This window comes from Amblyraja radiata, chromosome 5, assembly GCF_010909765.2.
Source record: "Amblyraja radiata isolate CabotCenter1 chromosome 5, sAmbRad1.1.pri, whole genome shotgun sequence".
Lineage (NCBI taxonomy): Eukaryota > Metazoa > Chordata > Chondrichthyes > Rajiformes > Rajidae > Amblyraja > Amblyraja radiata.
Genome location: NC_045960.1, coordinates 74,561,260 through 74,705,438, shown reverse-complemented (window position 1 = coordinate 74,705,438; position 144,179 = coordinate 74,561,260). Strand labels below are relative to the sequence as shown.

The 144,179-nt window shown below is 43.0% G+C and overlaps 2 protein-coding genes across 8 annotated transcripts in view; one reads left to right on the top strand and one right to left on the bottom strand.

Moving 5' to 3' along the window:
- Positions 1 to 13,852, top strand: part of LOC116973454 (WD repeat and coiled coil containing) — a 17,014-nt gene extending 3,162 nt beyond the window's left edge. For 5 of the 7 annotated variants that reach the window (XM_033021548.1, XM_033021545.1, XM_033021551.1 and 2 more), the window contains 3 exons: positions 3,685 to 5,593; positions 9,515 to 9,635; positions 13,572 to 13,852. In XM_033021548.1, the coding sequence (XP_032877439.1) occupies positions 3,695 to 5,593; positions 9,515 to 9,635; positions 13,572 to 13,747 (2,196 nt within the window). In that variant the 5' untranslated portion in view covers positions 3,685 to 3,694 and the 3' untranslated portion in view covers positions 13,748 to 13,852. Of the gene's footprint in view, positions 1 to 2,108; positions 2,143 to 3,456; positions 3,532 to 3,684; positions 5,594 to 9,514; positions 9,636 to 13,571 lie in introns of those variants that run through there. The other 2 variants (XM_033021550.1, XM_033021549.1) reach the window with 2 other exon arrangements.
- Positions 13,853 to 49,493: 35,641 nt separating this feature from the next.
- Positions 49,494 to 132,749, bottom strand: mfsd2b (major facilitator superfamily domain containing 2B). Its single transcript, XM_033022069.1, has 14 exons — positions 132,660 to 132,749; positions 128,291 to 128,416; positions 122,032 to 122,156; positions 106,807 to 106,930; positions 101,076 to 101,154; positions 99,949 to 100,139; positions 94,018 to 94,108; positions 89,216 to 89,337; positions 84,978 to 85,061; positions 79,336 to 79,419; positions 73,543 to 73,655; positions 64,479 to 64,622; positions 63,022 to 63,198; positions 49,494 to 49,847 (listed from the first exon to the last, which is right to left on the bottom strand). Exons 1-14 carry the CDS (start codon positions 132,747 to 132,749, stop codon positions 49,793 to 49,795), a joined length of 1,605 nt encoding a protein of 534 aa, XP_032877960.1. The 3' UTR covers positions 49,494 to 49,792.
- Positions 132,750 to 144,179: the final 11,430 nt, after the last annotated feature.

Below are 144,179 nucleotides of genomic sequence, written 5' to 3'. Positions count from 1 at the left end.
TTGAATCCAGGTCTCTGGCGTTCGGAATTAGCAGCACTTCCAGCTGCACCACTGTTTAGGGAATTAGATTAGGAATTTGTTTTAAATCGTTGATATAATGGTTAAGTAAGATACAACTTTTACAGCAACTGTTTTCTCTCCTTATGTCTCATTTCCCATTTTGGGAAAGATGCTGAATTGTTTCGCTTATCCTGTCAGTGGATTTGGAGGATTTTGTGGATTCAGCTACAATGTGCTATATCTATATCCCTGCTATAGATAGTTCATCAACTTCCCCACTAACTTCCATCCGGCACTCAAATACACCTGGACCATTTCTGACACTTTCCTACCATTTCTTGACCTCACTATCCCCATCGCAGGTGATAAACTTTTGACCGACATCCACTATAAACCCACTGACTCCCATGGCTATCTAGACTACACTTCTTCCCGCCCTGCTTCCTGTAAAGACTCCATCCCCTAATCCCAATTCCTCCGTCTGCGCCGCATCTGCTCCCAGGATGAGGTGTTCCACTACAGGGCATCGGAAATGTCCTAATTCTTCAGGGAACGGGGGTTCCCCTCCCCTACCATAGATGAGGCTCTCACCAGGGTCTCTATACCCCGCAACACTGCTCTCTCTTCCCATCCCCCCACTCGGAACAAGGGCAGAGTCCCCCTAGTCCTTACCTTCCACCCCACTAGCCGTCACACAACAGATAGTCCTCTGTCGTTTTCGCCTCTAACGTGACCCCACCACTCGCCACATCTTCCCATCTCCCCCCCCCCCTGTCTGCTTTCCGCAAAGACCGATCCCTCCGTAACTCCCTTGTCAATTCTTCCCGTACCACCCCCTCCCCGGACACTTTCCCTTGCAACGGCAACAGATGCTACACGTGTCGCTTTACCTCCCCCCTCGACTCCATTCAAGGATCCAAGCAGTCGTTCCAGGTGCGACAGAGGTTTACCGGCACCTCCTCCAACCTCATCTATTGCATCCACTGCTCTAGATGTCAGCTGATCTACATCGGTGAGACCAAGCGTAGACTTGGCGATCGTTTTGCCGAACACCTCTGCTCGGTCCGCATTAACCAACCTGATCTCCCTGTGGCTCAGCACTTCAACTCCCCCTCCCATTTCGAATCCGACCTTTCTGTCCTGTGCCTCCTCCATCGCCAGAGTGAGCACCACCGGAAACTGGAGGAGCAGCACCTCATATTCCGCTTGGGCAGTCTGCATCCCAGTGGCCTGAACATTGACTTCTCCAATTTCCGGTAGCCCTTGCCGTCTCCTCCCCTTCTCAGCTCTCCCTCAGCCCTCTGGCTCCTCCTCTTCCTTTCTTCTTCCCGCCCCCTGCATTAGTCTGAAGAAGCGTCTCGGCCTGAAACGTTGCCTATTTCCTTCGCTCCATAGATGCTGCCACACCCGCTGAGTTTCTCCAGCAATTTTGTCTACCTTCGATTCTCCAGCATCTGCAGTTCCTTCTTGAACATAGATAGTCCATGTTACAGAAAAGTGAAGGAGAGCAGTGATTACTCTGCCAGGTCGATCATGAGCTTTTATCAAAAACTCTTTTTTGGAGACAGCCAATGTTTGTGCTTGTTTCAAGGTTTCATGGTCAGTTTATTGTCAAATGTACCAATTAAGGTACAGTGAAATTTGAGTTACTATACAGCCATACTAAGTGAAAAGTAACAAGACACACAACCACATAAAAGTTAACATAAACGTCCATCACAGTGGATTCCACATTCCTCACTGTGATGGATGGCAATAAAATTCAAGCTTCTTCCTCTTTGTCAGGGCAGTCAAACCATCTGCAGTCGGGGCCATCGAAGCCCCTGTAGCCGACGATCGAAACCGCCGTCAGGGTGATCGAAACTCCCGTCGGTGTGGTTGAAACTCTCTCCACAGCATGGAACTCCCGAGTCGGCCTCTTCTTACCAGAGACCACGGGCTTCACGATGTTAAAGTCCACAGGCCCCACGGTTGCAGCTTCGATCCCCGGCAAAGGGATCGTAAGCTCCGCGATGTTAAAGTCCCGCAGACTACTGCAGCGTGGAGCACCCGTCGGTCTCCAGGAAAGGCCGTCATCTCCACGATGTTAGGCCGCAGTGCAGACGGAGATACAATATGGAAAAAAATCTAATCTACGTTGAGGTAAGAAACTGAAAAAAAGTTTCCCCCAATCCCACCCCTCACCCCCCACATAAAACAAACCAAGGAACACTAAAGCACACTTTTTAACACATACTAAAAATAACAAAAAGAAGAAAGAACAGACAGACTGTTGGCGAAGCAGCCACTGCTGGTGGCATCACACAGCTTGTGCACTGAAGACACTGGTAAAATTCTTCTTTGATATCTGCCTTTGTTAAGAAGTGGTTTCAGAGACATGGGAGGTAGTTCAGGGTCCTGGTTTGACATTCAGTGTAGAAGGGTAATGTTTTATAGTCGGGGCAGATTTGTAGAGGACCAATCTTTTGTGAATGTTAAGTATAAGGACTCTTTTTCCAATGTTTCAGTGAATGAATAGACCATGTTTCAAGCTCAGTCTCGGAACTATTGCACACACCTGCATCGTCTGTGCCCTGTATCTCAATAACGGTCATTGAGGTGGCCTTGGTTCTGGAATGGAGGTTGCAGAAGTTGAACAGTTATGCATAGAAAGCTTATTGGAAGCTACTCTTTTAAAATATTTTTGACATGCAGAAGGAATGGAGGGATTTATTCAGCGATCAACATGTATCAGACATTAACAGTTGTAGCTGTTGATGGTAAAGGCATAAAAAGAATACTTGAGGTTAATGGACGCAATATAATCGTATAGAACGTACACATGACTTAACTGTAAACCATGTCATCTCTGGATGTTGGTAGTAATTCATAGGTTTCCAGCTTGTCATCATTGTGTACTCTTGGCACTGCTCAGTTGTTAACTATATTGTTTACCAAATTGCTTGCTTTTAGATTTACAACTATCATGTGTGAGTCATTAGTTTTAATATAATCTGATTAATGTGGGATTCCATTGTTTTAGCAAATTGGTGACCTGCTCTACATCTGCACTTGACTTCCATTACTATGGCTGTAAGCAGTGTATCACCACTGTCAGTCATTGATAAATGTGGGAATGAAAATACAGTATGGCAATTTTATAACCAAGACTTTCATTGCTAAATGTTGTGTCCAAAGGACAGGTCAACATTTGCCAAAGGTGGCTTTTTTGTTTGATATTATTTTCTTGCTATTTCAAAAAAAACAGCAGAAAAATGTAGACCTGCTAAAATTTAGTGCAACAGAAAATCAAAGCTATTCTCTATTATTTTGCATTTAATTGATTTCCATGCTAAATCCTCGGTGAGAGTGTGAAACATTCATTATTTTTAAGTTTGAAACAGCAGTAATGTCTGGACTTCGATTGAAAGTAATCAGCTCAAGCCTCATTATAGATTAAACGTTGTGGCTTTCCTTTTTAGGTCAGCTTTATTGAAGAAGCCTTGGGTAAGCAACAGACTGCTGTAGGAGAAGGTTATACTTTTCACCTCAGTAAGACAAACATTCATCCACCAGTGTTGCAGACGTTAACAGATCCGTTTGCTTTGATTTAATCAGATATTTTGCCTTGCTAAAACCTTGTGGGTAGGATCTGTTGAAGAATAGACTGTTCCAGATTTTAATTTTCTTTTTTGTCACTTCCAGGATTCTAAAGATGGCCAGCATGGAACTTGGAAAAGCAAAATTGCCGCGAACTGCAATTAATGTATTGCATCAAGCTCTTCATCCTATTCATGGGATTGCCTGGACTGATGGAAAGCAAGTTGCTCTCACTGCTGTTTATCTAGTCAATGGTGAGGTAAAGTTTGGAGATAGCAGTGTCATTGGATGTTTTGAACATGTGAATGGACTTCACTGGGGTCCTATTTATTATACAGGGACTCTGGCATTGCTTGCAGTTCAGCATAAAAAGCATATAACTGTGTGGCAGTTACAAAACAGCACAATAGAAGAAAACAAACTTTTGGTTTCCCAAACTTGTGAACTGGGAGAGATTTTTCCAATTCTGCCACAAGGCTGTGTGTGGCATCCAAAACATGATGCCTTGGTGGTGCTAACAAAAAAAGATGCCTCAGTATTGTTTGCCGTACAGATTGATAATCGTAGAGTTAAAGCAGACATTACAGGTACTGGCTTGATTCATTGTGCTTGCTGGACTGCAGATGGAAATCGTTTGGTGATTGCCATAGGCAGTGCCCTTCATTCTTATATTTGGAATAATGCTCAAAAGACTCTTCGTGCATGCAGTTTTAGCCCTATATTTGATGTTGGGGGATATATCTGTGCAGTCGAGGCATGCATGGAATTACAAGTGGTTGTGACAACTGAACTGCCCCTTGATAAAATTTGTGGTCTCAATGCTGGCCTTGCCTTTCACGTTACACCCACATCAGAAACTGGTTCTGCAATCTCACGACCCACGATGTTAGCTGTGGATGAAACACATTCCATGGATTCAAGAAGAAAATCAATAGATTCCTCAAAGTCGTTAATAGAGGAACCAACATTTTCATCATCTGGTCCTGTGGACTTGACCCACATTCTGGCAAATCATCGAAAATCTGATCCCAGCCCCCTACTCCACCTGCGACGAAGAGATTGCATTACTGGAAGTGGTCACGATTCTTCACATCTGATTTTAGTCACTTTTGAGAGAAAAGTGACAACAACCAGAAAAGTAAGCATACCTGGGATTCTGGTCCCTGATATAGTATGTTTTGACCCCCATCGATGTACAATTGCTGTATCATCCAATACGTGTAACATAATATTACTCTATACAGTCACTACCTCAAGTATGCCTAATATTCAGCAAATTCATTTGCAAAACAATGAACGGCCAAAAGGTATGTGTTTTCTGACTGAAACATTGTTACTGCTTTTAGTTGGGAGACAGAAATCAAATGACCTTGCTTTTCTTCCATCTTCTAACTCAGATCGCTATTTAATCAGGTTTATGAGTAGAAAGCTCCTGTTAGATGATTCTTGTGTGTTACCAGACTCTCTGCAGATTGGGCAGCCGGGTATTAGTATCTCTGGAATGAAGAAGTATTTTGAAAATCTGTCCAAGGAAGAGGCTGCTATAAGTAAAGAACTATTATTGCCAGGGAATACCACAATTCAATTTCCAAGTAATAAAAAAGGATTAATAGAAGAAATAATGAACAGCAGTAGTGAACATAGCTCAGCAACAAGCACCCCTAAACCAACAGATGAATCAGCACACAGTGAATCTACAATGGTTTTGAAAAACTATGATGCAGAACCTATGAATATCATAATGCCTGGACTTGGACCACTAAATAGAGATTTGCGGAGCCCTGTCTTAGTTAAGGAAGATCACAATGCACAAGCAAGTGCTAGAACTGTACTGAATGGCAGTGATAAAGTGGATGATGAAATTAAACAACTGTCTAAAAAAATGGAAAAAATGCTTGATAGCTTCAAAGAAATGAAACAGTGCCTTTCTCAAATATCAGATAGTACAAGAAATGGAAAGAAGTCATCAATGGCCTATCCATCAGATCCTTCATTTCTTTATATCATCTGTCAGGTACTTTATTTTCCTCTTATTTTAATTATGCTGCCAAAATGTTTAGGTTTTGCTCTTAATTATAGAAGTCAAAGTGAGTTTTCTTTCACCTGAGTTTAATTGTTTATCTTCATATGATATTCTAAAACAGCAAACACAAAATAATGCGATCTGCAAAATTAAATTTTGCTCAACCAAAAACTGATGGTTTCATGTACGAGGTACAGTCAAAAGCTTTTTTGCTGTGTGCTATGTCAGCAAAAAGTCTATACATGATTACAATCAAACCGTCTACTGTATAGAGATGCAGGTTAAAGGGTATAATGTTTAATGTAGGATAAAATCCAGTAAAGTCCGATTAATGAAAGTTCGAAGGTCTCCAATGAGGTAGTTGGAGGTCAGGACTGCACTCTAGTTGATGAGAAGATGATTCAGTTGCTTAATAACAACTGAAAATCTGTCCCTGAATTTGGAGGTATGTGTTTTTAAACTTCTGTACCTCTTGCCTGATAGGAAAGGGGAGTAGAGGGAGTGACCAGGGTAAGACTGGTCCTTGATTATGCTGGTGGCCCTGTTGATGTAGCATAAAGTGTAGACGGAGTTAATGGAAGGGAGGTTGGTTTGCTTTCTTGGCCATTATGATGGAGACAGAGAGATGAAGCAAAGGGAGAAAGGTATCAGATAGTCCAAGTGAATTTAAGGAGATGGTGGAAGCTAGTGGTAAAGTTAATGAAATCAATGAGTACTGCATAGATGCAGGAGGCAGCCTCAATTCAGTCGTCGATGTAGGAGAGAACGAGATAGGGGATTGTGTCAGTGTGCGTTTAGAACAAGGACTGTTCGACGTAAGCAACAAAAAGAGCAGGTGCCCATGGCTACATCTTTAACTTGAACGACATAACCAACAAAAAGACAGGTATAGCTGGGGCCCAGATATAATCGTCAAAAAGGTAGGCATAGCTGGTGCCTGCTAGATCTCCCAGTTGCTAACCATTATAACTCCCATTCCCATACTGACCTTTCTGCCCTGGGCGTCCTCCGCTGCCAGTGAGGCCATACCAAACTGGAGGATCGACACCTCATATTCTGCTTGGATAGCTTACAATCTAATGGTATGAACATTAATTTATTTAAGTTTAGATAAATAACCATCAACAATCCTTTCCTTGGCCTTACATCGATGTCCCTTCATCGATCCTAACATTTCTCTCTTTCTCTTTCTCCCCTTCTCCTCCCCTCCCCCCCCCCCCCCCCCCCCCCCCCCCCCCTCCCCTCGACGCCCTTCCCCCAACCTTTTTCCCTGCAGGCCTTCTTGAATAGGGGTACAATATTCTATCTGGGTAAAGGATTTGAAAATTATTATTATACATTTATTTCCAAGAAGCTTTTGTTGAGTCCTAGAAGTTCATGTAAACATCTCATCTGCAGGAAGTCAAACACACTGTATACTTCCAAACTTTGTAATCAAAAATATCATAAACAAACTTAGAGAAGATATCAAATCTACATCAAAACATTAATACATTATTGTATTTTCTCCCCTCTGTGCCCTGCAGTTCTGCTCTTGTTCTCCGTCTCCGGCAGAGGGAACAAAGATAGAGTTCCCTTGGTCTCTGCCCTTCACCCTATCAGCCTCTACATCCAACACGTCATTTTCCAACCTTTCCGCCACTAACATGATCCCATCTCCAATCACATCTTCCCGGCTCCACCCCTTTCGGCCTTAGGCAGAGACCACTCCCTCCACAATTCCTTCACTTATCCCTTCCCATCCGAACCACCCCTTTCCCTTGCAAATGCAGGAGAAATTACACCTGTCCCCACACCTCCTCCCTCACCTTCACCCAGGGATCCAGCAGCCCTTCCAGATGAGACAGATGTTCTAAAGCACCTCTTATAATCTGCACTTGATGCTCCCAATATGGCCTCCTTTACATCAGCAAGACCAAACATAGACTAGGTGACCTTTTTTCCCATGTGTGCTCAGTCCGCCAAGGCCTGCTGGATCTCCTGGTTGCTAAGCATTTTAATTCCCCTTCGCATTCCGTTGCTGATCTTTCAGTCCTGGGTTTCATCCATTGCCAGAGTGACGCCACACACAAACTGGAGGAGCAGTACTTCAGATTGCACTTGGGTAGTTTACAATCCAACAGCATGAACATTGAATTTTCTCATTTTAATTGACACCCCACTAACCCCTCTCTGTGTACAAACTCACTAAATCACTGCACACCCATTTCTCCCACTATCCCAGTCCACTCTCCCCTACTTCTGTCCCTTCCATCTATAATCCTCCCTCTGGCTTTACATTTCACTCCTCTCCTTCTCTGACATCCTTTTATCTACTTTCAATCTCCAGCCTTTGTCACTTACTCCACCTATCTGCCAATCCAAACCTAGGAAGTCAATTTATAAAATGTTGACACAAAAACATCTATTATTGAGTCAATAGGAAAATCAAACATCTATATATTGTGAACAAAATTGTCCCGTGAATGCATTGTTGTAGCACAATACGATGTTGAAGACAACTCTGCATGACACATCAACATTATCAACGTGGAGTCATAAACATGGCACATTTTGAAAGATTGTCCTGGTCTTCAAATTGATCGTTGGTTTTCAACGCTCATTGTTTGAGTATGAGAGAAAGTGTTCACCAGACAATTTGTCCAATGATGAAAAATGATAAAAAGAACATTCACTATTGCTAGTATTTTAGCTCCATCAAGAAGTCATGGAAACCCAGGGCAAAGCTTTGGCAGTCTACTTTTATTTCATGTGTTTCTGATGCAGTTTCTTTATTCAGCTGTAATGGCGTCAAATTAATGTATAAATAGAATGCCTTCACAGTACCTAACTTTCAAATCATATACCTTTACTTTTAGACAGTCTTCGTCTGTCTGAACATATCTAATTTATTTCACTTGCCGTATTTATATACGTGTAAATTGTATGTTTGTGCTATAATTGGAAGTACACTTCCATTTTGGGACCTAGCATTATGAACACTGGCTAACTACAACACATACTGGGTGGAGAGTAACGATCCCTCCACAGCTTAACTGCAGACTGGCATGAATATTTCAACTTAGCTAAGATGGTGAAGATTTGAATCATTGATCTACATCCAAATCATCGTATTGAAAATAATTTTGCCTCGATTCTCTGTAGCCAGTGGAGAAAGAAAATGTTTTAAGTGAAATTTAATCTCAGGTCCCTGAGCTCAGAACAATATTCTCTACCCTCTACTATTATGTTCCTTGTGTAAACCACACAGATTTTACTGATTATTCTAAAATATACGTAAATTGGTTGGTAATATAATGTAAATTACTGTTTATGAATTTCATTTAAATTGTATGATTGTAATAGAGGGAGTACAGAGAAGGGAGTACAGAGAAGGTTCACCAGACAGACTGTTTCCTGGGATGGCAGGATTTTCATATGAAGAAAGACTGGATAGACTCTGCTTGTACTCGCTAGAATTTCGAAGATTGAGGGGGGATCTTATAGAAACGTACAAAATTCTTAAGGGGTTGGACAGGCTAGATGCAGGAAGATTGTTCCCGATGTTGGGGAAGTCCAGAACAAGGGGTCACAGTTTAAGGATAAGGGGGAAGTCTTTTAGGACCGAGATGAGAAAAACATTTTTCACACAGAGATTGGTGAATTTGTGGAATTCTCTGCCACAGAAGGTAGTTGAGGCCAGTTCATTGGCTATATTTAAGAGGGAGTTAGATGTGGCCCTTGTGGCTAAAGGGATCAGGGGGTATGGAGAGAAGGCAGGTACAGGATACTGAGTTGGATGATCAGCCATGATCATATTGAATGGCGGTGCAGGCTCAAAGGGCCGAATGGCTTACTCCTGCACCTATTTTCTATGTTTCTAAAGAATTATGTCTTCAATAAATAATATTGCTTTGAAATTCTATTTTGAAGAAAAAGCTGCAGGAGAATACAGTTGTGGATGAAAAACGAGCTTTTCTCCTTTGTGAAGGCAAGCTTCGCCTAAGTACAGTCCAAGAAGTTTTTAACCTTTTTGTTGTTGAAATGTATTACGGTGAGTGGTTTCAGAAACTGAAATGTATTATGCTATTATCAATAGTAACTAAAATATTCCTGATGTTAGAAACATTGCTGGGAAGCAGAGTGTTGATCTTGACTTGGGCTTTTACCAGAGAGATAATCTCAAGCTGAAAATTTCGATTAAATCTATCAACTGCATCCATTATCTAGGTTTATGTGGGTAGTGATTTTTCTTTGTGGAAATCCAAGATTCCTTTTCTATATTAATGACATGACTAGTCACTTAGTTCCTGGTTTTGAGAAACTATCAACCAAACCCCCCACCCCCCACCCCCTCCTCCCCCTCACCTATATTCACCTATCACTTGCCAGGCTTTGCCCTGACCTCATCTCTCTCCCAGCTTTCTTCTCTCCCCCACCACAATCAATCTGAAGAAGGGTCCCGACCCGAAATGACAACCATCTGTTCTCCAGAGATGCTGCTAGGACCACTGTTAATTCAGCACTTTTTGTCTTGTTTTGTGTAAACCAGCATCTGCAGTTCCGTATTTCTACCCTACTTTTAAATGGAGACTAGAAGAAAATTGTCAGCATTGTGGCAATAAGTGGGATTCTTTCCAGTTAGTGTGGGTCAACGATTCTCAGCAGTGCCAGTAAAGTCAGAAGTGCAGTTACACCATAAAACATTTCTATCATATACATGTACATAAGAATCTGATAAATCTTTGGATGTTCACAAGCAACTATTTTCTCAGGCACTACTCTGCATGCCTACAAATATGTTGAAGAATTTATGGACGTTTTCTCAGCAAATAAAGATCTTTCTCCAGTTGTAATAGATTGGAGAAATGACTGACTTCCATTCTGACTTGGAATTATGGTATCAGTGTATGTTGTCAATTGTGACAATTGTGCTGTTTTCTCTCTCTGTACATTTGTGATTTGGACATTTCTTAGGCATGGCATCATCACTTTGGGATAGAGAGGAAGAGAATGAAACCATGACAGAAACGGTCAATTTCTGAGCAACTTTGCTCATAAACTTAACGTTATGCCACAGAAAATTAAGCCATTTTCAAAGATGCTAGAAATGTCTGCATCCAGTATCTATATTTTGCCAATTTTAAATTTGTGGCATTTAAGTTGGGAAAAAAACCCCACTAATCAATAACTTATTATCAAAACTCAACCTGGCTGCTTTGTTCAATTTGTGCCTCTGTATTGTATCATTATATGTTTGTAAAGTTCATTTGGAGAACTACTCCGTTCAAAGCTTTTCTCAATTTTATATTTCAAATATATATCCCAATTATATTGAATTTATTTAAAATCTGGTTTGCCGGTGAATCATGTTATGGACTGGGTTACCATTGTAATTTGTGCTGTTATGTAGTAAACATTAGTTCTGTTCGTAATGGTACAGAGTACCATAGTTTATAATGTGAAAGTTTTAATATTGGCAACAGGGATGGATTTTGTCATGTGAATTAGTTTCAATAAACCTTGACAATAAATTTACAAAAAATGGTTAATACAGAAATCTCTCCTTTGAATGTTTAATGTAACACCACAATGTTCATACAATACATGGCTGCCCAAACAGAGGCAAAGAATTCTTGTCTTATCACCGGAGATTACTGTACTAAGGCTTATCACTGAAACCCGATTATGTCTTATAGCATGACGCTGGCATTCGGTGTTATAAACTAAGCAAGCAGGACAGATGGTTGATCTTATTTAGTTGCTAATAATACTTTTTTACCATATGGATAATCAGTACACTGATATAATTATCAGATGTTCAAAAACCTCAATATAAAAATAATACACTGGTAATTTTTATGCCTGTCAATAATGATTTGAAAAAATCCATTGAATATCATGCAGATTGTCCATCCGAGTGATATAATCTTGATTTTAATGATTGCTAGTTTTCACAATAATGTTTTACAGTCACTACCTCAGCTTGAGCTACTCATAAGTTAATTTAGGATCTGACCCAACCTCTCTCTTTCTCTGTTTTGATAAAGGGTAATTGACCTTAAATGTTAACTGATTCTTCTTCCAACTGGGTAGAGTCTGCTCTGGGACAGGTGATCCACTCAGATCAAACCAATGCTGTACCCGGCAGGAAAATCTTTGATGGCTGCATAGTGCAATGGGAAACAGATAGCTTCTCCATCAAGTCTGGAATCAGGCAGAATTGCCCACAGAGAAGAGTGTGTGCTCTGCAAAACACCCTTTATTGTAGCTATCAGGAAGGGACGAGAGCATAAGAGGGGTGACATTGCCAGGCTATGGGGGGCACTCAGACCAAAGCTTCACTGTATATTGATGACATCACTGTCTTCTGCTCGGATCCATTATGGGTAAGCGTCTTCAACCAACTTAGGTTGGCATCGGGAGCCAGAGTAAACCACAGTGGAGTGAGGTATTGCTCGTCGGAATTGGCTTGACCGATTCTCTGTCCCCTACACTATCAGATCTGACTATCGGAAGGTCTAGGGAATCTGGTTTGATGTTCATTCTAACCTTGAAGCCAAAATAGAAATGTTTTTGCTGAGGATATTTTGAAATTCCTAACAATTTACAGCTTTGATAAATACTACTTATACTTGGTGGAACCACTTCAGTAATAAGATTGAATCGCTGATAATTATATATTTATTATGGCAAGGATTAGTTATCAGAAAGTTGACGTAGAAAACTATTGAAATTAAGTTCCCCTTCTCTTTCCCCACATTCACTCCAAACCAGACATTCTGTGACCCAGGAGATTTTATTTTATATCCATAAGTAAAACAAATGTTTTAAATTGTCAGAACTGGCCTTATATGCGAATATTTGTAATAATTGGTCAAAATGTAATTATGTATGTTTCATCAGGATATAAATATCAGTGTTGAGTAAGCTTTAAATTTGACCCAGTGACTAGAGAAGTGACTGTCTAAATGAGCTGTTGTAAATACAGTCTAGGAAGGTCCAAGATTCATCCCCACTTTTTGCTGATACAGCTGCTCTCAGCTGGGCCATCAGAAGCGATGCTATAATTAGCCACAGTTCACGTTCCACACACTGCTCTCCCTTGCCTGTACACAGACATCAATGACAGGGACCGCCCTCCTCTCGCACCTCCTCTTTTGAAACATTTTTTGATTTGTCCCAACATATCAAATATTTGGTGTTCTTATCACCCCTCTGTACCTTGAGATGCCTATGCTAATGGTGACATGAAAGTTAACGTTCATAATGCATGGCTTAATACATGGCTTAAATAACACAGTAAACATTAGGATAGTGAGAGATTTCAAAATGCCCAAATATGAACCATGTCTCCCTTCAGCTCTGCTGATTTATGCACAGATGCTTTTTAAACCAATGTTCATACCATAAATGTTACCCTCTGCATAGTTGGAAAGGGAATAGACAAATTAATGGTTTTGTATTTGAGGAGCGATAATTAGTTATCATAATTATTCATTTTAATAACCTTAGCTGAATTATTCTCATATAGATATTACAGATTATCTGTTTAATTTTCATCCAAGTACTCACACGATGCTTCAGTTGAATGTTGTGATGGGCTAAGTGTCCAAGTTTCAAGGTGTGATGAAGTATTTCCATTTTTTTTAAATTTATCTAATGATTGCAATATTTCCATTGCTCTCAGCAGTGGGTCCCATGTAAGTGTGCTAGTGTAGGTCATGTAAATCATGCTAGTGTGCAAGAATGTATCAGGCTTGGTACAATGTTACCGCACAGAGATGATTCTGAGGAGAGCAATTGCTGGAATTAATTGTAAAAATTGAATAGAACAATTTTCATTAATTAGGATCATAAAGGATATAGGTATCGGACATTTATTTTTATATTGTAAAATTACTAATTGTTTGTAATGTTTATTCTGTAACTTTGTTTCAGCTGTGATTTGAATATCAGTAAGTAGTAACCTATATATATTTACTTGTAGGTTCTAATTGGATAGTTTTGACTGCTGATAGTGATGGATTTGCTCCATTAACATTCAAACACAAACAGGAAATTATGATTCGTGATGGTAAACAAACAATAGGACTTCTAGATTTTCCACCACCTCCATCTCCAACCGACACGATTACTCTGGACAACTGCAGAAGTGCAACGTAATTGTGTTTGCATAAATGTTGTGAAATGCAAACAAACTTCTTCTTAATGATGTTATTTGTAAATTAGCAGATAAATAATAAAGTATTTGAGTTTGTTTTAATCATATGTGCATACAGAGTATCAGTGAATTTTCTTTCCGTTGGAGACTTCAATAGGAGCACTGTTCAAGAGTAAATCATTCAGCATCTCGAGCTTGTTCCACAATATGATAAAATCTTAGTTATTTGCTTTCTTAATCTCATCTGTCTACCATTTTCCATGTATACGCTTGGCCAACATAGATTTATGTTTCTGAAGAAGGGTTTTGGCCCGAAACGTTGCCTATTTCCTTCGCTCCATAGATGCTGCTGCACCCGCTGAGTTTCTCCAGCTTTTTTGTGTACCTTAGATTTATTAATTCTGATTTAAATGTAATTAATTGAGTAAGCATATTCCTATACGGAGAGAGCGCTATACTTTTGTCAACCTTTATATAAACAAATGTTTCCTAGCTCTTCTTCTGACTGAATTAGCACTGATTTTTTCATCAACTACAGGTTAGTTTCTCTATATCCTGCCAAATACTTTCAAAATATGACAAACTTAACTCCAAACATCCCATTACTTATTATTTCAGGCTGACTAGTGTTTTTTTTTGTTTAGTTAGAGATACAGCGCGTACACAGACCCTTCAGCCCACCGGGTCCACGCCGACCAGCAATCCCCGCACACTAACACCATCCTACACACAATAGGGACAATTTACAAATTTACCAAGCCAATTAGCCTACAAACCTGTACGCCTTTGGAGTGTGGGAGAAAACCCATGCAGGTCAAGGGGAGAATGTACAAACTCTATACAGATGACATCCATAGTCAGGATTGAATCTGGATCTCTTTCTCAGCCGGTAAATCTGCCATTGCGCCACGGTGCTGACTAGTATATTTTAATAAACAATTTAGTAGTGGTACTAAAACATATTCTGCTGTACTTTTTTTTCACTGTCCAATCACTTGATCCAAAAAGTAGATGACCCCAAGTTTACTTGAAATCCATCTATTGTAGTTTTGCCTTCTCATTTAATCCAATGTTGTCGACATACACGAGCTGGTGTTCAGCAGTCTTTATGGCATTGGCAAACATGGACCTGTATATATTTTTAAAAATCACAATGTAGTGAATAAGTGAAGATGCACTCACTACCTTCCAATGTGAACCTAGCACATTATCTTCACTCTATCTGCTACTCCCTCTTGTCACCAAGTAATAATTTGGTCTCCTTCACATATTTAATGTTAGCCTTGTGCATAGAGCCTTATTGAATGCCTTCTGGATGTCAATGTAAATTACTTCCTTTGACATTGTTGGGTCCAGATCCTGGATATCAACCAAGGCATACTAGATTACAAGGTTATTGAGTTAGTTGAATTGAAGTACAACCTTTTAAAGGAAGCCACTGATTGTTGCCCGTTAAATTAAGTTAATTGCCCAGTCATTCAATGAACCAAAATATTTCTTCCTTGAATCTCATTGGGAAATTGATAAATGCCTAACCGTTTCTCTCTGTTGGGGAGTTTGAGTTTGGAAGGCTGAAACTTGAAGGCCTTTCTATAATTATGGAATTCAGACTTAAATAAATTAATGCAAAACCAGAGCTTAAGGTTCTTGTCTAAGATTAAACAAGGGGGTAGAATTCATCCTTTTGTATGCTCCTGGCATGAATCCTTCAAGAGTGCACCAGAAGGGACAACATTAATCAGGTCCAAAAAATGCTGGGTCCCATATAATCATATAACAATTACAGCACGGTTCAGTTACTGTAACAATTACAATTACAGGCCATCTCGGCCCTTCTGGACTTGAGAATTTTTACAGGCATTCTAAAGGGGAAAGCTGTCTTCCCGTTAATGGTTCAGTGGTGCAAGAGAAGACAGGATAAGATATTGAGATTACCTGTGTCTGGATTAGTCATAGATTGAGGCATGAAGAACAGCGAGAATGTCCATTGAAAGGAGCTTGCTTGCTTGATAGGGGTAAATTCCATTTGGGATCTGGGACACGGATTGTTTATATCTTTCTATTGACTTCTTATTAAAAAAGGAACTGATTGGGTACTGCTGCCCTGTCTGAGCTTTTAAAGAATATCTACCTTGTTACATTAATTAAATTCCTTACATGAGTTCTTCAGATTTTGAAACTGAAATATCTTTGTGGAAGGTAGACAAAAATGCTGGAGAAACTCAGCGGGTGAGGCAGCATCTATGGAGAGAAGGAATAGGCAAAGCTTCGGGTCGAGACCCTTCTTCAGATTGATGTCGGGGGGGCGGGGGGGGGGGGGGGGGGGGGGGGGGGAAAAGTAAATGAAGAGGCAGACACATTAGGTTTGTGGGAGAGCTGGGAAGGAGGAGGGGAAGGAGGTAGACAGCAAGGACTATCTGAAATTGGAGAAGTCAGTGGTCATACCGCTGGGGTGTAAACTACCCAAATGAAATATGAGGTGCAGTTCATCCAATTTGTGCTGGGCCTCACTCTGGCAATGGAGGAGGCCTAGGACAGAAAAGTCAGATTCGGAATGGGAGGGGGAGTTGAGGTGCTGAGCCACCGGGAGATCAGGTTGGTTAGTGCGAACTGAGCGGAGGTGTTGGGCAAAGCGATCGCCAATCATGCGCTTGGTCTTGTCGATGTAGAGCAGTTGACACCTGGAACAGCGGATGCAGCTGATGACGTTGGAGGAGGTGCAGGTGAACCTCAACCTCACCTGGAAAGACTGCTTGGGTCATTGGATGGAGCCGAGGGGGGAGGTAAAGCGGCAAGTATAGCATTTCATGCGGTTGCAAGGGAAAGTACCCGGGGAGGGGGTGGTTTGGGTGGGGAGGGACGAATTGACCAGGGAGTTACGGAGAGAACGATCTCTGCGGAAAGCAAAAAGAGGAGGAAATGGGAAGATGTGGCCAGTGTTGTTCAATCTTAGACAAGAACCTTAAGCTCTGGTTTTGCAATGGATCCCATTGGAGGTGGCGAAAATGTCGGAGGATTATATTGTGTATGCGACGGCTGATAGGGTGGAAGGTGAGGACAAGGGGGACTCTGTTCTTGTTACGAGTAGGGGGATGGGGAGTGAGAGAGGAGCTGTGGGATATAAAGGAGACCCTGGTGAGCGCCTCATCTATCATAGAAGAGTGGAACCTTCGTTCCCTAAACAATGAGGACATCTCCGATGCCCTGGTCTGGAACACCTCATCCTGGGTGCAGATGCGGCATAGACGGAGGAATTGGAAGTAGGTGATAGAGTCCTTAAAGGAAGCAGGGTGGGAAGTTCAGTTGTTGATAAAGTGGTTTTCTCAATTACTGCAGTGTTTTTAAAATTAGTTGGACATTTCATCACCCTGTATAACACTAGATAACCATGCTTTGAAATTGAAAATCTAAAGTCACAGCAAGTTTGTTCACTTTCACAGTGGCCTGCCTACAATTTCCTGTTCATTTATTAAATATATATAAAGGATTATATAACTGGCAAATGCTGAAGTTGAAAATTGCAGCTCACCTTTAGGACATCTAATGAGTGTGGCTGATATTTCTGTAGAAACTTGATAATTGTCTCTGAATCTCCAGATAGTGCCTCAATTACGTTGCATTGAGCCACATTAATGCAAAATACACATTTGGGCTATAAAGATTGAATTCCTAACTTGTAGAACCTGGTAATAATGCATGTAAATTTGTGAGCAGTTGTGTGTCACAGGGATAAAGGAGCATAATCTAAACGTCAGGTTACGTTGCAGCAGATTGGCTTTATCATTAAGTCTCGATGCAAGATTCATATGGTTTATACCTACTTTAATTTTAATTAAAGAGCTGCATTTTTTGGCGTTGTAATGAGCAAAAATACTAAATTATGAGCAAACTACAGAACATTTATTTTTCCTTCAATCAAACATTTATACAATCAGCCCATTCCGTAGCACAGCACAGCCAATAGCTTCTGGTGATGTTTTCCCCATTTTTTCAATCATCTTAATCCTGTGGCTTTTTGGATGTACATATTCTATACATCCTCTAACTTTTGGTCGAAATTAACACCCAAATAATATCCAAACAAATGTTAAAATTATGCTGGCTGCCAGGTGTAATTTTAGGTGGAAATGCTACACCAGTGTCAGTCATATAATGAAAACCTGAACTTGTACCAATGTTTTCTGTCGAGTTTTGTTCTAAAATTCTCTTGCGATCTCTAGAGCTATTTAAAATCAGCGAATTTAGCAAGTATCCTTGAAGACAATTGTGGTTTTAAGTGGAACAGAGAAAACTAGAATATTATTTTCAAAACTAGATTCTGTGGGAGATTGTATTGTATTGTATTCAAATTTATTGTCATTGTCTCAGTTAGAGACAACAAAATGAATTTCCCTTACAGGCAGTATCATAAAAATAAAAATAAATAAATAATAAAACACATTAAAAATAAAATAGAATTTAAAAAAAAGCACAAACACTGAAAGTCCACGACACAACATAACACAGTGGCACCAAGGTGAGGAAAGCACCATAGTCCAGCCAGCCTCCCCTCCGTTCTTCCCAGATGTTCACTCGTGGTCGAGGCCTTCCTAGCACCCGCAGTCGCCGCCCCGGGTGGCCCGATGTTCAGGCCCTCTCGCCGGGCTGGTGGAACGCCGACGCCGAACCCCGACGGTGAACATCCTCCTCAGCGGCCCGGACCTCCTGATCAGCCGCCTCCCGCAGCTCCCGAGTCCGCAGTTCCCGAGTCCGCAGCTCCCGAGTCCGCAGCTCCCGAGTCCGCAGCTCCCGAGTCCGCAGCTCCCGAGTCCGCAGCTCCCGAGTCCGCAGCTCCCGAGTCCGCAGCTCCCGAGTCCGCAGGCCGAGCCGGGCAGAGTCGCAGGACCCCGCACTGTCCATCAGCGCCGCCCGCGTTGGGAGCCCGCAAACCGCAGCTCCATGATGTCGGTGCCGCAGGCCCAGCACTCCGGGCTCCAGACGGCGATCCCCGGTAAGGAATCGCCAGCCCCGCGATGTTACAGCGCTGTCCCGCCGCTGCTGGAGCTCTGGTCGATCCCGGCAGGAAAGGCCGCGCCAATCCAGTAGGTAGGCCGCTGGGGGGGGGGGGGGGGGGGGGCGAGGACGCGACTCGAATAATAGTCGCGTCTTCACCAGAAAGCGGCTGAAGGACGGTATCCCCCGCACCGTACCCTCTTCCCCCACATAAAAACACAAAAAAACACATTGGAGATTGGAGGGACATGCAAATTGGAGGAACAACACCTCATATTTCGCTTGGATAGCTTACAACCCAGCAGTATGAATGTTGACTTCTCTAATTTTAAGTAACTTCTATCAACACTCACATCCCCCTTGCCCCCTTCCTCCACCATAGTCGTTTAATCAGTTCCACAGTTCGCACCATTGTATCCCTCTTGAGATACTCCTTCTCAAGCCAATAATTGGACAACCAGTGAACCATCTTTCCTGTGGTCATCTGTTGCCGGCCATGTTTTGGCCTGTTCTTTTCTCGTCTCCAGTTTCCCGCTCCCCCCCCCGCCTTCCACTTACTTTCAGTCTGAAGAAGCGTCCCAACCCGGAACGTCACCCATCCTTTTTTTCCAGCGATGCTGCCTGACCCGCTGAGTTACTCCAGCACCTAGTGTCTATCCATGGTATTATTTTAGTGCTCCAAAGAAAACTAAGCTTGAATAGTTTAGGGTGATCTGTAAAACTCCCTTAATGTTGCACTTGTTTTTTTTTTTTTGCTTTCCTGTTTACCTTTGTGATGCAAATACAATGTTAATTTATTCTCATGTATTTATTCACTGTAATCATCAAGAATGATTTAATGGATACTTGCCAGCAGTAGGAATGCTTACATCCTGCATTTTAAACCAAGAAATTACACGTGTTTATGATCATTTGTATAGATTGTCGTTTTAGAAGGCAAGATAAATTATTACTGAAGTATTTGGAGCTACATTGGAAGATTGTACTTAAGTTTTTGAAATAGCAATCATCGGTTATTTAAGTCCAGGTCAGAATCTGCATTAGTGAAATTATTTCTGATCTTTTCTTCATATTTTTTTTAAATGAAGTAACTACATTTTGCACTTCATAGATCATATTTCTATCATTAACATGTAACTAAACTTCCATTGTGAAATTGTCTGGAAGAAAATTTGTTTTGGAGTGTAAATTAAAAAAACCCCATCTAAAATGATTGGCATGAATCATTTTATATACCAACTAAACTTGTAGTTTGAGTCAAGTTATGACTAGTTTTTACATAATGAATTAAAGTAAATTTAGAATCCCTTGTCAGTCAAAATTGCTTTAACTGAAGAAATAGCCCTCCTATCAAAATGGTATATGGTTACCATGTTTCAGATCTTTCTATAATCTTGAAATTGATCAACATTTTTCTTATTTCATTGACTTTAATAAAATATATGTTAATTCCATGCGGTCTTCAACTTCAGGAGCAATGTCTATTGAAGGCTTCATTATTGACAACATTCAAGTTTAATAGCGGTGAAAAAGCACTAAATATTACCAACTCGGTGCATATCTGTATTTTGGAAACAATAATAGTCTGAATAAGTTGCTGATTTAGCAATTTTAATACCAAGGTTATGAACATGATTCAATTAAGTTAAATAAAAGAAAATGCTACCATCACAAATAGTAATGAAACTCAAATCTGATTCATCAGCACCCATGAACATATGCCATAAAGAAATACAGGTGACCCCAACTTTATGACACTTTGGTTACAGAGCTTCTCCCTTACGGAATTCACAAATCACTTCCCAAAAATTTCTTGATGTATGTGCAGATAATAACCATATAACCATATAACAATTACAGCACGGAAACAGGCCATCTCGGCCCTACAAGTCCGTGCCGAACAATTATTTCCCCTTAGTCCCACCTGCCTGCACGCATACCATAACGCTCCATTCCCTTCTCATCCATATGCCTATCCAATTTATTTTTAAATAATACCAACGAACCTGCCTCCACCACTTCCACTGGAAGCTCATTCCACACCGCTACCACTCTCTGAGTAAAGAAGTTCCCCCTCATGTTACCCCTAAACTTCTGTCCCTTAATTCTGAAGTCATGTCCTCTTGTTTGAATCTTCCCTATTCTCAAAGGGAAAAACTTGTCCACATCAACTCTGTCTATCCCTCTCATCATTTTAAAGACCTCTATCAAGTCCCCCCCTTAACCTTCTGCGCTCCAGAGAATAAAGACCTAACTTATTCAACCTTTCTCTGTAACTTAGTTGTTGAAACCCAGGCAACATTCTAGTAAATCTCCTCTGTACTCTCTCTATTTTGTTGACATCCTTCCTATAATTGGGCGACCAAAATTGTACACCATATTCCAGATTTGGTCTCACCAATGCCTTGTACAATTTTAACATTACATCCCAGCTTCTATACTCAATGCTCTGATTTATAAAGGCTGGCATACCAAAAGCTTTCTTTACCACCCTATCTATATGAGATTCCACCTTCAAGGAACTATGCACGGTTATTCCCAGATCCCTCTGTTCAACTGCATTCTTCAATTCCCTACCATTTACCATGTACGTCCTATTTTGATTTGTCCTGCCAAGGTGTAGCACCTCACATTTATCAGCATTAAACTGATAGATAATGCCATCTGCCATCTTTCAGCCCATTCTTCCAAATGGCCTAAATCACTCTGTAGACTTTGGAAATCCTCTTCATTATCCACAACACCCCCTATTCTTGGTATCATCTGCATACTTACTAATCCAATTTACCACACCTTCATCCAGATCATTGATGTACATGACAAACAACAAAGGACCCAACACAGATCCCTGAGGCACCCCACTAGTCACCTGCCTCCAACCCGACAAACAGCCATCCACCATTACCCTCTGGCTTCTCCCATTCAGCCACTGTTGAATCCATCTTGCTACTCCTGCATTTATACCCAACAGTTGAACCTTCTTAACCAACCTTCCATGAGGAACCTTGTCAAAGGCCTTACTAAAGTCCATATAGACAACATCCACTGCTTTACCCTCGTCAATTTCCCTAGTAACCTCTTCAAAAAATTCAAGAAGATTAGTCAAACATGACCTTCCAGGCACAAATCCATGTTGACTGTTCCTAATCAGACCCTGTTTATCCAGATGCTTATATATATTATTTCTAAGTATCTTTTCCATTAATTTGCCCATCACTGAAGTCAAACCAACAGGTCTATAATTGCTAGGTTTACTCTTAGAACCCTTTTTAAACAATGGAACAACATGCGCAGTACGCCAATCCTCGGGGACTATTCCCGTTTCTAATGACATTTGAAATATTTCTGTCATAGCCCCGGCTATTTCTACACTAACTTCCCTCAATGTCCTAGGGAATATCCTGTCAGGACCTGGAGACTTATCCACTTTTATATTTTTCAAAAGTGTCAGTACTTCTTTTACTTTGAAACTCATAGTATCCATAGCTACTCTACTAGTTTCCCTTACCTCACATAATTTAATATCCTTCTCCTTGGTGAATACCGAAGAAAAGAAATTGTTCAATATCTCCCCCATCTCTTTTGGCTCTGCAGATAGCTGTCCACTCTGTCTCTCCAATGGACCAATTTTATCCCTCGTTATCCTTTTGCTATTAATATAGCTGTAGAAACCCTTTGGATTTACTTTCACCTTACTTGCCAAAGCAACCTCATGTCTTCTTTTAGCTTTTCTAATTTCTTTCTTAAGATTCTTTTTACATTCCTTATACTCCTCAAGCACCTCATTTACTTCATGCTGCCTATAATTATTGTAGATCTCCCTCTTTTTCCGAACAAGATGTCCAATTTCCCTTGAAAACCAGGGCTCTTTCAATTTTTACTGTTTCCTTTCAACCGAACAGAAACATAAAGATTCTGTACTCTTAAAATTTCCCCTTTAAATGTCCTCCATTTCTCTTCTACATCCTTCCCATAAAACAAAATGTCCCAGTTCACTCCTTTTAAATCATTTCGCATCTCATCAAAGTCAGCCTTTCTCCAATCAAAAATCTCAACCCTAGGTCCAGTTCTGACCCTCTCCATAATTATATTGAAACTAATGGTATTGTGATCACTGGACCCAAAGTGCTCCCCAACGCATACCTCCGCCACCTGTCCCGTCTCATTTCCTAACAGGAGGTCCAGCACTGCCCCTCCTCTAGTAGGTACCTCTATGTATTGCTGCAAAAAACTATCCTGCACCTATTTTACAAACTCCAAACCATCCAGCCCATTTACAGAATGTGTTTCCCAGTCTATGTGTGGAAAGTTGAAATCTCCCACAATCACTACCTTGTGCTTACTACTAATATCTGCTATATCCTTACATATTTGCTCTTCCAATTCTCGCTCCCCATTTGGCGGTCTATAATACACCCCTATAAGTGTTGCTACACATTTCCCACTTCTCAGTTCCACCCAAATAGCCTCCCTAGATGAGCCCTCCAATCTATCCTGCCAAAGCACTGCTGTAATATCTTCCCTGACTAGCAATGCAACACCTCCACCTCTTACCCCTCCAATTCTATCACACCTGAAGCTACGAAATCCTGGAATATTTAGTTTCCAATCACAGCCCTCCTGCAACCATGTTTCACTGATCGCCACAACATCATACTTCCAGGTGTCTATCCAGACTCTAAGCTCATCCACCTTTCTTACAATGCTCCTAGCATTAAAATATGCACATTTAAGAAACCCCCCGCCTCTTATTCTCTGTTTATTTCCTTTTTCTTCTTTCTCCTCTTGTGTCCGAGTGCTTCCCTTTTCTGCTTCCTGCCTCCCATTCTGTCTACTAGCTTTCTCTATTTATAATGCGGCTTTGCATAAAGGAAGATCGTGATATGGACCTCTTTCAAGGAATACAGCTTTCTCTCATAACGTGGGGATCACTGATAATCAACTCATAATTGGCATCCAATCTTATATCCTTTATATTCACTTCCTCCACTACATTGCATCAACGTGTACCATATACATGCACTGCAGGAATTTTTCAATAGCTCTGCGAACTGATAACATTTATCATCAAAAAAAGACAAGAGTGAGATAGGAGACCTAATGTTGCCCTAACATCGTATGCTATCCTCATGTAGAAATGTACCATCAAACCTTCATTGTCTAAATAGTGGGATTCTCCATCCCCATTCATATCGTTGAAGTATCTTCACTATAAGAACTGCCAGTAAAATATGTTCTAGCTAGCACACCATCTTTAATCTTATTAAAGCCTTATTCCATAACAATGATAAAAGTAACCACTGAAAATTTGTGGAGGATTTTATGTACATGTGAGAATGTACATAAGGGGACATGACTTGAGAATTAAGGGACTGAAGTTTAGGGGTAACATGAGGGGGAACTTCTTTACTCAGAGAGTGGTAGCTGTGTGGAATGAGCTTCCAGTGAAGGTGGTGGAGGCAGGTTCGTTTTTATCATTTAAAAATAAATTGGATAGTTATATGGATGGGAAAGGAATGGAGGGTTATGGTCTGAGCGCAGGTATATGGGACTAGGGGAGATTATGTGTTCGGCACAGACTAGAAGGGTCGAGATGGCCTGTTTCCGTGCTGTAATTGTTATATGGTTATATGGTTATAATGAAAGGGCTACTTTTCATGGGTACAACAAAACCTAATGCTCATTTATAGTTGCCTAAAGGTTTTGTGCCATATTACTTTCAGAAGGTAACCTATAGATTAATTATTTTATGTTAATGCCCTCACATAAGAACTAACATACTGTAAACCTCCAATAAATTGCATCTGATTGCTCAGTTTTGATTCACTTGTTAGTCTGGAGGTCCAGATCGCAACTGAGGTGTCAGCTGGTTCTGGAGCCAAGATGGCTTGTATATTTCCTACCTTTAAACTCACCAGGTTTACTGGAAAATATATTATACGACAAATGAGAAAAAATAATGAAATAAACATGTCAATGGGTAAAAATAAGAGTAGGATCTGAGAGTCCAAACAATCTGCTAGTCCTAAAGGTGCCAGATGATTCGGATTTTATTGCAGAACGTCATGACTGCTGTGAAATTTGCCCTAGATGCGTTGTTCCTAAATACAGCTTGGCGAGGTTAAAGAGTGCTCTGTTTCACTTCTGTGTGGGATCCACATATTGACATTTTAGCAATGTAGTTTAATATTGAATAAACAATTCCTGGAAATTTAAATAATATTTTGAAGTGTATCTATTGGTAAATAAAAATTTCATCAGGTTTTAATAGTTACAACGGAAATGATTTTTACTTTCATTGTAAACATTTATGTTGTAAATTGAATCTTTAAAAAAAACGATTTCCCTCAGAAATCACAGAAATAAACACACTCTGCATGGGATGACAACATTAGATATGCTTCTGATGCCCAACAAAAAGTAGGCATACTAATGTGAATCACATCCGTACATCCTCTGGTGAATTTTTCAATATAACAAGGCTTTTAATCTGGAGTTTAAATTGGTGCTTCTGGATGAGTATTATGATCATCCCCAATCAGACCCCGTTCCTGTCTTCTCCCCATATCCCCTGACTCCGCTATCTTTAAGAGCCCTATCTAGCTCTCTCTTGAAAGTATCCAGAGAACCGGCCTCTGAGGCAGAGAATTCCACAAACACACAACTCTCAGTGTGAAAAAGAGTTTTCACACAGAGAGTTCTCCCACATCCCAAAGATGTCCAGGTTTGCAATGGCCACTGTAAATGACCCCTGTTGTACAGGGAGTGGTGAGAAAGTGGGATCGATGGTTGGCAGGACTCTGTAGGCTAAGTGGCCTATTTCCATGCTGTAGCTGTCAATGATTCAATGGCAGCTACAGCATGGAAATAGGCCACTAGGGAATCTGAAACTAATTTTCAACATAACCAACTTGTCAGATTTGAATGCAATGCAAAATACATTAATGGCTACAACTGAACTCTGGGGTTGACTACATTAATCTACATTACAAACCCACTGACTCACATGGCTATCTGGACTACACGTCTTCCCACCCTGCCCCCTGTAAAGACTCCATCCCCTACTCCCAATTCCTCCGCCTACGCCGCATCTGTTCCCAGGATGAGACATTTCATACCAGGGCATCGGAAATGTCCTCGTTCTTCAGGGAACGGGGATTCCCCTCCGCCACCATAGATGAGGCTCACACCAGGGTCTCATCCATACCCCGTAACACTGCTCTCTCTCCCCATCCCCGCACACGCAACAAGGGCAGAGTCCCTCTGGTCCTCACCTTTCACCCCACCAGCCGGCAAATACAACACATAATCCTCCGCCATTTCCGCCACCTCCAACGTGACCCCACCACTCGCCACATCTTCCCATCTCCCCCCATGTCTGCCTTCCGCAAAGACCGCTCCCTCCGCAACTCCCTCGTCAATTCTGCCCTTCCCTCCCGCACCACCCCCTCCCCGGGCACTTTCCGTTGCAACCGCAAGAAATGCAACACCTGTCCCTTCACCTCCCCCCTCGACTCCATTCAAGGTCCCAAGCAGTCGTTCCAGGTGCGACAAAGGTTCACCTGTATCTCCTCCAACCTCATCTACTGCATCCGCTGCTCTAGATGTCAGCTGATTTACATCGGTGAGACCAAGCGTAGGTTGGGCGATCGTTTCGCCGAACACCTCCGCTCAGTCCGCAATAACCCACCTGACCTCCCGGTGGCTCAGCACTTCAACTCCCCCTCCCATTCCCAATCCGACCTCTCTGTCCTGGGTCTCCTCCATTGCCAGAGTGAGCAACAGCGGAAATTGGAGGAACAGCACCTCATATTCCGTCTGGGGACCTTGCGTCCTTATGGCATTAACATTGAATTCTCCCAATTTGGCTAGCCCGTGCTGTCTCCTCCCCTTCCTTAACCCTCTAGCTGTCTCCTCCCACCCTCCCATCCGCCCGCCCTCGGGCTCCTCCTCCTCCTCCCCTTTTCCTTCTTTCTTTCCCCACCCCCCATCAGTCTGAAGAAGGGTTTCGGCCCGAAACGTCGCCTATTTCCTTCGCTCCATAGATGCTGCTGCACCCGCTGAGTTTCCCCAGCAATTTTGTGTACCTTCTGGGGTTGACTTGTTTGATCCTTTGCACAACCCTGCCCTTACTAAATGTTTGCTGTCTTAATGGAGTCCTCCATTGATTCATGTCTGGGACGACAGATGGCACAATGGGCTAAGTGTTCGGCTGGCAACCGGAAGGTAGCTGGTTCGAATCCCGCTTGGAGTACATACTGTCGTTGTGTCCTTGGGCAAGACACTTCACCCACCTTTGCCTGTGTGTGTCCTTGGGCAAGACACTTCACCCATCTTTGCCTGTGTGTGTGAATGTAATGATGTGAAGCACTTTGCGGTCAATGCAAGTTGACTAAAAATGTGCTATATAAATAAAAAGAAAAAAAAAAAAAAATGTATGTTGCACCAGCATTGACCCAGTAGTGACTCTTGCTGCAATAGTGTTCTGCTGCACATGTTAGACAATCTTTTGGTTTGTGAAATTACTTACTTTAGAACAATTATCTGTAAAATGGTGGGATTATTGTAGGGTTACATTATAGCAGGTTGATGAAAATACACTGAAATGGCAGAGAAGTGGCAAAAAAACTTCATGCCTTTTCTTTAGAATTTCTGCAGTACTTCTGCTGAAATTGTGGAAGCTAATTGGGGGAAACCTGTGCAAACAACCCCTCCAGATGAATTGATGAAGCCAACTACAGAATAAACTGCACAATCTTCACCATCCTCTATTTCTATATCCAGCTGTTCTTAAATTGCTTCAACACTTCTGGTTTCAAGATTGTAAATAGAAGTTACTTAGTATGAAAAGGTATTTCCTCGCATCACAACCAAAATTACTTTCCACTTGCTGATACTGTATCCCGTAGACATTGTCCATGAGGAAATGACACCGATCTGAAACTTTAAGTCTGTTTCTCTCCCCACAGACACTATCTGACCTGCTGAGTATCATCAGCGATATCTGCTTTTATTTGAAATAATAGTACAGTATATTAACTTCACCGACACCTATTTGAAAATCAGCTCCATTGTAATCATGTATTGTCTTTCCGCTGACTGGTTAGCATGCAACAAAAGCTTTTCACTGTACCTCGGTACACGTGACAATAAACTAAACTGAACTGCAATCGCTCTTGTTTCTTGGCAGCCTGAACAAGATACAATAAATGTAAATGTCCCATGTGATATTTGATCACAACAGCCATTAATTCACACACTGCTCATTTGACTACAGAGTTGAACATTCTATTGACTTTGCTGATCATAGAAACATAGAAAAATAGGTGCAGGAGTAGGTCATTTGGCCCTTCAATATGATCAATATAGCACCACCATTCAATATGATCATGGCTGATCATCTAAAATCAGTACCCCGTTCCTGCATTTTCCCCATATCCCTTGATTCCTTTAGCCCTGAGTTAAATCTAACTCTCTCTTGAAAACATCCAGTGAATTGGCCTCCACTGCCTTCTGTGGCTGATCAGTGTCTTGTGCATGTGTGGTGTCAGATCTCTTCTGGCTTGCCATTCAAGACTATGCACACAGTACACTACATTGGATTGCATTAAACTGAACATGTCATTGTTCTGCTCAATTACACATATTGTCCAACATGTGCTGTCATGTCTTAGCTGTCTCTTAGGATTCCACAACCCCTCCTGGCTTTGATATAAATGTAAGCTCGACGACAGGAATCTACATGTTCTATGAGGAGAATACGCCTGCTAAGGATTTTGTTAACACACAAAAAAAAAATTTTTAATCTGAATTCATTTGGATCCATAAAAATGTGATTTAATGTACTTTTTAGTTTCAATGCTGAACCAGAGTCATTTTCTGTTTTTGTTAAAAGTTGTCATGGTTGAATTTGACCCACTCCTAATGTTAGCATTATTTACAAACAGCCTGAATTGAGTTTATCTTAGCAGGGCTCAGGGTCCAATTGCAGCTGCGTTTCCTAAAGATTTGCTGCGCAGCTTTAAAAGGATTGTATTTCCTGCCAGCAAGGAAAGAATTAGTTAGCCAGGAAGGACATGCGCAATAAAAAGCATTGAGACTGTCGCATTATTTTGGGATCAACATGTGAATGTTGAATTGAAGGTGGGGTTTTTTTCCAGAAAGCACAGTAAGGGAGGATTGCCCTTTGTACAGCGATGAACTCGGCAAGGGGGTGAGATGAAACAATGAGATGTCCAGTGCATAAGGACAAAGGTACATAGGAACAAGATTTTAATATATTAAGAAAAACGGCCATGGTAAAGCAGATGAGGAGATAACATAGACTGCAGATGTTGGAATCTAGGGCAAAAAATAAACGTCTGTACGCTCAGCGGATTAGTCAGAGGGTGGTGAATCTGTGGAATTCTTTGCCACAGAAGGCTGTGGAGACAAAGTCAGTGGATATATTTAAGTCAGAGATAGAACGATTCTTGATTAGTATGGGTGTCAGAGGTTATGGGGAGAAGGCAGGAGAATGGGGTTAGGAGAGATAGATCAGTCATGATTGAATGGCAGAGTGGACGAAGGGCTGAATGGTGGAGTAGACGATGGGTCAATTGCCCTTCCACTCATGATCTTATGATGTTATGAATATTTCCCCATAAAATTGGGAGATCGCACGCCAAGTTTAATAAGCGCCATATTTGTTCGTCCCATCTCTTCCCCTTTTCTCAGCATATTAAAATATACCTACCTTTCTCCAGTTTTAATGAAGGGCCATTAATTTGAAACATCATCTCCTTTTCCCTGCATGATCTGTGCGCGTTTTCAGCCTTTCTATTTGAATTTTAGATTCTTAGTATCTGCGGTAATTTGCTTTTGTAACATTTTGACAGGAATATGAAACCTCTGTCAACTGCATTGATGGAAATTGTATTGCCTCCCAGGAAGTAACATAATGGGTCCATAGAGGCTGCACCACAATGGTTCCTTTGTATAAGAGCCACCCCCCACGTCAATGACACTGCAAGATATTACAACCCATTATAGTCCTGCCTCACTGCACTACTGATCATTCAATGAAGGCTGTTTGTCAACCGGAAGCAGCTATCAAAACTAATCAAATAAAAGGATCCATCCCAAGGACAAAACAGTTATACTAATTTTGTGCAGATTACCATGGGAGGTTATCGAGTACTCGGAGTTTTTTGTGTAATGTTAGACGCCCTAAAATGCTCAATGAATGATTTCAATATTTAGAGTTCAATGTTATGTGACAGACCTGCACACATGTGATTGCCCTCATTGTATTAAACAGTGTGAAGAATAGTGAAGAAGAGTGATTGGGCATGGATGATCTTCAGAATGCTGAGATAATTTAGGTGCCAACAAGCAATTTATTATACATGGGGAGGATAGAAATAGGATATATTATACACGAGATGGCTAAAGTGATAAGTGGCGCGCAGTATATCTAGAAACTGCATTGCTGTTCTGTGCACCACATGATCGACAAGATGACTGAACATTATAACTGACTTTTATTTTCCACCCCATGCTTTCCTTATACTTCAGCGAGACCAGAGTACTGAGTATGAATCTTTACTTCCCAGCTTTCAGGCTTCACGTTTGGAAAGATCTACTCAATTTTTATTTTGGTTATTCACTTAAACTGGATATTAATCTTCATAAGTGGAATAGATTTCCTTCATTACGATGTTAAGAGGCAGATTTCATGAACTCCCACTCATAATGGATGATAGACAAAAAAGCTGGAGAATTGGGCAATCAGTATCCATTGAATATAAGATGTGGTTAAATGTTGCTCCTGCAAAAATTGTTTTTAATATTGCTCACTTTCCTTAAGACCACAGCCCTGTAACTTTAGAAATCAAACTTTTCATGTGGAGAAATCTCCCTTAAGGGCCCCTGCTGAAAATTATGTTACTCTGGAACTGCTTCTTCCCCTCTGTAACCAGTCTTCTGAATGGCCCTCCTATAAGCTAGGGTATTGTTTGATTCACCTCTACCCCATTGAAGACATTGGACTTTGTCTGTGGAACTGATGTGCTACAATGCTGAGAAACTATATTCTGCACTCTGTATCTTCCCTTTTGCTCTATCTATTTACTCTTGAGTTTGAACTGATTGTATCTATATATGGTATATGTAATTTGTTTGGATAGCATCTATATAACTAAAAGTCTCATCTTGACCACTTCCTGTCTGCGCTCTATATTGATTTTAGAAAAAATGCTACCATGTATCGCTATGATTTTTGGCCATCTTACTCACAGTCCTCTTTAGGCAGCCCCGAGGATTTTTCCGATCGATGAAAAATCTTGAGATCAGCTGATTGGTCCTCTCGCCTGCCAATCACTACGATGAAGGTAATGCCCCTTCCGGGGGGTGGGTGGGGGAGGACGATAAAACCCCAGATGCCTGGATGTGAGTCGGTCACTCTGGAAGATCGAGAGGGAGAGGCCACAACTGTGATTCTAAGCTGTGAATCAACTGAACTGTGAGTCTGCAATGTACTTCCAATAAATGATTTGTTAGCCCTTAATGACAATGCAATGAGTTGTTTGGCAATTTGGTGGCCTGCAATCTGCTTGAAATGCTGTGAAATTGAATTTGGTGGTCTGCACTCTGCTTGAAATGCTGTGAAATTGAATTTGGCGGCCTGCACTCTGCTTGAAATGCTGTGAAATTGAATTTAATGGCCTGCACTCTGCTTGAAATACTGTGAAATTTAATTTGGTGGCCTACATTCTGCTTGAAATGCTGTGAAATTGAATTTGGTGGCCTGCACTCTGCTTGAAATGCCGTGAAATTGAATTTGGTGGCCTGCACTCTGCTTGAAATGGTGTGAAATTAAATTTGGTGGCCTGCACTCTGCTTGAAATGCTTTGAAACTGAATTTGGTGGCCAGCATTCTGCTTGAGATGCTATGAAATTGGATTTGGTGGCCTGCATTCTGCTTGAAATGCTATTTCAAGGAATAGCAGTGAGTGAACTGTCAGCTCACCAGCCCCGAGTGACTGATCTGCCAGCCCACCAGCCCTGAGTGACTGATCTGCCAGCCCATCAGCCCTGAGTGACTGAGCTGCCAGCCCACCAGGCCTGAGAGACTGAGCTGCCTGCCCAAGAATCCATTTGGCCCACAATGTCCATACTAGCCTTCTGGAAACCAGTCCATTTGGCCTACAACACCAATACTAGCGCTACAGAAAGCCCCCCCCCCCCCCCCCCAGGCCACCAATATTGGAATTGGTGGAGAAGTGGAATATTGCTTTGGGGGACCAGCCCTCCCGTGTGAACAGGGGATACAACAGGTCCCACTTAGTCTAGTTCAAAATAAAGCCTATCACTGTAACTTGGTACGTGTGACAATAGTAAACCTAAACCTAAACCTAAACCAATAGTATTGGTCAGAATATTCTCCACCCAATGACTGATTTCAATAGTCTTAAAGTATCCATAGATGCTTAACCATTTTTAAGATTATTTTAATATAATTCTCCTATCTACAAAATTCTAGAACTCCCGAATATCCCACAATGCTTACATACATGCTGGTGAATAGGGATTATTTCCTCACACCTGACTAGGGATGCTGTCTGTACAGAGTTTGTGCATTCTCCCTGTGACCTGCATGGGTTTTCTCTGAGATTTACAGTTTCCTCCCACACTCTAAAGATGTACAGGTCTGTAGGTTAATTGGCTTGGAATAAATATATATTGTCCATTGTGTGTGTAGGATAGTTGCTGGTCGGTGCGGACTTGGTGGACCGAAGGGCCTGTTTCCGCACTGTTTCTCTAAACTAAACTAAACTATTTCCCAAAAATGTCGTAATCCAGATTGAAATTAATTAACAATAGGTCGTATCTGTAAACTTGGAACCTAAAAGCTGAAACTTTGGTTTGTAGTTCCCTAGCTGTTTAATGGTATTTTATTTTTAGTTAAATTATATGTGCTGTTTCCTCAAGCTACTGTATCCTTTATCTCTCACCATGAATTACAATCAAGTTTCATGCTGGGCATTTTTCTAGCTGTTGCCAACTCGGTGTCAGCATGCACAACTAAGTAAGTTACAGAAGCTGCCCTAAAATTCTCAACATCTACAGCCCCCAGCTGTCAAGCTGACAATTTGACAGACTATTAAATTAGCTGTCTTCCATTTCAGTCATCTCAGGATGTGTGTGTAGCAGAAATGAAGGCAGTGGGAGAAACTGTGAATACTATAATTTGCTTTCATGGCTCATAAAAAGATAAAAATGAAACATACATCTGCTATTTTTCTCATCTTACGAGCTGACTGGCAATTCTACAAACTCTTGTTTTAATAGGTTGTGACAATAAAACTTGAATTTCGATCAAACAATGGCTGCTATTGTATCCAGAGGCAAAGAGAAAATGATTTTGTCAGAAACCAATACCTGATCTGGACAACAGATTCAGAACCTAAAATAATTGTGCAACGTGGATGCATTTTCATGTTTAATATAATCAATGATGCCAATCGGAGCATATTTATCTAATCAACAATTGATGGTCCAATGTTAATGTAACATTTTATCTAAACTACTGCCTTTGTGCATTTTACATTACACTTTGAAATCCAGTTATGTTTTAATATTTGGGATTTTGGAATTATGTTGTGCATTGGTTTGAATGCTTGTTAGACTTAAAAGATGCATGCCTCATTTGTCTTCTTGCTCTTATCAGATTGTCTGTGAAATTAGTTTGAACATTTTCATTGGAAGTGGGCCCACAACACGAATCTGCCTGGTGATGTGAAGAACTGTTACAGCATAGTTTTGCTTCATTATGTAGGTTAGGCAGAGGGTGTTGAATCTTGAAAGGGGAAAGAAGGTAAATATTTAAAACAAAGGATTATTCCAGGACAATGGAGGGTGAATTGGGTTAGTAAAGTACTTGCAGATGAGCCAAATGTGTGCAGCAGGCTGGTACACCCACCAGCTAGGTGTAGACTAGGTGACCATTTCACCAAGCACCTGCACTCTGTTTATCAAGGCCTGCTGAATCTGCTGCCTCCCCATTGCCAGACTGACCTTTCTGTCAATCGCCTCCTCCATTGCTGCACACAAACTGGAGGAACAGGACCTCATATTCCACTTGAGTAGCTTACGATTAACGGTATGAACATTGAATTCTCCAATTTTAAGTAAACCCCTCCACCCCCTCTCTTTTCTGAGTCCCCCCCCCCCTCTCATCCATTTCACTAATTTCTCCCACTATTCCACCCAAAAACTCCCTGCTCCTTTCCCCTCCTTCGTACACTCAGCTCATCCCTGTCCCTCATTTCTCTTTTATCCCCCCCCCTTTTCCCTTCCCCTGCCCTTCTCTACCTATGTTCCTCCCTCTTGCTTTACATTTCACTCATTTTCTTTCCTCATCTGACCTCCTTTTGTTTCCTTTTCATCTCTACCCTTTGTCATTTATTCCATCCATCTGCCAATCAAATCCCCCCCCCATCCACATGTATCCACCTATCATTCAGTAGACACAAGGAACTTCAAATGGTAGAATCTTGAGCAAAAAAAACCATAATTTACATATTCTCAAAAGAAATAAACACAAAGTACATGTTTTCCTGAAAAATAAACCAGAGAAAAATATGTTCTCCAGAGATGCTGCATTTTAAGAGGGAGTTAGATGTGGCCCTGGGGGCTAAAGGGATCAGGGGGTATGGAGAGAAGGCAGGTATGGGATACTGAGTTGGATGATCAGCCATGATCATAATGAATGGCGGTGCAGGCTCGAAGGGCCGAATGGCCTACTCCTGCACCTATTTTCTATGTTTCTATGTTTCTATGCTGCCTGACCAGCTGAGTTACCGCAGTAGTCGGTGTTATTTGCTCCACCAATCACTTGCCGGGCATTGTCCCGTCCCCACCTATTTTCCAATTCTCTCCCTTCTGCTACAATCAATTGAAGTAGTGTGTTGACTTGTTCATAGCCTTCACCGATGTTGCCTGACATGTTGAGTTCCTCCAGCAGTTTGTGTTTTGCTATGCTTTTATGGTTCCACATTGTTGTTAGTGATAAAATGACACATCGGGAAAGGTTTTATAAAATCTCAAACTTAAAGTTTATAAAGATATTGAGAGCACAAGGGTTCATAGACAAAGTTTCTGTCAGAGCTCAAACAGCTAAAACAACAAATCTTTTTGATGGTTTGATTCTGGATTTGTGTCATGCCAGAGAGAGCACCATGATTAACCCACTCACAATCAATACAGCACAAAAATGCTGCAAAATAAACCAGTGAACAGGAATTAATGCAAATAATGCTTCAAGGGCCAGGTTGCCAAGACACACATATGTCCAATTACATAACATTGTAATAGGCACTGCTGTTCTGAGGATGAGAATATAACACAAAGGTTTACTCTGATGATCTTGTGTTAAAAGTCAATCAGGGAAGAAGAATATCTGAAATGTTAAGCTTACTGCTTAATCTTGATTCTCTCATTGTGATAAATACAAAACTACATATCAACAGAAAGACGAGGTACTAAAAGAGTTTGCATGGCATTAATTTTATGCAGGTTAGAAGTACATTTTGAAATGTTCAAGGGCATTAAACTGTCACACCATCACATTATTTCAGATATTGCATAACCCTTTCGTTAAAGATTATTCTGCTGTGAGTCATTCCCCTGCGATGCTTCATCAACCTCTAGCTGTTCCATTAACATTTTTTGATGCCCTAAGCATTATGATTCACAGCAACCCACCCAACAATAACTATGAAACCTCCTTACAATGATTAATTTATTTTTTTAACCCAGTGGGAGGTTTACCTCTCCAGACCAATATCCCAGCAGATTTCATCCTTCCCTGTGTCCATTCCAACTCAATTTCATCATTTCTTTAATTGGTTAATTGACTTCTGTAAAATTGACTACGGTTGCTGACTGTGCAGAGCTTCTATGCACTCCTTGTGACTATGTGGGTTTCTCTGGGTGCTCTGGCTTCTGTAACATTGTACATATACATTCAGGGTTATTTGGAAGATTCTTATTAAGGTCAAGACGATATACACAAGAAGACCTAAGTCTCACTGTGGCAGGGAAGCCTTTCAGTATCAAAGGATCTCAAAGTTGCTAGCTACCTTCATCTTTAGATTAGTCACATCGATTTTTGCTGACAACCCAAACAATATCAGTTTACTACAAAGCTTCTGCCCTCATTAGCTGTCCTTCACAACTATTGTAAGGTTCCTGTATGCATCACTTTTTCCCCAGCAATGATGTCAGTACTTTCAGCCATGTGGATCGAGATTTTGCAATTCCATATCTAAACTATTTCTCTCTCACTAGGGAGAGTGACGTAGTGTTGGAGAGGCTGCCTTACAGCACCAGAGACCCGGTTTGACTACGGTTGCTGTCTGTGCAGAGTTTTTATGTACCCCCTGTGACCAAATTATAAATTGTTCCTAGTGTGTAGGATAGTGCTAGTGCACGGGGTGACCGTTGGTCGGCACAGACTCAGTGGGCGAAGGGCCTGTTTCCGCGCTGTATCTCTACAGTCCCCACCTGGCAAAGACTATACCTCAGTGCCTTAATACCAACCCCTATGGCTCAGATTCCACCATTAATTTCAGTTCTATGAAGTATCTTGCAATATCTATCTATCTATCTTGCAATATCTATGGCATGAGTGCGTGGGGGGGGGGGGGGAGGTGGGGAGGAGGGGTGATCAGGGGAGGAGGGGGGATCAGGGGCGTCACAACAGGAACCCGTCAGCCGTGCCTGCGCAGATAGGGGCTATGGGTGAGTGGTGGAATAATGCATTGGGGAACAGGTTGCCTTGGGGGAACGGGTGAGTGGTGGAATATTGAGTTGGGGAATGGGTTGTGTTGGGGGACCAGGCCTCCCGTGTGACAGGGACAGTCTAGTTAACATTATTATTGTCAACAACTATGAGGTTTTCTTGTTCTGTCGGCTCATCCAAGGTGTGATGGATTACCGTGTTGTGAGCACTATTGAGATGCAAGGGCCTGCATTGGCATACTACATGCAAAGCTGTTTTTTATTTACTTGAGTGAGTATCCATTGTGTTACATGGGAACATTGGAATTAGACAAGGGAGAAGGCCGTATGGTCACTGGAGCCTGCTCCAACCGTGCTGATTATGTTCCTTGGATTACACAGGCAGAAAAATCATGTAGTGAGTCAGGTATTATTGAGATGGAGATGGGTCCAAATAATCTGTCTATTTCTCTAAGTGCAGGCGGTTTAAGTTATATCTGTTTAACTATATTTCATAAGAGAGGACTGCATGTAAAAAGATGTTTGAACAATTTTCCTTCTGGAATAGCAAAAAGTTTTTATCTTTTTGAAATACCTTTAAAGTATTACTAGACCAAGTGCAGACCCGTTGGGTCTGTTTCCCCAACGGCGTTTGCGGGGGGGGGGGGGGGGGGGGGGGGGGGGGGCTGAAGCATCACACTCACATTAACCACCCCCCAAACACACAGGTGGGGGGAGGGGGGTGAGAAGAGGGGAGGGAGGGGAGAGGAGGAGGAGGAAATGGGACAGATTTGGGAGGGAAAGGAGAGCGGGGTAGGGGGTGAGAGAGGGGGATGGGGAGAGAGATGTGTGGGAGGGGAGGGATGGGTAGGGAGGGAGGGGAGGAGGGAGGGAGGGGGAGGGTGGGGGGAGAGAGGGGAAAGAGTGGGGAGAGAGAGTGGAGGGGGAAGGGGGAGAGAAGTGGTAGAGTGGGGAGGGAGGGGTAGGGGGAGTGGTGGAAGAGGGACAGAGGGGTAGGGGAAGGGGGGGGAGGGAGGGGTGGGTAGAGAGTGAAGGGGGGTGGGGGAGAGGGATGGGTGGGAGAGGGAGAGGGGTGAAGAGAGGGAAACATAGAAACATAAGATTCTATAAGATCACCCCTCAATCTTCTAAATTCTAGCGAGTACAAACCGAGTCTATCCAGTCTTTCTTCATATGAAAGTCCTGACATCCCAGGAATCAGTCTGGTTAACCTTCTCTGTACTCCCTCTATGGCAAGAATGTCTTTGGGCATTGGGCATTGTGACATCACACGATGGAACGTTCACCAGGGGCTGGGGCTGGTGCAAAGGCATATGTAAATGGATCCATTCCGATTGGACATCTGCGAGCATTGGGCATTGTGACATCACACGATGGAATGAATCAAAAGGCAGAAAGGCAGCCAGACGGACGGACGGTGGCCGGCACAGAGTTTTATATAATAACTAGACCAAGTGCAGACCCGTTGGGTCTGTTTCCCCAACGGCGTTTGCAGGGATGGGGGGGGGGGGGGGCTGAGGCATCACACTCACATTAACCACCCCCCAAACACACAGGTGGGGGGAGGGGGGGTGAGAAGAGGGGAGGGAGGGGAGAGGAGGAGGAGGAAACGGGACAGATTTGGGAGGGAAAGGAGAGCGGGGTAGGGGGTGAGAGAGGGGGATGGGGAGAGAGATGTGGGTGAGGGGGGGGATGGGGAGGGAGGGGAGGAGGGAGGGAAGGGGAGAGGGGTGGGTGGAGAGAGGGGAAAGAGTGGGGAGGGAGAGTGGAGGGGGAAGGGGGAGAGAAGTGAAGTGGAAGAGGGAGGAGAGAGGGAAAGGGGAGGGGAGAGAGATGTGGGGGGGAGGGATGGGGACGGAGAGGAGGAGGGAGGAGTAAGAGTGTGGAGGGAGGGGTAAGAGTGTGGAGGGAGGGGGAGAGAGGTGGAAAGAGTGGGGAGGGATAGTGGGAGGGGGGAGAGGTGGAAGAGTGGGGAGGGTCAGAGGGGTAGGGGGAAGGGGTGGGGGGGGAGAAGGGAGGGAGGGGGAAGGGAGGGGGAGAGAGAGGGGTGGGGGAGGGAAAGGGTGTGTGTGAGGGAGAGAAGTGGAAGAGTGGGGAGGGAGGGGTAGGGGGAGTGGTGGAAGAGGGACAGAGGGGTAGGGGGAAGGGGGTGGGGGGAGAGAGGGAAGGGGATAGGGTAGAGAGTGAAGGGGGGTGGGGGAGAGAGGGAGAGGGGTGAGAAGAGGGAAACTTAGAAACATAGAAATTAGGTGCAGGAGTAGGCCATGCGGCCCTTCGAGCCTGCACCTCCAGTCAATATGATCATGGCTGATCATCCAACTCAGTATCCTGTACCTGCCTTCTCTCCACACCCCCTGATCCCTTTAGTCACAAGGGCCACATCTAACTCCATCTTAAATATAGCCAATGAACAGGCCTCAACTACCTTCTGTGGCAGTGAATTCCAGAGATTCACCACTCTCTGTGTGAAAAATGTTTTTCTCATCTCAGTCCTAGAAGATTTCCCCCTTATCCTTAAACTGTGACCCCTTGTTCTGGACTTCCCCAACATCGGTTTCTATAAGATCCCCCCTCAATCTTCTAAAATCTAGCGAGTACAAGCCGAGTCTATCCAGTCTTTCTTCATATGAAAGTCCTGACATCTCAGGAATCAGTCTGGTGAACCTTCTCTGTACTCCCTCTATGGCAAGAATGTCTTTGAGCATTGGGCATTGTGACATCACACAATGGAACATTCACCAGGGGCTGGGGCTCCTGCAAAGGCATATGTAAATGGATCCATTCCGATTAGACATATGTGAACATTGGGCATTGTGACATCACACGATGGAACAAATCAAAAGGAAGAAAGGCAGCCGGCAGCCGGACGGACGGACGGCAGGCGGCAGCCACAGACTTTTATATAATAACTAGACCAAGTGCAGACCCGTTGGGTCTGTTTCCCCAACGGCGTTTGCTGGGAGGGGGGTGAGAAGAGGGGAGGGAGGGGAGAGGAGGAGGAGGAAACGGGATAGATTTGGGAGGGAAAGGAGAGCGGGGTAGGGGGTAGAGATGGGGAGAGAGATGTGGGGGAGGGGGGATGGGGAAGATTGGAAGGGGGGAGGGGGGTGGGGGAGAGAGGGGAAAGAGTGGGGAGGGAGAGTGGAGGGGAAGGGGGAGAGAAGTGGAAGAGTGGGGAGGGAGGACGAGAGGGGTAGGGGGAGTGATGCAAGAGGGACAGAGGGATAGGGGGAAGGGGGTGGGGGGGAGAGGGAAGGGGGTGGGGTAGAGAGGGAAGGGGGGTGGGGGTGAGAGGGAGAGGGGTGAGGAGAGGGAGAGGGGGGAGAGAAGGGGGAGAGAAGTGGAAGAGTGGGGAGGGAGAGAGAGGTAGAGGGGTAGCGGGAGTGGTGGAAGAGAGACGGGGGAGTGGTGGAAGAGGGACAGAGGGGTAGGGGAAGGGGTGGGGGAGAGAGGGGAAGGGAGGGGAAGAGAGAGGGGTGGGGGTGGGAGAGGCGTGGGGTAAGGGGATAGAAGTGGAAGAGTGGGGAGGTAGGGGTAGGGGAGTGGTGAAAGAGGGACAGAGGGGTAGGGGGAAGGGGGTGGTGGTAGAGAGGGAAGGGGGGTGGGGGAGAGGGATGGGTGGGAGAGGGAGAGGGGTGAGGAGAGGGAAACATAGAAGCATAGAAATCAACTGCAGGAGTAGGCCATTCGGCCCTTCGAGCCTGCACCACCATTCAATATGATCATGGCTGATCATCCAACTCAGTATCCTGTACCTGCCTTCTCTCCATACCCCCTGATCCCTTTAGTCTCAAGGGCCACATCTAACTCCCTCTTAAATATAGCCAATGAACTGGCCTCAACTGCCTTCTGTGGCAGAGAGTTCCAGAGATTCACCACTATCTGTGTGAAAAATGTTTGTCTCATCTCTGTCCTAAAGGATTTCCCCCTTATCCTTAAACTGTGACCCCTTGTTCTGGACTTCCCCAACATCCGGAACAATCTTCCTGCATCTAGCCTGTCCAACCCCTTAAGAATTTTATACGTTTCTATAAGATACCCCCTCAATCTTCTAAAATCTAGCGAGTACGAGGCGAGTCTATCCAGTCTTTCTTCATATGAAAATCCTGACATCCCAGGAATCAGTCTGGTGAACCTTCTCTGTACTCCCTCTATGGCAACAATGTCTTTGAGCATTGGGCATTGTGACATCACACAATGGAACATTCACCAGGTGCTGGGGCTCCTGCAAAGGCATATGTAAATGAATCAATTCCGATTGGACATATGTGAACATTGGGCATTGTGACATCACACAATGGAACGTTCACCAGGGGCTGGGCCTGGTGCTGCTTCTATGGGTGCGAAGCCAGTTTATTTTTGAAATATTGGGGGGGGGGGGGGAAGGATTTGATTAAAAACGTGTACTTAAACACGACTAAATGTAATGAGGAGCGGATACTTAGAAAGAAAAGTGAAATCTCTACCGAAATGGAAAAGATGTCGGCGATTCTGCGTCTGGTTTCGAAGTTGCAGGGAATCAATGGAAGAAATGCAGCCGGAAGCCGTACATGTAAATGGATCGATTCCAATTGGACATCTGCGAGCATTGGGCATTGTGACATCACACGATGGAAACGAATCAAAAGGCAGACAGGCAGCCGGACGGACGGCAGGCGATAGGCACACAGTTTTAATATATAACTAGACCAAGTGCAGACCCGTTGGGTCTGTTTCCCCAACGGCGTTTGCGGGGGGGGGGTGTGAGAAGAGGGGAGGGAGGGGAGAGGAGAAGGAGGAAACGGGGTAGGGGGTGAGAGATGGTGAGAGAGATGTGGGGGAGGGGGGATGGAGGGAGGGAGGGGGAGAGGGTTGGGGGAGAGAGGGGAAAGAGTGGGGAAGGAGAGTGGAGGGGAAGGGGGAGAGAAGTGGAAGAGTGGGGAGGGAGGAGGAGAGGGGTAGGGGGAGTGATGGAAGAGGGACAGAGGGATAGGGGAAGGGGGTGGGGGGGAGAGGGAAGGGGGTGGGATAGAGAGGGAAGGGGGTGGGGGAGAGAGGGATGGGAGAGGGAGAGGGGTGAGGAGAGGGAGAGGGGGAGGGGAGGAGAGAAGGGGGAGAGAAGTGGAAGAGTGGGGAGGGAGGGAGGGGTAGAGGGGTAGCGGGAGTGGAGGAAGAGAGACGGGGGAGTGGTGGAAGAGGGACAGAGGGGTAGGGGAAGGGGTGGGGGAGAGAGGGGAAGGGAGGGGAAGAGAGAGGGGTGGGAGAGGCATGGGGTAAGGGGATAGAAGTGGAAGAGTGGGGAGGGAGGGGTAGGGGAGTGGTGACAGAGGGGTAGGTTAAAGGGGTGGTGGTAGAGAGGGAAGAGGGGTGGGGAGAGAGGGATGGGTGGGAGAGGGAGAGGGGTGATGAGAGGGAAACATAGAAGCATAGAAATTAACTGGGAGGGGTAGAGGGGTAGCGGGAGTGGTGGAAGAGAGACGGGGGGAGTGGTGGAAGAGGGACAGGGGTAGAGGAAGGGGTGGGGGAGAGAGGGGAAGAGAGAGGGGGTGGGTTTGGGGAAGGCGTGTGGTAAGGGGATAGAAGTGGATGAGTGGGGAGGGAGGGGTAGGGGGAGTGGTGAAAGAGGGTCAGAGGGGTGGTGGTAGAGAGGGAACGGGGGTGGGGGAGAGGGATGGGTGGGAGAGGGAGAAGGGTGAGGAGAGGGAAACATAGAAGCATAGAAATTAAGTGCAGGAGTAGGCCATTCGGCCCTTCGAGTCTGCACCACTATTCAATATGATCATGGCTGATCATCCAACTCAGTATCCTATACCTGCCTTCTCTCCATACCCCCTGATCCGCTATAAGATCTTTGGTCACATACTAAGCACGCGCCTCCACAAACAGATGAGCGTCTTCTTGAATGGAGAGCGCGTGGCTGCCTCCACAAACAGTCACACACACTGAGGACCCGCCCCCACAAAATATATTTTGTGAGGAAGGGGAGGAGGAGGGTGGAGAGGGAGAGGGGGAGGGGGGGGGGGGAGAGGGGGAGGAGAGGATGGGGGAGAGAGGTGAATAGTGGGGGGTGAGGGGTTGGAGATGGCGTGCATGAGTCGAGAGAAGAGAAAAGGGCAGAGAGAGAGAGAGGCTGGTACAACAACAAAAAAGCTGGATAAACTCAGCGGGTGGCATAGAGAGGGAAGGGGGGTGGGGGAGAGAGGGATGGGTGGGAGAGGGAGAGGGGTGAAGAGAGGGAAACATAGAACCATTGAAATTAAGTGCAGGAGTAGGCCATTCGGCCCTTCGAGCCTGCACCACCATTCAATATGATCGTGGCTGATCATCCAACTCAGTATCCTGTACCTGCCTTCTCTCCATACCCCCTGATCCCTTTAGCCACAAGGGCCACATCTAACTCCCTCTTAAATACAGCCAATGAACAGGCCTCAACTACCTTCTGTGCCAGTGAATTCCAGAGATTCACCACTCTCTATGTGAAAAATGTTTTTCTCATCTCGGTCGTAAAAGATTTACCCCTTATCCTTAAACTGTGACCCCTTGTTCTGGACTTCCCCAACATCTGGAACAATCTTCCTGCATCTAGCCTGTCCAACCCCTTAAGAATTTTGTAAGTTTCTATAAGATACCCCCTCAATCTTCTAAAATCTTGCGAGTACAAACCGAGTCTGGGGCTGATTCTATGGGTGAGATGCCAGTTTTTTTTAAATATTTGGTGGGGGGGGGGGAGGGGAGGGGGAGGATTGGATTAAAAATGTGTACATAAACATGACGAAATGTAATCAGGAGTTTCTATAAGATCCCCCCCCCAATCTTCTAAAATCTAGCGAGTACGAGGCGAGTCTATCCAGTCTTTCTTCATATGAAAGTCCTGACATCCCAGGAATCAGTCTGGTGAACCTTCTCTGTACTCCCTCTATGGCAACAATGTATTTGAGCATTGGGCATTGTGACATCACACAATGGAACGTTCACCATTGGCTGGGGCTCCTGCAAAGGCATATGTAAATGGTCCATTCCGATTGGACATATGTGAGCATTGGGCATTGTGACATCACACGATGGAACGTTCACCAGGGGCTGGTGCTGCTTCTATGGGTGAGAAGCCAGTTTATTTTTGAAATATTGGGGGGGGGAAGGATTTGATTAAAAACGTGAACTTAAACACGACGAAATGTAATGAGGAGCGGATACTTAGAAAGAAAAGTGAAATCTCTACCGAAATGGAAAAGATGTCGGCGATTCTGCGTCTGGTTTCGGAGTTGCAGTGAATCAAAGGAAGAAATGCAGTCGGAAGCCGTACATGTAAATGTATCCATTCCGATTGGACATCTCCGAGCATCGGGCATTGCGATTGGACATCTGCGAGCATTGGGCATTGTGACATCACACGATAGATAGATAGATAGATAGATAGATAGATAGATAGATAGATAGATAGATAGATAGATAGATAGATAGATAGATAGATAGATAGATAGATAGATAGATAGATAGATGGATGGATGGATGTACAAACCAGGTTCTTTTAGAATTTCTGTCAGAAATGTATTTTATTCAACACAACTGGCACAGCTGGTGGAGTTGCTGCCTCGCGATGCCAGAGACCTGTGTTCAATCCTGACCTTGGGTGCTGCCTGTATGGAGTTTGCATGTTCTCCGTGTGACCACATGGATTTCCTCAGGATGCTCTGGTTTCCTCCCATATCCCTAAGACGTGAAGGTTTTGTAGGTTAATTGGCCTCTGTAAAATTGCGCCTAATGTGTAAGGAGTGGATGAAAACGTGGGATAACATAGAACTAGTGCAAACGGGCCTGTTTCCATGCCGTATCTATAAAACTAAACTGAAAACAATTGTTGCAATTTGAAATTTTGTGCCAAACAATATTCTGCAATGACTTTGGTTTAATTCCATATACAATAATTCACCTTTTAGAGGAGTTTAGAAGAAGCAAAAATATAAAAATTATCCAAAATCATTTACCAACAAGAGTAAATGAAAATTAGATGCAAACATTATATGTAATGTTTTATTTAACAAGTTTTCATTAAAACAAGTTACATTAATTATTCTGTATTTTCATATTCATAACATGCTATCTTAAATGTCAATATCCTTTATACATCCAACTTGGTGATTTTAATTCACCAGGGAGTGTATTTAAAATGTTTTGGTCAATCAGCATGCAAAATTGTTCAAGCATGCCCACACAGGCAATCATTACAGAACACATGGATTATGGATGCAACATTGCCATGCTAAATGGAAAAAAGGTTGATTGGTTCTTGAAGAGCTGATATAAGTGTATTATCCATTTGACCCTGGCCAGTCTACTCTAGCTATGTTACAAAACTGTGTTCAAATAATGGAAGTTTGCAAAATATCATTTTGAAGCAAATCTCTCCATCCAGGTAGTTCTTATACAGGTAGATGAATCTTCTTGCGTGCATAGCCTAAAGTTGTAGGACAACTTGTTCTATTTGATTTTATTTGATTGTGCTTGCCGGGTTGATTGCATTCGTCGAAACAGGGTTGAGGTAGATGAATAAGTTATGATTATGTTAACCATCATTTTAGATCTGTTTATGACAGATTTTCAACGTTTTATTGTAATGATGAATGTTAACAGCACCACTAGGCTTATTTGCTTGGAAAGTGAAATGAACTATACATTGTTTAAAAATTATATGGTCATTTTTTGATTTCACCATGTTGAGAAACAATGTCATTATTCCACTGCTCAGTTCACATCGACACACTCAAACACCCCCACTCCCTTCTCCAGTAGACTGAAGACAGGTACATTCATTATCAGTTACCTGTTGTATCCTTAAGGGCCTGTCCCACTTGGGCGTCATTTGCGCATCACGCAGATGGCGCACGAAGATTTTGTACATCCCAAAATCCTGGAGCGCCGTGCGCGACCGCGCTTCACTGCCTACGTCACCACGCACCATGCACACGTAATGTGCACCATGCGCACGTCGTGCATCGTGACGTGTAAATGATGTCGTGTAAATGACGCGCAAATGACGCCCAAGTGTGACAGGCCCTTTACTCCTTACTTCAGTGTCTGCCCCATCTTCTTAATCAAATGTAATTGCTCGAAGACTGTCCCAGTTGCCATGTTCCTATATTTTGAAATACCATCCTTAAAGCTCTGCCCTTCACTTCATATTTTTTCACCTTTTAAGGCATGTTTTAAAACCTACTTCTTAATGCCATCATATCCTTGTTTGGCCTGGAGTGAAACAGTATTTGATAAGAAGCTTGATACATCTTGCATTATTGATATATTTAAATGGAAGCTATTGTTCTGATTTGTGCTTCCATTAGCATAATTTTGTAACAACCACAAACTCTAACTTTGATCTGGTGAAAGATATTTCCATGTTCCGTACAGTATTAGATATACTTGCACATAATGTTTAATTTTCTTTCCATTCTTTATGTTGCTGTTTTCATATCAGACCAACTGAGCAAGAGGATAGAAAACTAAAATATAGGACATGTTGTTTTGATTTTATTTATATCTGTTCTGGGACTAGGAGGCAAGGAGTTGCTCTGGTGTTTCAAACCTTCCACCTAGCCATTTGCCTGCTTGTTGGGCTCTGTTCCTTTGGTCTCCAACATTTTCCAAATAATGCTCACAATTCCTCTCTTACTCATCTCCCTTAAGTTCCCTCATGCTTATCTAAGAGCGGAAAAGAACTCAAATGAAGAGAACTCTCCCAAGCCTCAGCTCCTGTATTTTTAACCTATCAACACATAAACACTTGTATGAGACTATATGGAAGATCACGTACTGTAGGCTGCAAATTAATCCCATGGATGTCATAACAGCAATTTGAAAGCATTATTTTTGAATATATTCCAAATACAGGTGCACAACCTTTTATCCGAAATTCCAAATAACAAAAAGCTCCGAATAGCGGACATTTTTTCGTTCCTTGAAGAAAGGTCCTTGAAGATGTTCCCCGAGGGCGGCCCGCAGAGGTGACAGCGGAACCTCCGGTCGGTCCTCGAAGAAAGGGGAACTAAATCCCCATTCATAAAAGAGAAGGTGAGGGTATATTGCGCGGGAGGGTTAATAATTGACAATCTGCTGCTGCCTGCCCGCTGAGTTAAAAAGTTCCCACGGTAGACTCACGATTCACAGTGTATCGTGAGTCTTGCGTGGGAACTTTTTAACTCAGCGGGCAGGCAGCAGCAGATTGTCGCTCCCTTCAGTTTCACCCCTCCTACACCCCTCTGCTTCCCGGCCATTGTGTGACCCCTTCCCTCCCCTCTCCAGCTCCCCGCCCATTGCACCGGCGCGGGGGCTTTGCACTGTCTTCACGTCGGCGATGCCAGCAGGTCAGTGCCAGTCACCGGAGACGTCAGGACCAACGGAACACCGACCCCCAGGCCCACTGCAAGCACGGAGATCCCAGAGACCCACAGCCAGCAGCAGCCCAGCCCCGTTCCAACTCCAGAGGAAAACTGCAAACTGGCCGGAGACGTCAGGACCACCAGAAGCCGCTCCCCGATGGGCTGCTACGGCGACAAGTGGCAGTTCGCCCACAGCCCGAGCTGCGCCCCCTCATCGGGACACCGACCCCCAGGCCCACTGCAAGCACGGAGATCCCAGATCAGCAACTCCAGCCCAGCCCCGCTCCAACTCCAGAGGAACACGCTCCCCGTAGGGACAGAAGCTGATGGTGTGCAAGGTACGTCTTGTTCTTGGGGTGGCGCAGCTCGGGCTGTGGGCGAACTGCCACTTGTCGCCGTAGCGGCCCATCGTGGAGCGGATTCCTCTGGAGTTGGAGAATGGTGGGCAATCACTTCCAAAGTTCTGCCCACACAGTCAGTACACCTCTCCTGCACTTGTCTCCCGCACTAAGATCATCTCGCAGAGAATGATCCCAGCCTAACCCTCCCTATTCTCTCCTATTCTGCAAGAAAAAACTACATTGAAGACTCGCGATCGAGTAACTGCTGGGATCGAGGTGCAAACTCGCGACTTTGCGGATATGAGCCGAGCACTCTACCACTGAGCCAGCCGTTAAAATCTACGCTAAAAATCTTCCATTACGAAAGCCGAAAAATTCCGAATTACGAAAAGTGTCTGGTCCCAAGGCTTTCGGATAAAAGGTTGTGCACCTGTACTGATAAATTTCAGCTCAGCTTTTGACTTGGAAATTATGAACAGACAGGAATAAAATAACTGCTCTTAAATCATCATCTTGATTATTTTTGGAATGTAATGCATATAAACCACGGATTCCCCAAGATAAATTCCTAGAACTGCGATGCATTATGGTGTATTACAAATTATAATTGTCCAAATCTTTTCCTGTTGAGATATTAGTTGTTTTTTCAGCATGAGGAGAAAGTGATTAATCTGTCCAATTCCAAGAATACAGGAGCAGAACGTATTGGAATTGGTTGTAACGGAGCTGTTCTCCCATAGAGTTGATCTGGACATGGCTGCTGATGTGACTTTAAAAAGAATTTTACTCTGCAAATGTACACTGTCTCTGAAATTGTATCTCTTTTGCGCTCCTTGTTTGGATGCCAGATTGTGAAAAAATGCTCAGTGGGAAAACCAAGGGAAGAAGTCCAATGTTCACAGAGGTACAGTCCAGTCCTTCAAGACATTGGGCTTGCTTACTTGCAAGCAGATGTTATATAGAGGAAACTCCTAACCTGTAACTGTATCGGAGACCTTGTCTTAAAATCCAAACCCTTGCTTTGGGTTATAATCTGTCTTTTAAAGATGTTGATTATATTCATCACTTTAAAAAAAAACTATCATTGGTTTACCAAGATATGTAAATACTGATTTTTAAGGTTGGGTGGTGGCTGCAACAGGCAGCGAGAATTGCCCACCTATAATACTCATTTACTCATAATCCTTTCTATCACTTTCAATATTCTACCACCAAAGATGAATACAATCAAAACAGTAATCCAAGTTTGAAAAAAAGTAAACAAATCTAAATTGGACCATGTATTAAAGATGTCATTGTGTGATATGTTAATCTAAACACTTCTCCATGACACAAAACAAAAATTGGTTCCAATTGTTTATTTTGGCTGTAATTTTCCTATTTAAAAAATATGGTTATTGCTGGACATTCTTTTAGAAAAATGTAACGATTAATTTTATGTATGATGGATGTTAATGTTGGAAAATTGAATTGTTTGCAAATCTTGGATACACTGTGTCTTATCAAGCCCTGCGAGATGATAGAATGGTCACACAGAATGTCATGATCTGCCTTTGATCTCAGTTAAGTACCTTCCAATACATTTACGGCCTTGTCTTGTAGTGGGTATCCAATGTTCCTCAACACTAAATCTGACTCCAAACTTTGTACTGATGTGGGCTTAGAATTTGTGCTCTCAAGTACTTTACTAGACAGTCCAAGTCAATTATTTCACAATGGATCATTTAAAATGATCAAACAGATTCAGTGAACTTACATTCTGCATTAAGGATAAAGGATTCGTGCACTAATTTACAATATCATTTAATCACTTGCATTGCAACTCGATGACCACTTAAATTCCATTAAATCAACACTGTGGAAACTTTGTAATAATATGACTGGTCAATATTCTACTTATTGCAATTTGGAAAATTACAGTAGTTGTAATTACTGTAACAGTGGTGTGTAAACATGTACGTATATTTCAAAACTCTCAACCAAATGATCAGATTTTGGAGATTGAATAGCATTTTATGTCAATTACATGAATATTGTAGTGTCCAGTTTCTAATCTTTTGATTGTTTTATATATTTTGTTTTGTAAGAATAATGAAGTACTTAACTTGCCAATAATGCAATTTCATTATAAATATTCCTTGTGGTAGTTCATTACTTAAGAATGCAAAAAGTTCAATTTTGTTCTCCAAATATTTACATTGTTCTAAAAGCATTAATAATTTATTAAGAGAAAAATGATGCTTCTCAAATATAAAATAATATCACAAAAGTCCTGTTAGTAATTATGATGCAATAAATTAAAATTCGAAAAACCTAGTAAATAAAAGGAAATGTATGAATACTATGCATTCCTTCACACAATATTAAATTAACCGTTTGCACATCAATTATTTTTATGTGAAACCAATTCAATATTTTAAATTTACAAAATAACTGCATAAAGTGTATTAAAGTATAAATCATTGCAATAGCCGTTTGCAATCAGTGTAATATACACAGGTACTGCAGCAATAACAATTCCTGCAGATGGTGGAATCTATGGCTTGTAAATGTTTGTCACATTCAGTCCTGATATTTGTCATAATATTCTCCGCATGTCATTCAATGGATGTTCACAGTTCTGCCTGTCGTTCCTGTAAAGCAGAAAAACACATCAAGTATGAAGTGGAAACTGCATTCATCTTGAAAAAAAAGTGCTTTTCAATGGATGTGATTTTTTTTATTTCAAGTGTTAAAAATATATATTTTCAAATGGTCCATTTAGCAAAGTGATTTCAAATGAACTTCAACCCCAAAAGTAATCTATCATTGCTGTATCCATTAAGTAGCAACTGTGGGCAACTTCCTTCTGTGACTCCTCCATGATCAGGATAGAAGGGGATAGGTAATTGTAATAACCTTTTTCTGCTGGGCACCAATGCACAGTAGATGCGGGAGTTAGGTGACACTTCATGGGTGTAGTGATTATGTTTCTGTTCCATTTAATAGTAGCTGCTATGCGAAAAGATAAATGGAATTGAATTTAATTGTTGTTTTCCTCTTCCATGATCAATGGGTGCTACTATTTTGCCTTTACTGCAGCCAAACAAAATATTTCACCCTAAGATAATTCAGGTATGGGTGTGATCAAGATGAAAGAGGTGGTGACACTTCTGAAGAAGTGTCCCAACCTGAAATGTCACAGGTCCATTTTCTCCAGAGATGCTACCTGACCCGCTGAGTTACTGAAGCATTTTGTGTCTATCTTTGGTAAAGGTATTTTTTGTATTTTACAGTGTTTTGCGGAGACTCATACACTTCCACCCTCCCTGTTGCTTCATGGCTTTACTCCTACTCAGGATCTCCTACCTGAGCTTGGTCACTGAGCAACCTGAACCCATTATTGAGTCAGTTAGTGGAAGTAGCTGTGTGGACCTGGTACTGCCTTATGCAAATTGGACCGTATCAGCAGATAAATATCAAACCCAAATGTTTTCACACCTTCAGGCGCATTCAAGTTATTTTGCAATTAGACCACAAATTGCATGCTGATCCCAGATTTTCCAACAGACCTGTTTTATAACACAGCAACCATTTAGCACCTGTATTCAGTTTGCACCAAATAACCTTCAGCTTGTTCACACATTAGTCACACATTGATTCTGATGGCATATTTAGAAATCTGAATGTATTAATTAGATGGCTCAATCTCAAATGTTTACAATACGGAGTGAGGAATATTATATAAACCCTGTTTAAGAAGGAACTGTGGATGCTGGAAAAATCAAAGGTAGATAAAAATGTTGGAGAAACACAGCGGGTGAGGCAGCATCTATGGAGCAAAGGAATAGGTGGCATTTCAGGTTGAGACCCTTCCTCAGACTGATGTGGTAATTAAGGCTTGGTGATGTTCAGGCAGGCGGTGCGGGCCAGTGTTGGGGCCCGGGGCCTGCAGGCGGTCGAGTCGCGGTGTGTCGGTGGCAGAAGCGGCCTGGAGGCGGGCGAGTTTAAAGTCCTTGGTGGAGTCCAGGTGGGCCAGGAATCGTTTATTGAAGGCGTGGATCTGCCGTTGGATGAAGTAGAGTTGGGGTCCGTTGCAGGTCTGGGTGAGTGAGGCCTGAGGTTTCGTGAGTGAGGCCTGAACTGGGAGGTAGGGAATTGGAGCCGGAATCCATGAGGTACAAGATGGAGGTGCAGGCAAGCCCCGAGCAAGCAAACGTGGCTGTGATAACGGGTCTGTGTTAAGATGTGGTCTTAAGAGTTGGAAGGAAGGGGGGATCACAGAGGGGGGACAGTGAGAGAGGAGGTTGTTTAACTGTCTTCGGAGAGAGGAGGAGAACTTCTTCAGGCATACCTTGAGGAGATTTTGCAGATAAACCCTGATTCATTGTAATATGGGGAGTGCAGCAAAGGTTGACTGGATTAATCCTGAGAAAGTATTTTTGTACTATTATGAGAGGTTATGCAGGTTAGGACAATACCTTCTTGACTTTAATAGAACTAACTGTGATCTCAGTAAAATTCTTACTGGGCTTTGCAGGAACATGTTGAGTTGATGTTTCCCTGGGCTGGGAACCTATCTTTGGGATAACAGTCTCAAGATAAGGGGTAAACCTTTCAGGACTGAAAAGACTTGGAAAGTAAGTCTTTGGAGGCCTGTGGAAGGTCAGAGACTGAGTATATCTAAAGCGGAGATCAAGAGATTTTTAGATATTAAGGGAATCAAGAGCAATGAATTAAGTGCAGGAAAGTGGTGCGGAGATAAAACAAATCAACTATGACCTGATTGAATGTCAGAGTAAGCATGAGGAGCTGAGCAGCCTGGTCTCATTTCTAATTCTTCTGATCCTGTTCCTTTCACAAATTGTATATTTGGTGGCATATTGGTGCTGCGGTAGAGCTGCTGCCTCAAAGCACCAGAGACCCAGGTTCAATCCTGACCTCAGGGACAGTTTACACATTCTCCCTGTGGCCAGGTGGATTTCCTCCAGGTGCTTTCCTCCAGGAGTTTGCTCGGGGACACCTCCTGGACGTGTGTTTGTCGGTTAATTGGCCTCTGTAAATTGACCAAGTAAGTAGGGAGTGGATGAGAAAGTGAGATAGCATAGAACTAGCTTGAACAGGTGATCGATGACAGTCATAGACTCAAAGGGCCGAAAGGGATGTTTCCATCTTATGTCTTTCAATCAAATATGCGATCACATCATGGACATCAAAACTGAATCATAGGACACCACCAGCCTCCAAGCAACCGTCACTGCTGGAACAACACTGGGTGGTCTTGCAGTCACTATTTCAAAGCATATTGACAACCAGCCTCAGCACCACCATAATGGGCACTTGCTCAATTCAGAGCACCCCCAGAGATGTTCTAGTTCAGGGCTAAGTTAGTGCAATGATCAAAGAATAAAACAAAGGCCTGGAGGAACTCAGTGGTTCAGTGGGCATCTGTGGAGGGAAATGGACTGGTCATGTTCCAGGTGGTGACCCTTCCTCAGACTTGTGTGATGCTGGGTTAAGGGGTGGCGCTGTGATGATTTCAATGTGATGCTCAGCAGCTCATGACTTCTCATGTCCCCTGAACAGTCAGCAGTTAGACCTTAATAGTTTGCCCAGCAACAAAAAGCATGCAGCTAAATTTTACTCCAATCTCACCCACTACATGGCAGTTGAAGATCTAGTGACTGTACAGTGAACACATTCTTTATGATGGTCGCAGCAATACAGCCCTACAGACTTATGTTACTCCTTGCTTTGCCCCATGATCAAAAAGTAAACCAGTAAATATATTATAGCCAAATTATAACTAGTAACTGTTGAATGATCAGACTCACACATAGAGGTTAGAACTCTTTATTGCAGTACAAGCAGAGGGAACACAACGTGCTTTCATCCCCGTGGTCCACATCAAATCTAAAGAGGGATAGTGACACACAGGCTTATAGGACCGGCGTGCCCAGGGTAGGACTGGACTACATAAGGAATGTGTAGCACGCATCATCTGTGTGGTGATATATATAGATATATAGTAAAGACATACTAATCTACATCCTTCCTCTCAAAGAATTAACTCGTAATCAAATAGATATGATAATCGCATGCAAAATGTCGGTACTACTGATTACATAAAGTACATATAGTTTGTGTAAGTAAGCTGGAGGGAAGTTCAAATGTAACCCGGGTACTTTAGGGTGGGCTTGCAGATGCAACCTGCATGCGTACGGTACAGCCCTGCATTTTCTCCCATCACCGGAGATGCGATCGGTTGTAGAATAGGTGCATGAGATTGAAACAGAATTCCCGGTGATGAAGTAAGAGACCTTGGCAGAGGTGGAGGCGGCGTGGCCATAGGCGAAACGACCAGATCAGGAGCGGATGGTAGTGGTGGTATGGTCGGGCCGATGCCGCTGGATGGGGATGGAAGTATACCTGTGCGGTCAGGATAATACGAAGGTGGTGCTGGTTCGTTGACAGGCAGGATGTGCTGTCTATTACGTCTGTAGGTGCCGCCATCGGCATTGACCAAATATGAACGTGGTTCGGAAGCAGTTCCAGAAATTACACGGAGGCGGTCGTGACCCTTTCTGGTTTGTAGACGGACCACCTGTCCCTTGGCCAGTGGTGGAAGGTCTGCTCATCTTGTCATATCATCCTTTTTGAACGCTACGCTTTTGTTGTAGCCTGGACTGGATTTCGGATGGTCGGATCACATGCGGTACTAATGCTTGTTTCGCCACAGGCAGTGTGGCTCGGTTGCGCACGTAACAACTTGTCACTAAACACCTCCAAGACCAAGGAGCTGATTATTGACTTCAGGAGGTCCCATAATGGAGAATACGCCCCAATCTCCATTTACGGGGAAAGTGTGGAGAGAGTGTCCAGCTTTAAGTTTCTGGGCACTCACATTTCAGAGGACCTCACATGGTCCGCCAACACCGCTGCGCTGGTCAAGAAGGCACAGCAACGACTGTTCTTCCTGAGGACATTAGAAAAGACTGGTCTGCCCCAACAGCTGCTGACAACGTTCTACCGCTGCACCACAGAGAGCATATTAACGTATGGCATCTCTGTGTGGTATCTCAGCTGCACGGAGGCGGAGAGGAGAGCTCTTCAGCGCATCGTCCACAGAGCGCAGAGGATTATTGGGACACAGCTGCCAGCCTTGGAGGGCATCTACTGCACATGGTGCCTCAGGAAGGCCGTCAACATCCATAAAGACTCCTCACACCCTTGTAACGGTCTGTTCGAACTACTTCCCTCCGGCAGACGTTACAAGGCCTTCTACGCCCGAACCTCCAGATTCAGAAACAGCTTTATTCCCAGAGCTATAGCGGCTCTGAACTGGCCCTGCTGAGTGCCCCCCATCCCCCCTGGACTGTCTCCCTCGGATGGTCACGTCACACAGCTTATTTATCTATTTTACTTTTCTTTACATCGGTTGGAAGCTGCATACTAAATCTCGTTGCACTGATGTGCAATGACAATAAAATATATTATTATTATTATATTATTATTATTGCACAGGTTGTGCAGGTCTAGGTATACATCTGATCCTGCTCTGTGGGACCATTCCATCACTTGTTTGGCACTCCCGACGGCAAGCCCAGCCAGCCCGTTCGACAGTGGGTATTCGGGGCTGCTGGTGATATGACAAAAATCCCAGCGCGTAGCAAAGTCTTTGAAGTACTGGCTGCTAAATTGACTGCCATTGTCGGACAATAGCTGATACGGAGACCCCAGAACAGAGAAATGGCGTGCCAGCTTCTGGACTACCCCTGCAGAGGTGGGGCTACTGATCAGATCGATTTCTAACCATTTCTAACCAATATGAGTTGACTAGAACAAGGTATTGTTTGCCATGCCACTCAAAAATGTCAGTTGCCAATGTGGATCATGGGAGGTCGGGAACCGGGTGTGAGAGAAGTGGCTGCTTTTGTTGGTGTGGTGTCAATCTGTTGCACACGGCATAGGACTTTACTTACTCACGAATATAATCAGCTGTGCCTGGCCAGAAAAACATGCTTTTCGCTCACATGGCAGTTGCCTCTGCGCCTGGGTGTCCCGCATGGACGGCATCAAAGTATTTGCTGTGTAAGGAATAACAGCTTTGTGGCCCTTTACGATAATATCCTCTTGTCGTACTAGTTCATCACGAACGGCAAAGAAGGGCCGGATTGGGAGTGGCAATCTGTATTGCTTGTCTGGCCACCCGTGCTTAATGACGGAGAGAGCGATCATAAGGTATCATCAGCGGCAGTTTGGGTAACCAGGTCCGCCATAACAGGATGAAGGAACTTAGGAGACCATCATGATAAGGAAGCTGCCTTCAGATGTGGATGGTTTCTCGCAGGTCTTCCGTGGAGCACGCGACATGGTGTCAGCCAGGTTTGTAGGTTAGAACAATGTCATACTTCTGTAGCAACATACGTTGGAGGCGTCCTGGAGAAGCGTGTATCGGTTTGTTCAGATGATGATTAGGGGTTGATGGTCAATCTCAATCGTGACTGTTTTTCCGAAGATAAAGTACTTAAACTTCCTGCAAGCGAAAACGATCGCTAGCAGCTCCTTTTCAATCTGAGCGTAGCGTTGTTCCGTGTCGGTCATGGTGTGAGAAGCATAGGCAACAGGCCTGTTGCTGTCCCCGTTATTTGACTGCAGTAACCGTACTGCAAGGCATCACAAGTCAGTGTGACAAGTCGCTTAACATTAAAGTAGGTGAGGGTGGGGGCATGACATTTGTTGTTTAAGAGTGTCGAACGCCCTCTGCTGCTGTTCATGCCTGAACCAAACAATGTCTTTGTGGGTTAGGTGGCGCAGTGGGGCCGATTGTTCACTGAAATTTGGAATGAATTTCCCCAAGTAGTTTACCATGCCAAGGAATCTCTGTAGGCTGAGCACGTCTGTGGGTGCGGGTAACTCGGTAATTGCAATAGTCTTTGATGGATCAGGTTTGAGGCCATCACTGGTAAACATATGACCCACGTAGTTCACCTCGCTCACTCTGAATTTGCACTTTTGGGGGTTGAACTTGAGGTTGATCTCTTTGGCACGGTCCAGAACTTTCCTTAACCTCACGTCGAGTTCTTGGACTGTTTATCCAGCAACAAGAATGTCATCAACAATGATGGAGCATGGGTAACCTGCAAATAGTTGTTCCATAGTGCGCTGAAATACTTCACTTGCCGAATTTATGCTGGATGGCATACGCAGACATTTGTAACATCCAAAGGGTGTGCTGAAAGTGGTTAGTTTGGAAGAGTTGTGATCTAAGGGAATCTGCCAGAATGAACTCTTGGCATCTAGAAGTGAGAATACCGTTGCCTTGCCCAGCTGTGCAGCAACATCTTCCATTGTGCGCATGGGATACTGTGGTTGTTTGATGGCAGTGTTTAAATCTTTAGGATTATTGCAAATCCGTATTTCTTCCTTATTCTTGTTCGTTTCTACTACCATGGTTGAGACCCAATCTGATGGGTTAACGACAGGGGCAATCACACCCAGAGTCTCCATTCTGTTTGGTTCATTTTGTATGCAATCCCACAAAGCATGGGGAATCCGGTGTGCAGGATGGACAAGTGGTAGGACCTCAGGGTCGGTCGTGATTGTGTACTTGATAGGAAGCTTGCTCAGCTTGTCGTCAAAAAGATTACCGTATTGTGCCAGGATCTGTTGAGTAAAGCCACATGTTGCAGACAGTTGAGGAACTACCGTACCGAATGTGACCAGACCTAGGTCGTTCCATGCGTCAATGCCTTGCAGAAAAGTCACTTTTTCTCAGACAATAAAAAAGCTTAGATTGTAGACACGTGACTCCAGATGGCACTGTAACTCGACTCTTCCAACAGGGAGCACTGCACCTCCTCCAAATGGAAGTAAAGTGGTGGCAGTCTGATTGATGACCTCGCTTTTTCGAATTCTGTTGAGCTCAGATAAGGACAGAACGTTGCAACGAGCTCCAGTGTCGAGCTTAGCAATAACACTCATCCCGTTAATGAGGAGAGTGACCATGGGATCTTGGTGTTTATGAGACAAGTCCGACAAGGAATGTATATTTATACTCTGTCTCTCGATAGCAAGCAGCATGTCCTCGTTAGTCAGAGAGGTTGACGTGGGAGTTGGGACTCAAATTGGGAAAGCTAGCAGTCAGTGTGTGAGGCAGGAGGCAGAGAATGGTAGCACTCTGACCCAAAATGTAGGGGAGAGAGAAGAAAAAGACAATAAACAGAGAATAAGAGAGGGTGGGTTTCTTAAATGTGTCTATTTTAATGCTAGGAGCATTGTAAGAAAGGTGGATGAACTTAGAGCCTGGATTGACACCTGGAATTATGATGTTGTGGCGATCAGTGAAACATGGTTGCAGGAGGGCTGTGATTGGAAACTAAATATTCCAGGATTTCGTTGCTTCAGGTGTGATAGAATTGGAGGGGCAAGAGGTGGAGGTGTTGCATTGCTTATCAGGGAAGATATTACAGCAGTGCTTTGGCAGGATAGATTAGAGGGCTCGTCTAGGGAGGCTATTTGGGTGGAACTGAGAAATGGGAAAGGGGTAGCAACACTTATAGGGGTGTATTATAGACCGCCAAATGGGGAGCGAGAATTGGAAGAGCAAATATGTAAGGAGATTGCAGATATTAGTAGTAAGCACAAGGTAGTGATTGTGGGAGATTTCAATTTTCCACACAGACTGGGAAACACATTCTGTAAATGGGCTGGATGGGTTGGAGTTTGTAAAATGTGTGCAGGATAGTTTTTTGCAGCAATACATAGAAGTACCTACTAGAGAAGGGGCGGTGCTGGACCTCCTGTTAGGAAATGAGACGGGTCAGGTGGCAGAGGTATGCGATGGGGAACAGTTCGGGACCAGTGATCACAACACCATTAGTTTCAATATAATTATGGAGAGGGTCAGAACTGGACCTAGGGTTGAGATTTTTGATTGGAGAAAGGCTAACTTTGAGGAGATGCGAAAGGATTTAAAAGGAGTAAATTGGAACATTTTGTTTTATGGGAAAGATGTGGAAGAGAAATGGAGTACATTTAAAGGTGAAATTTTAAGAGTACAGAATCTTTATGTCCCTGTTCGGTTGAAAGGAAATAGTAAAAATTGGAAAGAGCCATGGTTTTCAAGGGAAATTGGACACTTGGTTCGGAAAAAGAGGGAGATCTACAATAATTATAGGCAGCATGGAGTAAATGAGGTGCTTGAGGAGTATAAAGAATGTAAAAAGAATCTTAAGAAAGAAATTAGAAAAGCTAAAAGAAGATATATAACCATATAACCATATAACAATTACAGCACGGAAACAGGCCATCTCGACCCTTCTAGTCCGTGCCGAACACGTATTCTCCCCTAGTCCCATATACCTGCGCTCAGACCATAACCCTCCATTCCTTTCCCGTCCATATAACTATCCAATTTATTTTTAAATAATAAAAATGAACCTGCCTCCACCACCTTCCCTGGAAGCTCATTCCACACAGCCACCAATCTCTGAGTAAAGAAGTTCCCCCTCATGTTACCCCTAAACTTCTGTCCCTTAATTCTCAAGTCATGTCCCCTTGTTTGAATCTTCCCTACTCTCAGTGGGAAAAGCTTATCCACGTCAACTCTGTCTATCCCTCTCATCATTTTAAAGACCTCTATCAAGTCCCCCCTTAACCTTCTGCGCTCCAAAGAATAAAGCCCTAACTTGTTCAACCTTTCTCTGTAACTTAGTTGATGAAACCCAGGCAACATTCTAGTAAATCTCCTCTGTACTCTCTCTATTTTGTTGACATCCTTCCTATAATTAGGCGACCAAAATTGTACCCCATACTCCAGAATTGGCCTCACCAATGCCTTGTACAATTTTAACATTACATCCCAACTTCTATACTCAATGCTCTGATTTATAAAGGCCAGCACACCAAAAGCTTTCTTTACCACCCTATCTACATGAGATTCCACTTTCAGGGAACTGTGCACTGCAATGAGGTTGCTTTGGCAAGTAAGGTGAAAGTAAATCCAAAGGGTTTCTACAGCTATATTAATAGCAAAAGGATAACGAGGGATAAAATTGGTCCATTAGAGAGTCAGAGTGGACAGCTATCTGCAGAGCCAAAAGAGATGGGGGAGATATTGAACAATTTCTTTTCTTCGGTATTCACCAAGGAGAAGGATATTGAATTATATGAGGTAAGGGAAACAAGTAGAGTAGCTATGGAAACTATGAGATTTAAAGAAGAGGAAGTACGGACACTTTTGAGAAATATAAAAGTGGATAAGTCTCCAGGTCCGGACAGGATATTCCCTAGGACATTGAGGGAAGTTAGTGTAGAAATAGCAGGGGCTATGATAGAAATATTTCAATTGTCATTAGAAACGGGAATAGTGCCGGAGGATTGGCGTACTGCGCATGTTGTTCCATTGTTTAAAAAGGGGTCTAAGAGTAAACCTAGAAATTATAGACCTGTTAGTTTGACATCAGTGATGGGCAAATTAATGGAAAAGATACTTAGAGATAATATATATAAGCATCTGGATAAACAGGGTCTGATTAGGAACAGTCAACATGGATTTGTGCCTGGAAGGTCATGTTTAACTAATCTTCTTGAATTTTTTGAAGAGATTACTCGGGAAATTGATGAGGGTAAAGCAGTGGATGTTGTATATATGGACTTCAGTAAGGCCTTTGACAAGGTTCCTCATGGAAGGTTGGTTAAGAAGGTTCAATGGTTGGGTATTAATGGTGGAGTAGCAAGATGGATTCAACAGTGGCTGAATGGGAGATGCCAGAGAGTAATGGTGGATGGTTGTTGGTCAGGTTGGAGGCCAGTGACTTGTGGGGTGCCACAGGGATCTGTGTTGGGTCCACTGTTGTTTGTCATGTACATCAATGATCTGGATGATGGTGTGGTAAATTGGATTAGTAAGTATGCAGATGATACTAAGATAGGTGGGGTTGTGGATAATGAAGTAGATTTTCAAAGTCTACAGAGAGATTTATGCCAGTTGGAAGAGTGGACTGAAAGATGGCAGATGGAGTTTAACGCTGATAAGTGTGAGGTGCTACATCTTGGCAGGACAAATCAAAATAGGACGTACATGGTAAATGGTAGGGAATTGAAGAATGCAGGTGAACAGAGGGATCTGGGAATAACTGTGCACAGTTCCCTGAAAGTGGAATCTCATGTAGATAGGGTGGTGAAGAAAGCTTTTGGTGTGCTGGCCTTTATAAATCAGAGCATTGATTATAGAAGTTGGGATGTAATGTTAAAATTGTACAAGGCATTGGTGAGGCCAATTCTGGAGTATGGTGTACAATTTTGGTCGCCTAATTAGAGGAAGGATGTCAACAAAATAGAGAGGGTACAGAGAAGATTTACTAGAATGTTGCCTGGGTTTCAGCAACTAAGTTACAGAGAAAGGTTGAACAAGTTAGGGCTTTATTCTTTGGAGCGCAGAAGGTTAAGGGGAGACTTGATAGAGGTCTTTAAAATGATGAGAGGGATAGACAGAGTTGACGTGGATAAGCTTTTCCCACTGAGAGTAGAGAAGATTCAAACAAGGGGACATGACTTGAGAATTAAGGGACTGAAGTTTAGGGGTAACATGAGGGGGAACTTCTTTACTCAGAGAGTGGTGGCTATGTGGAATGAGCTTCCAGTGAAGGTGGTGGAGGCAGGTTAGTTTTTATCATTTAAAAATAAATTGGAGTTATATGGACGGGAAAGGAATGGAGGGTTATGGTCTGAGCGCAGGTATATGGGGCTAGGGGAGAATACGTGTTCGGCACGGACTAGAAGGGTCGAGATGGCCTGTTTCCGTGCTGTAATTGTTATATGGTTATATGGGAGTTACGTGGGAAGGTTCTGACTGTGAGCTGTCTTGCTGTAGCAGGTGCACTGATTGCTTTGTCTGCACTCTGTTCCCACGCGAGCAGCAGCAGCGGATGAAATGGTTTCTGAGTTTACAGTAGTAGCAAACTTTTCCATAGGCCGGGCATTGTTCACGAATGCCTGCATGAGATCCTCCACAGTTCACACAATTACTGATGAATCCGACACCCGATCTACTGGGCACTTGTGAAGGCTGGTGCTGGGCCTGATAAAACATGCCGGCAACATTTACATCATAGGCAGGGTGGGGACCCAACACCAGAGATTTAGTGTGAGAGTCTGTCATTTCTGCAACACGACAGCGATTCTCAGCCCTTTCCAGAGTGAGATCTGCATCACAAATAAGTTCATCACGCACCTTGTCATTGAGAATAATATAAACCAGTCTGTCACATATAAGACTATCACACAGATTTTCAAATAGCATCGGTTGGCGATGTGCTTTAAAGAACTGATATAGGCTTCAACAGGCTCACCTTGCCTTTGGCTGCGCGAAAATAATCTGTGGCGCTCCATTAGCTGATTAGTGCTTAGCTCACACAGCTGTCTGAACTTGTTCAGCAGGCAGGCAGGGTCATCTATAGATTCTGCCGGGACTATTTGAACACCTGCAGCGTCTACATGAGCGGGGCATAGTGGAATCTGCGGGCACGTCGAGTGGCTTCTGTACCAGCCAGGTTGAGGAGAATGGAGGCACGAATGTCTGGCGCTGCAGCATGATGCGCTGCATGGATTTTCACGGTGAAGTACTCTTCAAAGATGCGCCAATGCTTGGCGAGGTCACCATCGAACACTAATGGTTCAGGCTTACGAAGTGTGCCAGCCATAGTAAAATAACAAACTGACAAAAAAACAGACTAAAATAAACTGAAACCAACTAGGCGAGTAATGGGTCCGTGATCTCTGATCATGTTGAATGATCAGACTCACACATAGAGGTTAGAACTCATAGTCTTTATTGCAGCACAAGCAGAGGGAACACAACGTGCTTTCATCCCCTTGGTCCGCTTCAAATCTAAAGAGAGAGAGTGATGCACCGGCTTATAGGAACGGCTGTGCCCAGGGTCGGGATGAAGATCTGAACTGGACTACATAAGGAATGTGTAGCATGCATAATCTGTGTGGTTATATATATATATATATATATATATATATATATATATATATATATATATATATATATATATATATATATATAGTAAAGACATACTAATCTACAGTAACTGCTCCCATTCTCTGGCCTATGAGTACTATGGTGGTAGCAAATACTTCAGCTTCTGATTTAAAAACTCACAATGGTCTTCATAAGGCATAATTATAATTACAGATAAATGGCTTGCACAGCATTTATTTTAGTCAGCAGTACGCACCAATCAGCCCACTATTGCCACTTTAGCTGCCATTGGTTACCAGGCAACCATAAATCCTAGTCGTTTTGATATTTTAGAGACCTATTTTCTTTTAATTCAATCTCTGCGTGGTAGGACAAAACCAGATTACACCTCGTACAGAATACAAGCTCTTTAATTGCATTATTATTGAAAGAAGGTCCATTGTTTCAATATAGTCAATATTAATGTATCAAGTAACTCAATTTCAGTTTTTAAAGATGTCCTACTTAGAAATCACACTAGATATAATTATCTCATATTCTGAACACATTATGGTAACTAGGTCTATAAACCACAGGAGGTAGAAATTTACTGTCAGGGCTGAACACGAAACATAACAACATCTCACCAGCCACCTGCAGCCCAATACCCTCCACCCTTTGGTTTTTGTTTACTTTAACAAACTGAATATTGAGTGGGAATATAGTTGATGGCGAGTGTGGTACCACCTACTCAGTGCCATTACTCAAGAGGAATTATTACCTCTAAACAGAAACAGGACTTTCAAACATTTGTCTCCTACTTTAAACAACCAATTCCACAGTCAATAAATATGTACCTTAGCTCTTGGAGTGCCAATTTATTTCTCATTCGGACTTCTTCTGTTATTGGGTAAAACTGGAATATCAATAACCCAATGACTATTAGTCCTGTAGGTGCTGCTCCCACTAACAGTTTCAGGGTGAAAGCCACAGGAGGGGGCTGAGTGCATGCTCCAGTCTCATAGCCTGCAAAACTAGAACACAAACAGGTCTCACTGTAATACTTTTTGGACATCTATTCTTGTGTATACATTTCTCACAGCATGACTCTCAACAATATGAACCAGAGATAATTGGTATTGGAAGTGTTATTTCAAAGTACTTGCAAGAGTTATGGGCCTGTCCCACTTGGGCGACCTAATCCGCGAGTGCTGGCGAGTTTGCCCTCGACTCATACTCGCAGCAATGGTCGACACGAGGTCGTAGGAGGTCTTCGTAACTCTCCTTCATGCGCGAGAGTGGTCTCCGCGTGCTCGAGGCCTCAGCTAGGTTGCGGTGTTAAAAAAATGCCCGCAAGTAAAAAAAGGTTGCCATGGAAAAAATCAATACTTTTTTTACTCATAGGTTTAGTTGTAGTGGGTCGTAGTAGGTCGGCATGTTAATCATAGGTAATCAAGGGTAGTCGAAGGTGGTCGAAGGTAGTCGTAGATAGTCTTCATCATAGATGAAGGGAGGTCGAAGGGAGGTTGAAGGAGATCAAAGAAGGTCGTCTTCACTCCACTATTCGGTGTCCAATTTTCCCGAAGTTAGTCGTAGCTAGTCGTAGCTAGTCGAAGCTGGTCTTCAATATAGTCGAAGGAGGTAGAAGGAGGTCTTCTACATAGTCGAAGGAGGTCTTCAACATATCATTTTTTCTAAACTCGCCAATTAGGTCGCCCAAGTGGGACAGCCCCTTTAGGTGAATGAAGTCAAAGTAAATATTGCCATTAAACATCAAATTGGAATGTATCAACCAATTTTGACTAAATTACTAAACTGCCAATGCCACAGTTACTTTCACTCTATAATGTATCATCCTATTGCCTTTCCTTTGAATTGTATCAGTGAATGGATAGTAAAAAGCAGTCATTATCAAAAGATGTCTAAGTTAACTGTGATAGCATTGATGCAGGGCAGGATAAGAATGGGATTGAGAGAAGTGGACACAAGGAACTGCCGATGCTGGAATCTTGCATGTAACACAAAAGTGCTGGAGTATCTCAGCGGGTCAAGCAGTATCTCTGAGGACATGGATAGGTGACGTTTCAGGTCGAGACTGTCGACTGGAATTGAGTTAGCATGATGAGAAATCTCCACTCTGCACCTTGATGAGTGTGAATTCTACACCTGCATATACCTAAAATTATTCTCCATATATCATAAAATTAAAAAGGAACGTATCTTTAACGTGTTCCTATTCAATTTAGTGCACTGGGGAATTAATGAGATCTGTGTAGTAAGGAGCGAAATGACGAGCTGTATACAAAACACTTACTCAAGGCTCAGTGTTGAGAACCCAAGAGAAACACCAGCAGCAAACTTAGTGAAGAAAACGTAAAATGAACAAAATATAGGTTCTAGTCCTTTTATGAATGGGTTTTTAAGTCTAAAATCATCAACGACATCCGGCAGCAAGGACCTGCAATGAAAAACAAACAGATATTTATGTAGGATATTTGCAAAGAATAATATTCTCAAGTTGCACAATGACAAAATGGCCGCACATTCTTTACTTGAGAATGCAACTGTCATTTATTGTGTAGAATTGCTCATTTACTTTGACTACCCAGATTGATGATGCTGATTGGAATTTAAAAAATGGTATTCCATTGTGTGTAATGGGCCCGAAAATCTGCACATCGTAAAAATCTCCCACTGTGCCCACCAATGGAGCAATTTAGAAACAGCTGCGGTGGCCACATTTTGACAAGATTCCTGGCACCTTTGTGAAGAACTGTACACATAAATCATCTGAGTTTGTGACTGGGGTGAGAAAGTGGTCTGCCATTCTGCCTCATTCTTTCCCCACTTTTATCTGCAACCAACCCATCATCAGTCCAGGTTGGTTTGCCAGATGTGTCAGACTGTGACATGTGCAAGGTTACTGCAGTAGTAGAAATGCTGTTCTTTTCCCATGGATTAAATGTCCAGACGGAAGATTTTTTTCCAAAAACATGTACAAATATCTTATTTATAAGAGAATAATGATTTGAATCAGAATCAATGGTTCCAATTGAGGTAGATAAGTTATAGAGAGCTTTGAGACAACCTAAGTATTTTATTTAGTCTCTTGGTTCAATTTATATTGCCTTTTATAGAAAATGCATTTTAATTCAAGAAAAAAAAAGATTTAATGTAAAATTTTAAATTGATTTATTCTGATTTCTGTTTAATGTTACCTAAGTTTGAAAGACAGTGGACTGGAGCGTGCATGAGAGAATGTGTCAAACAATCATCAATGCAGTGGGCATGAGTGATGTCCAGGCTGTAGGGAGTGAAAAGAAAGGGTCATCCCCTGGATCGCCGTCGTGGCCTTCTGATAATCTGTGCTGTTGAAGGGCTTTTCAAAGAGGATTTGCACTCGATGCATTTGCCTGGATGATTGTGGCTTCAACAACATTCAAGAAGCTCGACACCATACAGCCTGCTTGAAATCACAACCATGCACAGCAGTAGCACTTTGTACCATCTGCAGGATGCACTGCAGCAACTGACCAAGATTCATTAGACTGTACTTTCCAAACTCACAACCTCTGGCAGCTGGAAGGCCAAGAGCAGCAAAAGTATGGAAACATTGCCAATTGGAAGTTGCCTCCAAATCGCCCACCATCCTGTTTTGGAAATTCAATCGCTGTTCCATCGCCATCACATTCACTCTCACTAACAGGACTGGGATATAGCCACAGCTCAAGGACTGCAACCATTCAAAGAAGCAGCTCACAACCACCTTTTCAAGGCAATTGGAGCCAGATCAATTAGGACCAGATAAAGATCGATTAGATGCTTGCTCAGCCTCAGTCCACATCCCCAATGCAAAAACGTAAGATAAAAGATGCAGCAGTGGCAGCTGGTGTAAAGCTGTGAGGTTGGACAGAAGCTTGTGGCCTGTCACTGGACAGAATGTTGAAACTTGGGACAGAGCAAGAGGTCAATCCTGCAGCCTGTGACCTCCTGCATGTCCCTGACTTCTACCCTGCAGAGCATGGAGCTCCTTACTGTTGCCTATGGAATTGTTACAATACAATACGAAACAACTTTATTTATCCCATGAGGTAAATTGATCTGCCAATAGTCATAAATTGATCAGCAACAGTGCACCTGCCACACATTTTTAAAGTGAACTGTAACACCTTTCAATGTAGTATTTTCTGCTTGTTGAGAAAAATCTTAGAGACATTTTGTCATCTAAATGGGTAAGGTAGGAACTTCGTCAAGGCTCCACCCGATACACAATTGTAAATATAGATTAAATAAGGTAGACATGCTACTTGCACAAATTACAGCGTTTTTTCAAAGTTCTGGTGATGGTAAAAGGAGCCCAAGAGAAATACATGTCCAGCAGCAGCAGCACAGGGTGCTATCTGGGAAGTTTGCACATCCTTCCTGTGACTACATGGGATTCACCCAAGTACTCCAATTTCCTCCCACCCAAAGATTGCTGGTTGGTTAATTGATTACTGTAAGTTACGGCAGTTGGGTGAGTAGGTGGAAAAGCAGAGGTGAGGTTGTAGGCATGTGTGAAAAGATAAGTGAAGGAATGGAACTGCTGGGAATAATCTCTGAAAGCTGGGACAGACTCTTTGTCTTTTGCAAACTGCATTGGTGTGCATTCTCCGTTTTTTAAATATTGGAAGGTAAAAATGAGTTACCTATTGGTAAAGCATATACACCCTAAGGGCAACGGATGAGTTCCATAATTCAGCCTCTGAATCATCCAGGCCTAAATGTGCCCCCTGTTTAGTTGTTACAGATGAATAGCCCTGAGCTTATTTCCTGTATACTTTACAGAATGTTTTGACATGATAAGTAGCACTGTTTGTTCTCACAAACAATGATCATTTACAGCAGGATACCAAAGAAACAAATGAGCAAGATCTTCAGTACAAGTTATACGCCCACATCTGGATTCTAAAATAGTCTTGGATTTGAGTTAACATTTTTTTGTATTCTTGCTTCCCAAAGCATTGACAGCTAGGTAGACTTGATGGGCCAAATACCCACCTACATCATGAGGCAATGTGAGAAAAAGTTTCATGTGCACATTTTACTAGTAAAAAAGTGGATTATCTTCCCTAGGGTAACATTATACTAGAAACATTGTACATGCAGTAAAATTGGTTTTATTTTGAGGCTGGAAGGTGTAAATGCAGAGAACACTGTTATTTATAAATATTCATAAATGCTTGAAGGTGGCAGGGCAAGTTGATGAAGCTTAAGGAAGCATAAGGAATAACAGGTTTGAAAAATAGACCTTGCAAAACGATGCATGAAATGAATGATAAACCTATCTAATGAATTGATTAGACATTAACTGTATTAACGTGACAATTCTGGGTACCACACTTCAGGATAGACATCAAGGCCTGAGATGGGATACTGAGGGGTAAAGCCAGGGATGAGGGGTGACATTTACGTAGGTCGAATTAAGAAGCTGGGATTATTCTCCTTACATCAGAAAAGGTTGCCTAACAGCTTTGAGAAAAGTTGAGCGACAAGTAAAACAATGAGGGGTTTTGATAGAACATTATCTAGTAATGATATTCTTTGCAGTCACCAGAGGCATTTGCACCACTCTCAGTTACCGCTGAAGCCACTGAAGGATTTAATGTAGCCATATCCTGGCCAACTACCCCAAACACAACTATTTGATATGGTGGATGAGTTTGTTCTAGACTAAGTGGGACCTGTTGGGCCCCATCCCTCAATGTGGGGGGGGGGGGGGGGGGCACGGGGTCGGCGCTCATCCCGGAGACAGGCGGCCCCAGAGACAATCACCCCCATCACCCCCCACAAGGAAAATTATGGAATTTATGGAGGCAATCAATCGTCCTCACGTTGGGGGGCGGGGGCTGGAGGGAGGGGGCAGTGTGCGGGGACCGAGGAGGGGTGGGAGGCGGGGGGGTGGGGGGCGGGGTGGGGGGGATCCGCAAATGGGCATCTTGGCCTGGCCCAGGATCAAACCCACAGGGAGATCCCTCCCCCCGATCGTCCCTCCCCACTCCCTGCCTTGTGTCCAAACACCAGGATCATGGGACTAAAATGCAACCAGAACTTGAGGATCAGCCCCTTCAGATATTCGTACAGGGGCAGCAACCTCACACATTCCATATACACGTGGAACACGGTCTCTACCTTGCCGCAGAAAATACAGGAGGCCGGCGAGCCCATGAACCGGCCTGCGCAACACTCTCTACCACTCTCCTTCCCTCTCTCCCTCTCATTCTCTCCCTCTCCCTCTCTCCCTCTCTCCCCCTCCCTCTCACTATCTCCCTGGATGGCAGTTTAGGCCAGGCTCTCTCATAGATGAACTGAGTCCCAGGCCAATTTCAATTTTAGAGACCCCCAAACCAAGATCAAGCAGAGGCCCCTCAATTTTAGAGGCCCTCAAACAAGATCCCTTTGAAGCAGACAGGCATGAGGCTGAGGTTTTAAAGCTTTAATTGTGAATAACTTGTGAAATATAGGATGAAATCTTGTGAACCTGAGAACGGCGTGAATGGTAAAAATGTGAGTTAGAATATGTAAAAATTTAAGCGCCAAATCGTAGTGTTTTGAGGAAGATACAAAACAAACATACATACAGACATACAAGATCAGACATTTATAGGTATACCAGACCAAGTGGGACCCGTTGGGTACCTGTCACACGGGAGGCCTGGTCCCCCAACACAACCCATTCCCCAACGCAATATTCCACCACTCACCCATAGCCCCCACGGGAGGCCTGGTCCCCCAACGCAACCTGTTCCCCAAAGCAATATTTCACCACTCACACATAGCTGACAACTGCGCAGGAGCTGTTCGTTTTGCCTTATTCACCCTCCCTCATTTTTAAACTTAAAAAAAAATGCAACTGCATTTGCTAGCTAGCAGAACTCAGTGTACTGTGAGTATAAAAAAAAAGCAACTGCATTTGCTAGGGCTAGCAGGACTCAGTGTACTTGGATAGCAACAATACTGCGAGCAGGGCTACAATCTCATTGTGACGTCAAAGCTGTAAACACAGGGAATAAGCAGTTATCTTTTTCCAAGTTTTTTCAGATTTTTGAACATTTTGATTAAGAACTCGAGAAATAATGCACAAATTTTTCAGATAAGACAATTTTGAACTCCAAGGGATAAATCCCTAACGGAATATGTAAACATTTTACTATTAGCGTGTCTTTTTGTTCGAGAAGATGTGGTTATACACACACAGACACACATCCACATACAAGATCAGAGTTTTAATAGTTACTAGACCAAGTGGGAGTGTTGGGTCCCATCCCCTCAACACGCAGTTGCGGGGTGGGGGGCGGCCTGCGGTGTCACGCCATCGTGACATTGTGACACCATTGGCTCATTTATTTTCAAAGATATTTCAGATTTGTGAACATTTTCATAAATAACACGAGAAAGAAAGTATTAACTTTTCAGATAAGACAATTTTGGACTCCACGGGATAAAACTCTACAGGAATATGTAAATTTTTTACCGTTAGGGCATCGTTTTTTCGAGCAGATGTGATCACACACACACACACACACACACACACACGATCAGAGTTTTAAGTTTATATAGATAAGAAGGATATGACGGATATGGATGGATAGATATGCATCGACAATAAGCCAAACAAAACTGTTTGCTGTTGCTTTACAGGCACAATTGATGGAACGGCAAATAAATATACTATAAATTATCAGTTATTTTAAGTAAACCACATCATGACAGTGCAAAAATCTAATGCATGTTGAGCAGCAACAGTTATGAAAAGTCCGTAGTGGCTTACTACTACTGTAGGCTTGTGGTTACAGTTGTGGAAAGTGCTTGAAGAACCTGATGAGTGATGGGAAGTAGTTCTTTAACTTGGAGATAATAATACTCATGCTCCTGTACTTTCTTCCCAATTGTAGCAGCAGAAAGAAGGCAGTGAGGCCTAGGTGGTGTGTATCTATCATGATATAAGCTGCCTTCTTGATGTATCACTTCCCGAAGATCCCTTCAATAATGGGGAGGTGAGTACCCATAATGGAATAGGCTGTACCATTTTCTGTAGCCGCATGTACGAATTACTGAACCAGGTTGTGATGCAACCTGCATGTATACTCTCCACTGTACACCTGTAGAAGTTCAGTAAAGCATTCGGCGATGTGCCAAATACTTTTGTAGAAATAAAGGTGTTGGCTTTCTTTGTCTGCTTTTCTGCTAGGTACAAGAAAGCAGAACAAATAGAAACCCTTGGAAGAATGATCAAAACCAAAACCTGAAGAAGAACCAGCTTAGACTTCACCATTTCCTCCATCATAAATTTGGAAATACTGTATGTTGTTTAGATAATTGAAATTTTTATTGCAAACGTATAAAAAGGAAATTAGATTTGAGATATGAGCTTCAAAACTGAATAAATATTGTCAATAGTGCTGAATTTAGGACAGATAGAAAAACAAGGTGATTGGAAACTAAATATTTCAGGATTTCGTTGCTTCAGGTGTGATAGAATTGGAGGGGCAAGAGGTGGAGGTGTTGCATTGCTTATCAGGGAAGATATTACAGCAGTGCTTTGGCAGGATAGATTAGAGGGCTCGTCTAGGGAGGCTATTTGGGTGGAACTGAGAAATGGGAAAGGGGTAGCAACACTTATAGGGGTGTATTATAGACCGCCAAATGGGGAACGAGAATTGGAAGAGCAAATATGTAAGGAGATTGCAGATATTAGTAGTAAGCACAAGGTAGTGATTGTGGGAGATTTCAATTTTCCACACATAGACTGGGAAACACATTCTGTAAATGGGCTGGATGGGTTGGAGTTTGTAAAATGTGTGCAGGATAGTTTTTTGCAGCAATACATAGAAGTACCTACTAGAGAAGGGGCGGTGCTGGACCTCCTGTTAGGAAATGAGACGGGTCAGGTGGCAGAGGTATGCGTTGGGGAACAGTTCGGGACCAGTGATCACAATACCATTAGTTTCAATATAATTATGGAGAGGGTCAGAACTGGACCTAGGGTTGAGATTTGTGATTGGAGGAAGGCTAACTTTGAGGAGATGCGAAAGGATTTAAAAGGAGTAAATTGGGACATTTTGTTTTATGGGAAAGATGTGGAAGAGAAATGGAGTACATTTAAAGGTGAAATTTTAAGAGTACAGAATCTTTATGTCCCTGTTCGGTTGAAAGGAAATAGTAAAAATCGGAAAGAGCCATGGTTTTCAAGGGAAATTGGACACTTGGTTCGGAAAAAGAGGGAGATCTACAATAATTATAGGCAGCATGGAGTAAATGAGGTGCTTGAGGAGTATAAAGAATGTAAAAAGAATCTTAAGAAAGAAATTAGAAAAGCTAAAAGAAGATATGAGGTTGCTTTGGCAAGTAAGGTGAAAGTAAACCCAAAGGGTTTCTACAGCTATATTAATAGCAAAAGGATAACGAGGGATAAAATTGGTCCATTAGATAGTCAGAGTGGACAGCTATCTGCAGAGCCAAAAGAGATGGGGGAGATATTGAACAATTTATTTTCTTCGGTATTCACCAAGGAGAAGGATATTGAATTATGTGAGGTAAGGGAAACAAGTAGAGTAGCTATGGAAACTATGAGATTCAAAGAAGAGGAAGTACTGACACTTTTGAGAAATATAAAAGTGGATAAGTCTCCAGGTCCAGACAGGATATTCCCTAGGACATTGAGGGAAGTTAGTGTAGAAATAGCAGGGGCTATGACAGAAATATTTCAAATGTCATTAGAAACGGGAATAGTGCCGGAGGATTGGCGTACTGCGCATGTTGTTCCATTGTTTAAAAAGGGGCCTAAGAGTAAACCTAGCAATTATAGACCTGTTAGTTTGACGTCAGTGGTGGGCAAATTAATGGAAAGGATAATTAGAGATAATATATATAAGCATCTGGATAAACAGGGTCTGATTAGGAACAGTCAACATGGATTTGTGCCTGGAAGGTCATGTTTGACAAATCTTCTTGAATTTTTTGAAGAGGTTACTCGGGAAATTGATGAGGGTAAAGCAGTGGATGTTGTATATATGGACTTCAGTAAGGCCTTTGACAAGGTTCCTCATGGAAGGTTGGTTAAGAAGGTTCAATGGTTGGGTATTAATGGTGGAGTAGCAAGATGGATTCAACAGTGGCTGAATGGGAGATGCCAGAGAGTAATGGTGGATGGTTGTTTGTCAGGTTGGAGGCCAGTGACTAGTGGGGTGCCACAGGGATCTGTGTTGGGTCCACTGTTGTTTGTCATGTACATCAATGATCTGGATGATGGTGTGATAAATTAGATTAGTAAGTATGCAGATGATACTAAGATAGGTGGGGTTGTGGATAATGAAGTAGATTTTCAAAGTCTACAGAGAGATTTCTGCCAGTTGGAAGAGTGGACTGAAAGATGGCAGATGGAGTTTAATGCTGATAAGTGTGAGGTGCTACATCTTGGCAGGACAAATCAAAATAGGACGTACATGGTAAATGGTAGGGAATTGAAGAATGCAGGTGAACAGAGGGATCTGGGAATAACTGTGCACAGTTCCCTGAAAGTGGAATCTCATGTAGATAGGGTGGTAAAGAAAGCTTTTGGTGTGCTGGCCTTTATAAATCAGAGCATTGAGTATAGAAGTTGGGATGTAATGTTAAAATTGTACAAGGCATTGGTGAGGCCAATTCTGGAGTATGGGGTACAATTTTGGTCGCCTAATTATAGGAAGGATATCAACAAAATAGAGAGAGTACAGAGGAGATTTACTAGAATGTTGCCTGGGTTTCAGCAACTAAGTTACAGAGAAAGGTTGAACAAGTTAGGGCTTTATTCTTTGGAGCACAGAAGGTTAAGGGGGGACTTGATAGAGGTCTTTAAAATGATGAGAGGGATAGACAGAGTTGACGTGGATAAGCTTTTCCCACTGAGAGTAGGGAAGATTCAAACAAGGGGACATGACTTGAGAATTAAGGGACATAAGTTTAGGGGTAACATGAGGGGGAACTTCTTTACTCAGAGAGTGGTGATTGTGTGGAATGAGCTTCCAGTGAACGTGGTGGAGGCAGGTTCGTTTTTATCATTTAAAAATAAATTGGATAGTTATATGGACGGGAAAGGAATGGAGGGTTATGGTCTGAGCGCAGGTATATGGGACTAGGGGAGAATACATGTTCGGCACGGACTAGAAGGGTCGAGATGGCCTGTTTCCGTGCTGTAATTGTTATATGGTTATAAGGTAAGAGGCTGTTCTATAGAAAAAGTGAGGTATTTACAGTAAGGTGTTATTACACAATGAATGTATTTATATGTGGGAGAAGTTACCAAGCCAATCACTGCTTGCATGAAGCTTAAATCAAGTAAATAAATCCAAGTTACTTACCACAGCAAAAGGAAATATGAAGCTACGCTGAGACCTGAGGAGACCGCCACCACGTAGAATACAATCAGGTTATTTGGAATGGAAACCATCATAATTAAAAATGGAATAATCCACTGTGAACAGGAAAGAGCACAACAAAATTGACAAGTATGCATTGTTATGTTAGGGCAATAGGTTAACACTAATGTTTTCCTGTGCTATTTAGTTTACTGTCACATGTACCGAGGTACAGTGAAAAGCTTTTGTTGCGTGGTAACCAGTCAGCAGAAAGACATTACATGATTACAATCGAGCCATCCGCAGCTCGGCGATCGTTTCGCTGAACAACCTCCGCACAGTCCGCCTTAACCTACCTGATCTCCCGGTTGCTCAGCACTTTAACTCCCTTCCCATTCCCAATCTGACCTGGGCCTCCTCCATTGTTAGAGTGAGGCCCAGTGCAAATTGGAGGAACAGGACCTCATATTTCGCTTGGGTAGCTTACACCCCAGCGGTATGAACATTGACTTCTTTAACTTCAAATAGCTCTTGTTTTCCATCTCTCTCCATTCCCTCCCTTTCCCAGTTCTCCCATCAGTCTTACTGTCTCTGACTACATTATATCTCTGTCCCGCCGACTCCCCTGACATTAGTCTGAAGGGTCTCAACCCGAAACATTACCCATTCCTTCTCTCCAGTGATGCTGCCTGTCCCGCCAGATTACTCCAACATTTGTGTCTACCATCCACAGTGTACAAATAGATAATAGACAATAGACGATAGGTGCAGGAGTAGGCAATTTGGCCCTTCGAGTCAGCACCGGCATTCAATGTGATCATGTCTAATCATCCCCAATCAGTACCCCGTTCCTGCCTTCTCCCCATATCCCCTGACTCTGCTATCTTTAAGAGCTCTATCTATCTCTCTCTTGAAAGTATCCAGAGAACCGGCCTCCACTGAGGCAGAGAATTCCACAGACTCACAACTCTCTGTGAGAAAAAGTGTTTCCTCGTCTCTGTTCTAAATGGCTTACCCCTTATTCTTAAACTGTGGCCCCTGGTTCTGGACGCCCCCAACATCGGGAACATGTTTCCTGCCTCTAGCATGTTCAAACCCTTAACAATCTTATATGTTTCAATAACATATCCTCTCATCCTTCTAAACTCCAGAGTGTACAAGCCCAGTCGCTCCATTCTCTCAGCATATGACAGTCTCGCCATCCCGGGAATTAACCTTGTAAACCTACGCTGCACTCCCTCACTAGCAAGAATGTCCTTCCTCAAATTAGGGGAACAAAACTGCACACAATACTCCAGGTGTGGTCTTACTAGGGCCCTGTATAATTGCAGAAGGACCTCTTTGCTCCTATACTCGACTCCTCTTGTTATAAAGGCCAACATGCCATTCGCTTTCTTCACTGCCTGCTGTACCTGCATGCTTACTTTCATAGACTGATGAACTAGGACCTCCAGATCCCATTGTTCTTCCCCTTTTCCCAACTTGACGCCATTTAGATAGTAATTTGCCTTCCTGTTTTTGCTACCATAGTGGATAACCTCACATTTATCCACATTAAACTTCATCTGCCATGCATCTGCCCACTCCCCCAACCTGTCCAAGTCACCCTGCATTCTCATAGCATCCTCCTCACAGTTCACACTGCCACCAGCTTTGTGTCATCTGCAAATTTGCTAATGTTACTTTGAATCCCTTCATCCAAATCATTGATGTATTTTGTAAATAGCTGCAGTCCTAGCACAGAGTCTTGCAGTACCCCACTAGTCACTGCCTGCCATTCTGAAAGAGAGCCGTTAATCCCTACTCTTTGTTTCCTGTCTGCCAACCAATTTTCTATCCATGTCAGCACTCTACCCCCAATACCATGTACCCTAATTTTGCCCACTAATCTCCTATGTGGAACCTTATCAAATGCTTTCTGAAAATCCAGGTACACTACATCCACTGGCTCTCCCTTGTCCATTTTCCTAGTTACATCGTCAAAAAATTCCAGAAGATTAGTCAAGCATGATTTCCCCTTCGTGAATCCATGCTGACTCGGACAAATCATGTTACTGCTATACAAATGTGTGGCTATTTCATCTTTTATAATAGACTCTAGTATCTTCCCCACCACCGATGTCAGGCTAACTGGTCTATAATTCCCTGTTTTTTCTCTCCCACCTTTCTTAAAAAGTGGGATAACATTAGCTACCCTCCAATCCACAGGAACTGATCCTGAGTCTATAGAATATTGGAAAATTATCACCAATGCATCCACGATTTCTAGAGCCACTTCCTTAAGTATCCTGGGATGCAGATCATCAGGCCCTGGGGATTTATCAGCTTTCAGTCCCATCAGTCTACCCAACACCATTTCCTGCCTAATGTGGATTTCCTTCAATTCCTCCGTCACCCCAGATCCTCTGGCCACTAGTACATTAGGAAGATTGTTAGTGTCCTCCTCAGTGAAGACGGATCCAAAGTACCTGTTCAACTCATCTGCCACTTCCTTGTTCCCCATAATAAATTCACCTTTTTCGGTCTTCAAGGGTCCAACTTTGGTCTTAACTAATTTTTTTCTCTTCACATACCTGAAGAAGCTTTTACTATCCTCCTTTATATTCTTGGCTAGCTTACCTTCATACCTCATCTTTTCTCCCCGTATTGTCTTTTTGGTTATCTTCTGTTGCTCTTTAAACATTACCCAATCCTCTTGCTTCCCGCTCATCTTTGCTGTGTTGTACTTCTTCTCTTTTATTTTTATACTGTCCCTGACGTCCATTGTCAGCCACAGTCGCCCCTTACTTCCCTTGGAATCTTTCTTCCTCCTAGGAATGAACTGATCCTGCACCTTCTGTATAATTCCTAGAAATACCTGCCATTGTTGTTCCACTGTCATCTCTGCTAGTGTATCTTTCCAGTCAACTTTGGCCAGCTCATCCCTCATGGCCCCATAGTCCCCTTTATTCAACTGTAACACTGACACCTCCGATCTACCCTTCTCCCTCTCCAATTGTTGATTAAACCTGACCATATTATGGTCACTACCTCCTAATGGCTCATTAACCTCAAGTTCCTTTATCAAATCTGGTTCATTACATAACACTAAATCCAGAATTGCCTTCTCCCTGGTAGGCTCCAATACAAGCTGCTCTCAGAATCCATCACGAAGGCACTCTACAAAGTCACTTTCTTGGGGTCCAGTACCAACCTGATTTTCCCAGTCTACCTGCATGTTGAAATCTCCCATAACAACCACAGCATTACCTTTGCTACATGCAAATTTTAAGTCCAGATTCAACTTGCACCCTCTGCCCAGGCTACTGTTTGGGGGCCTGTAGATAAGTCCCATTAGGATATTTTTACCCTTACAATTCCTTAGTTCTATCCATACTGACTCCACATCTCTTGTTTCAATGTCGCCCCTTGCAAGGGACTGAATTTCATTCCTCACCAACAGAGTTACCCCACCCCCTCTGCCCACCTGTCTGTCTTTTCGATAAGAGGTATACCCTTGGATATTCAGTTCCCAGCCATGTCTGTAATTCCCACAACATCATAGTTGCCAATTTCTAACTGAGCCTCAAGCTCATCCACTTTATTTCTTATAATTCATGCATTCATATACAACACTTTGACCTCTGTATTCACGTCCCCCCTCGCACCGCTCGCAATTGGCCCTGACCTTACTCTTTTATCCCTTCTCGAACTTTCCTTCCCATTAATTCGAGAATCTTTTGTAATTTTTCCTGTACTCACTTCCCCTTCAACTACATCTTTATACTCCCAATTTGTCAATCCATCCCCCCCACTATTTAGTTTAAACCCACACATGTAGCCCTGGCAAACCTGCCTGCTCAAATGTCGGTCCCCCTCCAGTTAAGGTGTAACCCGTCCCTTTTGTACAGGTCACCCCTACCCCAGAAGAGATCCCAGTGGATACATGATAAACAGAATAATGTGAATAACATTTAGTGCAAAATAAAGTGTAGTAAAGTCTGATTAAAGATAGCTCAAGGGTCTCCAATGAGGTAGATTGTAGCTCAGGGCTGCTCTCTAGTGTTTGGACTAAATTTAGTGCTAAATGTTGAATTATTTTCTATATACGAGTGGTTTTCTCTGCTCGGTACAAGAAAGCAGAACAAATAGAAAGATTGTCAGTGCACTGTTATCCAACTTCATGAACATTTTACGCAACTGAATGATAAACTCTGTTTCAGTTTAGACTTTTCAGGAGATATGTTCCATCAGTGATACCCTTATCGCCCTTCCCAGTTGGGCAGCTTTCTTTGAGTTTTTGCCTGATCATAATAGGAACAGAACTCCAGTGGGACTGAATTCCAACCTTTTGGGTGAAGTCATTCACAACTACAGGAAGGTCAGCCCTTAAACGTGTAACCAAACAAAGCTACAATTAGATTCCAGAAATCCCAGATTCATTTCCTGGTCCCTGATCAATGATTTAAGCTCGTCAGGGTTGCTGAATATCACAAATGGGCCGCAGATGGAATGTGTTAACCAGGGATATTGCTATTGACCTCTGCTGGAGTGTCAGAATAACATAGGTGTTCTGCTGTCCATAGAAGACTGCTATCTCTCCAGATGTCGCAGAGGAACTTCAATATAATTGGTAACTGGGAGCGATGCCCAACACAGAGGTTTGTGGAATAGTCTTAACAACATTGTTTCATTTGCATTATTGTCAATCAGTCAAAATTGCCATCATTATGTACTCACTTATCAGATCCTTTTCCCCTCTCCTTATTTACTTCTACCACTGCAAATTAATCCCTTTTACATGCTTATCAACTCCCTTTGATTCTTTTGTCACTTACCTACACTTACATTCATTGGCTACTGTAATTTACCAGTCAGCATGTATTTCAGAGGTGGGAAGAAACCAGACCACACATAGCATTACAGGTTGGCAACCGAGAAAATGTGTATACCGCACACAGAGAGCATCCGAGGTAATGATTGAACTAATTTTCCAGGGACTGGTAGGTGGCGGCATTGCTAATTGCTGTCCACAATGTTAACCCAGACACATTATCCCTTCCTTTCTATCTGCAGACATCACCTGTGTGGCACAAAAGCAGCAGATAAAACAGGTGGTGCTGTATAAAGGATCACTTAAGTGAGAAACACTGCTATTATATGGGTAACAATAAGTTAAAGAAGGTTCAAATTATTTCCCCATCTGTTTTGAATTTAATTATAGCAATTTTGACTGGTGGACAATAACATAATTGAGGCAATATTAATCAGAACATGATCCACAAACCTCTGTGTTGCACATCTCCCCCAATTACCGATTATATTGATGATCCCCTGCGAGACCTTTAGAGATGGTGGACAATTAAAATCAGTAGAACCTTCCAGGAATTTGAGAAAGGAGTTTTGTATGAAATCGCTAAAGGGAGGATGCAATGGGAATGATCAGACTCTCCTAAATGGGACAGCAGTGGGCCATGTGACCCAGCATCAATTATCACTATTAACCTTCACGGCCAGACTTGTAAAAGAAGGCGGGGAATGGGTGACATGCCATCTCACCACTTGCATTTACAATTGGCAAGGACAGGATGATAAAGTCTTGAGCTTCTCATCGCGCACAGTGGAACTAAGTTAGCTGCAGCACTTCCAAGTCAAACGTAACTGCATTGCCCTTTCTAATCTGCCGTTGTTCGATGTAAATGGAAAAGCGTCATCCCATTGATCTATGTCTGTTGTAAGGAATTACAGTAGCACTAAGGAAGATCTATAAAATATTCCCAAGTACAAAGTGGAAACAAACATAATTTTGATACATACAGTAATGCCACAGTAAACTGCAGTTTTCTTCCCAAATCTTTGTAGGAACCATTGCCAGAATGGGATGGCTACCACAGCAGATACCTGTGAATTAGTAATATGATCCAACATTAGTGAGGGTGCACAATTAATAATTATGAATAAAAATTACTCCTGAAAAATTCAGATATTATAACAAAAACATTGTTTCCAGAAACTCTATAGTTGGTAATTTGCCACCCAATCAAGAATTGTTGGCATTTTCCCAAGAATGCAATCATAACCAATCAACTTATTTTAGAAGTGATTTCCTCAGATGAATCCTATGCATCAAATAGATCCTCTTGATTTTTCTGTCAGGATTCAGGATTCTTTTTCTCCAGGATTCTACATGCACTCTTGTCAAACTTCAGTATTTGAAATATACCCCCATAGGTATCCAGGATCTTCGCTACATTCCTGACATACTCAGGTATTCCCTCTGCTTTGCTGGCAAACTCCTGGGTCTTGTAGAAACATAGAAAGTAGGTGCAGGAGGAGGTCATTTGGCCCTTCGAGCCACCACCACAATCAATAACCCGTGCCTGCCTTCTCCTCATATCCCTTGATTTCGCTAGCCCTTAGAGCTCTAACTCTTTTAAATTCATCCAGTGAATTTGGCCTCTACTGCCTTTGTGGCAGAGAATTCCACAAATTCACAACTCTGGGTGAAAACGTATTTTTCTCATCTCAGTTTTAAATGGCCTCTCCTTTATTCTTAGACCGTGGCCCCTGGTTCTGGACTCCCCCAACATTGGGAACATTTTTCCTGCATCTAGCTTGACCAGTCCTTTTATAATGTTTACACAGAGAGTGGTGAATCTGTGGAATTCTCTGCCACAGAAGGTAGTTGAGGCCAGTTCATTGGCTATATTTAAGAGGGAGTTAGATGTGGCCCTTGTGGCTAAAGGGATCAGGGAGTATGGAGAGAAGGCAGGGATGGGATACTGAGTTGGATGATCAGCCATGATCATATCGAATGGCGGTGCAGGCTCGAAGGGCCGAATGGCCTACTCCTGCACCTATTTTCTATGTTTCTATGTTATATGTTCCTATAAGATCCCCTCTCTTCCTTCTACATTCCAGTGAATACAAGCCGAGTCTATGCACTCATATGACAGTCCCGCCATCCCGGGGATTAACCTCGTGAACCTACGCTGCACTGCCTCAATAGCAAGGATGTCCTTCCTCAAATTAGGAGACCAAAACTGCACACAATACTCCAGATTCTACAACAGCAGAAGGACCTCTTTAATCCTATACTCAAATCCTCTCGTTATGAAGGCCAACATGCCATTAGCTTTCTTCACTGCCTGCTGTACCTGCATGTTTACTTTCAGTGACTGGTGTACAAGGACACTCAGGTCTCATTGCACTTCCCTTTTTCCTAATCTGACACCATTGAGATAATAATCTGTCTGCTTGTTCTTGTCACCAAAGTGGATAACCTCACATTTATCTAAATTATACTGCATCTGCCATTCATCTGCCACTCACTCAACCTGTCCAAGTCACCCTGCAACCTCCTAGCATCCTCTTCGCAGTTCACACTGCCACCCAGCTTTGGGTCATCTTCAAATTTGCTAGTGTACTTTTAATCCCATTATCTAAATCATTAATGTATATTGTAAATAGTTGCGGCCCCAGCACCGAGCGTTGCGGCACTCCACTCGCCTGCCAGTGGCCTGCCATTCTGACAGGGACCCGTTTATTCCTACTCTTTGTTTCCTGTCTGCCAACCAATTCTCTATCCATGTCAATACTCTACCCCCAATACCATGTTCTCTAATTTTGTCCACGAATCTCCTGTGTGGGACTGTATCAAAGGCTTTCTGAAAATCCAGATACACTACATCCACTGGCTCTCCTTCATCCATTTTACTTGTCGCATCCTCAAAAAATTCCAGAAGATTAGTCAAGCAGGATTTCCGCTTCATAAATCCATGCTGACTTGGACCAATCCTTTTACTGCTATCCAAATGCGCCGTTATTACTTCTTGAATAATTGACTCCAGCAGCTTCCCCACCACCGACGTCAGGCTAACTTGTCTATAATTACCCGTTTTCTCTCTCGCTCCTTTCTTGAAAAGTGGGAATAATATTAGCTCCCTCCAATCCACAGGAATTGATCCTGAATCTATAGAACATTGGAAAATGATCATCAATGCATCCACGATTTCTAGAGCCACCTCCTTGAGTACCGTGGGATGCAGACCATCAGGCCCTGGGGATTTATCAGCCTTCAGTCCCATCAGTCTACCCAATACTATTTCTCGCCTAATGCAAATTTCTTCCAGTTCCTCTGTCTCCCTAGATCCTCTGTCCTCCAATACATCTGGGAGATTGGTTCTGTCTTCACTAAGGAAGACACAAACAAAGTACATGTTCAACACTTCTGCCATTTCCTTGATCCCCATAATAATGGTGGCGCTGGTGCCAGCAGCCTCCACCTTCAGCCCGGTATCTTTTTGTTTTTTTGTTTTTCTAGTTATGTTAAAGTGTGTTTTTTATGTTTTTTTAAATGTCTTTATGTGGGGGAAGAGGGCACGGTAAGGGGGATACCGTCCTTCGGTCGCTTCCTGGAGAGGATGCGACTATTATTCGAGTCGCGTCCTCACCCCCCCAGCAGCCTACCTACTGGATTGGCGCGGCCTTTCCTGCCGGGATCGACCAGAGCTCCAGCAGCGGCGGGACAGCGCTGTAACATCGCGGGGCTGGCGATGCCTTACCGGGGATCGCCGTCTGGAGCCCGGAGTGCTGGACCTGCTGCACCGACATCATGGAGCTGCGGTTGCGGAGCTCCCAACGTGGGCGGCGCTGATCAACAACGCGGGGTCCTGCGACTCCGCCCGGCTCGGCCTGCGGACTCGGGAGCTGCGGACTCCGGCTGCGGGAGGCGGCTGATCAGGAGGTCCGGGCCGCTGAGGAGGAGGATGTTCACCGTCGGGGATCGGCGTCGGCGTTCCACCAGCCCGGTGTGAGGGCCTGAACATCGAGCCGCCCGGTGCGGCGACTGCGGGTGCTCGGAAGGCCCAGACCACGGATGAACATCTGGGAAGATCGGAGGGGAGGCTGGCTGGACTATGGTGCCTTCCTCACCTTGGTGCCACTGTGTTATGTTGTGTTGTGGACTTTCTGTGTTTGTGCTTTTCTTTTTTTAATTCAATTTTATTTTTAATATGTTTTATTATTTATTATTTTTTTTATTTTTATGATACTGCCTGTAAGGAAAATTCATTTTGTTGTCTCTAATTGAGACAATGACAATACATTTGAATACAATACAATACAATACAATAATGTCATCTGTTTCTGCCTTTTTCTCTTAACAAACCAAAAAAATATTTTACTATCCTTTTTTATATTCGTGGCCTGCTTACACTCGTACTTCATCTTTTCACGTCGTACTCCTTGAGAAACGTCACAATCTTCACTGGAGGTCTCTAAGAATCTAAGATGCTAAGCATATTCCAATTCAACTTTGGATCACCTAAAAACTCCATGCAAACTTGGGGATCCATGGTCCCTCCTTCTGAAATTTCAGGATCATTTTTACATAGTCATAACAGCCCTGTCAAATTCCACAATCCTCACTAAAGTTCTCTCAATCTCCATGATCCTTGCTACATTTGTGCCAATTCCAATTCCATCAATTTAAATTCTTGTCAAACTCCAGGATTCTTGCTTCTGTCCTGACAAAGACCACGCTAATCAAGACAGTCCTCTAAAAATTCAGGATCTTCTCTATAATTCTGTCCAACATCAGGATCCTACCAACAGGTCCCTTAAAATTCAGACTGCACTACAGTCCTTCCAAACTCCAGGAACTTCACAGCAGCTCCCCGAGAACCTAATATTCTCACTGATTCCTGAAACACTCCAGGAACCTTTCTGGAACTCTGTCCGCAATGCTTATTATAATCCTGTTATCTTTCAGTATCTTGCTATAGTTCGCTATCTCCAGACATTCATCACACTTCCCCATCCTTGCCAGAGTTCTGCTACACCACGTGGTCCTCTCTGCGGTCTGTTCAAAGTTGAGTGTCTTTCCCCCAGCCCGGTCAAATTCCAGTAGGGGAGAAATAGGTATGGGCACAAGGGACGGGGAGGGGAGGTATGGTTTGCTAGTTACCTAAAACTGGAGAATTCAATGTTCATATAGTTGGGTTGAAACCACTCAGGTGAAATATGAGGTGCAATTCCTCCAGTTTGTGCATAGCCTCACTGGCAATGGAGGAGGCCCACAACAGAAAGGTCAGTGTGGGAATGGGAGGAGTTAGAATGGTTAACAAACAAGAGATCCAGTAGGCCTTGGCGGACCAAGTGCAAGTGTTTGGTGAAACTGTTCTTGAGTCTATGCTTGGTCTTGCCATTATACAGGAAGCCAAATCTGGAACACTGAATGCAATAGATGAAGTTAGAGGAGGTGCACATGAACCTCTGTCTAATCTGGAAGGACAGCTAGGATCCGTGGATGGAGATGAGAGGCGAGGTATAGGGACAGCTGTTACATCTCCTATGGTTACAATGCAATGTACCTAGGGAGAGGGAGGTTTGGGTGGAAAAGGATGTTAACCAATTAGTGGAAGGAAATAAAGGGTGGAGATGGGAAGATGTTGACGGTAATGCCCCTCCCCTTTCTTCACCCCCCTCCCCTGTGCCCCACCTGAACCTGAACTTCACCCCCCTCCCCTTCTACCTGCATTCCTTCCTCTAGCATCATAACTACTCATCAATCCTTTTGTCTCACACCTTCAGTGATTTCACCTCTGGTCTTTGTCCAACTTTCTGACTCACTGTGTCCACATATAACTTGCCAGGCTTGTTCTACCCCTCCTTTTCTAGCTTTCTCACTCCCCCGCCCACAATTAGTCTGAACGTCACCTTTAACCATGTTCTCCTGAGATGCTGTCTGACCTGCTGAGTTACTCCAGCATTTGGTTCTTTTTTTGTAAACCGGCATTGCAGTTCCTTGTTTCTACAACCTGAATTAAACCTAGTTCACTCTCATAATTCTGGGTTTCAGGTATTAACTTTCAGTTTTTGCCTCTGCAAATTATTTGCATTTTCTTGTTAAAAATGTTGCAAAGTAAGAATTAGTTACCTATTTCATTGGGTAATGGAAGTATTCCGTAATTTAGTCTCCAAATCACTGGCTCTACATTTAATCATTATGGGGGAATAACCCTAGGGTTATATCTTATACTGTTATAAACAGCCATAGTGTTCCACTTCTTGGCATGTAGCACTGATATCAGTAGCTGATATCAATAACTGATATCATAGCTGCTTAGAGTTATAGAGTACAGAAACAGGCCCTTCAGCCCAACTCTCCAATTTCCCATTTAAAGTAGTCCCATGTGCCTTTGTTTGGCTCATATCTCTTCAAATCTTTCCTATGTTTGTTCTCTAGAACAATGATGATTTGCAACGGGATTTTGAAAAGACGACTGAGTGGGATTTTCTGTTCCAACATCAGCACCTATTAAGAACTGTATATAATTATAATTTCTAAAATATTTTTGAATTTGGGTTAATATTCTTTTATACCCCTGCTTCATGAAGCAGCACTTTCTTCACATGTGTGCACTGAGGCAAAAACACAAAGCTATAATTAAACGTACCAGAATTGTCAGGACAATATTTTGAAAATGATGTCGAAGATCCACAGCATAGGTGCAAAAAAGAGCAAAATTCCCCTCGACAAGCTGGGAATGAGAAAATAAATTCATTAATATGTATACAGTATATACCAACAAAATGGTTCATATACTTCACAAGACATCATTCTGACAATGAAACTTCAAACACTAACTTTCAAATTTTCAAGTGAAAACCTTAAATTTGAAATAAAAAGCAGGTCAAATTTAGTAATCAGTATCATTTAGTGATCACGATCATTACATATACACGCTCACTACTTTCCTAAGGGACTTTACATTAAAGTGGCTCTAGAAATAGTGGACGCATTGGTGATAATTTTCCAATGTTCTATAGACTCAGGATCAGTTCCTGTGGATTGGAGGGTAGCTAATGTTATCCCACTTTTTAAGTAAAGCGGGAGAGAGAAAACAGGGATTTATAGACCAGTTACCCTGACATCGCTGATGGGGAAGATGCTAGAGTCACTTATAAAAAATGAGATAGCTGACCATTTGGTTTGCAGTAACAGGATCGGTTCGAGTCAGCATGGATTTATGAAGGGGAAGTCATGCTTGACTAATCTTCTGGAATTTTTTGAAGATGTAACGAGGAAAATGGACACGGGTGAGCCAGTGGACCTGGACTTTCAGAAAGCATTTGATAAGGTACCACAAAGGAGATTAGTGGGCAAAATTAGGGCACATGGTATTGGGGGTAGAGTGCTGACATGAATAGAGAAGTGGTTGGCAGACAGAAAACAAAGAGTAGGGATTAACGGGTCCCTTTCAGAATGGCAGGGAACCACAAGGCTCGGTGCTGGGACCGCAGCTATTTACAATATACATCAATGATTTGGATGAAGGGATTCAAAGTAACATTAGCAAATTTGCAGATGACACAAAGCTGGGTGGCAGTGTGAACTGTGAGGAGGATGCTATGAGAATGCAGGGTGACGTGGACAGGTTGGGGGAGTGGGCAGATGCATGGCAGATGCAGATGCATGGCAGCATGGCAGATAAATGTGAGGTTATCTACTTTGGTAGCAAAAACAGGAAGGCAGATTACTATCTAAATGGCGTCAAGTTGGGAAAAGGGGAAGTACAACGGGATTCGGGGGGGTCCTTGTACATCAGTTTAAGAAAGTAAGCATGCAGGTACAGCAGGCCGTTAAAAAAGCGAATGGCATGTTGGCCTTTATAACAAGTGGAATCGAATATAGGAGCAAAGAGATCCTTCTGCCGTTGTACAGAGCCCTAGTGAGACCACACTTGGAGTATTGTGTACAGTTTTGGTCCCCTAATTTGAGGAAGGACATTCTTCCTATTGAGGGATTGCAGCATAATAATAATAATAATGGATGGGATTTATATAGTGCCTTTCTAATACTCAAGGCGCTTTACATCGCATTATTCATTCACTCCTCAGTCACACTCGGTGGTGGTAAGCTACTTCTGTAGCCACAGCTGCCCTGGGGCAGACTGACGGAAGCGTGGCAGCCATTCTGCGCCTACGGCCCCTCCGACCACCACCAATCACTCACACACATTCACACACATTCACACACAGGCAAAGGTGGATGAAGTGTCTTGCCCAAGGACACAACGACAGTATGCACTCCAAGCGGGATTCGAACCGTTACCTTCCGGTTGCCAGCCGAACACTTAGCCCATTGTGCCATCTGTCGTCCCAATAGGTTTACAAGGTTAATTCCCGGGATGGCGGAACTGTCATATGCTAAGAGAATGGAGCAGCTGGGCTTGTACACTCGAGTTTAGAAGGATGAGAGGAAATCTCATTGAAACATATAAGATTGTTAAGGGTTTGGGCACGCTAGAGGCAGGAAACATGTTCCCGATGTTGGGGGAGTCCAGAACCAGGGGCCACAGTTTAAGAATAAGGAGTAAGCCATTTAGAACGGAGATGATGGAAACACTTTTTCTCACAGAGAGTGGTGAGTCTGTGGAATTCTCTGCCTCAGGTGGAGGCAGGTTCTCTGGATGCTTTCAAGAGAGAGCTAGATAGGGCTCTTAAAAAATAGCGGAGTCAGGGGATATGGGGAGAATGCAGGAACGTGGTACTGATTGGGGATGATCAGTCATGATCACATTGAATGGTGGTGTTGGCTCGAAGGACCGAATGGCCTACTCCTGCACCTATTGTCTATTGTTTATTATCTATTCTGCGAGTTTGAAAACTCGGGAGAATTCAGAGTATAGAAGAGTGATCGAGCGACTGTCCATATGGTGCCAGCACAATAACATGGCTCTCAACCCCTGCAAAACCAAGGAGCTGATTGTGGACTTTGGAAGGAGTAGGTTAGGGACCCACAGCCCCGTTTATATCAACGGGTCAATGGTTGAAAGGGTCAAGAGCTTCAAATTCCTGGGTGTGCACATCTCTGAAGATCTTTCCTGGTCCGAGAACACTGATGCAATTATCAAGAAAGCACATCAGCACCTCTACTTCCTGAGAAGATTACGGAGAGTCGGTTTGTCAAGGAGGACTCTCTCTAACCTCTACAGGTGCACAGCAGAGAGCATGCTGACCGGTTGCATCATGGCTTGATTCGGCAACTTGAGCGCCCTGGAGAGGAAAAGACTACAAAAAGTAGTAAACACTGCCCAGTCCATCATCGGCTTTGACCTTCCTTCGAGGGGATTTATCGCAGTCGCTGCCTCAAAATGGCTGGCAGTATCATCAAGGACCCACACCATCCTGGCCACACACTCATCTCCCTGCTACCTTCAGGTAGACGGTACAGGAGCCTGAAGACTGCAACAACCAGGTTCAAGAATAGCTACTTCCCCACAGCCATCAGGCTATTAAACCTGGCTCGGCCAAAACTCTGAACATTAATAGCCCATTATGTTATTTGCACTTCATCAGTTTATTTATTCGTGTGTGTATATATTTATATAATGGTATATGGACACACTGTTTTGTTGTCAATGCCTACTATGTTCTGTTGTGCTGAAGCAAAGCAAGAATTTCATTGTTCTATCAGGGACACATGACAATAAACTCACTTGAACTTGAACTTGAACGAGAATTCGTGAATAACTTAGGAGAATTCGTGAATAACTCGGGAAAGTGGGACAGGCCCTTTATGTGTGTGTTAAGTATCTGTCATAACCTGAAATGGTTATTAAGTTTCTATTGAATATATGGCACAACCTTGTTTTGCAGGTATTTCAATGTTTTGTTCTAGTACGACATCTGGAAGAGCAGAGTAACTACAGTGGAAACCTGACACAAAAAAGCTGGAATCTGGAACAAAAACAATTAAATGCAGATGATGGGTCATAAACCTACAATGTTGATGGTATTTATTTTTCCTCTTTCACACATGTTTCACGAACTACCCAGTGTTTCTGGCAAATTGTGTTTTTGTTCCAGGAGCAACTTGCCAGTTTCTGCATTTACCTACATTTTTTTTTCTGTCTAACTTGTTTCATACAATGGTTAACCAGGAATGTTAGACTGGAATGTTGAAAGTAAATCTTTAAAAACACAAGCTTTGCCATTCAAAAGTAACTTGGGTTTTAACGTGTAATAATTTATGTTCATGACTTAACACTGAGTTCCATGTTGATCACACAGGTTACTGCTTCAATAGCACACCCTGTGGCTGAATCGTTTAACAACTTCAGGGTCTCCATCTTTAACCATGCCTGTGTGGGCTCCAGAAATTGTAGCTAGTTTTGTCCAATTTCATCAGGGAGGATGAGAAATGTCTACATTATAACTACCAGAGAGCATGGACTGATGTTTGAGCCAGTGGACCAGACATTTTATTATACTCAAAATAAATAAAAGGAATAACATGGGATCTTCCTTCAAATCCAAACAAAGGAGAATTCATATAAAATTATTTACATTAATGAATTATTTTGCACAAACAAATAGAGCAAATATAAAATTTGTGTTCGTTTTTTTTTCTTGGCATGTATATATGACAAAAACAACTCACATTTTTTATAGTATCTTTAACATTGAAGACCCCATAACAATGCAAAAATGTCTCCAAAGTTCAGAAATAATTAAGAACTGAAAAAATACATATTTAATGCTTCCTAAAAATTTCAATGGGTATTAAGATAATTTTGTTAAATATTCAAGCCACTGTAAGATGTAACATTCAAGTACTTCTTACAATTTTAATGCAGTTCTGTATTATGTCTTTTTTGGTGATGCAGATTTAAATGTCCTGGAGGATTACCTGAAGGGCCAGAGATATGAAGAGAAAAGTTGTAGTCAGCTTCACGTAGGGGCCATGTCTCATCACAAGTTTCATTCCTTTTAGGAAAGGAATTGGTTTGCCTGACTTCACAGTGTAGGGGTCTAACCAAGAAAATGGAATATCAAACTACTTGCCCTTCACATTTCATTAAACAAGTCAGGCAATATTAATAACTAAAAATGATTCTTATCAAAAGACTGTGATGAACTGGATGATCAGATTAAGTTGGCAGGCTTTCAGAATTACTTTAAATAACAGAGATTGTACAGATTGGACAGAGATGAGGCCAATTAAACATACACTCTTAAAAAGTAACATAGAAACATAGAAACATAGAAAGTAGGTGCGAGAGTAGACCACCAGGTCCGTCGAGCCCGCACCGCCATTCATGAATATCTTCTCTCCAATTCCATTAGGTTTCTTTAGAGTTCAAAATAATTTAATGAAGAAATGTATTTTGAAAACCCTTTTAAAAATTGTGAAAAAAACTATATAAATGCAAGTCCACGGGATCATTCAAACCTGAGTCATATGGATGGAAACTGAATGGATCAAATTGGTTCCAAGTCTTCCACAGCATGAGATGTGTAAATTGCCAGTCAGTGTGATCTGATAGTTTCTTATTGAATATGTTAGGTTACGACGACCCACTTTGCTTTTACAACCTTCTTTCCTGCTGAAACTGCAATCATGTTCCATTTTGTATTGTCTAGTTTAAAAATCCAGTAGCATTTGGTTGAGTTTCTGTAGTTTAGGAATTAGATTTCTGGGGACATCTAGGGACATAACAATATAAGAAGAGAGGAGTAGGAGTAGAACCATTCAGCCCCTCAAGCCTGCCTGGGTATTCAATATAATCATGGCTGAACTGCTCCAGATAACAATTCCTTTTATCTGCCAATTCACCTCAGCCCTCACTTCTTTTATCATTCAAAACATCGAACATTTAATTGCTCTTTAAATACTCCCATTGATCAAGCCGCCACATCCCTCTGAGAAGCTCCCACATTCCGCAGTTTTAAATTATCACCAATAACTACGTTCCTTTCGCTAACCCTACCCTGTCAGACTTCTTTGGACCTTTATCTGTTTCAACTAGATCTTTCATTCTGTTAAATGCCAACAAGTACAGACCTAATTTTGTTCGCGGGCCAAGGTAGGCCAATCCACTCATCCAAGGAATGCCTCTTTCAATCACTGGTTTATCTTTTCATAAATAAGGGGGACAAATCTGTACTCAGGTGTGGCCTCACAAGTAACCTGTACTATTATAACAATGCTTCCCTATTTCTAAACCTCAGTTATCTTGCAATAAGGGCCAGCATGCCAAAACATGCCACCAGCTTGCTAACTTTTTGTGATTCATACAAAACAACACCTAGATTTCTTTGCATTTTGCTCATCTGTTATCTTTCTTCATTTAGATTATCTATTAGATTTTGCAAACCAGGATTTTGCTACTTTGGGACTTTAGATCCATGTGCCCAGTGATTTGTCCCACTTCCATTACCAGGCCATACCTATTTCCAGTACTCATCAGTTCCCCCTTTAAAGAACAAACTTGCATTTATGGGGCATTCCAGATACTTCACAATGGTGCACAATGGTGCATGGGAACTATTGTTTTGTGGAAAACACTGCACAAACAAAATACAGCAGGTTTGCAGAAACTGCAATGGAATGAACAATTCATTCAGTTGCTTTTGTGGAGTTATTGAAAAAACAGTAACATGCAAATACGAGTTGGAACATTTTACATTTGGATAAATGTGAATTAGATGAATATCTCATGTGCAAGACTGACTGGTGATAATATACAGTAGCCTACCCTATGTTCTGGGCATCAGCCTCGATTAAATCCTAAACATGGAATGTAACCTATCAACTTCTGAGTCTGGGACCAGAGTGCGAAAACAGCGAAAACAGCGAAAACAACTCATTTAAGTTTCCAACTAATTATTCATTGAGCCTCAATGGATATCCTTTTCACCTTTCATGAGTATGTATTCTGCGCTGTATTCAATTCTTAGACTGATCCAGTTAACTTTGGTCTGTTTTCTTCTCACATCCCACTGATCATTGCTTCCTTCCAGTCAAATGAGTATTAGTTTTATTCATTTACTTTGGCCCTTGTGGAGGCTTTTTAGCAACAGTTTTCATCAGTTACAGTAACATGTTGGGTTATTTTAGTCCCCGTCTATGTCAATCAATATTACTTTATTTGGCAGACTATAAGCTATTTCAACAGCACATTCTTGGGATTATTAAAGGATAATTTTATTTACATTGCGAATTTATTGTCAGACCTTAATCATATAGTGCTTATATATTCTCCTATATTTAAGAGGGAGTTAGATGTGACCCTTGTGGCTAAAGGGATCGGGGATATGGAGAGAAGGCAGGTACAGGATACTGAGTTGGATGATCAGCCATTATCATATTGAATGGCGGTGCAGGCTCGAAGGGCCGAATGGCCTACTCCTGCACCTATTTTCTATGTTTCCAAGCTCCAAACACCAATTATCACTCCATAACAGTTTCCCCCCCTAGTCAGCTATTTTAATATAACTTATTGGATGAGTCCTGATAAAAGAATAAACCAAATAAGTCAATTCTTCTGAATACTGTGACAAAACCAAGGCATAAAAATCTCTGGCTCACTTTCTTTCAGTTATTGTTTCTTCCCCTGGAATGCCATGGCATACCAAGTGAGAAGAAGAAACACTGCAGGAAATGTGAAGGGAATCAGAGATATAAATAAAATCATGGGTCGATTGAGACAGTAAATCAGCATTTCAGATATAGGTCCTTTGCAGCAGTGCAATTCCAGCATTTACTATATATATCCATTATTTATTTTCATTATTCTCTCACAGTGGGAAATAAATTACTTCAACTAAACTCATATTTCTAATTTTGGAGCTTATGCCAATTACTGAAGCATTGATTCCATTTTATTTTGTATTTAACCTTATTAAATGAGATGATGGTATAGCAGTGCATAATCATTGATGATGGGTTATCCCATGTGGCCCTCGTCTTCATCACTGCCTTTGTGCGTGACTGCATTAACCTATATGAACACCTAAGTTGACCATGTGCTGATGTTCTACCTGTCCCCAGTGCTGCAAAACTGATCATGTTGCTGCAGAACACACAATTGAAATGGAACCTGCCGTACCACATCTGCTTCATGGAAGTGTATGTGATCACAAGACAATCAGGTGGTAGTTCGCACAGAATATCCTTTAGAGTCTGGGAAAAAGATACAGTGGATTCATGCATTCCATGCTCCATGAGACCAAACCTAGACCAAGTGACTGTTTCGTTGAACACTTGCACTCTGTCTGCAAGGCCTGCTGGAACTCCTGGTTGCTCACCATTTTAACTCCTTTTCCCATTCCCATACCGACATTGCTGTCCTTGGCCTCCTCCATTGCCAGAGTGAGGTCACACGCAAACTGAGAAGTACCTCACATGCTGGTTGGGTAGTTTACAACCCAACGGTATCAACATTTAATTCTCTGATTTCAAGTAAAACTTCTCTACCTCCACTCAGCGCAATGCGCAAACATTTCCCCACCTCCATACACTCATCTATTCCCGAGACTCATATTTCCCCTTTATCCCTCTATTTTCCCTCACCCCTGTCCTCTTCCACCCAGTTAGTTCCCTCTTACTTTACTTATTTCTCTTCTTATCCCTTTGTCTTCTTTTCACCTCTAGCCTTTGTCATTTACTCCACGCAACTGCTAAATCACCCCCTCCCCTGTATCTGTCTATCACTTGCCGGGCTTTGCCCAATCCCACCTCGCTTTATCCCACCAGTTTTCTCCCGCCTACTCCATCAGTCCTGACCCGAAACGTTATCTGTCCATTTCCCTCCCCAGATGCTGCCTGACCCACTGAGTTCCATCAGCCTTTAGATTTTCACTCAAGATTCCTGCATCTGCAGTTTCTTGTGACTCCAGATGGTTTATTCTGTTGGATGGCTCTGTGGACAGATTGTCCAAGTTATTTGGCTGAATTCGCCATCTCTAGACCATACAAGCAAGCACCTAGAACTTGTGTGGCTGGTGGTGGTAAGGGCCCTACATGTCATGTCCTTCCATGTCCTGCTTTTCTGGCAGTTGCAGTGGGGATGAGACCTTAAACCACCTGCCTCTGGAGTAGGTGTTTGTCAAGAGTTCTGCAAAATGATGCGAGCTTTCTGTTCTGGTTCATCCTGAGCAGCTGCAAAACCCACAGCTTTCCAGGTTATTGTCGGGGATAATACTGACAATAATTGACTGTTGCTGAAGATCATCAAATTGGTGAATGATGCACTTTGGTCTGGTTGCAATTTGCTGATCTTACGGTGAAAGGAGTTTGCCATAAATGAATTTTGCAGACTGGCACATTTCAAGGTGCAGAACTATGTGCTGAAGGATGCACTGAAGCTTGGTGCAGCCATTGCAAAGTTTCTGTAGGGAAAAAAAGCCGAATTGCAGATGCCTAAGGGGATAGGCCTTGTGAAAAAAATCAGTTAAACACATCACTGATGGAATGTTTGGAAATGAATAATGACATATTGTAAATACTTTAAGCAAAGAGAACAATATTGAAAATAATGTGAACATTGACCAAGGAAGATATTGTATAATTGAACATTTTGTGAATAAAGTATATTTGGGGGCAAATGCACATTTAAGAACAATCTATAATGAAACCAACAAATTAATTGTGCATTTCAAAACATTTCAGCATGAGAATGGCTTCACACCACAAATTGAGTTACTTACCATCTCTCTCTTTCACACCAAAGAACAGAATAATTGTACAAAAAATGTAAATGCCTCCTACAACACCAGCAGCAATCATGTACGAATCTTTCTATAAAAGAGCAGAGACAAGAAAGTTTAAACTGTTCAATTGAGGAAACAAAAATTAGGAAGTCCTATATTGCTTCCAACTATAAAGGTTTCTGAATGAAATGGGGAGAATTTGAGTTGAGGTAATCCACAGGGATGGCACTAGATCAGCCACCCGTCAATGTGTGTTAGATCCAATGGTTTCTAACCGCTTCGATAAACCTTTTCTATGGGACCATGTCAAAGTCTTTATTGTAACCCATGTAGGCTACATCAACTGCATTGCCTTCATCAATATGTTTTGCTACTTCGTCAAAAAGCTCAATTTATTTCATCAAATAAGATCTCCCACTCACAAAGCCGACTATCCCTGATCAATTTCTGCCTTTCTAAGCGTAGATTAATCCAGTCCCTCATAATTTTTTCCAATAGTTTCCCTACCACTGCCACCTGACTCTTTGGCCTGTAATTATCTGGCATTTTCCTGCTGTTTGAATAAAGATATCCCATTTGCTATCCTCCAATCATTCGGGACTTCAGCTGTGGCCAACAAAGATTTAAAAATCTCTGTTGGTGGCTAAGAAATCTGCTCCAAATCCTCAAAAAACGTTGACAAGATATAAGGCTTTGCTTCTTATCAAAGGCTGCCAGTGTGCTTCTGTGGCAGGCTTTCCTCTGTATGCCAGCTGTGGTTCACTTCACTTCATTGCACGAGTAAAGGTTCAGGGGATATAAGATGATAGGACACACTGATCCTTAACTGGTTAGTATTTGGACACCAAATTGGAATAATTACAATAAAGAGCGACTCGGGTAATGGATAGCTTCCACCATTGGATTTCAAAGGAGGTAGCAAAGAAATTGCAAATGCTTCATCCATGATCTGTCAAAGTTCTCTCAATTTAACATTTGTTCAGATTGGCTAGGAAATTAAAAACATAGAGTGCCTGTCCCATGAGCATGCGACTCCATGCGGCAAGCGCGACCTAAAGGGCCGGTCCCACCAGCATGCGGCAAGCGCGACCTAACGTGGTCACTTGAGCCATACGGCCTCGCGGGGCCGGTCCCACTTCGATCGCCGGAGCCATAAGGAGTTGTGCGGAACTGGTCCCTACATCTCGCGGGGCTCCGAAAAACTGACCGTGTTCAAAAATTCTGCACAGCATCAGCCCGCCGGCCCGCAGCCGCCTCGACGCAGTACGTCACGTGCGGACTTCGCTCGAACTTCATGTCACTCACTCGACCTCCGCGCGGCCCCCGCTTCTAGTTTGGTCGCGCTTGCCGCATACAGGTGCATGCTGGTGGGACCGGCCCTTCAGGTCGCGCTTGCCGCATGGAGTCGCATGCTCGTGGGACAGGCCCTTTACTCTTTAAGTAAGGCAAGGGAAACAAATAAAGTGTTTACCCATTAGTTTAACAAATGTTGTTGGAAACATTAGAATATATAAACAAGGACCGAGCACATAAAGAAAATATTTTACTTCCACGATACAGTCATTTTTAGCTCACATCTGGAATACCGCTTACTACTCTGGACACCACATCTTGGAAACACAACATGGCTCTGGAAGGAGATTGGTGCATATTCACTGGAAAATAACAAGGGCTTCAAATAGCAATGTTACAAAATTTTGAGATTTTAAAAATCAAGTCTGCAATTTATCCCATCAGATAAAGCATAAAAATAAGTTTAATTTGACACCTAATTCACTTTCATATCTCAAGTATTTAAAAAGTTATGGCCATTTTCATACTGGGAAATGAGCATCTTGTTCCCTATTGATTTTCTATGGACATAACAAAAAAGCTGTGATCGTGAACAGTCAAAAGCCCATAACTTTCTTAAAAATTAAGAGAACTGAATGAAATTTTCAGTTATCATAGATTGAAGCATTCTGAAACAAATATAAAATAATCTTACTTGGATGACCTGAAATTATAGCATATCATTAGTTAGTTACCTAATTGTAGCTAATTTCAGACTTCAATTACTAGATCTAAACATCTATCCATTTCTTAATAAATGATTAACATTTTTAAATAGCCTAAATGTCCAAATAATATTCACAAATAATTCACAATAAAACATGATTTTTAAATCTCATTTACACTAATTTATAGACCAAATGGAAGGAATTTAGTGTTCAATTGCTGTAAATAAATGCCCATTTAAATCAGCTTTCCAGTGGGTTCCTGTGAACGCGCTGGTTTAGAACGTTCACATTGCGCTAGATTTGTGCCCTCAAATGCCGAGAAAAATACTGCGGGATATAATGGGCCCAAAATGAGCTACTCGCAATATTAAACTTTGTATAGAAGCCCTTTTTAATGTAAAAATATACAACTTACCTTCTATTATTTGCTTTATGAGACCCTGCGGTTGCTGGTGGTCGCGGGTTTAGAGATTATTTTTAAACTACTATAACTATTATACGAGGCCTTTAAAACTAATAATAGCTTTTGCGACGGGGTCTTTCAGCGATTTTTCGTTAATAATTAACTAGGCTGAACATCTTCGATTTGAACAGCCTAGAGAAAATCGCGTTTTAAAACCGCCCCCCTCTAAACGGCGCCAAAATCGCGCACACCCGCAGCGACAGATTTTCAGCGACGCTTCAGGTAGGCTTTGCAACATACCTACTTCAAAGGTTAGACTATGATGAGAAGTTGTATAAAATAGGCTTTTGTTCTCTGGAATATAAAAAGTTTAATGCTGAAAAGTTTAAAATGTTTAGGTGTTTCTGCTTTGGAGAAAAAATGTTTGGAGAGATTTTATTTTTAATTTCTAAGAGAATCTCAGATATTCTGAATTCACAATCAAGAGAGAAATTAGGAAACAGTTGCTCATCCAAATAGTGGTAGAGATTCTACACTTTTTTCAAAATAGTGTACGCAATTAATGATTTTCTAAGATCAACAGGTAAGGATGTCAGGCAGCTGAGTGATGTGGAATACATATCCGTCATTATCTCACGGAGTGGTGAACTGGCTGTTGGGTTTGAATAGCCTTCTCTTAATCCTACATATTTAGTACATTTCAGGGTAAATTAGATGATGATGCTACTTCATTATTACTTGTACCTAGGTACAGTGATATTCTTTGTTTTAGCTTACAAAGTACACAAAAGAGTCGCCATAAAGTTCCGACAAAGTTACAAAAAGTACTCATCCCTTGTACACTCCCCCCTCTCACTGGGTCCCCTCTTGTTTTTGGATGCAGCATTGTGGACCCCACATGCTACTGCAAGACAAGAGTACCAACCTGTTGGAACAGTATTTCTTATTCACTGTACTCTTGGTGTGATTGGCAAGATTTCCAGAAGTCTGGCATTTTCACAGTCTCATCTCTAGTTGTAGTCATGAGGTTGGACTGGGGTTATGGTAGGTACAGAGGAAGCATCACAAGACCTCCCTTCACCACCTCCAGTTTAAATTCCATTTGGAATATTTTGGAGGACCAAGAAACCAAGAAACCAAGAAACAAGACCATCTTATTTAATTGAATCATTGAGAAATACATCTCCATACCCTATTTCCCCATTAAGAACTTCTGAAATAATTAGGCATAAGGGACATCCTGAAGAAAGATGTGTAAGAAGGAACTGCAAATGCTGGTTTAAACCGAAGATAGACACAAAACGCTGTAGTAACTCAGCGGGACAGACAGCATCTCTGGAGAGAAGGAATGGATGATGTTTCAGGTCGAGACCCTTCTTCAGACTGGTTAGGGATAAGGGGAAATGAGAGATATAGACGGTGATGTGGAAAGATAAAGAACAATGAGTGAAAGAACAAGGGCACCACATGATTGGCAGTCCCGCCAACAGTCTGTCTGTTTTTTCGTCTTTTTTAAATGTTTTAGTGCGTGTTAAACAATTGTGTAAATATTCTCCGGTTTGTTTACGTTTTGGGGGGGGGGGGGGGGGGGGGGGGAGGGAGGAGGGGGAATTTTTTTTTCAGTCCCTTACCTTGCCGGAAATATGATTAATTTTCGGTTCGCATCTCCGGTCGCTCTGCTGCCTACCATCGATGGAGCTGAATGCCTCCTCAGACTGACTTGAGCCCCACCGCGGGGCGTGGACTTAACATCGGAGTCTATCCCATGCCTGGGATCGCTCCAACCGCAGCCTGCAGACTTACCATCAAAAGCTTGCAGTCTCCGGAGAGGCCGAGTCGGGAAGCTCCAATGACGCAGAGGCTCAACCAGCCCCGACTCGGGGTCCGGTCGCCGACGCGGGGGGAGCTGACATCCCCCTGATGTAGGAGGTGATCGCCCAGGCTACAGGAGTCAAGATTATCCCGTCAACGGAGGGCTCGAGGCCCCCGACCATGGGAGAGTAAAGAAGGGAAGGGATTTGAACTTTTTTTCGCCTTCCATCACATTGGGGAATGTGGAGGAGTCATTGTGGTGGATATTTATGTTGAAATATATTTTGTGTGTTCCTTTGCTTTTTATTTGTATGACTGACTTGGCAAATGAAATTCCTCATATGTTGCAAAACGTACTTGGCTAATAAAGTATTATTGTGATTGTGATATGCAAAAAAATAACGATGATAAACAGGCCATTGTAAGCTGTTTATAGAATGAAAATGAGAAGCTAGTACGACTTGGTTGGGGGAGGGATAGAATGAGAGGGAATGCTAGGGCTACCTGAAGTGGGAGAAATCAATACTCATACCACTGGGCTGTAAGCTGCCAAGCAAAATATGAGATGCGTTCCTCCAATTTGTGTTTAGCGGAGGAGGAGGTGCAAGTGAACCTCTGCCTAACCTGAAAGTATTGTCGGGGTCCCTCGACAGAGTCGAGAGAGGAGGTATAGTGACAGATGTTGCATCTTCTGCAGTTACAGGAGAAGGTGCCTGGGGAGGAGGGGGTTTGGGTGGGAAGGGATGAGTTAACCAGGGAGTTGCAGAGGCAACGGTCTCTGCGGAAGGCGAAAAGGGGTGGAGATGGCAAAATGTGGCTCGTGGTGGGATCCCGTTGGAAGTGGCAGAAATTTCAGAGGATTATGTGTTATATGCGACGGCTGATGGGGTGGAAGGTAAGGACTAGGGGGACTATGTCTCTGTTGCGACTAGTAGGAGGGGGAGAAAGGGCAGAACTGCGGGGTACCGAGGAGACACAAGTGAGGGCCTCATCTATGATGGGAGAGGGGAACCCCCATTCCCTAAAGAATGAGGACATCTCAAATGTTCTAGTATGGAACACCTCATCTTGGGCGCAGAAGCGGCGTAGATGAAGGAATTAGGAGAAGGGGATAGAGTCTTTGCAGGAAGCAGGGTGGGAGGAAGTATAGTCGAGGTAGTTGTGGGTCAGTGGATTTGTAATAGACGTCAGTCAATAGTTTATTTCTTGTGATGGAAACTGTGAGATCAAGAAAGAGGAGGGAGGTGTCGGAGATGGTCCAAGTAAATTTAAGTGCAGGATAAAAATTGGTGGTGAAGTTGATGAAGTCCATGAGTTCTGTATTGTGTGCAGGAGGTAACACCGATGTAGACATCAATGTTACGGAGATAGAGTTCGGGGATAGGGCCAATGTATGCCTGGAACAGGGATTGTTCAATGCACCCTACAAAGAGGCAGGCATAGCTGGGGCCCAAGCGGGTGCCCATAGGGACGCCTTGGACTTGGAGGAAGTGGGAGGAGTCAAATGAGAAGTTGTTGAGGGTGAGGACCAATTCCGGTAGGCGGAGTAGAGTGTTAGTCGAGGGAAATTGGATGGTTCTGCGGTCGAGGAAGAAATGGAGGGCTTTAATGACTTCCTGGTGGGGGATGGGGATGTCTATCCTGAAGAAAGAGTTCAGTTCCAAATTTCTCTACTACCTATCTAATTCTGGAATTTCTAGCTAAATTACATACCGTTTGAGAAAGTAAGTCTTTTGGTTGCAAGGTGCTGATGTTGCCATCAAGTTGGCTGTTTATCGTAGTGGAATTGGTGCTGGCAACTGATTTGTTCTGTAGAAAGCAGTGACTGGAAGCATGGCCCTGTGCAACAATCTGACCTTGGACAGCAGCTCCAATCATTGTTCCAAATGCTTCCATCGTCATACCTGTACAAGAAAGAGAAAAACGCAAGGTTCTTTTCAGTCATCATTCCTAGTGAGTTGTCATGCCTGCCTAGTTATAGATGGGAAAATTAACAAGGTATTGTGATGGGACAGAAACTTGCCTTCAGTCGTTTACATTAAATGCTTCAATGGAGCCAGACTTTTGAAGTAGAATAAAATCTGCAGCTATTACTTCATGATGTATTTTTTTTTTAAAGCAATTGCCGAAAATTTCAAGCATATAAACTAGGAGCTGTAGATGTGGGTTTTTAAAAAGTAGACAGTGCAGGAGTAACTCAGCGGGTCAGGTGCATTTCTGAAGAACATATATTAGTGATGGTTTGGATTAGACCCTTGAGACTGCTAATTTCTACTGGTTTTATGGCTTTGTCAATATTTTCCCAATATGTTCTGTTTTTTTGTAGCAACTACAAAAGTCACACTTTACTTTTCTTGATGAAAAAAAATTGCAACAGTAATGCTTTTTTCATCACTTGTACATTTTGTACTTTATCAAGGCGTAGGATGTTAGTGTTAAGAAATGGAAAACTTAGCTAAGAGCACCCATAGTTTTATGGTAACAAGACTGAATGCAGAAGCTAGCTCATTTATTTTCCTAATTTTGTTTTTAGTTAATATTTTAAATCAAAATTTTAACATGGAATGACAAATATATCTCAAAATCTTCGTGATTTTAAATGGTTAGAGATTAACCTTAACTTTATCAAACGGCAGAGCAGCCATGAGGTGTTGAATGGCCAATTCCTGCTTTGATTTCTTATGTCTTAATGCTCCAGTTTATAAAGTATCCTTTGAGTGACTGAATACATCTACTTACCATTACCAGCAGATGGCCTCAGACAGGTTCCCAGTGTGTGCCCATAAAACATGTATCATGGATTTTACTGGCACTTCTTTCGGAAAAAAAATCATACTTACGGTACGCAGTTGCTGTGTCTCTCTCCTTCTGGTCGCTGCTCAGAAACATCGTGAGGGCTGAGTACGGCACATGGAAACACTGGACAAGGGGACATAATAGATGAAGTCTAGTAGGTTCCCCTGTAATATCTTAGAGCTTAGCCTAGAATGTCACAGGGCAGAATATCACGTGATGGGTGTATTATAGAACATAGATTAATTAATATATTTTTGATCCACAAATACCTGTTTTGATTCAAATGTTTCCAGAGATTATAATTATTTAAATACGTCTACCAAAGCACTCAGATTTTCAGTATTGAGGTCATGCAGACGTGCTCTCTCGCTGTATGTGAGTAATTCCTGGTAATTCTGCCAAAACGGTACATGATAGTGCTCCAATTTTACCATATTTTATAAGTTATTGACACCTGGTCTGCACCTGGTCTAGTAATAGATAATATCTCAAATGAAATTATTTAAGTATACAGTGCCCTCCATAATGTTTGGGGCAAAGACCAATCATTTATTTATTTGTCTCTGTATTCCACAATTTGAGATTTGTAATAGAAAAAGCCACTTTGTTGGTCTGTCGGTCTACAATGTAGATTATTGTAGTTGCCTTTTTCTATGATAAGATTTACTAAATATGATATTTATTAGCATTGGAAATGTTACGCATCTAATGAATTTAAAATATTATTCTCATTCATACTGCACATCATTTCCCTTCCTTTTATAGGGGCGGTTTTAAATAAGGAGTTTATTTCTGTTGCTCTTTAATTCTCAATGATGCAAATTACAATTACAACTGCCACAAAGGAGAGTTTATCAAGAAAATTAAGGATTTAGCAACCATGAATCTGGTCTGAAACATACAAAAATCTTATAACTAAGAAAGTTTACACTATAAAAAAGATCAGTGTCAAAAATAAGGCACCTGAGGAAAAAAACAAGAAAAATGAGAATTATGTATGAGATAAAGAAGGTGGGAAAGAAAGTGAAATCTAAACAAGACCTTGCATTAAAATTGGTAGTAAGTGGGAGGATTAGATTAGATAGATTAGATATAATTTATTGCCACACAGCCAGGCTGGTGGAAATTTGGGTTGTCTGCAGTGATACAATAATAAAGAACACACAACCACAATAAAACTGTAACACAAACATCCACCACAGCATTCATCACTGTGGTGGAAGGCACAAAATTTGGCCAGTCCTCCTCCATTTCCCCCCCGTGGTCAGGACCAGAGTCCAGATTCAGTCCAGGATCGGCTCTTCCTCACCGGAGACCGCGGCTTTAAGTTGTTGTAGGCCGCATGCCGGCGGTCAAGATTTAAAGTCCCCGCCGCAGCCAGAAGCACCGTAGACTGCAGGGCCGGCGGTCGAAGCTCCCCTCCAGGGGTGATGGTAAGTCCATGCCGGCCCCGCGGTAGAAGTCGGCCGTGGGCCGGCAGTGATGGCTTCTTCTTCCCCCGGGTCCCCAACGTGAGATCCCGGGCTGTAGACGCCGCACCAGCTGGAGCTCTGCAGACCGCGGCTTCAGGCTGCGACTTCAGGCTGCCGGCTGCCCCGGGTCAGCGAAACGGAGCGCTCCCCTCTAGCGAGCCCCAGCGAGGGCTCACCCGCTCCACAACGAGAGTCCACGCTGCTCCCGCCGCTGAAGCCCCGGGCGTGTCTCCGGGAAAGGCCGCGTCGATCCTTGATGTTAGGCCACGGGGGAGGCGACCTGGAAAAAGTCGCCTCTCCATGGAGGAGGCGACCGAAGCGGTTTCCCCTTACCGCCCCACACCACCCCCCACATAAAACACACAAAGAAACATTAAATACAGACTTTAAAACATACAAAAAAAATAAAAAAAGGTTGAAAAACTGACGAGTTGCATGACATGGCTGCTGCCAGAGCAGCGCCCCCTACAGAGTCCCCTACAGAGTCCATTCTTAGTTATTAAACACTACAGATGTGTTTAATAACTAAGAAAGATATAGAGGGAAAGCGACACTAGAGTCAGGAATGCAAGATTAGTGCAGGGTTGTGTTGTTTGAACATGAGCAGATAAGATGTATCTAAATACTTCAGAATTCATTATGTTACTACCATCAGCAGTTGTATCATCAATGAAGATAAGTGAGCCAGTACCTTCAGCAGCCATACATGCCCAGGCAATAACACCCCCACCACCGTGTTTCACACATGAGGTGGTATGCTTTGGATCTTGGGCAGTTCCTTCTCTCCTCCATACTTTGCTCTTGACATTACTCTGATATAAGTTAATCTTCGTCTCATCTGTCCACAAGACCTTTTCCCAGAACTGTTGTTGCTCTACACCTGACTTCTGAAGAGTGTTTCTGATCTGTCGGACAGGTGTTTGGGGATTTTTCTTTATTATAGAGAGAATTCTTCTGTCATCAGCTGCGGAGGTCTTCCTTAGCCTGCCAGTCCCTTTGCGATTAGTAAGCTCACCAGTGCTCTCTTTCTTCTTAATGATGTTCAAAACAGTTGATTTTGGTAAGCCTAAGGATTGGCTGATGTCTCTAACAGTTTTATTATTGTTTCTGAGACTCATACAAGCTTCTTGGACTTTCATTGGCACAAATCTGGTCCTCATGTTGATAAACAGCAATAAAAGTTTCCAAAAGTGATGGAAAATCTGAAGGAAAGACTCGGTGCTGATAGCTCTCTTATACCTGCATTAAGGAGGCATTTAAACATCTGAGCAATTCTAAACACCTGTGAAGCCATATGTCCCAAACATTATGGTGCCCTGAAATGGGGGGACTATGTATAAACACAGCTGTAATTTCTACTAAAATGTATAAAAATACCCTTTAATAAAATCTGACAATGTGTACTTTAGCCACAAATCTCAAATTATGGAGTACAGAGACAACTGTGGTTGCTCTTTTAAGTACTTCTTGGCAAACTGTAACCTGGCCATCCTATTTTTGCGCCTAACCAGTGGTTTGCATCTTGCAGTGTAGCCTCTGTATTATTGTTCCTGAAGTCTTCTGAGGACAGTGGTCATTGACAAATCCACACCTGACTCCGGAAGAGTGTTTCTGATCTGTCGGACACGTGTTTGGGGATTTTTCTTTATTATAGAGAGAATTCTTCTGTAATCAGCTGTCTTCCTTAGCCTGCCAGTCCCTTTTTTGGAAAAGGGACTGGCAGGCTCAGGAAGACAGCTGATTTGCTGACAGCTGATTTGGTCCCTTTTTTGGAAAAGGGACCAAAATATCAAGAAAGAGACACTAGAGTAGTTATGTAAGATTAGTGTAGGTTTGTGTTGTAAAGATAAAAGATCACCCATGATGTAATTAAATGGCAGAGCAGATGAGAGGCTGCTACTTTTAGAAAAAGAGACACATCTACTGCATGGCATTTGAACATCAGAAGCATTAGAAGGCTAATGTTGGTACTGAATGCTTTGCGTTAGCAGGGATTTAATCCATAATAGGTATTTTAGAACAGAAAATGGGTAAATGTACCTACATATCTCATGGGTAAATAGGAGTAGTTTGCTTCATGAAAAAGTACAGAGAATAAATATTTCCATCAGTAACATCATTCAACCAATTATTAATGAAGAAAACCCATGGTAGTTCAGAGCCTGCGCTGATAAATTAAATCCAATAGTTTATGACCTGGTATGTTAAGGAACTCAATAGAGGCAATGGTCATCTGCATTTATCACACCAGGAAGATACACAATGAGACTTTAGTGGGAGAGTGACACTGAATTATGATGTTGGACTTAATCCCTGAAACCAGATATACCACAAATCAAGAATGATGTATTTCATTCTCAAAACTTTAATTTCATATGAATGAGGATAAAAGGCAAAGTGTTAGATTGTTTAAGAATGGTTAAATAGAGAGCCAATGGAAATGCTAAATATACAAGTTAGATTCAAAGCACCAGGAATGAAAAATATTAATTGAAGGATAAAATAGTTTATGTAAATATTTATGACAATACATAGGTATGTTGCAAAGCGTACCTGAAGCGTCGCGGAAAATCTGTCGCTGCGGGTGTGCGCGATTTTGGCGCCGTTTAGAGGGGGGCGGGTTTAAAACGCGATTTTCTCTAGGCTGTTCAAATCGAAGATGTTCAGCCTAGTTAATTATTAACGAAAAATCGCTGGAAGACCCCGTTGCAAAAGCTATTATTAGTTTTAAAGGCCTCGTAAAATAGTTATAGTAGTTTAAAAATCAATCTCTAAACCCGCGACCACCAGCAACCGCAGGGTCTCATAAAGCAAATAACTGAAGGTATGCTGTATATTTTTACATTAAAAAGGGCTTCTAAAGATCCCTTTATACAAAGTTTAATATTGCGAGTAGCTCATTTTGGGCCCATTATATCCCGCAGTATTTTTCTGGGCATTTGAGGGCACAAATCTACCGCAATGTGAACGTTCTAAACCAGCGCGTTCACAGGATCTCACTAGAAAGCTGATTTAAATGGGCATTTATTTACAGCAATTGAACACTAAATTCCTTCCATTTGGTCTATAAATTAATGTAAATGAGATTTAAAAATCATGCTTTATTGTGAATTATTTGTGAATATTATTTGGACATTTAGGCTATTTAAAAATGTTAATCATTTATTAAGAAATGGATAGATGTTTAGATCTAGTAATTGAAGTCTGAAATTTGCTACAATTAGGTAACTAACTAATTATATGCTTTAATTTCAGGTCATCCAAGTAAGATTATTTTATATTTGTTTCAGAATGCTTCAATCTATGATAACTGAAAATTTCATTCAGTTCTCTTAATTTTTAAGAAAGTTATGGACTTTTGACTGTTCACGATCACAGCTTTTTTGTTATGTCCATAGAAAATCAATAGGGAACAAGATGCTCATTTCCCAGTATGAAAATGGGCATAACTTTTTTAATACTTGAGATATGAAAGTGAATTAGGTGTCAAATTAAACTTATTTTTATGCTTTATCTGATGAGATAAATTGCAGACTTGATTTTTTAAATCTCAAAATTTTGTAACATTGCTACAATACATTGCAGGTTAGAAAGTATGGAAAGCGGGTTCCCAGGGATTGAACCAGTGATAACATTTACGGATCCAATTTCCGAGATCCTGATCTCAGTACTAAGGTACATTAATGAAAGTTTCAGAGATTCATTATAAATTAATCAAGTTTTCAGTTAATACTGAAAAAGGATGGTGACCTTTGGCACATTAAAGGTGAGATTAAATTTATAGAATCTTGTGTGTTTGTGGTGCCGAATTAACAAACGGGTGTTTCTCCACATGCACTCGTTATAAGTGGGTTTGTAGGTTAATTGGCCTCTGTAAAATTGTCCTAAGTGCATATATGATACAACATATATCCATGTGCAGCGTAAAGTTTCAATTGAGAAAGTGCATTGTCACATTTTCTATTTGATTGATAATGTTGCATTTGTCTACATTAAAATGCATACATTGTTCTTTAATGAGCCACGTGATTTATCAAAGTTCCTTTGAATTATATCTATATGCTCACCCAATCACTTTTCTCTACACATTGGCCTTATTAGCAACTTATTTTTAAAACTATACCCCCAACGATACTCTAAATGTGCTTCATATATGTTTAGATGTATGTCTCTCACCACTTAGGTTGACTTTGGATGACTTTGTATGATCTTTAAATTCAGCACTTCATGCAGACCATTTACAATTCTAGCGCAATACTTTAATAACACAGACTAATGGTAAATTACTAGTTTAGGTACTCACTGTAAGCAGAGTCTGGAACAGACAATAGAAAACTAAATACCAAAGGAACTTTTCTTCTTTCACTGGTGGCACATACCACAGGAGAATGTAGGACACAACTGCAAAAGGTGTAGAACCGATAATCCTGGAGGAATGCAGAAAGCATAGTCTGTTTTAATAAAAATGTTATAAGGAATGAAACTGAAGGCATGACCAATCTCATTCCTCAGAATGACTTGCACAATAAAACTCTGATAGGTGGAAGACCATCATCTATGCTAATATTCTATCAATGATGCCCAGGATATGCCATGTGATAGAAAGGACCTTGCTCAAGTATACACGCATAAAAACCTTTCCTCTGTGAGAACCTCTGAAAGACTGCAGAGAAAATATCTGGGTTGGAGGTTGGAAAGTGAGCATGGGTCTGGAGATAATGAGCTTTCAAAAAGTTTGCTTAAGTGGGAAGTGGTTTGAACTGAGAGATAACTGATTTTTTTTTAAATGGGGAATTGTTGTTGGGGAGATGAAGAATGGAATTTTGGGGGTGTCAAGAACACAATCAGTTGGGCTTGAAGTCATTGTCAAGTGAGATGGATGTGGAAGTGAACAGCATGTGGAAGCCACCTGGAATAGGACACTACACGCTCACTGACAGTGCACCTTGATGAGGCTTGCTCCTCTTTAAACAATGACAAAGTGAAGGGCCTGTCCCACTTACGCAACCTTGGCTCGCAAATTACGCGACCTTGTGGTCACTTGAGGTGTAAGGGCACCTTATGGCCGCGCGGGGCCGGTCCCACTTAGAAATGTGGAGGGGTATGGAGTTTAGCGGGGCTGGTCCCGACATCGCGCGGGGCTCCGAAATTCCTGCAGTGACCGAAATCTTCGCGCGTCAATGGCCTGTCGGCCCGCGTACGCACATCTTGACGTCGTACGCAGCGTCTTGACGGCGTACGCCTAGCGCGTGGCATCGCGTGATGACGTCACCGCCCGATGCCGTGCGACGCCCAAATTCAGTCAGCCCGCCTCCTGCCCAGCTGATTTGATTTATATGCGTAAATGATGGACTCCGGCGCCATAGCCAGCATCCTGCCGCCGAACGCCCGAGATACCCGCGTCGGTAAAGTACGAGAAGGCAGTCCTCTCGGCTGTCAATGGGAGCGACATTCGCACTTACGGTACGCGGACCCTGGACTTCACTTTCGACTCCCACCCGTATAGGAGGAAGTTCACCGATGCTGATGTCGCCCAACCGATATTGGGGGCCGATTTCTTGCACGCGTTATCCCTGTTAGTCGATGTGCGAGGCGGGCGCATGGTTCCAGTGTCGGACCTATGCCCTGCCAAGCCGCGTAATTCGTCCATGCCCCTACAGCAACTCGACGAGGTAGCCGAGATCCAGCAACCTTTCGCAGCCCTTCTCACTGAATTCCCAGGGTTGCTCATGCCCCGGTTCGACGGGGCCATGCCCAGCATGGCATGGTCCACCATATTCCCATCGAGGGCCCACCGGTTCACGCCCGCGCGCACCGCCTGTCGCCCGATATACTGCGCATCGCACGAGATGAGTCCCAGCTTATGGAGGACATGGGGATTGTCCAGCAGTCGGATAGCCCTTGGGCTTCCCCGCTGCACATGGTACCCAAAGAGTCCGGGGGTTGGAGACCTTGCAGTGATTACAGGCGTCTTAACGCCGCAACCATGGCAGTAACCAGTCCCGAACATCCAGGATTTCTCGGCACATCTAGACGGCGCAACCTTCTTCTCGAAGGTCGACCTCATTCGTGGGTATAATCAAATTCCGGTCCATCCCGACGACGTCCCTAAGATGGCCACCATCACCCCTTTCGGCCTTTTCGAATGGCTAAGAATGCCTTTTGCCCTGAAGAATGCCGCATTTTGAAAATTTTCGACAACCTACTGCAACTATGACAGGTGCTGGCAAGTCGCCGAAAAAATTGCGTAAGTGGGACTGGCCCTTAAGAACATGACCTATGGAGTATAATGTGGTCATCTGTTTTATGCACATGAAGGAAGAGAGTGCTTGTTAAGTGGTGAGATATTGGATGGTGTTGGTTCAAAGGGACCAATAATATACAGTTTTCATCTTCTTGCCTAAAGAAAGAATGCATCAAAGAATGGTTCCGGGCATGGCGGATTTATATTTAGTCTTTGAATTTCATTAGAATCATATTGCATAGAAACGAGCATTGTGATTTTATGCCATTTGCCTACACTAGATCTGTATTCCTCCATGCCTCGTATCCATTACCTGTATAAATACATTTCAAATGTTGTAAGTGTGTCTCCAACACCTCCTCTGCATCTTGTTTCAGATATTCATCACCTTATGTGTGAAAAATTTACCTCTCGGATCTCCTTTAAATGTTTTACTTCAAACCTCCCTGTCCTGTGGAAAACTATTCCAGTGAGTTGCTAAAAGGTAAACTGCCCTCCCTAAGAAAATATTTTGTATTTAAAAAACGGCTTATAAACGGCACTGATTAGTAAGCATGCTCAAAGGCCATATAGTGAATGAGGGAAATGGTGAAAGAGGGAGTGATCTTGTATGAATCAAAATGAGCCATGCATTTCCATCAAAGGAGGGAGCTGAGATTCACAATCTTGAAGGACAACTTGTTTCTTTTATTCAATTACAATTTATTTGGCATGCCAAATGAGAGAAAATAAAAATGTAGAATCTATGTCTCAAATTTGCATCTGTATAATAGGTCTAATGAAACACTGCTTCCAGGACTCGCCGGGAAACAATTCAACATGACGCAAACAGGGCAAACAGACACAAACGTATGATAAGCAAGAGATGATCGTTTTGAACTGAGGTCATAGAGTGGGATTCATTGACACAGACAGTTGTGGAGACCACGTCATTTTTGAGGCAGAGATTGACAAGTGTGTTAAGGGTTATGGGGAGAATGTAGGAGAATGGGGTCGAGAGGAAAAGATAGATCAGCCATGATCGAATGCTTGACTAATCATGCTTGACTAATCTTCTGGAATTTTTTGAGGATGTAACTAGGAAAATGGGCAAGGGAGAGCCAGTAGATGTAGTGTACCTAGACTTTCAGAAAGCATTTGATAAGGTCCCAGATAGGAGATTAGTAGGCAAAATTAGAGCACATGGTATCGGGGGTAGGGTGCTGACATGGATAGAATTTATTTTGGTAGACAGGAAACAAAGAGTCAGGATTAACGGGTCCCTTTCAGAATGGCAGGCAGTGACTAGTGGGGTACCGCAAGTCTCGGTGCTGGGACCGCAGCTATTTACAATATACATTAATGATCTAGATGAAGGGATTAGAAGTAACATTGGCAAATTTGCAGATGACACTAAGCTGGGTGGCAGTGTGAACTGTGAAGAGGATGCAATGAGGAATCAGGGCGACTTGGACAGGTTGGGGGAGTGGGCAGGTGCATGGCAGATGCAGTTTAATGTGGATAAATGAGGTTATCCACTTTAGGAGAAAAAACAGGAAGGCAGATTATTACCTAAATGGCGTCAAGTTGGGAAAAGGTGAAGTACAATGGGATCTGGGGGTCCTTGTTCATCAGTATACATGCAGGTACAGCAGGCAGTGAAGAAAGCGAATGGCATGTTGGCCTTCATAACAAGAGGAGTAGAGTATAGGAGCAAAGAGGTCCTTCTGCAGTTGTACAGGGCCCTAGTGAGATCACACCTGGAGTATTGTGTGCAGTTTTGGTCTCCAAATTTGAGGTAGGACATTCTTGCTATTGAGGGAGTGCAGCGTAGGTTCACAAGGTTAGTTCCCGGGATGGCGGGACTGTCATATGTTGATAGAATGGAGCGGCAGGGCTTGTATACTCTGGAATTTAGAAGAATGAGAGGGAATCTTATTGGAACATATAAGATTATTTAGGGTTTGGACACGCTAGAGGCAGGAACCATGTTCCCGATGTTGGGGTAGTCCAGAACTAGGGGTCACAGTTTAAGAATAAGGGGTAAGCCATTTAGAACGGGGACGAGGAAAAACTTTTTCACACAGAGAGTTGTGAGTCTGTGGAATTCTCTGCCTGAGAAGGCAGTAGAGGCTGGTTCTCTGGATGCTTTCAAGAGAGAGTTAGATGGAGCTCTTAAAGATAGCAGAGTCAGGGGATATGGGGAGAAGGCAGGAACGAGGTACTGATTGTGGATGATCAGCCATGATCACATTGAATGGCGGTGCTGGCTCGAAGGGAGGAATGGCCTACTCCTGCACTTATTGTCTAATGTCTATTGAATGGCGGAATAGACTCAATTCAATATGGGCTGAATAGCCTACTTCTGCACTTATGAGTCATACTGCACAGAAACAAGCTATTTGACCCAACTTACCTATGCCAACCAGTCTGAAGAAGGGTCTCAACCCGAACCGTCACCCATTCCTTCTCTCCTGAGATGCTGCCTGTCCCGCTGAGTAACACCAGCATTTTGGGTCTATCCCCATTTACACTAGTCTCACCTGCCTATTTCTGGCCCATATCCCTCCAAACCTTTCATATCCCTGCACTTGTCCAAATGTCTTTTAAATGTTCTTAAAGTACATGCCCCAACTGTACACAAAAATGCTGGAGAAACTCAGCGGGTGCAGCAGCATCTATGGAGCGACGGAGATAGGTAACGTTTCGGGCCGAAACCCTTCTTCAGACTGATAGGGGGTGGCGGGGAGAAGGAAGGAAAAAGGGAGGAGGAGGAGCCCGAGGGCTGGGGGATGGGAGGAGACAGCTCGAGGGCTAAGGAAGGGGAGGAGACAGCAAGGGCTAACAAAATTGGGAGAATTCAATGTTCATGCCCGACGGATGCAGGCTCCCCAAGCGGAATATGAGGTGCTGTTCCTCCAATTTCCGGTGTTGCTCACTCTGGCAATGGAGGAGACCCAGGACAGAGAGGTCGGATTTCGAATGGGAGGGGGAGTTGAAGTGCTGAGCCACCGGGAGGTCAGGTAGGTTCTTGCGGACCGAACGGAGGTGTTCGGCGAAACGATCGCCCAACCTCCGCTTAGTCTCACCGATGTAAATCAGCTGACATCTAGAGCAGCGGATGCAGTAGATGAGGTTGGAGGAGATACAGGTGAACCTCTGTCGCAGCTGGAACGACTGCTTGGGTCCTTGAATGGAGTCGAGGGGGGAGGTAAAGGGACATGTGTTGCATTTCTTGCGATTGCAACGGAAAGTGCCCGGGGAGGGGGTGGTACGGGAGGGAAGGGAAGAATTGACAAGGGAGTTGCGGAGGGAGCGGTCTTTGCGGAAGGCAGACATTGGGGGAGATGGGAAGATGTGGCGAGTGGTGGGGTCACGTTGGAGGTGGCGAAAATGACGTACGATTATTTGTTGTATGTGACGGCTGGTGGGGTGAAAGGTGAGGACTAGGGGGACTCTGCCCTTGTTGCGAGTGCGGGGATGGGGAGAGAGAGCAGTGTTGCGGGGTATGGAAGAGACCCTGGTGCGAGCCTCATCTATGGTGGAGGAGGGGAATCCCCGTTCCCTGAAGAATGAGGACATTTCAAATGTCCTGGTGTGGAACACCTCATCCTGGGAGCAGATGCGGCGTAGGCAGAGGAATTGGGAGTAAGGGATGGAGTCCTTACAGGAGGCAGGGTGGGAAGAAGTGTAGTCCAGATAGCCATGGGAATCAGTGGGTTTGTAGTGGATGTCGGTCAGGAGTCTATCACCTGCGATGGAGATAGTGAGGTCAAGGAATGGTAGGGAAGTGTCGGAAATAGTCCAGGTGTATTTCAGTGCCGGATGGAAGTTGGTGGTGAAGTGGATGAAGTCAGTCAGTTGTGTGTGGGTGCAGGAGGTGGCCCCAAAGCAGTCGTCGATGTAAAGGAGGTAGAGGTCGGGGATGGGGCCCTAGTACATATTGAACAAGGATTGTTCGACGTACCCGACAAAGAGGCAGGCGTAGCTGGGGCCCATGCGTGTGCCCATAGCTACGCCTTGTGTTTGGAGGAAATGGGAGGAGTCAAACGTGAAGTTATTGAGTTATCCTCGCAACATGCCCCAACTGTCTCCTCTGACAATTCATTCCATATACCCACCACCTTCTGTGAGCTTAAGTTTTTTTCTTGCAGAGAATTCTGAATTGCTGGTACTCTTTACCCCAAATTTGTGAAGGCTAGATCGCTGGAGATGTTTAAAGAAGAATGAGGTACTTTCTTGAAAGAATGGGGACAGTGAGCCACATGGAACAGACAGAGAAGGTGCATTGAGGCCTAGGACAGATCAATCCTTCTGATTTTGAACAATGGGGCAGCATTGAGGAGCAGGTGCTGACTCCTCCTATTTTCTTGCCTTTTTCTTGCATGTCCTTGGTAAGATTTCTACTGAAACTATTTACATCATTTGACAAACAGCGAGACATAAAGCGTAAGTGTGAATGTATGTGTTACTTATGTATGTGCGAATGACGTATCAGGGAGAGCCACTGAGAAAATTAATTTGAACATTTTGTTTGTACCTTGCAACTACATGACAACAAAAAGATATTAAAATAATGCAAGAATTTGGAGGATGATTTGTTGAGGAATTCTCCTGCTTCTCCATTGAAACTGAGATTATCCAGAAATTCTGAGAAATGTAAATGAGATGGGCAGGTGGGTCTGGAATGGATTGCTATGGTTTCTGCTGCTCTTTTGATCATGTTACAATGGAAAAGCAGAGAAATGACTGCAGAAATTCGCCTTGATGTATTATGTGATTTTAATGCCATTAAACTATTTGGAGAACTGTACACAACCAAATAAACAAGAAACTTAGCTCCCCATAAACAGGTGATGATGTATGAAACGTTTGAATATTCTACTGGAAATAATAGATGACCGAGTTAATCAGCTTATCATTACAGCACAATTGTTTTCTGCCAGTACCCAAGCGTCTTATTTTATTGTAGCTGTAAATAGAATACAGTCACCCAGACGAGGAATATTCAGTATTTCTTTTTAGCATTACTTCCTTGCCTTTGATTCATACTCAATTAATGAAGCCAATTGCTTTAAATCCCTTTTTTAAAGCTCCTCAACTTGTCCTGCCCCATTTGCGCTTTACATACACACTGCAAGATTTGAGCGCATGCCATGCTAGAGAAGAGTGATGAATCAAGAAATATTGAAAGGCCTTGCAATCGTGATAAAACTAAACATAATCAAAAGGCCTGTGCCACAATGTAGTTGGGTAATAAAAATTTGGTTAATAAGTCAGAAAATAATTATTGATTATGGTGACCATGAGAACAGTATAAATAGGAGTAGACTATTCATGCTGTCGCTCCTGCATTTAATGATTATGCTATATTTTATCTTGGCACCACTTGTCTGCACGAACCTACACCACTTGCTACTCTTTATGCCCAAAAGCCTATCCACCACTTTCTTGAACATATTCTGCAACAGAATCTCCATAATCCTCTTGGGTAGACAACTGAAACGATTCACTGCCCTCTGGGTAAGAAATGTCTTCTCATCTCTGTCCTGAATGGCCAAATGGTCCGAGACCCTGATCCTTGACACCCCAGTCAAGGAAACACCAACTCCACGTCTCCTGTTAAACCCATAGTTTTCTATATTTCATTCAGGCCATCTCTGATTCTTCTAACCTCCAGACAATATAATCACAGTCCCCATAACCTATCGCCCAACCCAAGAATAAATGAGGTGAACCAACCAATATGATGAGTTTATTACATTGTCTAAATTTCATTCTTTCATTTACTAAAATGTTTCTGTAGCTCTTCAGGTAAAGGTACTTCTATATTGCTGTTGAGTAGAGGCTCCCAGGACCTAGAGCCAGCAACAATTAATGAACAGTGATAATGATGTATGGATGGTGACTGACTGGGAGGAAACTTGTCAACATTGGTGTACCCATGCACCTGCTGTTGTTTTGGTGGCTGACGGTTTACTAGTTCTTTCAAAGTTGCCCAGGCAAATCCTTGCAGTGCATATTATAGATGGAAGACACTACAGTCACCTTGTACCAGTGGTGGAGGAAATTAATATTTAGGAGCATAGATGCCAACCAAGTGAGCTGCTTAGTTGCTTTGTTCAGGATAGTGTCAATCTTGTTCAGTATTGCTGAAGGTGCACATCCATAAGTATGTGGAGAATACTCACGCACATTAACACTATCTTACACACACTAGGAACAATTTACAATTTTATCATGCCAATTAACCTACAACCCTGTACGTCTTTGGAGTGTGGGAGGAAACAATAGACAATAGGTGCAGGAGTAGGCCATTCTGCCCTTCGAGCCAGCACTGTCATTCAATGTGATCATGGCTGATAATCTACAATCAGTACCCCGTTCCTGCCATCTCCCCATATCCCTTGACTACGCTATCTTTAAGAGCTCTATCTAACACTCTCTTGAAAGCATTCAGAGAATCGGCCTCTACTGACTTGTGAGGCAGAGAATTCCACAGATTCACAACTCTCTGGGTGAAAACGTTTTTCCTCATCTCCGTTCTGAATGGCCTACCCCTTATTCTTAAACTGTGACCCCTGGTTCTGGACTCCCCCAACACCGGGAACATGTTTCCTGCCTCTAGCGTGTCAAATCCCTTAATAATCTTATATGTTTCAATAAGATCCCCTCTCATCTTTCTAAATCCCAGTGAATACAAGCCCAGTCGTTCCATTCTTTCAACATATGACAGTCCCGCCATCCCGGGAATTAACCTCATGAACCTACGCTGCACTCCCTCAACAGCAAGAATGTCCTACCTCAAATTTGGAGACCAAAACTGCACACAATACTCCAGGTGTAGTCTCACAACTGCAGAACGACCTATTTGCTCCTACACTCAACTCCTCTTGTTATGAAGGCCAACATGCATTTAGCTTTCTTCACTGCCTGCTGTACCTGCATGCTTACATTCAGTGACTGATGTACAAGGACACCCAGATCTCATTGTACTTCCCCTTATCCTAACTTGATACCATTCCAATAATAATCTGTCTTCCTGTTCTTGACACCAAAGTGCACCTGTGCAAAGTGCATTAAACTGCATCTGCCATGCATCTGGCCACTCACCAACCTGTCCAAGTCACCCTGCATCCTCATAGTATCCTCCTCACAGTTTACATTGCCACCCAGCTTTGTGTCATCTGCAAATTTGCCAATGTCACTTTTAATCCTTTCATCTAAATCATTAATGTATATAGTAAATAACTGCGGTCCCAGCACCGAGCCTTGCAGTACCCCACTAGTCACTGCCATTCTGAAAGAGACCCGTTTATCCCTGCTCTTTGTTTCCTGTCTGCCAACCAATTTTCTATCCATTTCAGTACCCTCCCACAATACCATGTGCTCTAATTTTGCCCACTAATCTCCTATGTGGGACCTTAGCAAAGGCTTTCTGAAAGTCCAGGTACACTACATCCACCGGCTCTCCCTTGTCCATTTTCCTAGTTAGATCTTCAAAAAATTCCAGTAGATTAGTCAAGCATGATTTCCCCTTCGTAAATCCATGCTGACTAGGACCGATACTGTTACTGCTATCCAAATATGTCGCTATTTCATCTTTTATAATTGACTCCAGCATCTTCCCCACCACCGATGTCAGGCTGACTGTTCTATAATTCTCTATTTTCTCTCTCCCTCCTTTCTTAAAAAGTGCAATAACATAAGATATCCTCCAATCCACAGGAACTGATCCTGAATCTATAGGAGCTCCTGGCGAAAACCCACGCAGGTCACAGGGAGAACGTACAAACTCCGTACACACAAGCAGTGGCGTAGGGTGGGTTTTGCGCGCCCGGGGCAGTTTAAAATATTGCGCCTCCTCATTAGCGGTTTTTGGTCTCTTCCTTCGGGAAATGCCACTTCTTTTGTCGTATCCCCCATCTCCGCCTGCGCCGAGGCCTAATGGCGGCTTCGGAGCTGGGGCAGCGGTAGCGGCGGCTGGGACAGTGGCAGCGGCGACCAGTATTCGGAGCTGGGCAGCTGCAGCGGCAGCTTTGACAGCGGCAGCCTGGCCTCGGAGCTGGGACTGCGGCAGCGGCGGCCTGGCCTCGGAGCTGGGGCGCCAGCAGCGGCGGCCTGGCCTCGGAGCTGGGGCGGCGACCTGGCCTCGGAGCTGGGGCAGCGGCAGCAGCCACACGGCATCGGAGCTGGAGCAGCGGCAGCGACGGCCTGGCCTCGGAGCTGGGGCGGCGGCAGCGGAGGCCTGGCCTCGGAGCGGGGGCAGCGGCAGCAGCCACACGGTATCGGAGCTGGAGCAGCGGCAGCGGCGACCTGGCCTCGGAGCTGGGACAGCGGCGACCAGAACTCGGAGCTGGGGCACGTTCCGGCAGCAGCGGCCATTCGATCCGACCACGGGCCCAGTGGACGACAGCGGCGGCTGGGACAGTGGCAGTGGCCTCGGCGCAGAGATCGCTGGTTGGTTAAAATTGTTGGATAAATTTTTAGGGGCGCAAAAAAATTGTTAGATAAAAATAATTATAAAATGGCAAAAAAATTACATTTTATTACAATAATTCAGGGGAAGGCTGCTAAAGAGGTGCAGCGTGCCTTTAGAACAATTTTTTTGGCCATTTTATAAAAAAAATTTATCCAACTATTTTTTTGCGCCCCTAAAAATTTAGCGCCCGGGGCAACCGCACCTCTGGCCCCCCCCACGCTACGCCACTGCACACAAGCACCTGTAGTCAAGATTGAATCTGGATCTCTGTAAGGCAGCAATCTAACGCTGTGCCACCATGCCGCCCTTTATTTTATTTATGTTTTATGTAGAGAAAGGAGAAAGAAAATATCATCATTCAAAATTTTGCCTTGAAAGTGTGACGTTCAAGCCAGCCTTGGATCCTTAATTGCATTCTCGTTGTGCCACTGATTATGAAGCCTGTCAGAGTCAGTTTCCACCCCCAGAATTCCAACCACAAATTAATTCAGCCAAGAGCTCTGTAGTTTGATCTGTCAATCATTCAGAATCAAAATACAGCGGAGTGAAAAAATGCATCGAAATTCGATGAAGGGGAGATGGCCTGTCACATGGCTTTCTTTAATAATTTGTGATTGCTGCGTAGCAGATTGTCAACCTCCCCCTGACCTTAGCTGGCAAGTCCTCCACATTTGAAATTGGGCAAATTCACTGCAATTCTCCAATGTTTTGCAATTTCTCTATTAACCTTTCCACCTAATTAGGTGGAGTTCTTCCACCAAATTACTTGTAAGCTTAACATCTATTGCAAATGTTAAATTTTTAATTGTGTTCCAGGCACTCAATTTCCCTTGAGGAATATCAGCTGTTCCATTTGGAACTAAGCCACTTCCTTGATTAACTGTTCAACAGCTGTGGAAGTTCAAGACTTTCTATGAGGTTGGAAATGATGGAAAATAAATGACCCCATTCATTTCAATGGAGAGGAATGGTTGAGAGCGAAAGAGGTAATCTTCACATTCATAGAGTAATATAGCATGAAAATAAGCCCTTTGACCCTATATGTCCCTTGGACCCAATTTGTCTATCCCAACCATTTACCTCTAAACCATTCCTATCCATTTACCTGTCCAAATGCCGTTGAACATTGTAATTGTACCCGTTTCTACTATTTTCTCTGGAGCTCCTTCCACATACCCACCACCCCTCTAGTTTTAGACTCCGCTAGCCTGAAAAAAAGACTGACCATTCATTTTATCTATGCCCGCCATGATTTTGTAAACCTCTACCCCTCAGCCTTGTACACTTCAGGGAATAAAGGCCCAGCCTATCCAGTCTCTCTTTATAACTCAAGCCCTCCAGTCTTGGTAACACACCTACAAATATTTTCTGTATCCTTTCGAGCTTAACAATATCCTTCTTGTAGCTGGGTAAGCAGAACTGCACACAATACTCCGTATGATCTCACTGATGTCTTATGCATGACTTCTCAACTCTTGTACTCAATGACCTGCCTGATCAAGGCAAGCATGTCAAATGTGTGGGAAGGAACTTCAAATGCTGGTTTAAGCATACAGTTCCCTCAAAGTGGCGACATATGTAGGAGTTTACATCTTTAACATACTTGAAGATGGACACAAAAAGCTAGAATAACTCAGCGGGACAGGCAGCATCGCTGGAGAGAAGGAATGGGTGACATTTCGGGTTGAGACCCTTCTTCAGAACCGATCCCCGAAAAGTCACCCATTCCTTCCCTCCAGAGATGCTGTCTGTCCCGCTGAGTTACTCCAGCTTTTTGTGTCTATCTTCAAGTATGTTAAAGATGTAAACTCCTACATATGTCGCCACTTTGAGGGAACTGTATGCTTGCACCTCAAGGTTCCTTTGTTCTAGGACACTCTCCAGAGCCCTGAACTGTTTTAACTGCTGTAGTAAGATATACATCAGGAAATTGTGAATCTTGCAATCAAACAGCTGCAAGCAGCTCATTCCAGTCAGAATATTCTGAGTTAAGCTCCACTCTAAGTCTAATTTCATCAAACTGACATTTAACTATGTTGTTCCAATGCTTTTTACTTTGACAAATTCAAGCATTACTGATATAAACCATCTCCAGAAAACTGATTTTGGAACAAGGCGGCAATAATATTTTATATGTAGGACTCACTTTGAGAGAAAAAGTAAATGGGCAAAATAATTTTAATGAGTTTTTCTAACGGAAGCTATCATTTGGATACTGCAACAGAAAAAAACTAACCAGATATATTGCAATGAAAAGAGAAATCTGATAAATATGGTATAGTAGTCTTCTGCCCTGCCTTCATTAAAGCTTGTTGTTCTCTCATGTAATCATAATTTGTACGATTGATAACATAAAGGAGTGATCAATAGTCGAATGTTAATTTGATTCTCCTGCTGAAATAGGACCTGGAAGTATGCATAAACATATTATTGATAAGACTTAACAATAGCAGGAAAATCCTTGTAGTTTGATTCGATATTGAGGCTTCCATATATTTTCCATTGCTGTCATCTTTATTATGCCGCCACCTTCATCTTGTAGTGAAGAAGGTGTTTTTGGAAATTGTATGAGATAACACTCTCACATTCGATTCAAAGGACAACAATTCATTATGTTTGATTTACTGACTTCAAAACTACTGTTGGTAAAAGTTCCCAATGCAGGTCCAGTGTTTCCCAGAATGCTGTAATTTATGCCACAAATGAAATCCATTTCTTACTACATATTTACACTTCAAAATTCCATATAAAAGTCCATGAGATATTCTGTATTATGCATAATGTGAAACACGAGCCTCCCTGATTTTCCTGAGCCACTACATGGGCCAATCTAATCCATAACAGCTGTCTCAGTAATTTCAACCATGAAATAACTCCCATACCTCTTTGGAATTATTTAAATGACCCAACTTTCAATTGTGAATTCATGTTGAATAAAATGGTTTAATGGGTGAATGGATGTTGTATTTCATTACAAAGTAAGCTCTAGGCAGCACTGGGTCACAGATATTTACACTATAGTTAAGAAGCAGTAGTGTCTATGGTCAGGGCATTCTGAGCCAGAAAGCAAATTCATTGCATTGCTATGTTATAATTCCCTCTGGACAATTTCTGTTATTGTTTCACAACAATAGGGAAGAGTTAAGGGCCTGTCCCACTTAGGCGATTTTTTCGGCGACTGCTGGCGACTGACACAGTCGTAGCAGTTCGCCGAAAAAGTGGCGACTGGACCTCCCCTACGACAATTTCTACGACAACCTACCACCTAGTCGATGTCAAGCAACGTCAAGCTACCGACAACCGGCGACCCAATCGTCGCGACTTAGGATGTCCACCTACGACCTCACCTACGACAACCTACGACCACACAGACGACAAACTATGACAACCGAAGTCAACCTACGTCCACCCGTGACAAGCTACAACAAGCAATGACCCTGTCGGCAACAACTGATGACAATTCAGTCGCCGGTACTGCCGCCGGTTGACATAGGATAACGTAGGTTGTCGCCAATGGAATTCACCGAGGTCATCACTCGGCGACGACCAACGTCACCTGCCTTCATCCTGGCGACAACCTACGACAGCACCTATGACAGGAGAAGACAGGCAACACCAAACCCACTGTCGCCGAAAAGTTTTGAACATTTCAGAATCCAGCGGAAGTTATGACACTGGAGACAACTCACAACAATACAGGCATCACCCCGCGTCCATGTGGCGACAGCCTATTTTCCGGCTATCGCAGAAAAAATCGCCTAAGTGGGACAGGCCCTTTAACTTAATATCAATACTTCATTATTGTTTACAAAAGCACCAAAAGAACAACTTCTGAACCAAAAGAAGCTCTCCGTTCAATAGACTCAAATTGTGCAATATTATTTTTTTCTTCTTCAAGATGTAGTATTGCTGCTCTTGATAGGCTGAAAACACTGAATAAAATTTGTATTTCACAAAGACAATTTAAAAAACCTTCAACTTTTAAGCTCTACTGAGAAATTGAGATAAAATAATACTTACTAACCCGAACATAAAGAACCTTAGAGTTACACTGAAATGCATTTCTCGTGAAATATAAAGGTAAGTTTGTACTAAGGCTGAAATTATAATCTAATATGTATATAATCTAAGTTTCATTCATACATGACCATTTACCAATTTGAACAAGTGTGCCATCATTCAAAACTCACAAATAGTTTGGAGTACATTTTCCAGATTCACCTTTTCTGAACATGGGAACATTGAAATGTAAGCAATCCACTCTGCTATTATGTGAGATCCTGGTTGATTTGCATCTTAACTCAAAACCCCTGCTTTGGCTTATTTTAATATATTTGCCAAATAAACATCTTCCCAACCTAGCAGAAGAAACTAACGAGGTGGCATCTTCTGCTACTGTGGGAGAGAGTTCCACACATCCTTTGAGAGAAGAGTTATTTCCTAATTTCTTTCCTGAATAGCTGGCTTGGACTTCAAGGTTATGTTTTGCTTTTCTGGACTCCGTAATCAGAAGAAAATGTTTCTCTTAGTCTATCCTATCAATTTCTTTGCAAGCGTCAAATCATAGTTAATCTCAAATATTCCAGAGAATTATAGCAACTCTACTCAGAAGATGTTCAAATGTCATCATATCTTTTCTTTGTCATTTACTAATTTTATATATTCCCATACAAGCATGGTCCTCATCCATGGAGTTCCCACAAGATGTGAGCCAAGATTGACCAGGCACTTGCACCTTTGACATGGTCATCATCACAATGTCAAGCATTTTTGTGACATGCCATTCCCATGTATACATCTGTTAAATATATCTGCAAACTCACCAGGGCATTAATCTTCCAATCTTCGTCCATTTGCTTTTACTGATTAAATATCCAACAACTGGATCAGTAATAGCATCCCAAGCTCTTCCAATGAACAATACTAAAGAGGCACAAAATGGAGTTATCTGAAAACAAAAATGAAAACTAGTTTTAAGAATAAACAGAAAACAGTTTTACTACTAATGCAATAAGTAAAGAATCTGGCTGAGGAAGATTCCTTGCTATTTACATCTGTGCTTTGAATTTAAGTAGAATGAAAAGACTAATCATTTCCTTTTCTGATGCTTCTGAGGATCCTCCAAGAAACCCAAGCCACATCTATTCTAATGATTATGGTACACTCAGGGCACAAGGGATTAAGGTGAAAATAGATTATTTTTTTTCCTAGACAGGGCTTCAGCAAAGCAGATCCAAACTTTCTAGGGTAACTACGGCCTGATAATAATTTTCCATGGACTGCTCCTTTGGAAGAATAGTGTTTTTTTCAGGATAATGTGATGTATGACTACAGCCAAACTTCCGGACATCCTTTGCGCTGCTTCACTGTGATCATGACTGATTCAATGAGATAATCACAACCTTCAGCACAGATTTAATTTCATGGAACTATTGCCATTTTTGGAGCTCAACATGACATAGAAACATAGAAAATAGGTGCAAGAGTAGGCCATTCTGCCCTTCGAGCCTGCACCGCCATTCAATATGATCATGGCTGATCATCCAACTCAGTATCCTGTACCTGCCTTCACTCCATACCCCCTGATCCCTTTAGCCACAAGGGCCACATCTAACTCCCTCTTAAATATAGCTTATATTGACATATCTTATATTGACAGCATGCTTAGTGGTCTAAACTTGAAAAACACCAGCACATTAAAAGCATATTTCTGCAATACCATGTGTGCGTGTAATGTTCTAAAAAGCAGCCTTGTTTATTTGCATACTGTCTGAAAGTGATATTTAAATCTTGTTGCAATCATTGTAAGATTGCTCACTAAAAATAAGTGTAATGTGAGATTTTTCTGGAAATACGGGAATGTATGACTAATTAGATCAGATTAGATTAGTTTATTGTCATGTACACCAGGGTCCAATGAAATTCCTTCACCTGAAGTGCACAGAGTAAATGATATGCACACAGAAATGATAGATATATCGCAACATGTAGAATAAATATGGCAGTGAGTTTGATAAAAGCTGAATGCTGCAAAATAATATTTAAATACAATAATGAATTAATCAAATGAAAGTGTGTTAAGAGTGTGTGGCAGCACCTATGGGAAGGGGGTGTGAATAAGATGATTGGTTCAGGAATCTGAGAGCAGTGAAGAAAAAGTGGATTTTAATTGTGGACATCCAGGTTAATATTTCTATATTTTCTCTCAGAAGGTAGAAGAGAGAAAATATTGTAGAATTACAGGCCAGAATTGCAGGCATCCTTGGTAATACTTGTAGATTTGTTGATAGTATATACTGTGAAGATAGACTGGATGGAAGGAAATGACAAGCCAGTGATGGGTGGAGCTGTGTTCAGAACCCTATAGAGGTTCAGGTGGCCAATAGCAGGGTAATGGCCATATCAGGCTGAGATGTACCCTATTAGTATACTGTTGACAGCACATCTGACAAAGATCGCAAATATCTTCATGGCCATGACAAATCTTTTCAGACATCTAAGAAAGTAAATACTCTGCACTTTCTTGATCACTGCATCAGTGTGAAGTGATCAGCTTAGGTTGCTTGTGTTATGGATGCTGAAGAACATGAAGCTGTCAGCCATCTCTATATCCATTGATGAGGACAGGGTTAACTTAATTTAGCCATCTTTGCTCAAACGATGGGTTCCGTCCTTTCTTCAAGAAATGCATCCTTTGCAGCACTTCTGAAATAAAATCCCCTGAGTCCCACCTTGAAAATGATTACTTTTGTTTTTCTTTTTATTCAATCCTGATCTTCTACTCTCAACAAATGATATTGGGAGCATATCTCACTGGATATTCCATCCACACCAAGGAGGTATGCTGCATAGGGAGCATCTGTTATTTATTACACTGAGTTGGGCTCAAAGAAACCTGGTTCATCCTCCGCAGAATATTTCTGCCACAAGTTATTACCTTATCCAAGAAAACCTTATGATTATATAGCACTTTTAGTGGGCTTCAGACGGACGGGACAAGAGCAGAGACAAGGAGAAACAACCGGGGTCGAACAAGTCTTTGATTATGTTGGCTGCTTTTCCAAGGTAGCGTGCAGTGTAGATGGAGTCAATCGTGGGAAGTAAAGTCTGTGTGATGGACTGGGCTACACGTACAACAATTTTGTGTGGTCATTCACTGAGCAAGATTGCACCTGCTGCTAATCTGCTGTGGAGGAATGCAAATTCGAGTGGGTCCAGATCGTTACTTAGACATGAGTTGATATGCATCATAACCAATCTCATCACAAGGGAAGTGAGTGCCATCATAGAAACATAGAAAATAGGTGCAGGAGTAGGCTATTCGGCCCTTCGAGCCTGCACCGCCATTCAATATGATCATGGCTGATCATCCAACTCAGTATCCTGTACCTGCCTTCTCTCCATACCCCCTGATCCCTTTAGCCACAAGGGCCACATCTAACTCCCTCTTAAATATAGCCAATGAACTGGCCTCAACTACCTTCTGTGGCAGAGAATTCCAGAGATTCACCACTCTCTGTGTGAAAAATGTTTTCCTCATCTCGGTCCTAAAAGATTTCCCCCTTATCCTTAAAATGTGACCCCTTGTTCTGGACTTCCCCAACATCGGGAACAATCTTCCTGCATCTAACCTGTCCAACCCCTTAAGAGTTTTGTACGTTTCTATAAGATCCCCCCTCAATCTTCTAAATTCCAGTGAGTACAAGCCGAGTCTATCCAGTCTTTCTTCATATGAAAGTCCTGACATCCCAGGAATCAGTCTGGTGAACCTTCTCTGTACTCCCTCTATGGCAAGAATGTCTTTCCTCAGATTAGGAGACCAAAACTGTACACAATACTCCAGGTGTGGTCTCACCAAGACCCTGTACAACTGCAGTAGAACCTCCCTGCTCCTATACTCAAATCCTTTTGCTATGAATGCTAACATACCATTCGCTTTCTTCACTGCCTGCTGCACCTGCATGCCTACTTTTAATGGTACACAAAATTGCTGGGGAAACTCAGCGGGTGCAGCAGCATCTATGGAGCGAAGGAAATAGGCGACGTTTCGGGCCGAAACCCTTCTTCAGACTGATGGGGGGTGGGAGAAAGAAGAAAAATGGGAGGAGGGGGAGGAGCCCGAGGGCGGGCGGATGGGAGGGTGGGAGGAGACAGATAGAGGGTTAAGGAAGGGGAGGAGACAGCAAGGGCTAGCAAAATTGGGAGAATTCAATGTTAATGCCATAAGGACGCAAGGTCCCCAGACGGAATATGAGGTGCTGTTCCTCCAATTTCCGCTGTTGCTCACTCTGGCAATGGAGGAGACCCAGGACAGAGAGGTCGGATTGGGAATGGGAGGGGGAGTTGAAGTGCTGAGCCACCGGGAGTTCAGGTAGGTTTTTGCGGACTGAGCGGAGGTGTTCGGCGAAACGATCGCCCAACCTACGCTTGGTCTCCCCGATGTAAATCAGCTGACATCTAGAGCAGCGGATGCAGTAGATGAGGTTGGAGGAGATACAGGTGAACCTTTGTCGCACCTGGAACGACTGCTTGGGTCCTTGAATGGAGTCGAGGGGGGAGGTGAAGGGACAGGTGTTGCATTTCTTGCGGTTGCAACGGAAAGTGCCCGGGGAGGGGGTGGTGCGGGAGGGAAGGGAAGAATTGACGAGGGAGGTGCGGAGGGAGCGGTCTTTGCGGAAGGCAGACATGGGGGGAGATGGGAAGATGTGGCGAGTGGTGGGGTCACGTTGGAGGTGGCGGAAATGGCGGAGGAGTATGTGTTGTATTTGGCGGCTAGTGGGGTGAAAGGTGAGGACCAGAGGGACTCTGCCCTTGTTGCGAGTGCGGGGATGGGGAGAGAGAGCAGTGTTACGGGGTATGGATGAGACCCTGGTGTGAGCTTCATCTATGGTGGCGGAGGGGAATCCCCGTTCCCTGAAGAACGAGGACATTTCCGATGCCCTGGTGTGGAATGTCTCATCCTGGGAACAGATGCGGCGTAGGCGGAGGAATTGGGAGTAGGGGATGGAGTCTTTACAGGGGGCAGGGTGGGAAGACGTGTAGTCCAGATAGCCATGTGAGTCAGTGGGTTTGTAATGTATGTCGGTCAGGAGTCTGTCACCTGCGATGGAGATGGTGAGGTCAAGGAATGGTAGGGAAGTGTCGGAAATCGTCCATGTGTATTGGAGTGCCGGATGGAAGTTGGTGGTGAAATGGATGAACACTTTGCCTACTTTTAATGACTGGTGTACCATGACACCCAGGTCTCGTTGCATCTCCCTTTTTCCTAATCGGCCACCATTCAGATAATAGTCTACTTTCCTGTTTTTGGCACCAAAGTGGATAACCTCACATTTATCCACATTATACTGCATCTGCCATGCATTTGCCCACACACCCAACCTATCCAAGTCACCTTGCAGCCCTCTAGCATCCTCCTCACAGCTAACACTGCCCCCCAGCTTCATGTCATCCGCAAACTTGGAGATGTTGCATTCAATTCCCTCGTCCAAATCATTAATATATACTGTAAATAGCTGGGGTCCCAGCACTGAGCCTTGCGGTACCCCACTAGTCACTGCCTGCCATTGTGCCATCAGTTTGTAGTCATTGATGCACGTCATCCTGATCTGCTTGAGCACTGGTATTGTGGATATCCTTTTAATGTCAGTCGGGAACTCGGACTGTAGTAGTGAGATTTTGAAGATGCCTGCAAAAACTTCAGCCAATTGGTCTGTGCAGGTTTTAAGAACACGGCCACATATACCATCTCCCAGGTCACCCATTTTAGATAACCCAGGAGAGTTGGAAATAAGGTCATTGAACACATCTAAAGAGATAATTAAACTGCAAGGAAGGGTAAGTAGGTGGCGGCAAGAGTGTGGAAAGCTGGCATTGAGACCAAAATTTAAACAAGTATGTTTTTTTGATTGGTGGAGCCAGCATGAGAGGCGAAGCTGACTTCTGCTCCAAATCCTTGCTTTCTTACTTGCATGCTGCTGTGCCCCCAATGTCAAAAAAAATGGTCTTGCACTTTCATTTGGAAAATTGTGATTTTATGTAGAGGTCACATTTTTTATTTGATAAATTTTGGCACATAAACACAGCTTCCATCACGTAGGGAGAAGGCTGGGAATTCAGTTACATGTCCAGTAAATGAACAATCCCCTTCCACAAGTCTGGCTCTGTGAGGAAAAGGGAAACATATTTTTAGTCACCCCTTCTTCATTGCCATGCACCTCCATCCATTCATACAAGTAGATGGATTAGGAAAATGACTTGTAATATAGTGCAGGAACTTGTAAAAAAAAGATGGTTGAAGTGAAATTACAGGCACAAATATAAGAGCTGAATCTTTACTGCAGTGGACAAAATATATATTTTTTACCAAATTGTTTTTCAAACAGTGTCTCATTTCAAGACCTTACCTAATATGCCCCATATGAATAATATCCTGTCCCAGTGATTTGATACCATTATTTGCAACTTCTGTATCTCCTATGAATCCACAAACTTCAAGGTGTTTTTGAATCAAGGTATTTTTAATCATTCACTCTGGAGTAACTATATCAACTTGTTTATGTTATAGATATAATGCTTCACTTCTCATATTGGTAAAATGCCTGTTTATTTGTAAACTGTTAGTTTTCTTTTTTAATGATAATGGAAGGATCTGTGTTGTTTCATTTTTGTTTCCATTTAGCAGCTGCACTTGTTTCGACTGAATTGGAACAATCCAGTTGTATTATTATTTGTTTGGCTCAATAAATATTTTTCTTTCAAAAAGGATGACAAACAGTTTATTGGGTTGAATAGTATGTTGCTGACTCTGTAAAGCATGCATTTTCAATCAATTTGTACATCAGAACGAGGGTTTTGTGACCATTTTGAGTCACAATGTGAACCTTTGTCAATTTATGTCACACTGCCGATTTAGAGACATGAGTGAACTCTCTAGTTCAACTTTTGAACTAAATATAACCCCACTGTGACTGCTGGCAACTTCCATCAGTGACAATCAGTTACTAGTTTGCAAAATAAAAAAATTGCATTTATTTCTAATTATTATTTTATGAGAATATATCCTTTTCTAAATATACCCACCTGCGCTACATCAAGTAGATAAATTTGCAGGAAGAACCCTATTGCACTAGCGACCACTTCATATGGAACACCTCCAATTGCAAAGCACAATTTGCAGCATATAGACAATTTTCTTGAAGTTTTGACCTAAAGCAGATAAATGTCATCACTATCAATTAAGGAATGCAGGTAATCATTGCGATTAACACATTTTCAAATCTGAAACAGTTATTACAAAATATAAATAATTCAAAACAGACTTTATATGAAGATAGACTACATTTTGTTTTCCCCCCAATATTATTACACTTCAAACACGCTATAATGTTCTTTGGGACATCCTAAAAGGAACAAGGAAAGTTATCCTGAATACCCCAAGCAATATATAACCCGCAATCAACATCACATGAACAAACATTGACTTCAGCTCAAAAGTATTTCATTGGTTGTAAAGCGGTTGCAGACACTATAAATATGTTTTCTTGTCAAATATAGGTATAAATGTGCTTTTAAGGTTATTTTTCTTCAAGTGTAAAGATAGGAAAAGAACCACAGTGGAGAAAAAGATGGGTGCTGGAAATATATGCTTCCATCCCATTATTGCAAGCTAGTACAAAATACAATCAATGAAATGGCACTCCCTTCATCAGTCTGTTGTAAACAAACTGCAAAACAGCACTGCAGCTGAGCTCAGTAATTCAGTTGGCATAAAGCTATTTTGAACTGTCACACCCATGAGTAGAAAGCATTAGGAACCACAATATTGACAAAAACTAGAGTGTAGAAACAAGGAACTGCTGATACTGGTTTACGAAAAAAAAGGTCCAAAATGCTCGAGTAACTCAGTGGGTCAGGCAGCATCTCTGGAAAATATGGATAGGTGACGTTTCGGATCAGGACCCTTCTTCATACTCATCTGAAGAAAGATCATCTATCCATGTTCTCAAGAGATGTGATTACTCCAGCACTTGGTGTTGGTCAGCATGGGCAAGTGGGACCGAAGGGCCTGTTTCCTCGCTGTATGACTCTATCTGAGTTCTCTTGCAATCTAGATTTTCCACAACAGCATTTTTTTCCATCTCCCAAGTACAATAGTTGTCTTCTCTCCCTCTGTTCTCATTCATTTTCTATTACTTAGAGTCAGACTCAGTGACACATTCAGCAACTCAGGCAGCCGATCATGCCAACAAACCATCCATTTTTACACTAAACCTACTCTGATTATAAGTACTGACATAAAGTAATTATTTAATAAATCAGATCATTTCTTTAATCCAATAAAATTGTAAAATGTTTTTTTGCATTCATTCTGACATATTTTGCAAGTCAGTTTACAAAATTTGTATTTGTGACTCTTACTCATGTTTTTATTTTTTCCTTTGCATTTGTTCAACTCAATCCCCTGCTGATTTTTACTATACACGTTTTTAAGTGTTGTTATTCCTTACCTTTTTAATTATGCTTGTCTGTCAATTTCTGCCTTGAATACATTCTATGATTCTGCCTCTAAAGCTCTGGGTAGAGAATGCTAAAAATTTCTCACCATCTCTGCCTTAAATGAATGACATCTTATTCTGAAATTACTGTATGCTTCCTAATTCTAGATACTTCCACTAGGGGGGGAAATGCTCTCAGCGTCCACCTCCTCAATATCCATCACAATCTGACATATTTCAATAGCATCACCTCTCGTACGCTCTGATGAGAATAAGCCTACATTGCTCATCCTTTCTTCGTATGTTAATCCCAGAAATCAACCCACTGAACCTCCTCTGCACTGCTTCCAATGCAAGTAAATTCAGGAGTAATCTCACTGCTTCCCTCAAATGTTGAATTAAAACATTCCTATTTCATGTTCCACATCCACCACAATAAATGTCAACATTTCGTCGACCTTCCAAATTAATTGTTACACCAGCGTGACAATCTTTTGTAATTCATGCATCAGGATTTGACACTATTAAATCTTTGTAGCTTAATTCTCTTTCTTATCCTCCTTGCCAAAGTGGATAACCTCATATTTGTTCTCGTTTTACTCATCCACCATTTTTTTTTTTGCCCATTCATTTAAATCTTCTATTTCCATTTGCAGGCTTTTTGTATTGTCCTCATAATGTGCGAACCCATCTATCTTTGTATCATCAGCAAATTTGGCTGCGATATACTTGGTTACTTAGCCAAGTCGTTGACATAGATAGTGGAGGCACCAGTACTAATCCTTGTGGCATCCATAGAGACATACAGCCTGGGACATTTGGCCCAACTTGTGCATGCCAACTAAAATGCCCTGCTCATTGATCACCTCTCATTATTGACTGTCAATTAGAAAATGACCCTCCCTTTTGCCTCCTAACCAACCGTCATTGGAATTCCCATTGAAATCATTGGGGCTCAGATGCTACATATGTTCTGAAGCAGGCGATGAGTCACAATTTCCCAGAGCAAAGCTGGAGAATCCTCAAAATAATTGGATTGGAGGAATTCAGTGACCAAGTGCAGTGAGGAATTTAGTGTCTGTCACGAAGCAGGCCTCTGACTTCATGTCCTGCATTTCCTGTCTGGAAGTCTGAGATTCGCTGAAGTTTCAATGACTGAAACTTGACAATTTTAATGAAGCAAGATTCATCATTTAGGTGCCAACTGAGGCAGATGCGAATTGAATGAACAAGACCAGTTTCTGCTACACTTGCCTTTCCAGACTGTGATTTACTGCCTCCTGCACATTTGACCATGATTAGTTTCTTCCGGCAGCCCTTAGAGAATGAGAGGCAGGTACAGCAAGAGCTTCAGAAGAGGAAATTGGCCTGATGCGTGGTCGCCTTACGCGGGCAAGAGTCCAATCCTGGATGAGTGCGGAGACTATTTCCACAGGGGAAAGGAATCAGGTCATGAAATGCATTTCGTTGTCTCTGTATTGTACACTGACAATGACAATTAAAATTGAATCTGAATCTGAATCTGAGACACAAAATGCTGGAATAACAGGCAGCATCTCTGGAGAGAAGGAATGGGTGACATTTCAGGTCATGAGGGATTTGAATATAAACTTGAGATTGAGGGTTTTATAATGGAGAAACGGCGTAATTGGGATAACAGATGGAAGAGGTTTGATAGCAATGTATGGCCATTGAAAGGGCCAAGTATGATGTGAAATACCTCTCTGAGGTGGAGCAAGAGAAATGTTGGATAGGATGGAACATGTGGGGAATGATTCATATTTCCCTGCCAGTTTTCCAAGTGAGCAATTGTCTCTTCTAACCACAGAAGTAACCCATTGAACATTCGCATGCGAGTGTAGCTGTTTCTCAGGCTGACTTTCCCATCCTTGCAGTGCCGGATTTACGTATAAACTAGACAAGCTATAGTTTAGGGCCCCCACTTTCTAGGGCCCCCCGAAAAAATTGGAAAAAACGGGGTGTACATTTCCAAAATATAAGCGCCTTGCACATGCGCACAACCACGGCCAGCACATCATCGGCCGCCCTGCGCATGCGCACTGCAACGGCAACTGGTCGACGCTGGGTACTTTCTCTCTCGCTTTGAATTGTGGGAGATTTGGCCGCCATGGCTGTCAAATCTCGCTGGGGGCCTCACAAGTGGAACAGCTTGTCTTCATCTAAATCCGGCACTGCATCCTTGTGTTGGGTGACAATTGGCGTCGCCGGCACTCAAGCTCGGAACACGTGGTGTGTTTACATTTCACCCGCGGGCGAACACCACTGCCTACAGGTCCCATATTGCACCATAATCTACCAAACCTGGGCACTCTGCGAGAAGCACTCGAGCACCTCTGCTAGAATCATTCAATTCTGTTTTCTTCGCCCTTGAACATCAACTGTTTCTCCTCCCGTAGACGCTGTCTGGCCTGCTGAGTTTTTTAGCAATATTTTTTTTGGTTCTGTTCTCAACATATATATCCCTTTGAGGAAATATCGTCAACGTCTGGGGTTGTGCATAACAGCTGAATATTTCGTTTCTCTTTATCTCCACCAAGCCTGCTAAAAAGTGCTGCCCAGTTTTACTGGACAGATAACTTCAATAGTGTCAAATATATTTAACACCTGTCCTGCATTTATCAGTTAATATAATTATTCTGCTTCGGGTTTCCCCCAGTGTTTGGCGTTCAGGAAAGCCAACGTTTTGTTCTGTCCATGGTCGAACGCTTTCTCGGAAGCGATTTGACCATAAATACAAGTTATAAATATATTTAATCGTTGTCAAGTTTAATAGAGAATTCATCGTAGCAAACACCAAACCAGGAAAAAACCCCACACAGATAAAGCACAGTCAAATACTGAAATGCTTAATGGCAGCCTCAGCTGGTATTCAGACTGGATACTTCACTGACAAATCTGCGTGGCAGATTGTTCGGAAAGATAAAAGTATTTACCTTATCCAATTGCGGACTGCCCTCGTAGCTGGTATATTTCACTAATGCGCGTTTTGAACGGTCGGACGTTTCTTCCTCTCCGTGAATCATTTCGCTAGCGGTTTATTCGGATGCTGCGGCCAGCTCCCTTCCCCCTCTGCACGTTTTTTCACCGCTACCCTTCACCCAGCCTAATCAACTAAGTCTACAGGCATCCGACAACATCCACATCATGGCAGACAGACAGACACACGCTATCCACCTTTTAACAAAAACTGCCTGTTATGTACACTGTCCGCCTGTAGTACACAATGATCGTCTGTAATGCTCCGTTGTTGCATGATTCCTATAACACACACTGTTTGTATCTATTGTCTGTCATTGTATCTACTTCTTTAACACAAATTGTCCACCTAAAACACATGCTTACACACAATCTCAGTCTATAAATAACCACCTTTAATACACACTGCCACCTATAATAGATACTGCTCACATATTGTACATGAGTTGTCTCACCATTCTTCCCCAACATTTTCCACCAAACTACAATACAACAATAGCCCACAGTACATCAGTATGCATACAGCATATAACACATACTATTTGTCCATACAACACAGTGCCTGAGACATGCACAGTTTGTAACATGTATTATAGTCCTATAACACACATTGAACTCACTGATGGGACAACATGGGATATGTTTTCTGTGCTCTTGTGGCGGCACCTGGTGGAAAGCCATGGGCACAACGAACCCACGGCTCTGGAGGGCGGCGTCTCGGTGTGGGAGGCGCTAGTCACAGGGTTTGTACCCGAGTTGGTATTTAAGGCCGGGCAACGCCCGTGACCTTCGAGGTGTAGGGAGCTGTATCGGAGAGAATAAACACGTCTCGTGCACACAACTTGTGTCAGCTTAGTTTTTGGCTGACTCCTGCGAGTCACCGCTACACTGGTGACCCCGACGCACAGGAGTGTAATCCTGGAATTAAAATTTGAAAAAAAAAATGCATTCCGCCGCTGTCGCCTACGAGCCCGACAAGGCCGAACTCAATGCGGTTTCCCTGAGGCTGCCTATATTTTGGACCTCGCAGCCAGGGTTTGGTTCCGACATGCCAAGTCCCAATTCTACATCCGCAGCACAACGGCTGACGAGGCCCGTTATCACTATGTGGTAAGTACTGTTGATCATGAGACGGCCGGTCGGGTCGTACCTTAACTCGATAGTCCTCCGGCGGCGGGTAAGTACACAGGCCGCAAGGAGCTGTTGCTCCGGATTTGCGGGCCGAGGTGAACGGAGCGCGCGTGTCGGGTCATCAACATGGGCGGGATCGGCGACCGGAAGCTCTTGGCCCTCATGAGCGAGATGCTCACGCTCATGGGCGACCACAGGCCCTGCCCACTGTTTGAATTTACTTACCTGCAGCAGTTGCCGCGCGACATCGGCCGGCAGCTCTCGGGGGAGAGCTTCGAGGATCTGATCAGACTAACGGTGCACGCCGACGAGCTGTGGCTGTCCGACCAGCAGCAAGTGGGTGCGCTGGAATCCCTGGAATCGCTGGACCGGATCGATTCAGCGCCCTGGAAGGCCCAATGACCCAGGACCAAGCCCACAAGAGGCCCATGCCCACAAGTGCCACAGACCAGACAAGTGACACAGGAGAGGATGGCTGAGCAGGACCCAGCAGATCCAGGGAGAAGGATGTGGTGTTTTTAACACCAACACTGGAGTTCTGCAGCCCGCCAATGCCGCCAGCCATGTTCATTTCCTGGAAATGCCGATGCCAGCCGCCGATAGTCACCGCGGTGGCCGGCAGGATCCATCCCCTGTATGTCTGGGACCGGCGCTCAGGGCTCAGGTTCTTGGTGGGCACTGGGGCGGAGGTCAGTGTTTTTCCCCCATCTGGATTGGACATTCATGCTGGTAAGAGGACCCCCCCCGTTAACTGCTGTGAATGGCAGTTCCATCTGCATATATGGCGTCCGCATGGTTCCCGTCATATTCGGCACGTGCCATTTCACCTGGCCATTCATCATCGCCGACGTGGCCCAGCCACTGCTGGGCACAGATTTCTTGTGGGCACAGTCGCTCCTCGTGGACGTGAGGGGCCAACGTCTCATCCACGCGTCAACATTCGAGAAGATCTCCTCGCGATCAACTGCGCCCACCGCGCCAGTCAGCAACCCCGTAGCGACAGTGGACAATGTCTATGTCCAGGTACTGGCTGAGTTTCCAGATATTGTCGCCCCCAAGTTCGGCTCGGCCAGCCTGAAGCATGGTATCATGCACCATATTCTGAGCTGTATCGGGGAATATAATGTGTCCGTTTAGTATTTGGCTGGACTCCTGCAAGTCCCCGCTACACTCTTAAGATTATGGCCCAAACACCCAATGGCCCATTATACTCAGAGGCGAATGGAGAGCTCAGCAAAGTTGGTCAGATTCTACTGGAATGACCCCTTCAAAGAATTCCCCTCAAAGACTCTCTCTATGACACCAATCCTTGACTCCATCCCACAACAAATCATCTGTCCCACCCCATTGTTACCCCCAGAATGATAGGTTGAAAAGACCACATGCCCACTGAAACACAAGGCCTGTTGTGGTCTTAAATCATGGTGGAGAGGAAGGTCAGAGACAAATTCACAGCATTACTCAATAGGTGGCAAGAGATGAAATGCCAGAGGAGCTCAAAGATCCTATAGCCTTGCTAATATTCAGGAAAGAGATCAGATCGCGCCAACCACAGAGGGAAAGTCATTCTAAGGCGTCTCTTCAATGGTTTCCTCTCAGGGGCTGAAGAATTGGTCCCCAAATCACAGCATTTCCATAATTTCCATCCAGCTGCAAGCACAACTGGCATAATATTCACTGCACAAGATCTCAGAGAAATGTCAACACATTTAGTCATCACATTGCCCTTTACTCTATTAATTCAGAGGGAATGTGAAATATCATTAATCAATTTGATTCCCCTCAGAAATTCATCTTTCTTACATCTGCAACCCCCACATCAGTCTGAAGAAGGGTCTCTCGACTAGAAACGTCACCTATTCATTCGCTCTATAGATGCTGCCTCACCCGCTGAGTTTGTCCAGCATTTTTATCTACCTTGGATAACTTTGAAGTGAACTCCAACACCTGTTAGATAAAGTCAAATGACGGGCCAAATTACTTTTAATGTAGAGATTTGCAGTGATACATATCTTGGGAAGAATAAGACAAATGAATGTGCATCAAATATTAAAGCTGTAATAGGAGAGAAGAGGCAGAAAGGTTTACAGAATCTGCCACAGACATTTCTAGGACAGACGAATAATCATTTTTGTATATTGTTATAAAATGTTGCAATATTCAATACATTTATGTTGCCTTGTAACTTAAGAATGACAAAAAAGTGAGATGGTGCAAGGTGTTAATTAAAAAAAAATGTTAAAGGGATGAAAAGTTTTAAGTCCAACAGGGGATGTGAAAGGCAGAAGCACTTTACATGCATCAAATTAAGTTCAAGTGAGACTAATTGGCAATTTAAAAAACTTTGAAAGATTTAGATGGGGAAAAGAGAGAGAAATTATTTTAATCATTCAATCATTAATTAGTAACTAGAGGGCATAAACCAAAGAACCAAGAGTACAATTATATTTTTTTCTTTCACGGAGGGTTGTATGGCTATGAAACCCATCAATTGAAGCAGAAGTGGATACGTATTACATAATGATTTTACAAAGGCAAGTCAATAAAAGTTTGAAAAATAAGCATCTAAAGTTAGAGAAATGATACTCCTGAATATAAATCACCAAGTAATTCAGCACATGCACAATGGGAAAACCATAACTTTATATATTTTAAGATTCTGTGAAACAGTGTGAAATAAACATTCTGACAGTGCTTCTGAATTTACCTTTCAGGTCATGAAGACTGTATTAATGATTTTATCCCTTTAGTCAGATCCACACTGCGGGCGCGACGGGGACTTACTCACCATCCGGAGCGGGATCCCTCGCCGGGAATCCCTGGAGAAGAGCTCTGACCACCAGCCTGTGGCCTACGTCATCTTCAAGCCGCGGTCTCCGGTAGGGAAGCACCGATTCAGGATTTACCTTGCCTGTACATCTGGCCACCCGCAGCAGCGACTGCGGAGGTTTATGGTCCCGACCACGGGGGAAAACGGAGGAGGACTGACTGAACTTTGTGCCTTCCACCACAATGATGAATGCTGTGGTGGACGATTTGTGTTAAATTTTTATTGTGTATTGTGTGTTCTTATTTATTGTACCACTGCTGGCAAGTTCATTTCACTGCACTTCATTGTGTATGTGACGAATAAATCTGAATATTGACTATTGACACCCAGCAGAGAATAGACTTCCTCTTCAAAGTTTTAGAAAAGGGCAGTGGCAAACCAAGAGGATTTCCCTATCTGTCATAACAAGATCTTTATATTTTCCGATTCTGCCTTAGATTACAAAGAAAATACATTTGCATTGCTGCCCAAGATGAGCTGCTACCCCTTTGTTTTCTCATGAGAGGTTAGATGTTATGGGATTTACATGCTTTGAATGTCTAAGGCAAGGGAATGTTTGGGAAGGGAAGGGAAGCTGAGAAGGGCAGAAAGAATTACAGTTACAGACAGCGTTGAAAGAGACAGGATGAAGACCTAGAAAACAAAGTTGGATCAAAGCTTCATACGTTGGATACAAAAAACAACTATTTAATAAAATGCTAATGTTGTAGTTAGAATAGCTGTAACAGAGATCAATTGATTTTCGGGTATTAAATTATAGAAATCAAGGGAAATGCGGTTAGTACAGGAAAGTGGTGCTGATGTTAAAAACACATCAGCTGTGATGTTATTGATTGATAGAGCATGCATTAGGAGTTGGGTGACCTACACTTGCTCTTATTTCTTGTGTTCCTTCACTTCCCTGTTAAGATGCAGATTGGATGGAAGTTCTAAAAGTATCAATAGACAATAAACACCAGGTGCAGGAGTAGGCCATTCGTCCCTTCGAGCCAGCACCGCCATTCAATGTGATCATGGCTGATCATCCCCAATCAGTACCACATTCCTGCCTTCTCTCCATATCCCTTGACTCCGCTATCTTTAAGAACCCTATCTAGCTCTCTTGAAAGCATCCAGAGAACCTGCCTCCACCGTCCTCTGAGGCAGAGAATTCCACAGACTCACAACTCTCTGTGAGAAAAAGTGTTTCCTCGTCTCTGTTCTAAATGGCTTACCCCTTATTCTTAAACTGTGGCCCCTGGTTCTGGACTCCCCCAACATCGGGAACATGTTTCCTGCCTCTAGCGTGTCCAAACCCTTAACAATCTTATATGTTTCAATAAGATTCCCTCTCATCCTTCTAAACTCCAGAGTGTACAAGCACAGCTGCTCCATTCTCTCAGCATATGACAGTCCCGCCATCCCGGGAATTAACCTTGTAAACCGACGCTGCACTCCCACAATAGCAAGAATATCCTTCCTCAAATTAGGGGACCAAAACTGCACACAATACTCTAGGTGTGGTCTCACTACGGCTGTACAACTGCAGAGGGACCTCTTTGCTCCTATACTCGACTCCGCTTGTTATAAAGGCCAACATGCCATTCGCTTTCTTCATTGCCTGCTGTACCCGCATGCTTACTTTCATAGACTGATGAACTAGGACCCCCAGATCCCGTTGTACTTCACCTTTTATAAACTTGACGCCATTTAGATAGTAATCTGCCTTCCTGTTTTTGATACCAAAGTGGATAACCTCACATTTATCCACATTAAACTTCATCTGCCATGCATCTGCCGACTCCCCCAACCTGTCCAAGTCACCCTGCATTCTCATAGCATCCTCCTCACAGTTCACACTGCCACTCAGCTTTGTGTCATCTGCAAATTTGCTAATGTTACTTTGAATCGCTTCATCCAAATCATTGATGTATATTGTAAATAGCTGCCATCCCAGCACCGAGCCTTGTGGTTCCCCACTAGTCACTGCCTGCCATTCTGAAAGGGACCCGTTAATCCCTACTCGTTGTTTCCTGTCTGCCAACTACTTCTCTATCCATGTGAGCACTCTACCCCCAATACCATGTGCCCTAATTTTACCCACTAATCTCCTATGGGGGACCTTATCAAATGCTTTCTGAAAGTCCAGGTACACTACATCCACTGGCCCTCCCTTGTCCATTTTCCTAGTTTCATCTTCATAAAATACCAGAAGATTAGTCAAGCATGATTTCCCCTTCGTAAATCCATGCTGACTCGGACCGATCCTGTTACTGCTATCTAAATTTTTAGCTATTTCATCTTTTATAATTGACTCCAGCATCTTCCCCACCACCGATGTCAGGCTAACTGGTCTATAATTCCCTTTTCTCTCTCTCCCGCCTTTCTTAAAAAGTGGGATAACATTAGCTACCCTCCAATGCACAGGAACTGATCCTGAGTCTATAGAACATTGGAAAATCATCACCAATGCATCCACAATTTCTAGAGCCACTTCCTTAAGTACCCTGGGATGCAGACCATAAGGCCCTGGGGATTTATCAGCCTTCAGCCCCATCAGTCTATCCAACACCATTTCCTGCCTAATGTGGATTTCCTTCAGTTCCTGCGTCACCCCAGATCCTCTGGCCACTACTATATCAGGAAGATTGTTTGTGTCCTCCTTAGTGAAGACAGATCCAAAGTATCTGTTCAACTCATCTGCCATTTCCTTGTTCCCCATAATAAATTCACCTTTTTCAGTCTTCAAGGGTCCAACTTTGGTCTTAACTATTTTTTTTCTCTTCACATACCTAAAGAAGCTTTTACTATCCTGCTTTATATTCTTGTCTAGCTTACCTTCGTACTTCATCTTTTCTCCCCGTATTGTCTTTTTAGTTATCTTCTGTTGCTCTTTAAACATTACCCAATCCTCTTGCTTCCCGCTTATCTTTGCTACGTTGTACTTCTTCTCTTTTATTTTTATACTGTCCCTGATGTCCCATTGTCAGCCACAGTCGCCCCTTACTCCCCTTGGAATCTTTCTTCTTCCTCGGAATGAACTGATCCTGCACCTTCTGTATTATTCTTAGAAATACCTGCCATTTTTGTTCCACTGTCATCACTGCTAGTGTATCTTTCCAGTCAACTTTGGCCAGCTCCTCCCTCGTGGCCCCATAGTCCCCTTTATTCACTGTAACACTGACACCTCCGATCTACCCTTCTTCCTCTCCAATTGTAGATTAAACCTGACTATGTTATGGTCACTGCCTCCTAATGGCTCATTAACCTCGAGGTCCTTTATCAAATCTGATTCATTACATAACACTAAATCCAGAATTGCCTTCTCCCTGGCAGGCTCCAATACAAGCTGCTCTAAGAATCCATCACGGAGGCACTCTACAAAATCCCTTTCGTAGGGTCCAGTACCAACCTGATTTTCCCAGTCTACCTGCATGTTGAAATCTCCCAAAACAACCACAGCATTACCTTTACTACATGCCAATTTTAACTCCTGATTCAACTTGCACCCTATGTCCAGGCTACTGTTTGGGGGCCTGTAGATTAGTCCCATTAGGGTGTTTTTACCCTTACAATTCCTTAGTTCTATCCATACTGACTCAACATCTCCTGTTTCAATGTCACTCCTTGCAAGGGACTGAATTTAATTCCTCACCAACAGAGCAATCCCACCCCCTCTGCCAACCTGTCTGTCTTTTCGATAAGAGGTATACCCTTAAATATTCAGTTCCCAGCCCTGGCCCTCTTGCAGCCATGTCTCTGTAATTCCCACAACATCATACTTGCCAATTTCCAACTGAGCCTCAAACTCGTCCACTTTATTTCTTAAACTTCGCGCATTCATATACAACACTTTGACCTCCATATTCACGTCCCCCCTTGCACCGCTCGCAATTGGCCCTACCCTTACTCTTTTATCCCTTCTCGAACTTTCCTTCCCATTAATTCGAGAATCTTTTGTAATTTTTCCTGTAGTCACTTCCCCTTCAACTCCATCTTTATACTCCCAATTTGTCAATCTCTCCCCCCCACTATATAGTTTAAACCCACACGTGTAGCCCTAGCAAACCTGCCTGCCAGAATGTCGGTCCCCCTCCAGCTAAGGTGTAACCCGTCCCTTTTGTACAGGTCACCGCTACCCCAGAAGAGATCCCAGTGGTCTATAAATCTAAATCTTTGCTCCCTACACCAGCCCCTTAGCCACACATTCAGACCCCCTATCTCCCTGTTCCTGTCCTCACTAGCACGAGGTACCGGAAGCAATCCAAAGATAACCAACCTAGAAGTCCTGCCTTTCAGTCTTCTTCCCAACTCTCTGAACTCATGTTGGAGAACCTCCTTCCTCTTCTTCCCGATCTCGTTTGTGCCTACGTGCACAACTACTGGCGGCTGTTCACCTTCTCTCTCTCTCGAGGATGTTCTGAATTTGGCTCATGACATCCTGAACCCTGGCACCAGGGAGGCAACAGACCATCCTCACGTTTCATCTGCCTCCACAGAATCTCCTGTCTGCTCCTCGGACAATGGAGTCACCCACCACTATGGCTCTGCCCGACGTCGGTCTCGCCGGTCGAGTCCCATCTCTAGGATTGGAGCCACCGACGTGTCTGCCGTTAAACATGACGACAATGAGATATAAGTGCCATTTACTTCTGTTTCATCTTGGGTGACAAGAGAGAACTCAAAGGAAGATGACATATATTTTATGAAAGGATTGGGGTATTTATATCTTTGAATGGGTTTCATATATTTAACATTTGATTAATAGACAATTAAAATAAAACAAGTAGTCTTTCTTTTCAAAATTGCTTAAAACTGCTTAAAAAAACATTAAAATAAAGTTGAATTAAAAAAAACTGGCAAGTGTAAGAAATGAATTAATTAATTAAAATGAATGTAGTCGCTATATACACCCTACTAAGCTGGCATGGATCTGAGGGGCTGGATATGTGGTGAATTCTTGTGTACATCACTGTTCTTTTCAATGCTCTTTTCAATGCAGAAGCAGAGGTCAGAGATGGACTAACCTGGAAGAATGCTGCCAATGGTTTTTTTATACAACTGCCCATTGGAACCAAGCACAATTTGATTCCTTAGCCTTCATCATCTTTGTTTATTCAGTTTAAGAGTAGAGATATCCTGAACCCTGACAAAACTTTAAACACTATAAATATTGTAGACAAAAATGACATTGAAAATTTTAAATGTACAGCTAAACAATTAATTTGTTTATCCGAGACATAGCACACAAAGGAAAGGCACAACCACGTTTTGCCAGAACATAACACATGGATTCGGGCAAAAGCATTTCATACAGTGAAACAAATGAATATGAGTGCTGCCCAAATATCTTCCAGCGTCCTTGGATTTGAAGCAGTTGGGGAGAATTCCTTTTGGATCAAGTTAATTTTAGAATTTTAGAATTTTGAAGCAAAAAATAAGCTAGTTTCAAATCATGGGCATGAGAGGGGTAAAAACTTAGGAAATAGCTCCTCCAACTGTTCATTTAGAGTACTGTGTTATGCTTGAGACACTGGTGTGAGTAAACACATTTGAATCAGTTATTTCATCATTCCCCACCCAAGCATGGATATCACACAAATAAAAAAGTAGTTTTTATTTCTGTTTTAGCTTAAATACTTTAATTTGGATCACATTAATTCAGTTCAATGAATAAACCAACACATTACAGATAATCCCGATGTTGGGGAAGTCCAGGACAAGGGGTCACAGTTTAAGGATAAAGGGGAAATCCTTTGGGACCGAGATGAGAAAAACATTTTTCCCACAGAGTGGTGAATCTCTGGAACTCTCTGCCACAGAAGGTAGTTGAGGCCAGTTCATTGGCTATATTTAAGAGGGAGTTAGATGTGGCCCTTGGGCTAAAGGGATCAGGGGGTATGGAGAGGGAAGGTACAGGATACTGAGTTGGATGATCAGCCATGATCATATTGAATGGCGGTGCAGGCTAGAAGGGCCGAATGGCCTACTCCTGCACCGATATTCTATGTTTCTATGTTTCTATAATCAGTATACTACCAATATTGCCCATCAACAACAATGGGTGTGAATCTCCCTCATCCCATGGTGGGGAAGATGCTGGAGTCAATTATAAAAGATGAAATAGCGGCACATTTGGATAGCAGTAACATGATCGGTCCGAGTCAGCATGGATTTACGAAGGGGAAATCATGCTTGACTAATCTTCTGGAATTTTTTGAGGATGTAACTAGGAAAATGGACAAGGGAGAGCCAGTGGATGTAGTATACCTGGACTTTCAGAAAGCATTTGATAAGGTCCCACATAGGAGATTAGTGGGCAAAATTAGGGCACATGGAATTGGGGGTAGAGTGCTGACATAGGGAGAAAATTGGTTGGCAGACAGGAAACAAAGAGTAGGGATTAACGGGTCCCATTCAGAATGGCAGGCAGTGACTAGTGGGGTGCCGCAAAGCTCGGTGCTGGGACCGCAGCTATTTACAATATACATCAATGATTTAGATGAAGGGTTTCAAAGTTACATTAGCAAATTTGCAGATGACACAAAGCTGGGTGGCAGTGTGAACTGTGAGGAGGATGCTATGAGAATGCAGGGTGACTTGGACAGGTTGGGTGAGTGGGCAGATGCATGGCAGATGCAGTTTAATGTGGATAAATGTGAGGTTATCCACTTTGGTAGCAAAAACAGGAAGGCAGATTACTATCTAAATGGTGTCAAGTTGGGGAAAAGGGGAAATACAATGGGATCTGGGGGTCCTTGTTCATCAGAAAATGAAAGCAAGCATGCAGGTACAGCAGGCAGTGAAGAAAGGGAATGGCATGTTGGCCTTTATAACAAGAGGAGTTGAGTATAGGAGTAAAGAGGTCCTTCTGTAGTTGTATAGGGCTCTAGTGAGACCACACCTGGAGTATTGTGTACCTTTTTGATCCCCTAATTTGAGGAAGGACATTATTGCTATAGAGGGAGTGCAGCATGGGTTTACAAGGTTAATACCCGGGATAGCGGGACTCTCATATGCTGAGAGAATGGAGCGGTTGGGCTTGTGTACTCTGAAGTTTAGAAGGATGCGAGGGGATCTTATTGAAACATATAAGATTATTAAGGGTTTGGACACGCTAGAGGCAGGAAACATGTTCCCGATGTTGGGGGCGCCCAGAACCAGGGGCCACAGTTTAAGAATAAGGAGTAAGCCATTTAGAATGGAGACGAGGAAACACATTATCTCACAGAGAGTTGTGAGTCTGTGGAATTCTCTGAAAGCAGGTGGTGGCCGGTTCTCTGGATACTTCAAGAGAGAGCTAGATAGGGCTCTTAAGGATAGCGGAGTCAAGAGATATGGGGAGAAGGCAGGAACGGGGTACTGATTGTGGATGATCAGCCATGATCACATTGAATGGTGGTGCTGGTTCAAAGGGCCAAATGGCCTACTCCTGCACTGTTGTCTATTGTCTATTACTTCACAAAATGTTATTTCCTTTTCTCTTGCACTCACAACTGGGATAAACAACTGTCCAATATGTAAAGTAGGATAAGAT

What these genes read in the sequence shown, in the direction of transcription:
- mfsd2b (XM_033022069.1), bottom strand. Translation starts at nt 132,749, where the DNA reads ATGATTCACGGAGAGGAAGAAACGTCCGACCGTTCAAAACGCGCATTA. An exon ending in TGTTCCAGACTCTGCTTACA is followed by an intron (nt 101,155 to 106,806) that starts GTGAGTACCTAA and finishes CCCCTTGTCCAG; the next exon opens with TGTTTCCATGTGCCGTACTC. An exon ending in CAGTTTACTGTGGCATTACT is followed by an intron (nt 73,656 to 79,335) that starts GTATGTATCAAA and finishes TCCTGTTCACAG; the next exon opens with TGGATTATTCCATTTTTAAT.